This window comes from Apodemus sylvaticus, chromosome 13, assembly GCF_947179515.1.
Source record: "Apodemus sylvaticus chromosome 13, mApoSyl1.1, whole genome shotgun sequence".
Lineage (NCBI taxonomy): Eukaryota > Metazoa > Chordata > Mammalia > Rodentia > Muridae > Apodemus > Apodemus sylvaticus.
In genome coordinates this window covers 75,467,095-75,611,273 of record NC_067484.1, presented here as the reverse complement: position 1 = coordinate 75,611,273, position 144,179 = coordinate 75,467,095, and the positions used below count along the sequence as shown (strand labels likewise).

General features: G+C 41.1%; 1 protein-coding gene across 2 annotated transcripts; it reads left to right on the top strand.

Annotated features, from left to right (window-relative positions):
* Positions 1-44,229: 44,229 nt before the first annotated feature.
* Pik3c3 (phosphatidylinositol 3-kinase catalytic subunit type 3) lies at positions 44,230-127,237 on the top strand. 2 transcript variants are annotated; one of them, XM_052155220.1, is made up of 25 exons: positions 44,230-44,387; positions 46,525-46,713; positions 50,911-51,054; positions 55,332-55,461; positions 60,198-60,284; positions 61,553-61,648; positions 63,086-63,157; positions 63,239-63,343; positions 63,967-64,059; positions 69,150-69,335; positions 73,677-73,831; positions 74,340-74,430; positions 75,613-75,680; positions 81,366-81,471; positions 82,682-82,798; positions 86,573-86,704; positions 96,869-96,997; positions 97,567-97,636; positions 98,129-98,193; positions 99,421-99,505; positions 100,439-100,513; positions 110,665-110,833; positions 112,594-112,684; positions 123,112-123,237; positions 126,828-127,237. In XM_052155220.1, the coding sequence occupies exons 1-25, from the start codon at positions 44,320-44,322 to the stop codon at positions 126,840-126,842; spliced, it is 2,664 nt and encodes an 887-aa protein (XP_052011180.1). In that variant the 5' UTR covers positions 44,230-44,319; the 3' UTR covers positions 126,843-127,237. The 2 variants fall into 2 exon arrangements, with proteins under 2 accessions (XP_052011180.1, XP_052011181.1); XM_052155221.1 differs by lacking the exon at positions 46,525-46,713.
* Positions 127,238-144,179: the final 16,942 nt, after the last annotated feature.

Here is a 144,179-nt window from a genome sequence, read left to right as displayed (position 1 = left end):
GAACACAAGCCAAGTTTACGATTTGAAATCCTATTTGACTGTAATTAGGTGTTGGGGACTGTGCAAGGTGATCAGCTCATGGACATGAGTGAGATTAGTGCCAACCAAAAGAGAGGGACTTATATTTGTTGAGCTCTGTCTTGTGACCAATTATATGGTCGATTTTGGAGAAGGTACCATAAGGTGCTGAGAAAAGGGTATATTCTTTTGCATTAGGGTAAAATGTTCTATAAATATCAGTCAAATCCAATTGGTCTAAAGCTTCAATTAGTTTTACTGTGTACCTGTTTAGTTTCTGTTTTCCTGATCAGTCCATTGAGGAGAGTGGAGTGTTGAAGTCACCCACAATTATTGTGTTAGGTGCAATGTGTGCTTTGAGCTTTAGTAAAGTTTCTTTTATGAATGAGGGTGCCCTTGCATTTGGCGCATAGATGTTCAGAATTGAAAGTTCTTCTTGGTGGATTTTTTCTTTGACCAGCAAGAAGTGTCCTGTGTCTCTTTTGATGACTGTAGGTTGAAAGTCAATTTTATCTGATATTAGAATGGCTACTCCAGCTCGTTTCCCGAGACCATTGGCTTGTAAAATTGTCTTCCAGCCTTTTACTCTAAGGTAATTTTTATCTTTGACACTGAGGTATGTCTCCGGTATGCAGCAAAATGTAGGGTCCCGTTTCCTTATCCAGTCTGTTAGTCTATGTCTTTTTATTGGGGAATTGAGTCCATTGATGTTAAGAGATATTAAGGAATAGTGATTATTACTTCCTGTCATTTTTGATGTTATTTTTATATTTGAGTGGTTATCTTCTTTTGGGTTTGATGAAAGAAGGTAACTATCTTGCTTTTTCCAGGGTGTTGTTTCCCTCCTTGTATTGGAGTTTTCCTATTATTCTTTGCAGAGCTGAGTTTGTAGAAAGATATTGTGTAAATTTGGTTTTATCATGGAATATCTTGGTTTCTCCATCTATGGTGATTGAGAGTTTTGATGGGTATAGTAGTTTTGGCTGACATTTGTGTTCTTAGAGTCTACATGAGATCTGCCCAGGATCTTCTAGCTTTCATGGTCTCTGGTGAGAAGTCTGGTGTGATTCTGATAGGACTTCCTTTATATGTTACTTGGCCCTTTTCTCTTACTGCCTTTAATATTCTTTCTTTGTTTAGTGCATTTGGGATTTTGATTATTATGTGACGGGAGGTATTTCTGCTCAGGTCCAGTCTATTTGGAGTTCTGTAGGCTTCTTGTATATTCATGGGCATCTCTCTTTAAGTTGGGAAAGTTTTCTTCCATAATTTTGTTGAAGATATTTGCTGGCCCTTTCAGTTGTAAATCTTCACTCTCATTTATACCTATAATCCTTAGGTTTGGTCTTCTCATTGTGTCCTGGATTTCCTGGATGTTCTGGGATACAAGATTTTTGCATTTTGCATTTTCTTTGACTGTTGAGTCAAAGGTTTCTATGGTATCTTCAGCACCTGAGATTCTTTCTTCCATCTCTTGTATTCTGTTGTTGATATTTGCAACTATGGCCCCTGATTTCTTCTCAAGGTTTTCTATCTCCCAAGTTGTCTCCCTTTGTGATTTCTTAGTTGTGTCTACTTCTGTTTTTAGATCCAGGATGGTTTTGCTCAGTTCCATCATTTGTTTGTTTGCGTTTTCCTTTAATTCTTTAAGAGATTTTTGTGTTTCTTCTTTCATGACTTCTGCCTGTTGACTCAAGTTCTCCTGCGTTTTTTTTTTTTTTTTTTTTTTTTTTTTTTTGCATTTCTTCTTTATTGGCTTCTATTTCTTGAGCCTTATTCTCCTGAATTTTTTTAAGTGAATTTTGTGTTTCCATTATACGGGATTCTAGCTTATTTATGTTCCCCATGTGAAAAATCTATATGACAAGAACTTCAAGACTCTGAAGAAGGAAATGGAAGAAGACCTCAAAAAATGGAAAAACCTCCCATGCTCATGGATTGGCAGGATTAATATAGTTAAAATGGCCATTTTGCCAAAAGCAATATACAGATTCAACGCAATACCCATCAAAATCCCAACTCAATTCTTCATAGAGTTAGAAAGAGCAATTCTCAAATTCATCTGGAATAACAAAAAAACCCAGGATAGCTAAAACTATTCTCAACAACAAAAGAAATTCTGGGGGAATAAGTATCCTTGACCTCAAGCAATACTACCGAGCAATAGTGTTAAAAACTGCATGGTATTGGTACAGTGGCAGGCAGGCAGATCAATGGAACAGGATTGAAGATCCAGAAATGAACCCACACACCTATGGCCACTTGATCCTGGACAAAGGGGCTGAAAACATCCAATGAAAAAAAGATAGCCTTTTCAACAAATGGTGCTGGTTCAGCTAGAGGTCAGCATGCAGAAGAATGTAAATTGATCCATCCTTGTCTCCTTGTACTAAGCTCAACTCCAAATGGATCAAGGACCTCCACATAAAGCCAGGCACACTGAAGCTAACAGAAGAGAAACTGGGAAAGACCCTTGAGGACATCAGTACAGGGGGAAAGTTTCGTAACAGATCACCAATAGCATATGCTCTAAGATCAAGAATTGACAAATGGGACCTCATAAAATTACAAAGTTTCTGTAAGGCAAAGGACACCACCAAAAGGACAAATCGGCAACCAATAAATTGGGAAAAGATCTTCACCAACCCTACATCAGATAGAGGGCTAATATCCAATATTTACAAAGAACTCAGGAAGTTAGACCCCAGAAAACCAAATAACCCTATTAAAAAATGGGGTACAGAGTTAAACAAAGAATTCTCACCTGAAGAACTTCGGATGGCGGAGAAGCATCTTAAAAAACGCTCAACTTCATTAGTCATTAGGGAAATGCAAATCAAAACAACCCTGAGATTTCACCTTACACCAGTCAGAATGGCTAAGATTAAAAATTCAGGAGACAGCAGGTGTTGGAGAGGGTGTGGAGAAAGAGGAACACTCCTCCACTACTGGTGTGGTTGCAAATTGGTACAACCACTCTGGAAATCAGTCTGGCGGTTCCTCAGAAAACTGGGCACCTCACTTCCAGAAGATCCTTCTATACCACTCCTGGGCATATACCCAGAGGATTCCCCACCATGTAATAAAGATACATGCTCCACTATGTTCATAGCAACCCTATTTATAATAGCCAGAAGCTGGAAAGAACCCAGGTATCCCTCAACAGAAGAATGGATGCAAAAAATGTGGTATATCTACACAATGGAGTGCTATTCAGCCATTAGAAACAATGAATTCATGAAATTCTTAGGCAAATGGATGGAGCTGGAGAACATCATACTAAGTGAGGTAACCCAGTCTCAAAAGATCAATCATGGTATGCACTCACTAATAAGTGGATATTAACCTAGAAAACATAATCCACACATCAAATGAGGTACAAGAAGAATGGAGGAGTGGCCCCTGGTTCTGGAAAGACTCAGTGGAGCAGTATAGGGCAAAACCAGAACAGGGAAGTGGGAAGGGGTGGGTGGGAGGACAGGGGAAGAGAAGGGGGCTTACGGGACTTTCGGGGAGTGGGGGGCTAGAAAAGGGGAAATCATTTGAAATGTAAATAAAAAATATATCGAATAAAAAAAAGAGAGGGACTCAATACCTCAGTCCTTTTTACCAGGTAGAGAGAGTCTACTTGTGAGGGGGAAGCAAAGGATTAGGTACCAGGTCTTGGTGTCTTGATCTTGGGATTCCCAGTTTCCAGAATGGTAAGAAATTATTTCATTTAGCTTATAAGGCACAACATTTATATTTTGTAATAGCCCATATGAACTGAGTCCCTTATCACACAATTAAAAGAATACAATAGATAAAACTATTTGTAAAAGTTGATTTAAGATTTTTAGGCAACAGGGGAAGGAATAAATGAGAGGTTGCTATCTGGTAGAAGGTTCTTTTTGAAGTGATAAAAATGCAGTAATATTAGATGTTAAAACTCTCAATATGCTAAAAGGAACTAAATTCACTGTGTTAGGAGATGTCACTCATAGCTCTATATGGATATTTAAAGATTTAAAGAAAAAATTTAACTCATGTTTAGGTTTTACAAAGAATGACTTAAATATCATAATTTCTAGAACTAGTAGACTTCACTTGGTAAACTCTAAGAAAAAAACAGGTTGTTGTTTCAGGAAGCCTTCAGAAGAGGATATGTTGCAGCCTGCCTTAATGGCTTTAGACATTTTTCATAGGAAGTTTTACAATCTAGGGATGTAGTTTTATGACATTTTCCCCAGTTTTATTTAATAATCAACCCAAGAGTTCTATTACCAAATATTGATTTTTCTTCCATTCTACTCCTAGGCTTTATGTCTAAATACAAAATATATTCTCTTTCTCATCTGATTTGAGAAAAGTCTTTTGTGTAAATCAAAATGTGGTGATGTTATAGCCACCTGTCATTGTAATGGCAGGAGTGAGAATTTTCATGCAACAAGGTGCTACAAACAACTGGAAAGTACATGTAGCTGAGCCTACCTATATTTTCTTGGTCATGCTTGTTAGAAACACCTCCAAAATGCTGTCTTCCATGACTTTAGAGACAACCACAAAATCAAAAATAAAACCAATGAAATCCCAGTGTATATAATCACTTCTGCTTTCTGGACTGGGGTCTTCATACAGAAGAACCACATGGTGCCTTGTGCTTGTCCAAGGCTGCCCTGGGTGAGTGGAATCTACTCACAAGCTTGACAGTGTGATAGCATGGCAAGTGCACCATGATCATTCATCAGCTGAGAAAATTATTTTATATCAGTTTCCTTTAAAAGAGAGAAGAAAATTTTTGTAGAAATACAAGGAAAATAAAAAGCCATTGTTCTGCATAGCCATAACTCCATTTATACTTGAGAGATGAAACGCTCTTGAGCCCAGTTATTCTTTCTCTTCTAATGGCTCAGAGTTGAAGAATGGATAAAGTTCCATCATTTCAGTTGCAAAGAGTTGCAGGGGAGTAGAGCTGAGTACCAGTTCTTAATCTTCAGGGTATGAACATGTAGCCACTCACAACAACCTTAACGTGACCCAACACCTTCTCCCACCTACTCCCGTCTCTGAAATGCATTTTTCCTAAGGATGGCAAGAGTGGAAATAGAGATGGGAGGGAGCATGTGATGACACACCCAGGAACTAAAAACAGAATCCTCATAGTAGCCCAAGCAATACAGGAGATAAAAGAGCACGTTACTAGCTTCTCAATCTTTCTTAGAAATATAATTGAGTATATCATATTCTTCTGCATGCATCATATAGTCCACACAACAGGCTCTCCCAACAGTTGTCTGTTGGTACATTTTAGATGAGTTAGGATATGACCGGTTACACAAAAGGTAAAGGAACTAGTGTGATGCGCATTAACGTAGTAACACTATCCTGACAAAATTGAGAACAATAGGTCAAGGTCAACATAGAGCAAGGATAGACAAGATCAGCAGATAGGTGTCAGTGATTGTGTGTCTGATAAAAAAAAAATGTCATGAACAAAACCAAAGCACGCAGGAAAGAGTATTAAGCTGCAACAATGGACAGCAACAGCAATGTGTCTTCCTTCTGGGGTTGCTGTCATTGTTACTGTTTCCAGACTATTAAAAAAGCCTTGCATTTTAATCTATGCCATCATAGAGCTCCGAACTCTCCTGTTTCAGCTTCTCAAGTATTGGAGTCACAGCACACACGGCCTAATGAACTGCCATGTCAATGCGGCAATCTACCTTCCAGGAGACCCTTACTTGACACATTGTGTGCCCTTTAGATGTGTGTTTACACACAAATCTGGCCTCCTGGACTGCAGTTAATTGGGTTGGAGAAACCTGACCAGGACAAAAGCTATCTCTTGAGACTTTAGCACTAGAATTTACATTGACCAATCTGTGGTGGAATGGAAAAAAAAATGTAACTATAAGATGAGGATGTAAAAACATACAGATAGAAGTTGAGAAGATCTGTTTGTGCAATGAAAACCCATGTGGCAAAATAAGTCAAGGTAAATAAATGATTGCATCTCCACTCTCTTCCTCAGGCCTAGGTCTTGGGGTTTTCTGAGCCTTAAAGATCTTAATAATTAGAATTAGTAAAACAGTCATTCAACCAATCTTTCATTCAGTTACAGTCATGTGGAGTGTGAAAATAGAATATTTTAATAGTCTGATGAAATCGGTTTCTAAAAATTTAAAAATACATACAGGCCATCTTTATAAAATTCCTGATCAACTATTGATACCTCCTAGATGAGAATGGGAACGTTCCATATCGTTAAAATTTTAGAGAAGAATTTACTATTTTGACTTCTCAAGTTATAAATAATGCATTTCCACACTATTTAAATTCTGAATTTCCATTCTCTTTGGATTTAGTGCTGCAGAGAGTTTAATTAGAGTTCTAGCCTGGCAAGTAAGAAGACTGTTCAGTCTGTTTTCTCTGAGTTCTTCAGGAAGGGGTCAAGCCAACTGACAAATTCTGACATTTGTTTCCTCATAGGTTATTTCTCTGCCAGCGAAATGAGCCAATTCAAGCCAGATTAGATTATATTAAAGGCAGGTTTATTGGGAAGCTGCTCTTATATGAGTTCACTGGCCCCAGGGGAATCGCTGTGGGGAGAGAGGTGGAAGGAGGGTAAGAGAAATCAAGACAGTGCACAAATGCAGAGAGAAGAAAGATGAGGGAAAGGAGGAGAAGGAGGAGAAGAAGAGGAAGAGGAAGAGAGCACACAAAATGTCTGGATTATATAGGGAGGAGCCTCAGGGGAAGGGCAGCCCATTGTGGGCGGGGTATGCCAGGGAGGGACTGAGGGATGCTGGGAGAAGCTGAAGTTCAGGTCTGTTTTCATAGGTAAAATATGTGCCTCAGTCCCTTGAACCCAGGTCTGAAAGTGAACATTTCACTCCTTGGTTCTGGCTCTGTAACCCGGACGCTATTTTTCCTTTTCGCTCTAGTACCTATAGTCAAGAAAGGCACACGCAGGAGGTGGTGCTTTGGATCTTACTTATTTGGAACGGGTTCAGATTTTTTTTTTTTGATATAATTTATTTACATTTCAAATGATTTCCCCTTTTCTAGCCCCCCCCCCACTCCCCGAAAGTCCCGTAAGCCCCCTTCTCTTCCCCTGTCCTCCCTCCCACCCCTTCCCAGTTCCCCGTTCTGGTTTTGCCAAATACTGTTTCACTGAGTCTTTCCAGAACCAGGGACCACTCCTGCTTTCTTCTTGTATCTCATTTGATGTGTGGATTATGTTTTGGGTATTCCAGTTTTCTAGGTTAATAACCACTTATTAGTGAGTGCATACCATGATTCACCTTTTGAGTCTGGGTTACCTCACTTAGTATGATGTTCTCTAGCTCCATCCATTTGCCTAAGAATTTCATGAATTCATTGTTTCTAATGGCTGAATAGTACTCCATTGTGTAGATATACCACATTTTTTGTATCCACTCTTCTGTTGAGGGATACCTGGGTTCTTTCCAGCATCTGGCAATTATAAATAGGGCTGCTATGAACATAGTAGAGCATGTATCCTTATTACATGGTGGGGAATCCTCTGGGTATATGCCCAGGAGTGGTATAGCAGGATCTTCTGGAAGTGAGGTGCCCAGTTTTCGGAGGAACCGCCAGACTGCTTTCCAGAGTGGTTGTACCAATTTGCAACCCCACCAGCAGTGGAGGAGTGTTCCTCTTTCTCCGCACCCTCTCCAACACCTGCTGTCTCCTGAATTTTTAATCTTAGCCATTCTGACTGGTGTAAGATGAAATCTTAGGGTTGTTTTGATTTGCATTTCCCTAATGACTAATGAAGTGGAGCATTTTTTAAGATGCTTCTCCGCCATCCGAAGTTCTTTAGGTGAGAATTCTTTGTTTAACTCTGTACCCCATTTTTTAATAGGGTTGTTCGGTTTTCTGGAGTCTAACTTCTTGAGTTCTTTATATATATTGGATATTAGCCCTCTATCTGATGTAGGATTGGTGAAGATCTTTTCCCAATTTGTTGGTTGCCGATCTGTCCTCTTGATGGTGTCCTTTGCCTTACAGAAACTCTGTAACCTTATGAGGTCCCATTTGTCAATTCTTGCTCTTAGAGCATACGCTATTGGTGTTCTGTTCAGAAACTTTCTCCCTGTACCGATGTCCTCAAGGGTCTTCCCCAGTTTCTTTTCTATTAGCTTCAGAGTGTCTGGCTTTATGTGGAGGTCCTTGATCCATTTGGATTTGAGCTTAGTACAAGGAGACAAGGATGGATCAATTCGCATTCTTCTGCATGCTGACCTCCAGTTGAACGGGTTCAGATTTTTAACCTGTAAATTTATGTTGTTCACCGGCTTTGAGGACATGCCATTACCTGTTTGCTTGAATAATTCTTCACTCTCTTCTCTTTAGGAAATCCTAAAGATGTAAAAGCTAGCTCTGATCTCTGATACTTTGATCTTTTCAGTATATTTTCTGTTTGGTCAAGTAGAGCACATGCCACTGCCCTGGCCTCAAGTTCACAGATTCACTTCTCTACCTAAGTCCATCTATTAATCATTCACTACTGTTACCATTATTTTTTATCTCTAGTACTTTACTCTGTTCGTTTTCTTTACATTTTTACTTGCTTTGCTGGGATTCTGTTTTTAGTTGCTTCAGGAGGATTCCTAGCTGAAACTCGGTGGCGGCTGCTTTAAAGACTTTACCAGGTTTCTCATATATTGTTTGTATCAGTGTTCATATCTCTTTTCTTTTCACATTTACACTGTAGCTTTCCCAGTTCTCCTTGTGAAAAAGAGATGCTTAATTTGTACCAGATTCCGCACCCTGCAGCACCCCTGATTTTAGCTAGGAGTCCAACTGTTGAAGTGTAGTGAGAGAAACAGAAGTGAGTTTATGTCCCACCTTGTTGGGCTCATTTTCCTAACATCTTACTTCTTTTCTTAGGCTAAATCACTTGTCCTTCATTCTTTATTTCAAAAGAGGGTTTCCAATCATATTAAGACCACTGTTTCTGTCAGTTGAGAAAATAAGCAGCTTTCTCATCCTGGGCTTTTAAGTGCACTATAAAAACATGTAGGTGCTGCATATGTAGCAGAGGATGGCCTCGTTGGACATCAAAGGGAGGAGAGGCCCTTGGTCCTCAGAAGGCTCAATGCCCCAGGATAGGGGAATATCAGGACAGGAAAGCGGGAGTGGGTGGGTTGGTGAGCAGGGGGAGGAGGGATGGGATAGGGGGTTTTTGGAGGGGAAACCAGGAAAGGGGATAACATTTGAAATGTAAATAAAGAAATTATCCAATAAAAAAGAAAAGAAAAGAAAAGATGTAGGGATGTGTATATTTATGTTGAAAGTGAGAATGCCATTTTCCTAGTTCATGTTTACATCTTTGGTCATGTATGTCTCCTGGGTCTGTTGAAACTCTCTTAGCTTCTGAAATATCCCCCAGTTACCCTAGTTAGTGATGGATGCTTCTTACCTGACATATCTGATTTTCCCATTCAAATGCGAATACTCACTTTTTATTCTGAAATAGTAATGGTGCCATTAAAAGAATGATTCTCAACCTCTGGGTCATGACCCCTTTGGGTTGCGTATCACATAATTAAATTACAATTCATAACAATAACAAAATTAGCAAAGTTATAAAGTAGCAATGAAACAATTTTATGTTTGGGGGGGGTCATCATAACATGAGGAACTATATTAATAGGGTCAGAGCCTTAGGAAGAACTGCTTTACCATGTATTCTTGGATACACTGTTGCTTGGGGACGGTGGTGTTGGCAACAATATGGTTTTTAGTTCTATGGGAAAATACATACCACATAGATTCCTGAATGTTCTATGGGAAAACATTGCTGAACACAGTTTGCTAAGGACACCCTTAGGGAGCATGCAAATCAGTGAACCTTTTAAGTATCTTTTGTGTATTAGAAGTGTATGTTTTTTTAAAGGTGAAACTGTTTACATCCTAAAGCATAATAACTATTCAACAATGAAAGGGGGTGTGTGAAATAGCACAAAAAATGAATGCTTCTTTCTGCACTTACTTAGATGATATTAAAATTAGAAGAAATCTGGTATGGATAAAATTCATTATTTTCAAATTCCAGAGTAAAGAATATTTGAATAATAGAGTATAAATATTAAATTGCTTTTTCTTCTTTTAAAAAACAATATAAATATGACTCTGGAGCAGCAGCTCTCCTCTGTAATTGAAATGATCTGGGCAGAGCCCGGGGTGGTTTAAGAGTTTGAGCTGGGAGTATTGCATTCACATATTCCAAGTTTCCTTTCTTAACTTGTGACTCTGGGGCTGAAATAATGATCTATTTTTCTTCCCTTTAAAATAATTCTTTTCCCACCTCTAACTACCAGGGGAATATTATGAAAACATTCAGAACTAACTTCACAGAACTAACACAGGAAAAAAAAAACACGCATCAGCATTGTGAAAAGGCTGGTATTCCCAAAGAGGTAAAAACTTTCAACCCTGTGAGCAAAACAGAACTCTTTACTGTTGATTCCGAGAAACATTAAGTTTGGAGTTCTCACTGCTCATTTAGCAAGAATAAACTTACAAGAGAGAGGTAGGAAGAACAGAAAAGGAATGTGGAGCAGAAAGACTCTCTTGTGCCCTGTGTTACTCTTGTTACTCGTTACTGAGGAGCCTGTCTGATTCTGAAAAGTTTGAGAGGTGACAGTAAGGTGGGAAGGAGGAGGCATGGAGCTAAATGAACCATAGAGTAGAAAATTCCGCACTGTAGAGTGTCTTTTCTCCTCCACAGTGCCTTGCTCTTCCAGAGATATCCACAAATGATAGACAGGTTAGGTAGTGATGACCACCCTTTACACACACACACACATACACACACACACACACAGAGAGAGAGAGAGAGAGAGAGAGAGAGAGAGAGAGAGAGAGAGAGAGAGAGAGAGAGAGAAACTAAGCTAAATACTACCATCTTCTAAGGCCGTTCCTTGTGTCCTTTTACTATTAAGTAGTTGATTATTTTTGTAGTTCAGAAGTCTTGTGCATCCTGACAACTACATATATATTTTCTTAGGTCCTGGGATGCTAAATATTTTGTTCCACTGCCTCTTCCCTTGATAAGGAACCCCTTAAGGGTGTTCTTGTCATATAGGAGACATTTCAGAGATCTCACCATTACCAATACTTCCTAAACCTTTCTGCAATTGCAAAACACTAAAGGTTGCTCCTTCCCTTTAGAATGCTAGACTGCAGGACACTTACATGGTGTGAAGAACCTATAGCCTAGATAGTAAAATCTTTGCCCTAATATATTAACAAACCAAATAACTGCTGTGCCAGAGAAATGTTAGTGATCCCCAACAAACCAGACAGGAGCTGATCTGATGCAACTCACAGCAGGGTCTTTATTCTATTGGAGCTAATTCACTCCCCCCACCCCACCAATGCACCATGCAGGACGGTTTTGCTGGGGGTAAGCCCCAAACATCTCTCAGGGCAAGGCTTTATAGTAAGCAGCAAGCAGGGAATACATGTGCAAGCATGTGACTGAAAAGCTCCTGTGGCCTTTAACATTGACTGATGCTGAGAGTCCTATCATAAGTTTAGCTTCTGCTCTCCTCTGCATTGGTGTTCATTAGGCAGGAGTGGGCTTGTAACCTGGGGATGCAAGTTTGTTGGGGTAAAAACCTGGAGATGCTGGTCTTGTTGAGGGTGTAACCTGGAGATGCTGGTCTTGTTGGGTATTAGCCTTAGAGACTGGAGCTAGACTTGGGTCTTGTTGGGGACAGCTTGGAAACTAATGCTAGGTACCAGGCTATTAGTTTACCTGAATTCAAACCAAGGTCAGGTTCTCTAAAATGGAGTCTGAATTTAAAAGTTTTGGCTTCTCATCACAAGTATGGAACCTACTTTTCTTTCCTTCTTTCTTTTTTCTTTCTTTTATTTTTTGTAAAACTGATAATTTTTATTTTTTATTTTTTAATTTTATTAGATATTTGCATTATTTACATTTCAAATGGTATCCCCTTTCCTCGTTACCCCTCCAGAAACCCCCTATCCCATCATCTCTCCCCCTGCATACCAACCCCACTCCCACTTTCCTGACCTTGTATTCCCTTACACTGGGACCTTCACAGGACCAAGGGCCATGGTTAGAGGTCCCTAGCATTCCATTCTCATAGCAGACCTCCAGTAGGCTACCCAAACACTTATAAACAATTCGTGTGACTAATGCAAGCAGATCAAGCTTCAAATTCACATTTTCCCCCAACAGGGTCTAGGACTCAGCATTATGATCCAGTGCCACAGCAACTGAGACCACATCAGAAGAGGAAGGATCACTCAAAAGCAAGCAGGTTATGACCTGGAAGTAGTTCTGATTGTCGCTGAGAGCTTCACTTGAAATATATCCTCTCTGTGCCCAGAAGAAAGATGCATATTAGTCTCTGAAAATGGAATCACAGATAAATCTCAGTACTCAAGCCTTAATAAATCTTCCTTGGTTTATGACCATTTTGTCCTTGTCCATATCCATTTATAATTCTTTTTTTCTTTCTTTTATTGGATATTTACTTTATTTACATTTCAAATGTTATCTTCTTTCCTGGTTTCCCCCCTTCTTGTAAACCCAATATCCCATTCCTCCTGCTTCTATGAAGGTGCTCTCCCACCCACCCACTCCCACCTCCCCACCCTGGCATTCCCCTACACTGGAGCATCGAGCCTTCACAGGACCAAGGACCACTCCTCCCATTGCTGACCAACAAGACCATCCTCTGCTATATATGTGGCTGGAGCCATGGGTCCCTCCATGAGTACTCCTTGGTTGGTGATTTCGTCCCTGGGAACTCTGGGGGATCTGGTTGGTTGATATTATTGTTCTTCCTATGGGGTTGCAACCCAATTATAATTCTTTTTTTTTTTTTTTTTTGTCTTTTTTTTTTATTTGATATAATTTATTTACATTTCAAATGATTTCCCCTTTTCTAGCCCCCCCCCACTCCCCGAAAGTCCCGTAAGCCCCCTTCTCTTCCCCTGTCCTCCCTCCCACCCCTTCCCAGTTCCCCGTTCTGGTTTTGCCAAATACTGTTTCACTGAGTCTTTCCAGAACCAGGGACCACTCCTGCTTTCTTCTTGTATCTCATTTGATGTGTGGATTATGTTTTGGGTATTCCAGTTTTCTAGGTTAATAACCACTTATTAGTGAGTGCATACCATGATTCACCTTTTGAGTCTGGGTTACCTCACTTAGTATGATGTTCTCTAGCTCCATCAATTTGCCTAAGAATTTCATGAATTCATTGTTTCTAATGGCTGAATAGTACTCCATTGTGTAGATATACCACATTTTTTGTATCCACTCTTCTGTTGAGGGATACCTGGGTTCTTTCCAGCATCTGGCAATTATAAATAGGGCTGCTATGAACATAGTAGAGCATGTATCCTTATTACATGGTGGGGAATCCTCTGGGTATATGCCCAGGAGTGGTATAGCAGGATCTTCTGGAAGTGAGGTGCCCAGTTTTCGGAGGAACCGCCAGACTGCTTTCCAGAGTGGTTGTACCAATTTGCAACCCCACCAGCAGTGGAGGAGTGTTCCTCTTTCTCCGCACCCTCTCCAACACCTGCTGTCTCCTGAATTTTTAATCTTAGCCATTCTGACTGGTGTAAGATGAAATCTTAGGGTTGTTTTGATTTGCATTTCCCTAATGACTAATGAAGTGGAGCATTTTTTAAGATGCTTCTCCGCCATCCGAAGTTCTTCAGGTGAGAATTCTTTGTTTAACTCTGTACCCCATTTTTTAATAGGGTTGTTCGGTTTTCTGGAGTCTAACTTCTTGAGTTCTTTATATATATTGGATATTAGCCCTCTATCTGATGTAGGATTGGTGAAGATCTTTTCCCAATTTGTTGGTTGCCGATCTGTCCTCTTGACGGTGTCCTTTGCCTTACAGAAACTCTGTAACCTTATGAGGTCCCATTTGTCAATTCTTGCTCTTAGAGCATACGCTATTGGTGTTCTGTTCAGAAACTTTCTCCCTGTACCGATGTCCTCAAGGGTCTTCCCCAGTTTCTTTTCTATTAGCTTCAGAGTGTCTGGCTTTATGTGGAGGTCCTTGATCCATTTGGATTTGAGCTTAGTACAAGGAGACAAGGATGGATCAATTCGCATTCTTCTGCATGCTGACCTCCAGTTGAACCAGCACCATTTGTTGAAAAGGCTATCTTTTTTCCATTGGATGTTTTCAGCCTCTTTGTCGAGGATCAAGTGGCCATAGGTGTGTGGGTTCATTTCTGGATCTTCAATCCTGTTCCATTGATCCTCCTGCCTGTCACTGTACCAATACCATGCAGTTTTTAACACTATTGCTCTGTAGTATTGCTTGAGGTCAGGGATACTGATTCCCCCAGATTTTCTTTTGTTGCTGAGAATAGTTTTAGCTATCCTGGGTTTTTTGTTGTTCCAGATGAATTTGATAATTGCTCTTTCTAACTCTGTGAAGAATTGAGTTGGGATTTTGATGGGTATTGCATTGAATCTGTATAGTGCTTTAGGCAAAATGGCCATTTTAACTATATTGATTCTACCGATCCATGAGCATGGGAGGTTTTCCCATTTTTTGAGGTCTTCTTCCATTTCCTTCTTCAGAGTCTTGAAGTTCTTGCCATACAGATCTTTCGCATGTTTGGTAAGAGTCACCCCAAGATACTTTATACTGTTTGTGGCTATTGTGAAGGGGGTCATTTCCCTAATTTCTTTCTCAGCCTGCTTATCCTTTGAGTATAGGAAGGCCACTGATTTGCTTGAGTTGATTTTGTAACCTGCCACTTTGCTGAAGTTGTTTATCAGCTGTAGGAGCTCTCTAGTGGAGTTCTTTGGGTCACTTAGGTAGACGATCATGTCGTCTGCAAATAATGATAGTTTGACTTCCTCCTTTCCAATTTGTATCCCTTTGACCTCCTTATGTTGTCGAATTGCCCGAGCTAGTACCTCAAGTACAATATTGAAAAGATAAGGAGAAAGGGGGCAGCCTTGTCTGGTCCCTGATTTCAGTGGGATTGCTTCAAGTTTCTCTCCGTTTAGTTTGATGCTGGCTACCGGTTTGCTGTATATTGCTTTTACTATGTTTAGGTATGGGCCTTGAATTCCTGTTCTCTCCAAGACTTTAAGCATGAAAGGATGCTGAATTTTGTCAAATGCTTTTTCAGCATCCAATGAAATGACCATATGATTTTGTTCTTTGAGTTTGTTTATGTAGTGGATTGTATTGATGGATTTCCGTATATTGAACCAACCCTGCATTCCCGGGATAAAGCCTACTTGATCATGGTGGATGATCGTTTTGATGTGTTCTTGGATTCGGTTGGCAAGAATTTTGTTGAGTATTTTTGCATCGATGTTCATAAGGGAAATTGGTCTGAAGTTCTCTTTCTTTGTTGGATCTTTGTGTGGCTTTGGTATCAGCGTAATTGTGGCTTCGTAGAAGGAATTGGGTAGTGTTCCTTCTGTTTCTATTTTGTGGAATAGTTTGAAGAGTATTGGTGTTAACTCTTCTTTGAAGGTCTGGTAGAATTCTGCACTGAAACCATCTGGTCCTGTGCTTTTTTTGGTTGGAAGACTTTCTATGACTCCTTCTATTTCTTTAGGCTTTATGGGACTGTTTAGATGGTCTAGTTGGTCCTGATTTAATTTTGGTATTTGGTATCTGTCAAGGAAATTGTCCATTTCCTCCAGATTCTCCAGTTGTGTTGAGTACAGGCTCTTGTAGTAGGATCTGATGATTTTTTGGATTTCCTCAGTTTCCGTTGTTATGTCTCCCTTTTCATTTCTAAGTTTGTTAATTTGGATACTTTCTCTGTGCCCTTTGGTCAGTCTGGCTAAGGGTTTATCTATCTTGTTGATTTTCTCAAAGAACCAGCTCCTAGTTTTGTTGATTTTTTGTATGGTTCTCTTTGTTTCTACTTGATTGATTTCGGCCCTGAGTTTGATGATTTCCTGCCTTCTACTCCTCCTGGGTGAAATAGCTTCTTTTTGTTCTAGGGCTTTCAGGTGTGTCATTAAGTTGGTAATGTATGCTCTCTCCATTTTCTTTTTGGAGGCACTCAGGGCTATGAGTTTTCCTCTTAGCACTGCTTTCATTGTGTCCCATAGATTTGGGTATGTTGTGTTTTCATTTTCATTGTGTTCTAAAAAGTCTTTAATTTCTTTCTTTATTTCTTCCTTGACCAAGGTGTCATTGAGTAGAGTATTGTTCAATCTCCACGTGTTTGTGGGTTTTCTGTTGTTTCTGTTGCTATTGAAGACCACTTTTATTCCATAGTGATCAGATAGGAGGCATGGGATTAGTTCTATCTTTTTATATTTGTTGAGGTCTGTCTTGTGACCAATTATATGGTCGATTTTGGAGAAGGTACCATGAGGTGCTGAAAAAAAGGTATATTCTTTTGTTTTAGGATAGAATGTTCTATATATATCAGTTAAATCTAATTGGTCCAAAGCTTCAATTAGTTTCATTGTGTCCTTGTTTAGTTTCTGTTTTCCTGATCGGTCCATTGAGGAAAGTGCAGTGTTGAAGTCACCAACAATTATTGTGTTAGGTGCAATGTGTGCTTTGAGTTTTAATAAAGTTTCTTTTATGAAAGAGGGTGCCCTTGCATTTGGAGCATAGATGTTCAGGATTGAGAGTTCTTCTTGTTGTATTTTTCCTTTGACCAGCAAGAAGTGTCCCTCAGAGTCTCTTTTGATGACTTTGGGTTGAAAGTCAATTTTATCTGATATTAAAATGGCTACTCCAGCTTGTTTCCTGAGACCATTTGCTTGTAAAATTGTCTTCCAGCCTTTTACTCTAAGGTAGTGTTTGTCTTTGACCCTTAGGTGTGTTTCCTGTAAGCAGCAAAATGTAGGGTCCTGTTTACGTATCCAGTCAGTTAGTCTGTGTCTTTTTATTGGGGCATTGAGTCCATTGATGTTAAGAGATATTAAGGAATAGTGATTGTTACTTCCTATCATTTTTGACGTTATTTTTTAAATTTGATTGCTTAACTTATTTGGGTTTGATGAAAGGTTACTATCTTGCTTTTTTCAGGGTGGAGTTTCCCTCCTTGTATTGGTGTTGTCCTCCTATTATCCTTTTTAGGGCTGGGTTTGTGGATAGATATTGGGTGAACTTGGTTTTGTCGTGAAATATCTTAGTTTCTCCATCTATGGTGATTGAGAGTTTTGCTGGATATAGTAGTTTTGGTTGGCATTTGTGTTCTCTTAGAGTCTGCATGAGATCTGCCCAGGACCTTCTAGCCTTCATAGTCTCAGGTGAAAAGTCTGCTGTGATTCTGATAGGTCTTCCTTTATATGTTACTTGGCCTTTTTCTCTTACTGCCTTTAGTATTCTTTCTTTGTTTAGAACATTTGGTGTTTTGATTATTATGTGACGGGAAGTATTTCTGTTCTGGTCCAGTCTGTTTGGAGTTCTGTAGGCTTCTTGTATATTCATGGGCATCTCTCTCTTTAGGTTAGGGAAGTTTTCTTCCATAATTTTATTGAAGATATTTGCTGGCCCTTTAAGTTGTAAATCTTCACTCTCATCTATGCCTATAATCCTTAGGTTTGGTCTTCTCATTGTGTCCTGGATTTCCTGGATATTTTGGGTTACAAGCTTTTTGCACTTTGCATTTTCTTTAACTGTTGAGTCCATGGTTTCTATGGAATCTTCAGCATCTGAGATTCTTTCTTCTATCTCTTGTATTCTGTTGTTGATATTTGCATCTCTGTCCCCTGATTTCTTCCCAAGGCTTTCTATCTCCAAAGTTGTCTCCCTTTGAGTTTTCTTAGTTGTTTCTACTTCTGATTTTAGATCCTGGATGGTTTTGCTTAGCTCCTTCCCTTGCATGTTTGTGTTTTCCTGTAATTCTTTAAGAGATTTTTGTGTTTCCTCTTTCATGAGCTCAGCCTGTTGACCAAAGTTCTCCTGTATTTCTTTAAGAGATTTTTGTGTTTCGTCTTTCATGACCTCAGCCTGTTGAGCAAAGTTCTCCTGTATTTCTTTAAGTGTTTTTTGCATTTCCTCCTTGTTGGCTTTTGTATTCTCCTGGATTTCTTTCAATGATTTTTGTGTTTCCCTTGCAAGGGCTTCTAACTTTTGATCCATTTTCTCCTCAATGACCTTCATGTGTTCCTGTACCAGCATCATGACCAGTGATTTTAAATCCAAATCTTGTTTTACTGGTGTGATGGGGTATCCAGGACTTGCTGGTAGAGGAGAATTTGGTTCAGATGTTGCCATATTGCCTTGATTTCTGTTAGTGACGTTTCTGCGTTTGCCTTTTGCCATCTAGCTCTCACTGGTGTTACTTGGTCTTGTCAGTGCTGGACTCACCAGTGCAAGCTGCCCCTTCCCCGTTGGCCTCTGGTGCACAGCTTACACTCTGCACTGCCTATAGACAGGGTGCTGTTTTCCAGGCTGTTCAGATCCCAAAGCAGGCACCTGAAGGCTCCCGCTGGGGCCCGCAGGATTTATCGGAGCACACCGACTTTTCCCAGCTGGCCGCCCGGAAGCCCCCACTAGCCTCTTGAGGGACCTGGAGATGTGGCGGCCACCCAGGCTGATCTGAAGCGGAGAGATTTGAGCTGGGGGCTTCTGCCTGAGGCCTTGCCCCAGATTGTGTCTGTGGACCAGGTGGAACCCGTGTGCACCCCCAGGGAGCTCCGAAGGTGAATGTTGCTGTGACCTCCCCTGTGCTCCGCTCACTCCGCTGGGCAGCCGATTTCCCCAACCGGGCTGGCGCACACTAGGTTAGCCTTGTCGCCTGGGCCCTGAGTCCAGGCAAACGCCTGGGAGGCCAAGGTCCGAGCAAAGTTCCCCTAGGGCTATGTCTGTTATTTGGGTCCGCCAGGTGACCCGGATGGCGGGCGTGCGCGTCCGCGCTCCGCGAAAGCACCGGGAGAGTCTGTTGTGCTAATAACCTCCTGGGCTGGTTGACACACAGATGGCCCACCAAGCCGCCCAGTTCTTGGGGTCAGTCCTGTGCCTTTTGGGGCCTAGACCCCCGTTTTGTTAGCCTCAGGCTACGCTTGTTAGCAGTCTCTGCCCTCCCGAGCACTCTGGCTCCTGTAGGCAAAATGGCGGCGCGTGCACCGGCCGGGGCAAAAAAAAAAAAAACTCCTGGCTGGGTTGGCGCCCCGATGGCCACTCGAACAGCCCAGGGCCTGGGTGCAGGCCAACGCCCGTCTGGCTCAGACCCCTGCGGTGTTGGGCCTAGGATTATGTTTGTGTACCTCAGTCTGACCGATCTCTGGAGCCCGGGATCAAGATGGCGGTGAGTCTCTCCTGACTGGCGGGCAGCCGAGTTCTGAAGTGGCTTCCGTGCAGCGAAAGGCTCCGCAGAACCGCAGTTGCTTGCCGCCCGGCTGGTCAGCGAAGGTCAGTGGTCGTGGGCGCAGGGCCTAACTGGACCCTGTGTCGCCTTGGTTCCACTGCTGATGGCCCTTCAGCTGGAGCAGCCACTGCTACCGCCGCCGCCGCCGCCGCCGCCGCCCGAGCCCAATTATAATTCTTAACAGTCCATTGCTCCACCAAGTCACCAGGAAAACACACAAGTACAACTATTTCATTAGATTGTCAACGCATTGTAAAGGTTCTAGTATCATAGAAAATAATCCTATATAAATTTTCATCTTGTAACATTTTAAAATTAGATATGATTTTCTTTGGTTTGTAAATCTTAATTAAATAGTTTTTAGCCATGGATTTCAGATAGTTACAGGTGCCTTTTCTAACTATAATACAGATATTCCAGCTACTTTTTATAAGCTTTTCAGAAATCTGGATATACTTGGAAAAAGGGAATCTCAATTGAGGATCAACCTCCATCAAAATGAAATTCTGGATTGCTAAGTAATGTGGTAGGGCCATTGTTAATTTTCTTCTGCTGTGGTAAAACACCATGACAAAAGCAACTTCCAGAATAAAAAATTAATTCGAATTTATAGTTTCAGAATTTGAGTCTAGGACCGTTATGACAGGGATCATGGAAGAATGGTTCTAGAGTAGTAGTTAAGAACTCACATCTGATTCACAAACACAAGGCACAGAGAGATCTAACTGGAAATGGCATGGGGTTTTGAAACCTCAAAGCCCAACTCTAGTGATACATACCTCCCAATGAGGCTATTACCTCCTAATCCATCCCAAGCAGTTACAACAAACGGGCACTTAATCATTAAATATATGAACCTTTAGGAGGACATTCTCACTTAAATCACCACAGGTGTGCCCCTGTCCACTCAGGTCAATGGCATCCTAGAAAAGTGGGTCTGAACTGTATGAGGATGGGTGCTGAGGAAGTCAGAGAGAATAAGTCAGTAATCAGCATTTTTCTATGCTATGAGAGAACTGGCTTCCAGGCAGCCAGGATGAAGGTCATATAGCCCACAGTGACACACCTACTCCAACAAGGCCACACCTTCTAATAGTGCCACTCCTTGGGCTGAGCATATACAAACTATGATTTAACCCCAAGTTAGTTTTGGTCAGAATTTTATCACAACAAAAATCAAACTACAACAAAACTTAGTACCAGTCTCTGATACTGCCAGGAAAAAAAAAAACAGACTATGTGACTTTTATGTTTTGGACTATATTATGAAACCAGTAAAACATTCCCTCATAGTTTCTGCTTAATTATATTTTTCAAGTTCTTGCCTAGGCCTCCCTTTGATGATAGTCTAGAACCTGTAAGATGAAATAAACCCTTTATTGCTTGTGTTGGTTTTGGTTGTGGCATTTATCACAGCAATGAAGAAGCATACTAGAACAATGGCAAAATTAATATCACAGCATCCCAACAGATCAATTGCCACTGATGTCAAACAAGAGAAGACCCAATCTTCATGCTTCAGATATTATATGCTAAACAAATACATTTTCTGCAGTCTTATAGAATTAAATTTAATTGTGGAAGTTTTTCTAACCCAGTTGCCTGAGTCTGTATTTCCCTTTTCCAAGGACACCTGTCATACTGAAATAGGGGACTTCTGTATGACATTGTAACAATGGAATTCTAATACCTTTTGTTAAAATACGATTACATTATAGAATAACTGAGAGCTAAGACTTTAAAATCTAAAATTGAGGGAAAAACACAAATCACCTTTGGGTGGCTTCCTAAAGGAGGAAAACCACCAACAGTGGGTGGAGAGATTTGGAGCTGTGGACTGCACAAGAACTGTAACTTGGGATCCCCAATGGAGGATCTGGAGGTTGGTCCAGAGGAGCTGAAGGGGTTTACAGCCCCATGGGAAGAACAATGACTTTGGACATGCAGATACCCCAAGACTCCCAGGGACTGAACCATCAACCAAGGGTTACATACACTTGGTTCCAGCCAAAAATGTGGCAGAGGAATGCCTTGTTGGGCATCAGTGGGAGGAGTGGTATCAGTGGAAGGAGTGGTCTTTGGTCAGGTAAAGGCTCAATAGAGGCCCCAACTAAGGGAAACAGACGGGGGTTGGGGAGAGGTGGGAGTGTGTCAGGTAGAGGGGCATATGGAGACAGGGAGTGGAAGGAGGGGTTGGGAATCTTTCAGGAGGGGGGCTTTTGGGCGAGGGAAAATTGGGAAATTTTACCATTGGCAATGTAAATGAAAAAGATACTCAATTAAAAAAAAGGAACTGTAAAAAGTATTGACTATTTCAAGATTCTATGGTGTTAGTGTTCTGCTGCCTTTGATCTATTTTAATGTTTTGAGACTATAATTTACAATGCAAAATAATTCCTATAGACAAATGCAATTGACTTCTCAAAAATCATCCTTGGATTCATATTTATAATTTGCATGTATTTATGACAGCTGTTTGATTCCAGTACTTTCATTGACTAATGAGCAGAAAATAATTATTAACATATGTTCATTTCTATATGTAAATAAAAGTTACTGTTGATAGTGCTTTGAATAGGAATGTCCCCAATAGATTTATTTATGTGTTTGAATGTTTGACCATAGGGAGTGGCACTGCTAGGAGGTGTGGCCTTGTTAGAGTAGGTGTGGTTTTGTTGGAGGAAGTATGTTACTGTGGAAGCAAGATTTGAGGTCTTATAAGCTCAAGTCTGGGCAGTGTAACACAGTCTTCTGCTGCTGCCTACTGAAGACCCATGCCTGCCTGCACACTGGCATGCTTCCTGTCAGAATGACAATGAACTAACTAACTCTCTGAGACTGTAAATCAGCCTCAATTAAGTAATTTTTCTTTATAAGAGTTGCGCCGTGGTATCTCTTCACAGCAATAAAATCCAAACTGAGACATTGTTTTTACCTTTTTCTGAAAGTCATCTTGCACAGCAGTGTGAAGCCTTCAATGGGTGACATGCCAACAAAGGAAAATATGTGGGTGCATCAGGATATAAACTAGATCCACTTCTAAGAGGAAAGAGAGTTTCTTCCTTGTCAACAGGAAGGAGCTTTATAAGTCCCATGTTTTGAGAAATGAGGGATGTTTGAGAAAATTAAATACTGTGATGAGGTAAACAGCTCACCTCCAAGAGCTATTTTTGCTAACATGCCATAGACAAATATTAATAAACTCAACTATGAACTGTTGGCCCTCCCCAAATTAGCTAGACACTGAGGTGAATGTTGCTTTGAAGGTTGACCAAGACCCCTATGGTTATAAAAGTAGGTCCAGCTTAACCTCCCTCTACCATACACAACATTTGAATACAACATTTTATTTAATGATTAGATTCCAAGGTAAACATTAAGTGCCTTAAGAGAGCTCTTGAAGTTGGGTCTAGTTAGCAGATTCAATGATATTCTTTCCCTCAGCTCTATTCTCCTTTCCCAGCTGAGGTCAGTGAATTTAAGAAAGTATAACTGTCTGTCCTAATATGGCCTTGAATAAACTATGTAGCCAAGAGTGACTTCAAACTCACAGAAATACTCTAGCTTCAGCCTCCAGGATGCTAGGATTATAGGTGTTCACCAGTCAGGTCTCTTTAGATATCTGTACTTTACATATGTGGTTTTTATATCCATCCTGTAATTTCTGTTGGGACTCTCTACAAGAGCACTGGTATCTCCCTGCTCAACAGCATTGTGATAAAATAGAAACATCCTACTATATCTAATTATTTATAGCTTGAGCTAAAAGTAATCTACAGCTACATAAGTAAATGGGAAGTCATTTCTAAGGGTGACATTAAGCTAACTGCTGTTTTGATCTTTGATAGCATTTGCTGTGTAGGTGCTTCATGTGACCCGAGTATGTTTTGAATGCATTTCCATACTCAGATTCACAGTCAACTTCAGAAATACTGAACGTTTTTTCCCTGTCCAGAATAAAAGGTTTTTTTTCCCCTGTGGAACAAACCCATTCTAAAGATTCTTCTTTTCTACCTTGTTGAATAGTCACCTCATGACTTAAGCATCCTTCTGTGGGGATGGAAACATGTGAAATAATTCAGGCTTAGAAAGATAAACCCCCATCTTCTTTGTCATATGTAAATCTTAGACTCTGACTGATAATTGTGTGTGGCCATGTGGGAATTAATATAGGTAAAGACCAAGAAACAAAAAAGAGACTGGAGTCAGGAAGAGACTTGAAAGGAGGGTTAGAGAAGTCAGTAGATCCAGGAAGAGTTGGAGAATACCAGTGGCTAAAGACTATAGTGGGAAAAGGAGTCAGGAGACAGCATCAGTTAACAACAATCAGACATGAAAATCCCATCTAGAAACCAGCACTTTGTGAGACAACTGAAAAATTCAAGATAAAGTCTTGGCAGCTACAACTGGAGATGGATGGTTCTCTGTAAAAACATTTAATGAAATCTTGCACAAAACCAAAAAATGTAAAAATAAAGTATTTTTGCATGAATCCTTTCCCATTGTTTATGATTCTCCTTTTTTTTTCAGCATCAGAAACAATCTCTGCTCAAGAAAGGGACCTCTCCTTTTTCCATTTCATTTGAACGAGGGATTTGCATGTCCTATGGATGAGATGATTACAACCATGCAAAGCAAATGCATATTTCAGGTGAGAATTATACATAAGTCATAAGCTTCCGTTATGTGGCGTCTGTGTGGAGCACTTAGAATTCATAAGGTATACGACTGTGTCTGCTGGTACTTTTTTTATTTTATTATTTGCTATTGTTACACATGCATTTGCTTTTCCAGCACATGCCCTTCAGCATAGGATATGAGTTTTGCTTTCTAGTATTCACTAAATATCCAAGAATAGGGGCAGACATTGACACTCAAAAGAAGAGTGATTGATGTTAAATTGCTTATCTTTTGAGTAATGGCTTCTTGGTGGATGACAGTGAGAATTTACAAATCCTTGTGTTTATTAATTGTTAATCTTTTAAATATTGGGATGAATAGTAAACTAAATAACCCCAGGGCATCCCACCAGAGAAAACCAGATTAAAATCCTTTTCCATAGAAGAAATACAATAAATTTAATGCTTAACAAAGAAACAAAAAAGTAATTTTAATTTCTATTCTTCCTTATGTGAGAAGGCTAAATTTGCAAGTTCAATAGATTAAAAGATTGAGCCCAGAGTTGGAGAAAGGTTTGCAGAACAGTGGAAGAATTAGCACCTACAGAACAACTCTCGGGGATGCCAATTTTTATGCAGAAGGAGAATGGCAGGGACATTTATGTGATTTGAATCTCAGAATGACTTTATAAAACAGTTTTGTCTTTCCTTCCAATACCCCATTAATTAGACGTTGTCTACATAAAGATAGTCTTCCGCATTGAGAATCAGAGAGAGACAGAGAGAGAGACAGAGAGACAAAGAGACAGAGAGAGACAGAGATACAGACATAAAGACACAGAGAGACAGAGAGACAAAGAGACAAAGAGACAAAGAGACAGAGAGACAGAGAGAGGACACACAGAAAGACAAAGACAGAAAGGTTAGTGGGCAAGGTCATCATCTGACCTTAGACAATCTTTCTTCCTGAGAGCAGTCCCAAGACACAGCACATCTGGCCAGCGTTGGTTTTTTGATCCCATGTTTTTGTACCATGAAGGGTATCTTTCTCCTCTACCTGGCTACTGAGCCCTGCCTACCTGTGTCAGGCTGAAGTTCATAGTGTCAGGAGCCCCTTGCACAAATCCTCAAGCTCTTCTCCTTTGTGCCTCAAGAACCTGGGAGATTGCAGGGAATATAGACTCAAGATTGTTTTCTAATCTCCATCTTGGCGAATGTTTGCTCTTCCCTTCAGAGTGTATTCAGACGCCTTGGAAATTTGAAGGCTGTTTGTAGAGCTGGAGATTCTTAGGTAGTCGGGTCTCTGGAGCCAGGGATAGAAGACAAGCAATTGCTTATCTTCCTGTACTGGAAGCAAGCTTAGGCCTAGTAGAAGATAAGTGAGGACTCTACCACTGAAACACAGCTCCAAAGCATGGAAAGCCCTCTAAGTGAAGTGGTAGAGCCCTCTGCTCTCTCTTCCAGCTGTGAAAGATGAACACCCCAATGTCTTTTGTTTTGGCTTTGGCCTCTATTGATTTTGCCATTTCTGCCACAGCCCTTCTCATGAGGGTGGATATTAATCCCTCCATGTAGACTTTATCTTTCCTCAATGTCTGCAATGATGTGGTTGAACAGGAAGTACTCTATGGCAATGTTACCCCTAACCTGTTTCTTATTGTACAATTCTACACACACTTGTACACATGCTCTTACACACACACACACACACACACACACACAGAGAGAGAGAGAGAGAGAGAGAGAGAGAGAGAGAGAGAGAGAGAGAGAGAGAGTCTCCAGTTTATTTCTTTTCAAAATGGTGGCTCAACTCCAGATATTAAGGTAGAGATTACAAAGAAAACAGAGTCCCAAGAGAATGAGTACTAAAGAATAAGGGCACATTCCTGGACCTCAGCTAATTATGTTAGGACATGTTGTCCCTGGTCACAAATCTGGGAAATATGTACAGATTTGAAGCAAAGCCAAATAGAACTCAGTGGCCTGAGGCAGATCAGCCACTTCTTTATATGAAAACATTGAAGATGTTTAATGGATGAGGGTGTCAGTATAAAATAAATGCCACTCCGATTGCTTACAGTCACCATGCTTTTGATTTTTAAAGGGAATTCAAATATTTTCCCCAAAATATAGGTCTAAAGCCATTTTCCTACTGTGGCAGTAGAGAAGCCATTGCTAACTAGAAGGAGGAGGTGAGAGGAGGAACGTTTTGATGGGAGAGTGGAGATCAGGACCTCATTTGCCTCTTGGCCCTCAATGAGTTATCAAAAATAAAGAAAGGAAAGGAAAGAAAGAAGGAAAGAAAGAAAAAGAAGGAAATAAAGATAAAGGAAGGAAAGAAGAAAGGGAAAGAAAAGAAAACAAAACAAAAGAAAACAAAACAAAGAGCAGGCTGTGTATTCGAAGGACAGTTTTATAAGGAGATCATGCTGCAGAACAGCACAGAGATTACAAGCCATTAGAAGATAGGCAGAGCCTTCCATTTTTATCTCAGAGCACAATTCCAGAAGGCTCCTTAAAGGCATGGGAGGAGAAGAGAGAGGCAGGTGGACTGGATCTGATTCAGATCAAGGACAACACAGCCAAGTGACCAGGACAATTCAGGCATAATGGATGTAAGTGCTGAGAGAAAGAAACCGCAGAATAAAAAGGAGGGAGAGTGGAAATTTCACTCCAGAGCCTCCAATTTCAGGTATGTGTCTCTTTCCACAGTAAATACTCCTACCTTGAAGAAAGGAATGCTTGTCTGGGCAAGAGATGAGATTTGATAAGAGAACAAAGATTCAAAGAGAAAATAAAAACACCTGAACTTCCATGTTCCTAGAAACACCAAGTCAAACCAGGGAACAGCTCTGCAAGTTTCTCTTTTTCATCATAAACCAAAACAAAGTGTTATTCAGCTTTGATTCTTCATAACAATTTGTGGAACGTGGAGCCATGTTTTTCCTGATTTTTGAAATTATTGCTGAGGTTTTTTTTTCCTCAGTGTTTGAGTATGACAGTTCTGAATAACATCCTTTCTTGCATATTCAGATCACTTTTTTATCTCTACCCAGTAGTGAAATATTTGATTCCCCCTTTGTTATAGTGATGTAAAGACATAGTAAACAGAAAATTTGCAAAGTTTGCACTGTTGTGGAATGGAATCAGGACTATGGTCCTGAAAACCTCTGTCACAATATTACCATTAATTATGAATACATTGACCGTCTTAGTCATCGTTCTATTGCTGTGAAGACATACCATAATCAAGATAACTTTTATATAAGAAAGCATTTAATCAGGGCCTTACTGACAGCTTTGGAGGGCTAGTCCATTATCATCATGGAAGGGAGCACAGCAGCACACAAGCAAGCGTGATGCTGAAGAAACAGCTGAGAACTATTTATTTGTCATCAGGCAGCAGTCAAAGAGAAGGAAAGACACTGGGCTAGGTGTGGAGTTTGGAAACCTCTGAGCCCAGGTCACACTTGCTCCAACAAGTCCTACCTACTCCAGTAATGCCACTCCCTAGTAACTAAGCATTCAACTGTATGAACCTATGGGGGGGGCATTATTCAAACCACCACATGGACCTTATATGTGTTTCATAAAAGCCTCTTCATTAATATATACTATTGATTAATTAATGCTTTGCTCACAATCACTGTGCTATAACCACCATCTTAAGATAACTTATAAAACTCAGAAATTTCCTCATAATGTGCACTATACCTTCCGGACTTTAAGAACTACATAAAACTATCTTTAAACTTTGAATACATAAACATAAAGCACAAAGTTGTAAATGCACAGTATGCAATAAAACACATTGGGGTTTTTTTTCATTTGTTTGCCGAATGAACAATGAAGAGAGAAGACCCACAGTTTAACCTCTGCTAAGAATGTATGATCTTTCTATCCGCCAGTTCTCTCCTTGAACCCCTTGGTTTCAAAATCTCTCCCATCTCTCCATGGTATACTTCCTCTTTCCCATCTCTCTATCACATATTTTCTTACAGGGCAGGCTCTTGGGTGCCTCTCTTCAGATCACAGTGAGGATTCAGTATTGATAATGTAGCAGAAGCCAGAAGACTCAAATCATATCAATGACTAATGATGACAAACATTTGCTTGTAAAGGGTATACTGTGTGGCACTCTCTGACACACACCTAAACTTCCATGCTGAGTTTTTTTTAATTTTTTGTTTGTTTTATTTTTTTTTCTTTTGGGGGTTGCACAGAAACTGGAGGAAAGGCCATCCAGAAACTGCTCACCTAGGGATCCATCCCATCTGCTGACACCAAACCCAAACACTATTGCTGATGCCAAGAAGTACTTACTGACAGGAGTTGAGTATAGCAGTTCCCTGAGAGGCTCTTTTAGAGCTAGACCAATACAGATGCAGATGTGCACAGCCAAACATTGGACTGAGCACAGGGACCCCAATGGGGAAGTTGGGGCAAGGACTGGAGGAGCTGAAGGCATTTGCAGCCTCATAGGAAGAACAACAATATCAAACAACTAGATCCCTCACAGCTCCCAGGGACTAAACCACCAACCAAAGAGAATACATGGAGGGAATGTATGTAGTTCCATCTGGGTATGCAGCAGAGGATTGCCTTATCTGGCATCACTGGAAAGGGAGCACCTTGGCTCTGTTGAGGCTTGATGACCCAGGATAGGGGAATGCTAGACCGTTTAAGCAGGAGTGGGTGGGCACGTGCCTCATAGAGGCAGGGGGAAGGGAGGAGTGGATAGGGGGCTTGTGGAGGGGAAACTGGGAATGGGGATAACATTTGAAATGTACATAAATAAAATAACCAATAAAAAAGAAAAAAGATGGGGGTAAGGGAGATTGGGGTACATATGTGAAAATCATGAAGAATCAATAAAAAGTTTGAAAAAGATTGTGCAATCCAGCCTTAATGTTTTTCCATTCTGCATTAGTGTTGATTGTGGGACTGCAAATACGTTTAATCATGTAGACAAATTTGCAGTAGTAGCATCCTCAAATAATGGCAATCAACAGTATTTTTCCTCAGAAGGAAACAAAGCTCTACTCCAGATCCACCAGATGTGACCCATTAGAAGTTCTTACAGAAAAGAGAATCATGATCTCATAGGTGTGGATTTACTCATAAGCACAAGAGTCTTCATTTTTCATGAACAAAGCTCAAACTGCCTTGAGCATACTAATTTGGATTCCTCATTTCTTGTCATTTGCAGCTTCAGAAATTTAATCCTGTACCAAGTATAGTAAGTTGCCTATGGTCATGCTGGTAATTATGGAATTATAGAGTTGCAACTTCAATGCAGTTCCCATAGATTGCACTCAAGTGATGCTTCTCTGAGATGTGCCAGGCCCTGAGTAGTTATGGTTCAAGCAGCCCTGGAGGCTGTGCATTGTCCCATCAGTTTTTCATTTCTTTCTCTATCCTTTCCTCAATACTTATATTAGTCAGGGCTCTCTAGACTCACAGACCTTATGAAGTGTCTCTAAATATTAAAGGAAATTATTGGAATGACTTACATTCTGCAGTCCAACTAACCCAACAATGGGTAAATGTGAATGGGAAGGCTAAGACTTCTGTAGTTGCTCAGTCACAAGAGTGTTGGTGTTTCTCCTAGGCTTCTGTATAAGATGGAATCCTGAAGAAATAGGTTCCAACAGATATACTGGCAAGTAAGTGCAAGCAGGCAGAGAAGAGTGACTCTTCCTTCTTCCAATGTCCTTTTGTAGGGCTCCAGCAGAAGGTGTGGCCCAGATTAGAGGTATGTACCACCAGGCCTGGATTTGGAACATGTTCTGTCCCAGGCTGGCCTTGAATTCAAGAGATCTGCTTGCCTCTGTCTCCTGGGATTAAAGGCTTCTATCACCTTGCCTGGGCCTAAACTTTTCATGACCACTACACCTCAAGATCTGTAACAAAAGCTTCTGTCATCCCATGTCAAGCTTGGTACCAGAAGCCTGTGTCTTCCAGTCTCAAGATCTGGATCATAGGTGTATGCTCCTTTTCTGGATTGTAGTTTATTTCAGATGTAGTCAAGTTGACAATCAGGAATAGCCAACACACTTTTTTGAGGTTCTTGAAGACATTCGTAAGATGTCTTTTCGAGTTTCTTAAGTGTCTTCAAAACTTTCTGACAAGCTCTGAGAAGAGGTGATTCCATTCTTCATGCATCCTCTAAATGCTCTACCCTCTTCCTAAAATCTGACCCCTTTCTCACTGTGTTACTTATTTCAATAATTAACTCATTTTTAATCCCCCCTTAATCTTCAGACACAACTGTTCCAAACTCTGAGGTATCACTGAAATCTCTACACTTATTAATATGAATATATCTGCACTGTCATCTTAGGGAAATGGCTGGAAGCCAAAATTAATTTATCTTTGTATTTTCCACTCCAGAACAGCATGCATATTTATTATTGCACCTGACATCTATTAACAATTTTCAGCAGATATTTATTGGACATCTGCCACAAGCTAGACATTCTGCTAGAGGAAAAAAAATACTCCAAAATACATCCTCTGCCTTGTCTGAGTTCAGTCTCATAGGGAAGGCAATTATCCAACAACCAAAAACATGCAGGCACATGTCAGTAAAGTGGATGCTTTGAAGGAATGTTCACATACCTCCACCAATACAAATAAATAAAAAAATCTTTTGAAAAAGAGTTGCATCGACCATTTATTGAAATTGTGAAATAAAACAATATCAACCAATTGTTTTTCAAGTGTTCTCTTGTTTCCTCCATCTTTATTTTCAGCATGTGCTTTGAACTGAAGTAGGCAATAGGTTGCTCTGGTATCTTAGTTGTAAATCACTACCATTTTTTGTCTTACCCACAACAGCTATGGATGCAGGAAACATGGTATCGCAGGATCAGGATCAGGAGTAAATTATTTTTACAGGTTGCAATCTACCAATTCTCATCATGTCTTCTCATAACAAGAGTACCAGGAGGTTCTTTGGCTTCTTCCATATTCTTATTTATTTATTTATTTATTTATTTATTTATTTATTTATTTATTTATTTATTTATATTCAATATATTTTTTATTTACATTTCAAATGATTTCCCCTTTTCTAGCCCCCCACTCCCCGAAAGTCCCGTAAGCCCCCTTCTCTCCCCCTGTCCTCCCACCCACCCCTTCCCACTTCCCCGTTCTGGTTTTGCTGAATACTGCTTCACTGAGTCTTTCCAGAACAAAGGGCCACTCCTCCTTTCTTCTTGTACCTCATTTGATGTGTGGATTATGTTTTGGGTATTCCAGTTTTCTAGGTTAATATCCACTTATTAGTGAGTACATACCATGATTCACCTTTTGAGTCTGGGTTACCTCACTTAGTATGATGTTATTTAGCTCCATCCATTTGCCTAAGAATTTCATGAATTCATTGTTTCTAATGGCTGAATAGTACTCCATTGTGTAGATATACCACATTTTTTTGCATCCACTCTTCTGTTGAGAGATACCTGGGTTCTTTCCAGTATCTGGCAATTATAAATAGGGCTGCTATGAACATAGTAGAGCATGTATCCTTATTACATGGTGGGGAATCCTCTGGGTATATGCCCAGGAGTGGTATAGCAGGATCTTCTGGAAGTGAGGTGCCCAGTTTTCTGAGGAACCGCCAGACTGACTTCCAGAGTGGTTGTACCAATTTGCAACCCCACCAGCAGTGGAGGAGTGTTCCTCTTTCTCCACACCCTCTCCAACACCTGCTGTCTCCTGAATTTTTAATCTTAGCCATTCTGACTGGTGTAAGGTAAAATCTCAGGGTTGTTTTGATTTGCATTTCCCTAATGACTAATGAAGTTGAGCGTTTTTTAAGATGCTTCTCCGCCATCCGAAGTTCTTCAGGTGAGAATTCTTTGTTTAACTCTGTACCCCATTTTTTAATAGGGTTGTTTGGTTTTCTGGAGTCTAACTTCTTGAGTTCTTTATATATATTGGATATTAGCCCTCTATCTGATGTAAGATTGGTGAAGATCTTTTCCCAATTTGTTGGTTGCCGATTTGTCCTCTTGATGGTGTCCTTTGCCTTACAGAAACTTTGTAATTTTATGAGGTCCTAATTGTCAATTCTTGCTCTTAGAGCATACGCTATTGGTGTTCTGTTCAGAAACTTTCTCCCTGTACCAATGTCCTCAAGGGTCTTCCCCAGTTTCTTTTCTATTAGCTTCAGAGTGTCTGCCTTTATGTGGAGGTCCTTGATCCATTTGGATTTGAGCTTAGTACAAGGAGACAAGGATGGATCAATTCGCATTCTGCTGCATGCTGACCTCCAGTTGAACCAGCACCATTTGTTGAAAAGGCTATCTTTTTTCCATTGGATGTTTTCAGCCTCTTTGTCGAGGATCAAGTGGCCATAGGTGTGTGGGTTCATTTCTGGATCTTCAATCCTGTTCCATTGATCCTCCTGCCTGTCACTGTACCAATACCATGCAGTTTTTAACACTATTGCTCTGTAGTATTGCTTGAGGTCAGGGATACTGATTCCCCCAGACTTTCTTTTGTTGCTGAGAGTAGTTTTAGCTATCCTGGGTTTTTTGTTATTCCAGATGAATTTGATAATTGCTCTTTCTAACTCTGTGAAGAATTGAGTTGGGATTTTGATGGGTATTGCATTGAATCTGTATATTGCTTTTGGAAAAATGGCCATTTTAACTATATTGATTCTACTGATCCATGTGCATGGGAGATTTTCCCATTTTTTGAGGTCTTCTTCCATTTCCTTCTTCACAGTCTTGAAGTTCTTGTCATACAGATCTTTCACATGTTTGGTAAGAGTCACCCCAAGATACTTTATACTGTTTGTGGCTATTGTGAAGGGGGTCATTTCCCTAATTTCTTTCTCAGCCTGCTTATCCTTTGAGTATAGGAAGGCCACTGATTTACTTGAGTTGATTTAATAACCTGCCACTTTGCTGAAGTTGTTTATCAGCTGTAGGAGCTCTCTAGTGGAGTTTTTTGGGTCACTTAGGTAGACTATCATGTCATCTGCAAATAATGATAGTTTGACTTCTTCCTTTCCAATTTGTATCCCTTTGACCTCCTTATGTTGTCAAATTGCCCGAGCTAGTACCTCAAGTACAATATTGAAAAGATAAGGAGAAAGGGGGCAGCCCTGTCTAGTCCCTGATTTTAGTGGGATTGTTTCAAGTTTCTCTCCATTTAGTTTGCTGCTGGCTACCGGTTTGCTGTATATTGCTTTTACTATGTTTAGGTATGGGCCTTGAATTACTGTTCTTTCCAAGACTTTAAGCATGAAAGGATGCTGAATTATGTCAAATGCTTTTTCAGCATCCAATGAAATGACCATGTGTTTTTTTTTCTTTGAGTTTGTTTATGTAGTGGATTCCATTGATGGATATCGGTATATTGAACCAACCCTGCATTCCCGGGATAAAGCCTACTTGATCATAGTGGATGATCGTTTTGATGTGTTTTTGGATTTGGTTGGCAAGAATTTTATAGAGTATTTTTGCATCGATGTTCATAAGGGAAATTGGTCTGAAGTTCTCTTTCTTTGTTGGATCTTTGTGTGGTTTTGGTATCAGCGTAATTGTGGCTTCGTAGACTGAATTGGGTAGTGTTCCTTCTGTTTCTATTTTGTGGAATAGTTTGAAGAGTATTGGTGTTAACTCTTCTTTGAAGGTCTGATAGAATTCTGCACTGAAATGATCTGGTCTTGTGCTTTTTTTTTGGTTGGAAAACTTTCTATGACTCCTTCTATTTCTTTAGGCATTATGGGACTGTTTAGATGGTCTATTTGGTACTGATTTAATTTTGGTATTTGGTATCTGTCAAGGAAATTGTCCATTTCCTCCAGATTCTCCAGTTGTGTTGAGTACAGTCTCTTGTAGTAGGATCTGATGATTTTTTGAATTTCCTCAGTTTCCGTTGTTATATCTCCCTTTTCATTTCTAAGTTTGTTAATTTGGATACTTTCTCTGTGCCCTTTGGTCAGTCTGGCTAAGGGTTTATCTATCTTGTTGATTTTCTCAAAGAACCAGCTCCTGGTTTTGTTGATTCTTTGTATGGTTCTCTTTGTTTCTACTTGATTGATTTCAGCCCTGAGTTTGATGATTTCCTGCCTTCTACTCCTCCTGGGTGAAATAGCTTCTTTTTGTTCCAGGGCTTTCAGGTGTGTCATTAAGCTGGTAATGTATGCTCTCTCCATTTTCTTTTTGGAGGCACTCAGGGCTATGAGTTTTCCTCTTAGCACTGCTTTCATTGTGTCCCATAGATTTGGGTATATTGTGTCTTCATTTTCATTGTGTTCTAAAAAGTCTTTAATTTCTTTCTTTATTTCTTCCTTGACCAAGGTATCATTGAGTAGAATATTGTTCCGTTTCCACATGTATGTGGGTTTTCTGTTGTTTTTGTTGCTATTGAAGACCACTTTTACTCCATAGTGATCTGATAGAAGGCATGGGATTAGTTCGATCTTCTTATATTTGTTGAGGTCTGTCTTGTGACCAATTATATGGTCGACTTTGGAGAAGGTACCATGAGGTGCTGAGAAAAAGGTATATTCTTTGGCTTTAGGATAGAATGTTATATATATATATATATATATATATATATATATATATATATATATATATATATATATATATATATCTGTTAAATCTAATTGGTCCAAAGCTTCAATTAGTTTCATTGTGTCCCTGTTTAGTTTCTGTTTTCCTGATTGGTCCATTGAGGAAAGTGCAGTGTTAAAGTCACCCACAATTATTGTGTTAGGTGCAATGTGTGCTTTGAGCTTTAATAAAATTTCTTTTACGAAAGAGGGTGCGCTTGCATTTGGAGCATAGATGTTCAGGATTGAGAGTTCTTCTTGTTGTATTTTTCCTTTGACCAGCAAGAAGTGTCCCTCAGAGTCTCTTTTGATGACTTTGGGTTGAAAGTCAATTTTATCTGATATTAAAATGGCTACTCCAGCTTGTTTCCTGAGACCATTTGCTTGTAAAATTATCTTCCAGCCTTTTACTCTAAGGTAGTGTTTGTCTTTGACCCTGAGGTGTGTTTCCTGTAAGCAGCAAAATGTAGGGTCCTGTTTACGTATCCAGTCAGTTAGTCTATGTCTTTTTATTGGGGCATTAAGTCCATTGATGTTAAGAGATATTAAGGAATAGTGATTGTTACTTCCTGTCATTTTTGACGTTATTTTTTAAATTTGATTGGTTAACTTCTTTTGGGTTTGATGAAACGTTACTATCTTGCTTTTTCCAGGGTGATGTTTCCCTCCTTGTATTGGTGTTTTCCTCCTATTATCCTTTGTAGGGCTGGGTTTGTGGATAGATATTGGGTAAACTTGGTTTTGTCATGGAATATCTTAGTTTCTCCATCTACGGTGATTGAGAGTTTTGCTGGATATAGTAGTTTTGTCTGGCATTTGTGTTCTCTTAGAGTCTGCATGAGATCTGCCCAGGACCTTCTAGCCTTCATAGTCTCAGGTGAAAAGTCTGCTGTGATTCTGATAGGTCTTCCTTTATATGTTACTTGGCCTTTTTCTCTTACTGCCTTTAATATTCTTTCTTTGTTTAGTACATTTGGGGTTTTGATTATTATGTGACGGGAAGTATTTCTGTTCTGGTCCAGTCTGTTTGGAGTTCTGTAGGCTTCTTGTATATTCATGGGCATCTCTCTCTTTAGGTTAGGGAAGTTTTCTTCCACAATTTTATTGAAGATATTTGCTGGCCCTTTAAGTTGTAAATCTTCACTCTCATCTATGCCTATAATCCTTAGGTTTGGTCTTCTCATTGTGTCCTGGATTTCCTGGATATTTTGGGTTACAAGCTTTTGCATTTTGCATTTTCTTTAACTGTTGAGTCCATGGTTTCTATGGAATCTTCAGCATCTGAGATTCTTTCTTCTATCTCTTGTATTCTGTTGTTGATATTTGCATCTCTGTCCCCTGATTTCTTCCCAAGGCTTTCTATCTCCAAAGTTGTCTCCCTTTGAGTTTTCTTAGTTGTTTCTACTTCTGCTTTTAGATCCTGGATGGTTTTGCTTAGCTCCTTCACTTGCTTGTTTGTGCTTTCCTGTAATTCTTTAAGAGATTTTTGAGTTTCCTCTTTCATGACCTCAGCCTGTTGACCAAAGTTCTCCTGTATTTCTTTAAGTGTTTTTGCGTTTCCTCATTATTGGATTTTGTATTCTCCTGGATTTCTTTCAATGATTTTTGTGTTTCCCTTGCAAGGGCTTCTAACTTTTGATCCATTTTCTCCTGAATTTCTTTAAGTATGTCCTTCATGTGTTCCTGTACCAGCATCATGACCAGTGATTTTAAATCCATATCTTGTTTTACTGGTGTGATGGGTATCCAGGACATGCTGGTAAAGAAGAATTGGGTTCAGATGTTGCCATATTGCCTTGATTTCTGTTAGTGATGTTCCTGCGTTTGCCTTTTGCCATCTAGTTCTCACTGGTGTTAGTTGGTCTTGTCAATACTGGACTCACCAGTGCAAGCTGCCCCTTCCCAGGTGGCCTCTGGTGCACAGCTTACCTCCTGCACTGCCTGGAGACAGGGTTACACAGGCCGTTCACATCCCAGGCCGTTCACATCCCAAAGCAGGCACCCGAAGGCTCCCGCTGGGGCCTGCTGGATTCACCGGAGCACACAGACTTCTTCCCGCTGGCTGCCTGGAAGCCCCTCTTGCCTTCTGTAGGACCTGGAGATGTGGTGTTGCCGCCCAGGCTGATCTGGATCCGGAAGCAGCGAGAGCTATATTCTTATTTATAAGTGCTCTAATCTCTTACATGAAGATTCTATCCTCATGACCCAGTAACTATTCATGTTTGTATCAGTGCTTTGAACCAGCATAAGAATTTTGGAACTACAACATTACTTTCACAAAAATTTGTAAACAAAATGGACACAAACCTGTTTTTTGTTTTATCAAAGTTTAGAGGTTTGTATTGAGGGGAAGTTATCAACCAAAATTGTATTATAGTAACTTGGAAGTGCTGTGAAAGATAAGCATATTGAAGAATTGCTTGTCTTTTTAAGCTAGGGCTTTGAACTTGTAACTTTTTGCTTCTGTCTCTTTCATGTAGAATTTACAGGACTATTATCTGACTTGGATGAAGGAATAGATTTTTGATTACACTATTTACTAATGTAGAGGTGAGTAGCTTGGTCTACCCATTTAAAGAGACTGACAGAAGTTTCTTTGGTGAGAACTAGGGATCATGTGGATCCCAAGCCCCACAGTAATTGAAAGATCTGGTCTTAATGAAATTTAGAGATTTTCATTAAACCAAAGCAAGTACCTAAAGAAGGCAGCCAGTGTCAGAATGTAACATATACTTTAATTCTCTATTAAGATCAGTAAGCTTTCAACTATTGTAACAAAAAATAAAGTGGCTTAACTTCAAATATAATCATGATTTACCTCATAAGAAATCTAGATGCAAACAAATGTGACATTATTTGGTCATTATGCCACCAAAGACACAGGGACCCCAACTTCTTCCTTTCTGCCAACTCTAATTTTTAGTTTGTATTATCAAATCACATCTGAAGTTCTCCATATGGTCGTCATTGTGACATCCTTCTATGTGAGAAGAGAGGGTGAACACAAATATTTACAAATTAAATTAAAGCTCTGCTTTTTAAAGGGGGGGGTGCATTGATAGTGGAAACTCATCGTCACATCATGCTGAGAACTTCAGAGTTTTTTCTGAAGAGACATAGCAAATGAAAAAGGACAGAAATTATACAGAATGACTCCAATCTGTACCAGCCAGTCCAGGAGGCCAAACACAGCCTTGAGAGCTGCCTGATTGGAATCATCACAACCTAGTAACTGCTAGCCTTCATAGATCCACTGCTCTCTCATCTTCCAATGCTGGACCAACCAAAGAGAAGCAAGTATGATATTCCAGTCTATCACAACCCATGTTTTTATTGGACTGGCCCAGCTTCTGCTTGCCAACAACTTCCATCCAGGCCTGCTGAAAGCTTTCCCTTTTCTCAGCCTTAAGCTTTCACAATTATGGGATTACATTTTGTTTTCCACTAAGCATAAATAATGGTGGCTATCATTTTTCGCTATGTCGAGTGCACAAGTACCTGTATAACCTCTTATAAAGATTAGCCTCCACATACTAAAGATTTTAAGAGGTCTTAATCAACAAAATAACATGAAGATGTGAAAAAATGAATGAGTATGAACCAAGTAATTTGATACTATATTCGCTAACATAGCTAAGGATTCTAATACTATAACCCAGAACTTCACTACTTAGCAACATTTGTAATTATATCACAGCCCAGATAGGTGTTTTTGTCCCTAGCAGTTATGTAGAGACTGAAAGTTTTCCTATACTGTGGCTTGCTTACTTTTAGAGCATTGCTTACCTCTACATGGCTTCTATATCTACCTAGCATTTGGAACAGAGATAGAGTATGATAAATGGCACTGAGATTTGATGGCCAAGACTGCAAGCTATGTTCTTTCATTTCTCCAGAGCTCACCTTCCAGATTGAGTCTTATAGCTTTACTCTGGATTGAGAAATGTGGTCTTCCAGATACCTCAAGGAAAATGATAAAATTCAGCATTTACACAATGTCACCTCTGCTACAGAAAGGCACAGAAAAACAAATATTGGTTCCTGTTGAAAATGGAGACAAGTCCAGATGACTGGTATATATTGTGATAGTGAGTCTACAATATGATCCTAGTTTTATAATGATGTATTGGTGATAAGAATGAGATAACTTATTTGTTTAAATGGAAAGGCTTAGGCAAGATAAAATATAACAAAGTACCTAGAAGGAGGTGAATGTATGACCAATGTATGACACAAATTTTCTAAGGAGATAACAATGTAATAATTAATAGCTGTAATCCTGTAGAAAGACTTGAAAGAAAGCAACAGGCCAAGGTCAGGACTGGGGAAAGAGTCACAAAGTCATAGAGAAAGTGAAACAGAGCTTGTAAAAATTGTGTGGTCAGAGAACTTGGGATCTAGGAATCTATAATTATAACCACCAGCCACGTTGTGACTTTTCTCCATGAATTCTGTACTGCTGGAGACTTGATATAGCCACAGGTGGCCACATTGCTCTTCTCAGTGCCTGCATTTTATCAGGATTTTCTGTTCAAAGAGAAGAAAAGACAAAATATATAATGTCCGGGGATGCAGATAAAACTGGTCCTATCTCTGGAAGCTTGGAATGTTGGAAATAAGAAGGTATGCCACTTTTGACCCATAAAGAGAACATGGAAAGGCAAATCATAATCAGAAGGGAGCTATGGAGCATTATAACAGCAAACGGAATGTTAGTGATAATACTGTTCACAGAACATGCTTAGTTTAACAACCAATGAAAATGCTCTTTATTTGTCAATTACCTAAGTCAAGAAAATAAGTGAAAGTTTATCATGGAAAATTATCTATATCTATATACATATATAGATATAATAAGGGTAGGCATATAAGTATTCCTAAGTTGATTGAAAATGGAATTATAAACATTTTCTGGTTAACTTGAAGATTTACATGGAAAATATTTCTGAAAAATTGAAGAAATATATAGAAAAACATGTTAAAATTGAAGATTATCATGGAAAATTATACAGATAAAATTGTAGGCATAAAATAATTCTAACCTGATTGAGAGTGGAATTATAAGCATTTTCAGGTAAAATTGAAGATTTACATGGAAAATATTTCTAATAAAATTCAAGAAATATATAGAAAAACACATTAAAATTGATTAATTCATGGAAAATTATACAAATTAAAATTGTAGACATAAAAAACCTTTCTAAATTAATTGAAATGTGGAATTAAAAAAATTGTGATAAAATTAGAGATTTACATGGAAAACATTTTCCATGACAATCTTCAATTTTAACATGTTTTTCTATATTTTTCTACAATTTTATTAGAAATACTTTCCACATAAATCTTCAATTATATCATAAAATGTTTCTACTTCCTTTTTCAATTAATTTAGCAATGTTTTCATGTCTACCATTTTACTCTTTAATTTTCCATGAATATTGTCAATTTTAAAGTGTTTTTTCTATATATCTTTCCTATCTAATCAGAAATATGTTCCATGTAAATCTTCAATTTTATCATAAAATGTTTTACCTCCTTTTTCAATGAAAGAACATACTTTTCAGAAAAAGAGAAGAAATTTTCATAACTTGAAAACACAGAATTGGAGGCTGAAGAGATGCTTTACTGTATAAGTGCTTGCTGTTTAAGCATCAGGATCTAAATTCAAATCCCCAGGAATAATATAGAATTGGGCACAGTATCATGTATCGTCAAGTCTAGTACTGGAAGGGTAGGTCCAGGTGAATCCCAATGACTCTCTGGCCAAAAGGGTAGAGAGTGATACAAGGAGACACCCAGCATTGATATCTAGCTCTACATGTGTACATACAAATGCACCTACAAACACATATTTCCACACATTCCTACAAAACACACACACACACCTAGTAAGGCAAAATATGTATTCAACAAAAATTAAAAACATTACTGCAACAGTGAAAATAAGATCTTTTCCATGCTTGAGATCAGTCCTATAGTATAGAGAGGGCAGGATCTAAGAGATCTGCCCATAATACTCCCACAGCTCCTCCCTTTCCTTGTGTGTGTGTGTGTGTGTGTGTGTGTGTGCATGCAAGTGTTTACATGCATGTATTTGGAGACTGGACATCCACTTTAGGCATATTCCTCAGAAACACCATGGATTTTAGTTTTAAATACGGGCTCTATCATCTATGGCTATACCACACTGAATGAGCCTGATTCTGTCTGTCCCAGGCTCTCTCAGTAGTTTGGTGCTCACTAATCAGTCTAGACTGATTAACCACAAAGTTTCATGGATTCCCCTGAATCTCCAAGGCACTTGAATTACATGCAGAAATCCTTGTGTCCAGAATTTTACATAGGGTCTTGAGTTCAAACTCAAGAACTCATCTTGCATAACAAGATGCATGTCATGTACTTCACTGACTTGGCCATCTTCCCAGTTCCATAACCAAAGTTTTCTTTTTTTTTTTCTTTTACTTTGTTTAAATTAAATATCATCTTCTATTACATTGCCAATGGTAAAATCTTTCCCGACTTCCCCGTCTCCAAAGACCCCCAACCCCTCCTCCCACCCCCTGCCTCCACAAATATGCCCCTCCACCTGACCCACTCCCACCTCCCCACCCTCAATTTCCCTTTGTTGGGATCTCTATTGAGCCTTTACCTGACCAAGGACCACTCCTCCCACTGATACCCAACAAGGCATTCCTCTGCCACATTTTTGGCTGGAACCATGTGTACCCCTTGATAACCAAGGTTTTCTAATTATACTTTCTAGGGAAATAAGTGTCATCCTATTCCTGCTTCACAGCTGAGATGCTTGACAAGAGATTTTATGCAAATCTAGGTCTTCTTTCCTCATTTGTGCCATAGAGAAGACAGTTTCTTCTTTACAATATGACATGAATGCAAAGGAATTTGCATTTAAGTATGATTTCATATGCTCACAATAACTCATTTTTTATCTTTCCCTTTTTAATAGCTAATGTATATTATATTCTTGAATGGAATCCCCTTGGACATGGGGATCCCTAACTGGTGGATATTTATTAAGCCCATATTTCCTATATTGTCACTTGAAAATTTATCAACATCTTAAATTAGAGTAAGACTTTTAGCATTTCTTAGCACTATTGTAGGTTTTATCAAGTTATTGAATTTTAAAATACTTAAGGGTATTAGAAAACTTATAAGAAAAAATTTAATTAGAGAAAAAGGATTTGTGAGGCACTCTTAATCTTTTAGTATCATAATTTGTTCATGATGGAAGCCCAATAATAGATAGTTGCCTTTAAAGCGCTAATTGCATTTCTTAAAATTATAAGCTAGAGAGAATAAATTGGATCTTGGAAATGGAAAAAAGCTAAACTGATTATCACTGTGAGTCATGAGCAATTGGAAGAAGAGATCACAATGAACAAATTTCTAAACCATTATTAAAAACTGCTATTAGAATAATTAAACATGAAATTGAAATGAAATGGAAAACAAAAACAAAATAAAAACTGCACCTCCAAAGGAAAATTAAACGCCAGATCACATAGTCAATGGGACAGGCTATTAAACAAAGAAAGCATTCACAGCTGTAAGCTATTTCTCTACAGACAGACAATTGTAGTTGCTTGCAGTACAAAATGTGTTGCATAATTATTAGTGTGTGTTATATTCATGAGTGGAAAGAAAAAATAATTCTTTTCAGAGTGAAGATGCCTGAGGCTCTCATATTCCCTATGGATGTGTCTTGCCAATTAGATGTCTAAAATCCACCAATAATCTGACTTATGTGTAGTCTAGAAGAGACACTATCAGTTCGAGTTTATGGGTCTCTTACCATGCATAAATGGATTACCAAGACAATCCTTAATACTGGCTTTGCTCTTCTTGAATTATTAATACATTTAGTATTGTGCTGTGTTCACAATTATGTAGGGTTTGATTACTATTATTTTAGTTGTCATAAGCTACCTGGAAAGGGGTAGAGTTAAAATAAAATAAAAAAAATGATTTGGAGACAAATTAAAGCCAAATAATACCATGATAATTAAACTACCAATATGCCATATTATTAATCTAAACAGAAAAGAGAGGCTAGAGAAGTGGAAGTTGCCCTGTGTAACAGTATGTAAACTTGCTAAATTTTAAAGAGCCAGTTCAGTAGGAACAGTCAGTATGGATGCCATACGTGCTGCAGAACATAGAATTCCAACAAAAAAAATGTAATTTTCTAAATGCCTGATTGGAAGTCTTTATATTTAATTACATTTATTTGGTGATATATATATATATATATATATATATATATATATATATATATATATATATATATCCAATATATATATCCAATATATATATATATATATATCCATATATATCCACTATATAAACATATATACGTGTGTTTGTTATAATTTATAAGTTAAATTTCATTATTCCAAGAGGAATTTAATCTCTAGATCCAGACAATTTAATTGTTTTCTCATGACAGATTTCACAGTGTTAGATAAAGGATCCAGTGATGAAAAGCATTTGTTGCTCTTCCAGAGGACCTGAGTTCAGCTCTGTGATCCATATGGGGGCAGCTCACAATATTCTGTGACTTCAGATCCAGGGGATATGACAACCTCTTCTGGCTTCCATAGGCATCTGCATTTTCATGACAAATACTCTTACATGGATACATATACACATTTTCAAAAATAAAGATTTGCTAATGTTTAAACAATCTGATTCAAAACCAGCTTTATAATTTCTACCAAAGGTAGGATACTTGTGGCTATTTGGTTTACTCTTGCACAGCTCTGGTGGTCACAAAATTGAGAAACATCCAGAAAAGGGAAAATTTTAATATAACCTTTGTTAATAAGTTGGAATTATTAAAGTCAGTAGTATTTTAGGCTCTGAGGAGACAGAAAGAAAGAAAGAAAGAAAGAAAGAAAGAAAGAAAGAAAGAAAGAAAGAAAGAAAGAAAGAAAGAAAGAAAAGAAAAGAAAAGAAAAGAAAAGAAAAGAAAAGAAAAGAAATATATGACAAACTATAATTGCTTTGAAAGAATTTTTAAATACAATTGTAAACGGCGATCAAATTGTTAGATTGTGTGAAATTTTACAAGAATAGATTACAGGGACTCAGAAAAGATTCAAAAAACTGAGTTCCAATTATTATTGGTAATTTCTAAGCAATAGCTGTAGAATTTTATGCCGAACCACACATTTGATGAGAATATTCTCAATACAAAGCACTGAAGTATAAATATTGGCAGTGCCAAAATGAAACTCAGGTCTTTCTCAGTCTTTGTCTAGTCCTTGTGAAAATTCTTTTCATGACACAAAAAAGACTTCTGCTAGAAACAGTCAATTAATAATTAAATCTCTTTTTTAATGGAAAATAGAATACAAATTTGCCAAAATAGTCTTGTGCTTCTTCTTTATTTGGCTTGCACCATGTGAACGTTATTACATTAATTTTCAGCCGAATTTTTCCTGTCTCAATCGAAGAAGGAAAACAAACAAACAAAAAAGTTTTGTCAAAGCAGGAAGACTGGAATGTAACCAAAAAAAGCCATGCTTCCTGACTACTCGTTTGCCCTTAGGCAAGATGGCTAACTCCCTTTGCACATGCGCACTGCAGCCCGCCCAGGGGTGGTGTTCCGTCGCGTTTGCTTTCGTAGAGTGCGCGGATTGCTCGGTTACAGGCCGAGGGGCGGGACCGGAAGTTCGCTTGTTTTGAGGTCGCGGAGATTTCTTCCTGGATTCGCCCTGGAGTCCCTTGCTGTCTCTGTGGCGTCTGGTGTCCGAGCTGGTCATGGGGGAGGCGGAGAAGTTCCACTACATCTACAGCTGTGACCTGGACATCAACGTGCAGCTGAAGATGTGAGAGCTGAGCGGGAGAGAGGGCGGCGAGGGGCGGTTCCTGAAGGGACTCGGCAGAGTAGCCCGCACCGAAGCTCCCCTAGGGGGACCGAGCCGTTTGCATTTTCAGCTTTTGGGGGAATACTGCGATCTAATTTTACCCAGGGAAGCCTTAGGAAACAAATATCTCCTCCGCCTAAGAGAGAGGAAGAAAATGAAGCTCTTTCCTTTAGAGCAGGGATGGAAGGTGGAACGGAGAGTTGGGAAATCGTGAAAGTGGGATAACTGAGCACACGGGTGCAGCTTTAATTACACACCAAACGAACTTTGGGGCAGTTTAACATTTTAAAGGCAGAGATGTTGAGAGGGAGTAGGAGACCCTGTCAGTTATAGAGGGATCAAGAAGATGGTAGGAAAGAGGCTTTTAGTAAAACCTTGGGGCAGCACGTTTAAATAAAGATTAAGAGCCTTGCTTCCGGAAATGAGAACCCTCTGGGAAAGATGGATTCCCAGAGATGCTAGCTTCAGAATAATAGAAACATTTGTGTAAGTAGGGACGCTCACCCTTCCAGACAAGAGCAGTTTTGCAGTGTAGTTTCCATATTGTCAGACCTGTCGTCTGCCACTTCTCTGGGACAGGGAGAGACATTTGAGGGCTGTTCCTGGTGGGAGCCTTCTTGCTGGTGGGGACGTCAGACTCCTACCGGGAGAGAACACATTGTGTATGCTCTTTACCTCGATTGCTCCTATCTCCTATGTACCGTTAATTGGGCTAAATTTAGGCATCTGTGTAAGACACAGGCCACGTTGGGCATTGACTTTGGACTCCTTGCTCTGGTCCGCATTCTCAGCTGCTAACTTTCCCATCTTAGGTAATGAGTGTGATCTCTTGAGTTACTGCATCTTCATGTATAAAATGAGAATGAAGTCTTAAAAAGCCTATGTCAGATTTCTGGTATGATAGCTGGTATAATATTGATGTCCACGGAGTGTTTCAGCTTCATTAACAGTGTCTGTGCGTACTCCAGTATGGGTTACAACACTTTTTTTTTTTGTATTATGAAATAGTGAGATAGGATGAATATATAATATGGGGGGAATAAAAATATACCCAAAAGATTATTGTTTTCTTAATGATAGTTTTATTAATAATTTTATTCATTTACATTTCAAATGATATCTTCCTTCCCAGTTACTCCTCTGCAACCCCCCCATCCTATCCACCCTCTCCATCCTCCCTTTTGCCTCTATGAGGGTGCTCCTCCACCCACTCACCCACTCCCGCTTCACTGCTCTAGTATCCCCCTATGCTGGGGCATCAAGCCCCCACAGGACCAAGGGCGTCCCCTCACATTGATATCAGATAAGGCCATCCTCTGCTACATATACTTGCTCCGTGTATACTCTTTGGTTGGTGCTTTAGTCTCTGGGAGCTCTGAGTGGTCCTGTTAGTCCATATTCTTCTTCCTATGGGGTTGCAATCCCCTTCAGCTCCTTCAGTCCTTCCTCTAGCTCTACCTTTGGCGTCCCTGGGCTCAGTCTAATGCTTGGCTGTGAGTATCTGCATCTGTATTGATTGGGTATTAGTAGAACCTCTCAGGGAACAGCTGTACCAGGTTCCTGTAAAAACAGGGTCTTACTGTGTGTGTCTCTGGTGTAGAACACACTGTGTAGATAGATCTGGCTGTATGTGCCTCCTGAGTTCTAGAATTAAAGGTGTATAATAACATAAAGGCTGTGTAAAAAGTTGTCAATTTGAAATCAGTATTTTATTTTATTTTATCTTCAGACAGGGTTTCTCTGTGTGACCCTGGCTGTCCTGGAACTCTCTTTGTAGGCCAGGCTGAACTTGAACACAGAGATCAGTCTACCTTTGTCTTCTAAGTGCTAGAATCAGAAAAGTTAATCTTAAGGCCTGGATCAAGAGGGTGACAGGGTTTAAAATGAAGAAGCCCAAAGAAGAGAAATTTTTAATGAAGATAAAATGAGTTTAGCAATGTTAGGATTTTCAGAGTTTTTCATCATATATAAAAATGTTGTTACTTTTAAAAATAAGAATGTATTGTCAGGTAGTTTATGGGTACTTTAAACAGAATCAGCTTATTAGCTCTTTATATATCTGTGTGTGTTAAAGTAAACATTGTGTCTGTGCTTTCAGAGGGAGCTTGGAAGGGAAGAGAGAACAAAAAAGTTACAAAGCTGTCCTAGAAGATCCCATGTTAAAGTTTTCTGGGCTATACCAAGAGACATGCTCTGATCTCTATGTGACTTGTCAAGTGTTTGCTGAAGGAAAGCCTCTGGCCTTACCAGTCAGAACATCCTACAAGGCATTTAGTACAAGATGGAAGTAAGTTGTTTGGGGTTGGGGTAGGGTTATTGTTACTGTTTTTTTGTTGTTGTTAGGTTTGTTTTGTTTTTTTATTTACTTTATAAAAGATTCTAGAGTGTCTTTCTATTGCCTTACAAATGTTATAAGTAGAGACAGTTTTTCAGGGATTACTGTAAATATTAGGTATGTTAAAAGTACATGTTACACATGTACACATAGTTGTATTGATAGAGTAGTGACTTCATGTTTTTATTTAGTATGTTGACATTTTATAAAGTAAATATTTTACTCATTTACAACATAAAGGAGAACAGAACCATGTCTGGACTCTGTCTGTCTATCATAGTTTGAAATGGACAACTGTTATTTGTATTTTTAGAAGTAGATCTAATATCATATGTTCGGGTAAGATATATATATACATACATATATGTGTATATATATATATGCACAGATACACACACATATACATACATACATACATACATACATACATATATATATATATTTGTTTTCCAAATGAAACTTTACTTTTAGGTTCATAGTTTAATCAAGTGTTTGCATGACATATTAGCAACACATTGTTGGGGTGTAGAGTCAGTGTAAGATAACATGAAATTCCATATTATGGATCCTTGATCTAATGTCCTGATAATTCTGACAGACTGTATGAAGCATTTCTAATGATTTGTCAGTTTTAGTTCACAGTCATGTAGGCTGACAGGTGCTTAGGTGTGTGCTATTTTTTTTATTTTTATGTCTGTGTAATATTTTACCTGCACCTATATATTTGCACACAGTACAGATGTGAGCTGTCATGTGGGTGCTGGGAATTGAACCCTGGTCATCTGTAAGAGCAGCAAGTATTCCACTGAGTTGTCTCTCCTGCTCTGAGTGTGTGCCCATAATGAGTGATATATGCTCACAGGATATGGATGACCATGTGCACACTCATACCATCATTGATCCTACAGCCTGCTTATATATTGGTATAGCATACTAAATCTGGGAAGGCTTTTCAGAGAGAGGGAGTTTGAACTGTATTGGTCTAATACATCCAGATTTGTTTTTCAATAGTATAATTTCTATAGTTTCTTTTTGGTGTCAACTATGTATAAATATTTATATCTACACAGCCTACATATACGTACTTAATACATTTTATTCTGGAAAATTTCCACTGTACAAATATATAGAAAAATAATGTGGCCAGGCATTGGTAGTGGATGCCTTGAATGGCAGCACTCAGAAGGCAGCGGCAGGTGGATGTCTGTGAATTAGAGGCCAGCCTGGTCTACATAGTCAGTCACTGACTCAAACAGCAAGACAAGCAAAACAAAACAAAAGTATTACTATCTTATCATCATTACATTTATAACAGTGGACTGGAATTCCCCGGTTTAAAATATATTTAAATGTAGAATGTCATTGCCTTAGTATCTTTGGTGAATACCATTTTCTTTTTTAGTATACAAAAAAAATTTTTTTCTGTTCCTCACACAGCCAAAAAGAATTTAGAACAAAGGCAACCTTGTCTCTTCTCATTTACTAGATCTTTGATTCATTGTTTATGCTGTTATATGCTTGCAAGGTTGTAAAATTACAAAGGAAAAACCCAACCATATTGATCACTCAAAGACCTAAGACAACTGTAGAAAATAGATTTGAGAAAGTATTTGGAGTATGTAACAAGAAAGTAGGCATTTTAAAAAAATAGGCCAAAATTAAAGGAACACTTAACAGGTTTCATGCAGTCTGCTATTAGTATTTGAAAGGTGTATCTAGTGCCTAAATCCTAAAATAAAATAATGGATAAACACTTTACACTTAAACATTTCACACTTCAATTGTCCTGAATAAGTCATTACCTACCAGAAGTAGTCTATAAACTAGAAAAAAGTTACTTCGTAAAAGAACTTCTTGTATTGTTAATTTTTGCATGTTCTTTGTTTAGATTAGAGGTACTAGTATCTAAATGTCGGATTGTGACCTCTGTGAGTTCTAGTAATAAGGAATTCACCCCAAATGTCTCCACATCTGTCTTAATCCATCCTGTCTGTCATGTCCTACAGTTAGATCTCATAGTTAAGGAGGATATGGCTCAGTGAATAAAGGCACTGTCCATCAGACCTGACAGCCTAGTTCTATCCCTGTACTCTACATTTGCAAGAAGAGAACTGTCTCCTGGAAGTTGTTCTCTGACCTTAATCACAGTTAACACAGACCTGCATAGAAGGTACAGGGCCTCGTTTTTAGTTTTCTAGAATTCAAATGAAGAGATTTGTTGTTGTTACTGCCTTTTAGGCAGGTGTTTTGTTTTATTGTTTTGTTTTTCCTTTCTTTTCCTATACAATGCTGGGGGTTGAACTCACAGCCTTCTGCATGCCGGCTACGTACTCTACCACTGAGGTGTAAGCCCTAGCCCCTTCAGCTATTTAAGCTGTTTAGATTACATCTTCTTCTCCAAAACATTTGAAAGAGAGACGGGGTGGAGAGGAATATTAATGTAATGATTTCCACTTCAAAGTGTATTCATCTGTCCAGAGAATCAAGGCCTCTGGGCTCATGGTGGGACTCCAGTGTCTAGGTTTAGGTCTAGTCATCTGGGGAGATGACACAACGGTGCTGAGAACACACAGCCTTTTGGTGTTTGAATTGATCCTCTCATAGGTTTTGGAATGTCTAGAGTAGTTTTTCCATGTGATAGCTGGACGACCACTTCCCTCTAGAGAACAGCTTGTAAAACAGGTTGAACTGTAGTTGCTTTGATTTAACAAGATCTTGGGCCCAGGAATTAGAGAACAGCAGACTTAAGGGGAAGGATCCCTTGACCAAGGTACTGACTCTCAGATTGTAAGGGTAGACAGCAAGATGAAAACTTCCACGGATTAATTTGGATATTGACACTAGTTTTTCTCTTTAGCTTTACCTCGTGTTAATTGTCTCTATATCAGTCTACTGCTGTGGTTTCTTCATCCACAAATAATAACACTATTTGGTTTTCAGTCTGTTTTGCCATGTGAGTAGTAATTTACTTAGTTGCTTATACTCATCTGTAGCATCTCTTAAACTTGTATTGTGGTTCTTAAAGAACTTTATAGAAAAAACGATTTGATAATGTTTTGCTTCTAATCAGAATTGATGGACATCTCTCATTTTCCTGGATTTGTAGTGGCCATAAATACACTTTTGCTGTCCTTGAAAATTCTGTTGTTTCTTACTGACACATGTCTATTTGATCTAGAGATACGATGCTTTGAGGGTAAGCAAGAGCAAATAGAATTTTGTCTGCCTTTGGGTATTCATGTTTTTGTGTGAGATTCTTTTGGGATTTTTAAAATCCATGTACTTGAAGGAGTAGAAATTATCAAGCCAGTCCATTTTATATGCAGAATAATATTTACAAAGATGAGTATAGCATAAGAAACTGCTGGTTTTTTTTTTCTGTAGTATTCTGTATTATTAACAGACACACCTTAACAAGTTATTTGCAGACATTCTTAGGGGGCATTAACTGCTAACAGCTAAGTGTCCCCAGCGGCAGTGAAATTATATTGTAAAAAAACTTAATAAAAAAGAACTTGATGAGATAGAACAGATGTGCAAGCCAGCTTTGGCTCATGATGTCATGGTTATTTTGGGGTTACCTTATTATCTCAGGAATGCATTAACATGCCATAATTGATTATTTTATAATTGCAATATGATTTGGTTAATTTCATAATATAAAATTGTATTCTGGAGAATCGTTAGAGAAAACAATAGTTTGGTTAAAAAGTTTTAACATGTTAAAATATATTTTCTGATTTGCTTATTTTTATTTTCTGCTGTTCCGTTCCATACATTGTAGTTATATTATAACTGGGTTTTTTTTTGTTGTTGTTGTTGTTGTTTTTGTTTTGTTTTGTTTTTTTTGGGGGGGGTATCATTTTGTAGCCTGGGCTGCACTCAAAACAAACTCATGAAGCTCTCTAGGTTGGCTTTGAACTAAGAGTAATAATCCTGCTTCAGGTTAAATTCTGGAATTATAGGCATATGTCACACTGCTTAGCTTAAGTGTTCTGATTAATAGAGTGTCTTCACATACCTGCTATTTTTCATGACCAGTATTCAACTTCGTGTTTTTTGAAGGGTTTTCTCATCTGCCTGAACCATCTTTTATGGGTTAATTTGAAAGAAAGATATGTATGTATTCTGTTGACTTTGTTCCCATAGTTGGAATGAATGGCTGAAACTCCCCGTGAAGTACCCTGATCTGCCCAGGAATGCCCAGGTAGCCCTGACTATATGGGATGTGTATGGACCGGGAAGAGCTGTGCCTGTGGGAGGAACGACCGTATCACTCTTTGGAAAATACGGGTAAGCATTCTGCCCTCTAGTGCACAGAGGGCTGCCTCTTTTCTTTCCCTGACAACTTTGATTATTTATATAATGTGGTTTTATCCTGTGAAAACCAGTCAGGTCTATGGGCCTTACACATTTTTGAGATTGGATCTGAAATGGAGTTCCTACAGGATATGCTGCATTAGTTACTTTTGCTCAATGCTAAATTAGTGACAAATTGCTGACAGTAGCACCTGATGGGCTCACAGGTTTACGGGTTCAGTCCACCATGGGTGGGGAGGCCACAGCTACAGAGCAGCAGCGGGTCCTATGGCAGCTGCAGTCAGAAACAGGTCAGCAGCTTGGTTTCCCTGTGCTCTCATCAGGGATGCCAGCTTGGAGAACATCAATGCCCATGTTAGGGCAGGGCGCTGCTGGAGTTAGCCTAATCTTAGACACTGCCTCAACACACATCCCAAAGTTTGTCTCTTAGGAGGTTCTACATCCTACAAATTTGACAATCAGAGTTAACCATTACAGCAGCTAAATGAAAAGAAACACTTTTTGTTATTATTCTACTGTTAAGTGAATACCAGTATAGTTTCTATTAGAAGAATGGCATTTGTAGGAGTGAGAACCTAGGGTGCAGATCTGGAAACTGAAAGCTGTTTGCCATTCAGTGGAACGTAGTAATGGCTGTAACTGGCTGGCTCTTACCAGATGCCTTAGGTTTTGTCCGTTTTAAACTTTAAATATGTTCATTTATACATCATTAAATGTTAATGAGAGTTATCATTTTAATAGGTTTCTTCACTATTTTCTGTAAATCGCTTCAGTGGTACCTTTTGCCCATTTTTTTTTTTTAATATAGTTTTCACACAACCCTTTTTGATGTTGCTAAGACAAGATCTGACTATGTAGCCCCGGCTAGCCTAGAACTCACTGTTATAAATCAGTCTGGACTTGAAGTCATAAAGATCTGCCTCTGCCTCTGTCTGCTTCTCTCTCTCTCTCTCTCTCTCTCTCTCTCTCTCTCTCTCTCTCTCTCTCTCTCTCTCTGCCTTTCTCTGCCTCGCTCCGCCTCTCTCCCTCTGCCTCTGTCTGCCTCTCTCTCTCTCTGCCTCTGTCTTTATCTCTATCTCTCTGCCTCTCTGCTTCTGTTTCTGCCTCTGCCTCAATTCCAGGATTAAAGGACTATACCAACATGTACAGCTAAAAGCGCGTTCTTTCTAATTATTCATTGCTTAGCGATGTCTGAGGAGTATTTGTACTTAGAAATTGGCTATTTGTGTACTGTGTTAAACATTTACTTTCAAAATACTGTTTCTTTTTTTAGGCTGGTTTTTCTATACATACATATATATGTATGTATGCATGTATGTATGTATACACACACATATACACTAGATTGGATTTATGGGCGCATTTCTTTCTTTACACTTTTATTCCTTTATATTTAAATCTATAAGCTTTTGTGGACAGAGTGATTCATTTTGTATGAACTTTAACAACACAAGCTTGTCTTTTATACACGTGTCTCAATTCCTTTACATAAGCCATCTTCTCTGATAATTTAAAAGAATTCTGTCATTATGTCCCAAACCTAAGAAAAGCAACATAGTAAGGTAGAGGAGTGGGAGGGAAGGAGGGAGGGAGGGAGGAAGGGAGGGAGGGAGGGAGGAAGGGAGGGAGGGAGGGAGGGAGGGAGGGAGGGAGGGAGGGAGGGAGGGAGGGAGGGTCAAGATAATTACCTGGGTCGGACGCTTGCTTGCTTTCTTCAGTATCTGCTCTCCTAGGGCAAGTTAGTGATAGTCTGTTTTTCTCCTGTAAAATGAAAGCATATCCACTTCGTAGTTTATGGTGATAATTTAAGTACATTTAATAAGCCTAGTGAATATTTCATTTACAAATAGTGCCTGTGTTAGCTCAGTGTAGATGGTGCCAGCCCAGGGCAGGTGAGCCTGAGCTGTATCACAAAGTAGGCTGAGCAAGCCAGGAGGAGCAGGCCAGCCAGCAGCCTCCTCCATGGCTTCTGCTGGGTGGGATTAATTAATCCCCTCCCCCCAGTGGCATAATTTGTGTGGGCGGAGCCTGGAGGTTCCTGTGGGAGGGCAGGTTAGGTGGGTCCTAACAGATGGCTAGAGTGTACAGGGACACTGGATGTTTGACCTGGGCTGGATCCGGAGCTTAGGGGAGGGTCCATGGAGGGGCGGGCTGGGCAGATGACGGAACCCAGGCAGAGTGCATCTGCAATTCTTTGTGGAGCTCATTAAGTGAAACTTTCTTTGCTTCCCATCCAAAGGAGGTGGAAAGTGTGCCTGAAAGACAAATTACATCACAGAGAGCTCCAAGAAATTGGTAGTAATAATTAGGAGTTAAACTTTGTTTCAAATTAACTAAGATGTTTAAATCTTGGAAAAATCTGTTCATGCTATTTATCCATGTCCTGTGCTGCCACAGTTCTGTGATTTGGCAAACACTGCTGGGGCCATAGTTTTCTCAGATGTTTCTTTAACAATATAATATCTTCTGAAGGATCCTGGTGTGCACTTACTAGAGTAGCCTGTAAAAGTGCTCCTCAAAGCTTCTAATACCAGAAGATGGTACAGTGACTGCCAAGTTGTGCCCTTTGCCAACATCTATTTTGTATATGTGAGTTAATATGAGGGGAACTTCTTAGAGAGTTCTAATGAATAATTCAGAGGCTGGTTTTATACAATAATAGCTCTGCCACAGCAAACTGTCTTTAACTTCAACATCCAACTTTGGAGATTTCTCAGTAGCTGAAGAGCCCATTGGTCATTACTTGAATTGGTAGGCCCATAGGCAAATGGCACGTATGTGTAAATTCTGAAGTTGTAGCAGTGGCTACTACAGTGGCATGGCCCTGCCAGCCAGAGCTGCAGGGTATTGGGCATCTGATGGAGCTGAAGGAGGACCTGCTGTGCTGTTGTTCTGTGTCTCTGTCTTAATTTCCCAAGTGGATGCAAGGCTCTGCACGTTGTCTGCCTCACCACCTGGGGCCTGTGTAATTTTCAGCAAGTTTCCATTAGTGTCCAGAGAAAGGATTTGATCACTTGGTTATCACCAGCACTCAGCATCCCTACACCCGCTCTAAACTTCTCCAGTTGTATACCAAGTCGCATAAATCATTGAGTAAGCTGACTTCCTGCCATCTCTGGCTATTTGATTTTAGTTCACTTCAGCCAGAGTATTGGTAGACAGAAAGAATGGACGCCAAGTACTGTTGTGAGGTGTGTGAGGACATGCATTTTTAGGAGTGATGTTAGTTACCTCACTGTCACTAGTTCCGTAGAGTCTGCTCTAAGGTTGATCTGCGTTTTGTTTTATATGAGACAAGGTCTTATTAGAGTGCCCGTGTTAGTCTAGAATCTGTGATGCTCCTGTCTCTATGCTGTCTGATCTGTTTGATTTTAGAAGAAAGAAAACCTTATAAGAGGTTGTATTTGTGTGTTTTTGTAATAGCCTTTAAGAAAATATAGTATTTTTAATAATGAGAAAACCAATATGTATACTAAGAAGTCACATTATTTACTCATGGTCACAGCCATACATGCTGTACGTGCTACACTTGTTACCCAGACCTAGATAGGCTTTATAGAAGAGTGATGTAGCTAATGGTTTTGATTCCATCCTGTAATTGTGGTATTATTCCATTGGCTAGAAATGCAGTGTCGGCTACTGTAAGATATCTGCCAAGGTGGGGCTGAGCACTGTGCTCCTAACAGCAGACCCCATCTTCATCTGAACAGTGGTGAATACTCACAGGGGTGCCCTTCAGTTGGCCTTGTTGACTGGGCACTCTTCTGAGAAGGAGGGTGGCGGAGCGTTGCTGGGTCCTTTTCTGCTTTCCAGTTGTTTATGTGCATTTCTGCCTTGATTGCATGTGGCCTCATTTTATCAGGAGGTGCTGGCTTATGTAGATTGGCAAGCTAACTATCATTTGTCCTGACATGAGACTTACCCATGTCTAGCTTCCTTGCAGTCACCCAAGTAACTGCTCACTTATGCTCTGAATTTTACCTTGGTTTACCTCTAGAACCATATAAGAAAGAGGTGAATACTTGCTTAAGTCTGCTCAGCAACGAGTTCCCTCAACAGTGACAACATGTGCATTGGGTTGTAGATCATTTCTATAGACGTCTCTCCTGCAGAAATGTATTGGTTTTAGCAGCTTAGCTCATTGTCACACAAACCGTGGGGGTCTCAGAGCCTAGCAGGCATACATGACACGTACTCCTTTACAATGAGCTGCTTTAGTTCACTTCTACTCTGAACTCTCTTTCTCATAGCATGTTTCGCCAAGGAATGCACGACTTGAAGGTCTGGCCTAACGTGGAGGCAGATGGCTCCGAACCCACACGAACTCCCGGCAGAACAAGCAGCACGCTCTCAGAAGATCAGATGAGCCGCCTCGCCAAGGTACATAGACTTCAGAGACAAGCAGAGCTCGGAGCCAAGCAGATCCTAGGGTGCTTGATGTTGTGAATCCTACCAGTTGTCTTGTCGATTTGAATTCACCTGTAGGAGCTGTTTTGAGATATGAATCATGTGCCTTCACTCTTGAAAGATATAAGATCCCATAGCCTTCATAATCATCCTCGCAGTATGACTTCGGACATCCTCACCTCTAAAAGCTCCATGCACTCAGTAGTCACTCCTCAGTCACCTCCCTGCACCTCCTGATGGCTGCCGGGCCATGTACTGTCTGTGCATGTCTGCATGCATGCAATCACGCTCGGTATGGCCTCGTGTCTAGACGGCATCAGATTTGGAGGTGCGGGTCTCTGGTTTTTCATATTGTGTCTATTTTGTATATTGCTCTTTTAGGTGAAAAAGATGGCATAGGTCCCGAGTGAATGTATTGTTTGGTGTCCTCTTTTGAGCTTGCTTTCTCCAAATGAATAAAACTTAAGATGCACTCCAGCTGCTCATTTCTAGGTCTAGCTTGTGTTTTTACTGGGTATACAGGATAGTTCACAAGCTTCTCTCATGTCTACTCTCTCTTTAAGAGTCTATCAGCAGTGAGCTTTGATTTAGCTACTTCTGTGATTAAACAGTTAATAGATATTTTATTAGAATCATCTATAGTCTGTGGCCTGCTAAAATGTGAAAGATTCAATTTTTAAGGGTCAGAAGAGCATCATTTCACTCTGGCTGCCTAAGGATAATGGGGCTGTGAAGACCAGCCACTTAAATAGCCCCTGAAAAGATGGTGTTGGGTAATTATTAAACACCAAGTGTCACCTCCGAGCTGGACTTAATGCTTTTGCTCTGATTTGTTACTGAGGTATAGGAAATAAATTCTGACTGTGATATGAGTAAGTAACATCCAAAAGCTTGCTTTCCAAGTTAACCTCTTTAAAAACAGTTCTTTCAGAGTGGTTTTAAAGGAATACATCCCTCTAATGATTTAGACTGCTTTATAAACCTGCCTCGTTTCCCTTGAGAAATGATGACTATGAGAAGAGGAGGTAACACTGTATAGTGTAGGTCTTGGTTTTTTGTTGTTCTTATTGTTGTTTATTGTTTGTTTTTGTTTTTTTTAATGTATATGAGTACACTGTAGCTGTCTTCAGACATACCAGAAGAGGGCATTACAGCTGGTTGTAAGCCACCATGTGGTTGCTGGGCGAACAGTCAGTAATCTTAACCACTGAACCACCTCCCCAGCCCCATGGCTCTCATTTTTTTATAATTTAGATTTCATAGAATTGTAATAAGGTACAGAAGGAAATGTATATATCAAAATATTCTAGTCCCCGTATCTTGCTTATTGTCCTCTTTTTCTCCATCTCTAAACACTTTCAACTAGTGCTGACTTGGGTCTTAGCTGCTATGTGAACATAGTATGAGACCAGACTTAAAGCCCCTCTGTTACCTTTCACCGTCTGGGCCAACCTCTTGGGAATGATGGCCAGTGTCTACACTGTTTCCTTCATCTCTGTTTTTCAGCTTGCCATAGTGTAAGAATTTTATGGTAGGTTGCATACCCTCCTGGGACTTTGGATGTGACCACTGTGCTCTGGCGTTTGGTTTATATTGAATCTGTATCTTGGTCTTGAAAGGTTAGTGCAGAGCATGCTCTCCACTGCCACCGCCTCATTTACAGCTCTGCTTGATGCCGTTGCAGTGTGCTTTCCTTTCTGTCAGTTTGATTAAGAGGAGGCAGAGGAAAGGGACAAGGAGATGGAACGTGTTTCTTAGTCCATGTGGAGATATTGGAAGGTATGGGGGGCTGAGCACTGAAACAGACAGGAAGGGAAGCCAGGGGACTTCACAGTGCCACATCTGGCCCCTGTGGGTTGGGGTCTGGATCTCAGGCTTAGTGCAACAGGAGCCAGAGGACAGAGGGTGAACGTGATACATAGAAGAAATAGGATGGATGAAAGAACTATCCTGACATTTGCTGCCTGCCTGCATGCCGGTTGTAGATTATAGGAAGGATACTCATATCTGCCGGCTGACTCTACTTACCTGTAGTACTGCACTGCACACACTCCTCACATCATAACATGGGAATTTATAAAAGAAAAGTGGAAGGCAGAATGCCGTCAATCAAGCACCTAAGTTATAATCTAGATCATTGAGTACAACACAATGGGACATAACAGTTGAAAGAGTGACAACAGTCTCAGCTATAATCTATATCATTCCGTGACTGCACAGTGGACATAAGTTAGCATAAAAAAGTCACGTGTTTCAAGACAGCATTGCCGTGTATTGTGTTGAAGGCTATTCGCTCTGCCCTCTCTTTTACTTCCTACCTGACTTACTAATTGCCTCCCTTTTCCCAAGTAGACAACCCCTTTGCTTTTGCGTCACACAGGTTCTGTTATCTTCTCCCTGTCCCCACTTCTAGTCTCAGTCCACCTTCTACTTTGACAATTCTCTCCCTCTCTCTCTCCCTTCCTCCCTTTCTCTCCCTTCCCCTCTCTCCCTCTCTCTCTCCCTTCCTCCCTTTCTCTCCCTTCCCCTCTCTCCCTCTCTCTCTCCCTTCCTCTCTCTCTCTCCTTTCTCTCTCTTTCTCTCTCTTTTCTTCTTCCTCTCTCTCTCTCTCTCTCTCTCTCTCACACACACACACACACACACACATCTAGATTCATAATATGATGAAATAAGTGCTCAGTGTTTATCCAGATCTATAGGATAATCCAAATCTATAGGATAATCCAGATCTATAGAATAATCCAGATCTATAGGATAATCTAGATCTATAGGACAATGATCTCCATCCACTTCCATCCATTTCTCGAAAGTGTGATTTCATTCTTTACAGCTGAAAAAAATTTCCTGTGTGATATATGCATATCATATTTTTTTTATGTGTTCATCCTTGATAGACATTTAGACTGGAGCTGTTTCATAGCTATTATGACTGGCACAGCTATAAACATCAATAGCAGTTACTAATATCTCTATATCTATTTTCATTTTAGTGATTACCATGAGGGAAAAATGGTCCTATTTGCTATGCAAAAGCAAGTTGGTTATTTCTTCAGTAGTACTTTTGTATTACAGTGGACCTCAAACTTCTTTTTAAGAGGTTTTGTTATATATGGATGAGTGTTTTGCCTGAATACATAGAAGTGAACCACATATAGGCCTGCTGTTGACAGAAACCAGAAGAGGGTGTTTAGTCCCTTGGAACTAGAGTTATGGATGATAGTTACTCTGTGGGTTCTGGGAATGGAGCCCTGGTCCTCTGCAAGTGTTGCCAATGTTCTTAATCACTGAGCTGCCATTCTAGCCCCAGAACCTCCAGTGTTTTGCATAAGGTTAACACTTTTGATTTCTGAAATACTGTGGACTCAATAATGGGTGTGATGTTGTCAAGGAAGACAAAGAGTACTTACTAGTGGTTTTGGCTTTCAGATCTGATTGAGGTATTAATTAATGGTGCTATTTGCTGTCCTTATGGGAATACAGCAATGGCATGGGCAGGGGAGAGGAAATCAGTGAGCTAAGAGAAGTGCGGAGAGAAGGTTTTGATGCCCACTTGTGCTTCATTTTATGAATTTGTCAAAGATTTTGATAAGTAAGTAAAGCTGATGTTTAAACTGTGCACTGTCAGGAACAAACCGAATTCTGATGTAAGGCGCTTGCAGCTTATTGTGTTTCTCTATGAATTGGAAAAACCAGCATGATGTAATTTCTGAAACTAGGCCAAGATTAGTGTGTAAGACTTCAGTGGACTCAAACATCAGCAATGTTAGAAATTAAATCCTTTATCATTGTTTCCTAAAATAGGGTACACATGGCATGTGTGTGTACATACACCTTAAAGTGGTGATTTATTCCTCCCCAAGAATTACCTTTGTATAAGTCATTTTTTCAGAATGTTACATTAAAAGTGGGAAGAATGGAGGAAAGATGGTGTGTTATTCCTTGGAGGATCTATTCGTGTTATAATTTCATGTATGATAGTCAAAACATAAGAACTGTAAAACATGCAAATAACATGAAGTCGGGGAGGACTTCATTCTGCTCTTCGCAAGACTGCAGGCTTGATTTTACAACTTTTTTTTAATGATTTTCATTTTTAGAAAAAGGTTTGTCTCTTGTTGCGTTTCTTATTCTGATATAGTATGCGGTTTTGATATGTAATAGTGCTTTTTATGTGGGAATCTGAAGTTTAGAAGTGTTTCACATGCTGAATCTGATGTTCTAAGCATGTAGATTAATATGTAGACTCAAATGTGTAGGATTGCTTCATGTGTGTAATCTGTTGTGTAGGAACTCTTTGTATATGGAATTAGATACGTAAAGGGCTTATGTAGAGTTGATATTATAGGCTCAGCATCTTTCAGCTTAGATCTTTAAAACCTGAAAGTGTTTTGAATCTTGAATCACTTTAGAATTTGAAGTATCTGTATATACTTTATTAGATATCTTGAGAGTAGGCTCCAAATATAAGTATAAAATTCACTTGTTTTAATGTATATTATATTGTCTTAAGTCGTGTCAGAGTTATTTTTAATGCCGTGTGTACTATGTCCTATGAGGCTGATGGGGCGTTCTCCCACCGTGGCCTAAAATGATTTGGGTTGCATGGTGTTACACACTTGATTTTCCCGTAGGGCTGGGTGGTGGGTTTCCGTCCTCCTTCCTCCTTGTTGGATCTGTGTTGAAATTAACCCTGTTGTACTTTTCTGCAGCTCACCAAGGCTCATCGACAAGGACACATGGTGAAAGTGGATTGGTTGGACAGATTAACATTTAGAGAGATAGAAATGATTAACGAGGTGAGTTGTTTCCTTTTTCACATCAGGAATACATTCTGAAGGTTTCTAAGCTAGTATTTTTTAAAAGTTAATTTTTTATTGTCAGTTCTCTGTCAGATATGGGCTTCCTTCAGCAATAAACCTGGCCTTTTAAGTGTTAATGTCATTTGAGTCATTAGCAGGGCTGCCTACCTATCATATGTGATGGCTCAGCACCTCAGGTGTGTTGCCATATTCATCATGTTCCTGTGACTGTTGAGTCTCCATCAGCAGTATTGTCTCCTCTCTGAGGTCACCACTTGTCTTCTACACCTGCTGTCCAGCCCACACCTCTCTTTCAGTGCTCCCGGGGTGTTGTAGCCTCAGTAAGAACTCCATTATACATAGTTTACCTTTTCTTGACCTTGTGTATTGAGCCCTTATAAAGATTTAATTAAAAGATGACCTTCAATGAGTCTTTTAAAAACAGTTGTATTTGCTAAAGCTGGTTGTATTTTGTAGGTTTGTTTTAAGAATACCACAGGTTTGGTAAGAGTTTGTGTCTAGAGAATGGAAGCCACTTTATGAATCAAATTCTGAGAGGAGAGTATCACTGTCTAGCTGGTAATGACCTCGTGGTGTACACATCGCATGACTTAAACCTCTACAGGTTCTTAGCGGGGGAGAAGGGGCAGGGGGGGAGAAAGACGGTGGAGACTGAGTGTGACAGCCCGTTATTCTTGTCTTAAAGGAATCTTATCATCTGTAACACCTGTATTGATTATACAGTTGAGATCCTTTCTAATTGTATTCACATGTTTACAGCACAGACCACTAGAGGAGATAGTTTTTGCACTTTTAATAATAGTATCATTAGAAAAAATAGTTTATTCAAAACACATACGTTTTCTTCCAGGTCAGTGCTTTGTGTGTAGAGATGTAGCACCGGGCAGGCTTTCCCTCCTTGGCTGGGCTGCCCTTCCTCTGCTTTTCACCAGACAGTAGACAGTACTTTATGGCGCTGAACAATTTAAGTGACCTTGGTGTTGTGCCTGCATGGATTTAAATCATAAAATCTAAGGTACTGAGGAAGCCAAATGTTTTATTGAGTCTGGAGATTGTCTGCTGAGTAACATCCCCTTCTAGATGAAACAGTGGTGCTGTATGGCTCTTACATGTGGATAGGAACAAAAGTTATATTTTAGGTAGAGGTTGATTGATTCATATATTGCTGAATTGTGGTGAAGACCCTCATTCAAAAAGAAAGTTTGAACGTTCATTTATATGTCTTTATATTTTTTCTTTTTTAGAGTGAGAAACGAAGCTCTAATTTCATGTACTTGATGGTTGAGTTTCGCTGTGTCAAATGCGATGACAAGGAGTATGGCATTGTTTACTATGAAAAGGTATTCTCCTAGGGACTCTGCTTTCTTCTCTCAGGGCTGGGCAGCAATGACTGCTCTTTCTTCTTAGACACATGGTTTGGTTGCAGAAGAGCAACCAACGGACAGCTTTCCACTGCAGCTGCTTCTGCATACACAGCCATACCACAGAGCTGCCACCATTTGGATCATGTAGGCCTGGGCCACGCTAGCCAATAAGTATGCCAGTGATCAAAACATTCTCAGTAAAACCGTACTGCAAATCTGTGAGTATGAAACCAAGTAATAGCATAATTTACAGTTACCCATTTGCACAATAAATAGGAAATCATAACACTTCTTTGGCAAGACTTTGAAAGTTCAGGTGTCTGTTACTTAATCTGTATAAGTATGTTGGAAGTATATGTGTGTCTTTGCTTATTAAAGCTGTCATTGACATGTTTGTATATAGTTTATTCAAAGTGTTGAGACAATTTTTACTGTACTGATGTAACAGTTGTGTATTGTTCATGTTTACTCATTATAGGAGGAATAGTTCAATGTCCTGAATGTTCTATTTCAAATTATTTCCTTTAAATTCAGGTTGAAAGGGTTTCCTTTAAATGCTGCAGAATACTTATATAGGATTTTTAGGCCAGTGCAGCACAGTCTAATGGAAACAGACTTGGTTGTCACCTGTCTTCTGTGACAGATAGTCTTAGTGAAGATTAGCTGCCACAGTTGGGTGGATAAATGTGTTTTCTGGTGTTGTGGCCGAGAACAAGCCCGTTAGCCCGCAGCTGGGGCGGGCTATGTTGTTTCTGGTAAGACTCAGTTACTGGAGTGCTTTTTCAGTCACTCCTGCGTTTGTTGTAACAGTCCTATAGCAGTGCTAGGTACACAGTCACAGGGGCCACGTGTTGATCATAATTCGCCTATTGCAGTAATTTGGCAGAAACATTTATTATACTGAGTTGGATTAAAAACAAAAGCTCATTCTTCAGGGTTGATGACACCAACAAGATAAGGCAGCTGTAAGTCTTAGCATGTGTTAAGGATTAGTGCTGTGCTCTTGTCCCTGAAGGCTTCTGTCCCTGAGATGCTGTGTTGCTGCAGTCTCTCACTGGCCAGAAATGTGACCCACACTTGAGTCTTTTAATTAGTCCTCCTGGTAACACCTGAACTGTTTTTATCCATTGCCATAATAAACCAAGATTTAAAAATTACAGTAAAAAACAATCTATTTGTTTTCAGATTTCATATCTTTACAACTATAATAAAACTTTTTCTACTTATTTTCCAAAAGGTTTATTAGTAATAAAAATAAAAAATGTGGAATTGAAAGAACACAAGAATTTAGAAACAAAACAGTGATGTTTTAAAAGTTGAATTTAAATATATTAGCATTTTATAATGTTATGTCCACTTACCATTTGGATAAATGTCTTCCTTTTTTATTTTAAACCCTGTACTGTATTCTAGGATGGTGATGAATCATCTCCGATTTTAACAAGTTTTGAGTTAGTGAAAGTCCCTGATCCTCAAATGTCTATGGTAAGCTGCTTTACAAAGCTTGTAAGGACACTGTTGTCTAGAATGAGCATTAACCTGTGCAATGTATCAAATAATTTAAAGGAGAATTTAGTGGAGAGCAAACACCACAAGCTTGCTCGGAGTTTAAGAAGCGGACCATCTGACCACGATCTCAAACCCAACGCTACCACAAGAGATCAGCTAAATGTAAGAGAACACACAGGCTGTGTGAGAACAAGCAAGTGGACATTTTATTACAGCTTGCACTATGCATCATTTCAAAGTTTGCTGAACTCTGTAACTTCATGACTCCAATAGATTCATGCTGTCTGCAGAATGGTTTTGTTTTGTTTTGTTTTTAAATAGTTTTGGGACTTTTAGTAATTCTGTCTCTGTGGAGGCATAACTAGAAAATTATAAATATTTTCAATTTAGTGTTCTTAGAAATGAACTGTGAAGTGTTCCTTTAGAAGGAAGCACAAAGAATTGCATGCTGATTTGACAAGACAGGGACTCATTTTGTGTCTCCTTATTTTATGGTGAAGGACATTGTTGCTTTGGCTTCCTCACTGTCTAGTTGAATTAAAATAAGCTTGGAAATCATATGTTCCTACGGAGCATGGCCGTCTCATTGTTCCTTGCATGTCTGATGAGTTGCTTTGTGAACGGATGTCTCAGCACATATTTTGCCTTAATTGGCTCTGTGCTCCTTCCCCCAGCTTGTGTAATAATTGTGTTACAGAAATATTAAGCAAATGAAATATTATATGAAATGGAAATATGTATTAAGTATATGTTTGACAAATGTAATTCTTTTTCTTTTACTTTAGATTATTGTGAGTTACCCACCAACCAAGCAGCTCACATATGAAGAACAAGATCTTGTTTGGAAATTCAGATACTATCTTACTAATCAAGAAAAGGTGAGTTTTTTGAATAGTTTATGTATCAGATTTACTTAGAGCCTTTTTTACTAATGATTAAAGGAAAGTAAAATTACACTAAAAATGCAGCTACAGTCAAGCACACTTGCTACACAGCAATATACTGGCTGCACTGGTGTTTACAAGCATAGGAAAAGGTGTATAAAGCGAGACACATATTCTTGCATGTCAACTCCTAGAAAACATCTGCATGAATCTGGAAGGCAGATTTGGGTTCAGTTTGTACCTCTGTAGTTTGTATCCATTGCACAGGATCGAGCAGCGCGCTTCATTTCCTCGTATTCTAAAGGAGACAGCTTACCATTCTAGGTGAGACGGCACAGCCTGTTCCATAGCATGTGCAGAGGAAACCGAGTCCTTTCTTTCTCAACCTCTTTGCCTCTTTGTTCCTGGGTGACTAGGAATGCAGTCACACCGATTACAAAGCTTGTGAAGTCTTCAGACCATGGGGATAGAGGAAGCAGTGTGATTGTAATGTGGAAATTGAATTAGCAGAGTGTCAGGCAGTTGGTTAGCAGGATGGGGGTGAGGTGAGAACTGGACATTTGGTAAGGAAACTGGAGGGAGAGGTGTGATGAATTGCCAGGACTAGCCTCTAGTCTGAAGACTTGTTCTTGTGCCTGACCTGTAACCGCTGAGCAGCTCTGTAACTGCAGGCCAGTCATTTGATGGATCACAGCTCTAGTTTCCCGTAAATTTATGTATCTTGACATTCTTGAAGTATTCTATCTTAGAGTAAGGGCTAAAGATATATTTTAAAAAATAGATTTATGTTCTTTATGCATATGACCTTTTGACCTGCATAGAATGCACCACATGCATTCTTTACTAGCCGATGATTGCTAGGAACCTTTAAATGGACAGCAGACCCACTATGTACATTGCACATCACTGTCACACAGATCAGGACTCATTACAGAGCCACGGAAGTATACATGCTCCTTGACATGCTCGTGTCCGTGCTTTAGAAGGGCAGCGGTCAGTGAAGATCTAGAGCCGAGAACAGAGAAGACGTGCGGCAGGGTTTCTGAGTACACTGGAGGCAGAGCAGAGATGCATGGACAGGTTTGTGCCATGCATCTGTCATCTCATGCTGGACAGTGAACCAGTGTGTTGAGTCTCATGATATGTTGTTCTACTTGGCTTAGTTTATTTTTCTAAGGTAAAAGTAAAAATAAAGGTAGGATTGTTTTAAGCTCTTCAGCCTTTGCTGTGCTTCATTTATTGATCGTTTGGGAAACCATTCGTGGATGAGTCTTAACTGTGAAAGGAGGAAGGGGCATTTGGTGTTACTCCAGCTTTGAGTGCTTGCTCTTCCTCCTCAGCAGCATGGGGCTTGTGATTCGTATTCTACAGAGCATGAATTAGTTACAGCCCCACTGTGCTAAGTCAAGAGTCCTGTGGTCACAGAAACTATGGCTTGAATGCTGCGGTCATGTAAACTACATGGGAAGATGGAGACTTTAATGTGAGGATGCACAGTGCCAAAGTATAGGGCAGCCTTACAGAGACCTTCCTCAGATGGAAAGGCTTGTAAGGTAAACATTTATCTTAGTAGTCACTTCCCACTGAATTCAGGCCCGTTTGTGTGTATGGTGACGATATAGACTGGGTGTCAGGTGTCCTGAAGACAGCAGCTTGTCTTCAAAGGTGCCAGTGAAGCCACCATCTCAGACCAGAAGGACCTTAGGTAACTGGCAGAGAGTAAATAATATTTTTAATGTGCAGGAAGGGCTCTTAAGCAAACCAGTGTAAATTGGCCTTGAATTGGCGGGAGTAGTCATCACAACAATCACAGCAGCCCATGCGTCCTGTGCTGATGGCAGCCGTCCAGACACACAGGCCTTCTTCCAGTCTGTGTCTCACATCCGGATGGGCTTCCCGGGCTTTCAGTCGGCTCTGGGAGGATTTCTCCTTCCTAATCTCAGGAGGGCTCTAGAAAAAATTTAGTGGACATTAGTTATTAGGAAATGATACTTAGAATTTTCATTTCATTTCCTTGGGGTTGTTTACCCCCTCTGGCTCTTACAGTGTTTCCTCCTCCTCCTCTTCCACACAGTTCCCTGACCCCTAATGGGAGGGCTTTGATGAAGACAGCCCCATGTAGGGCTGAGTATTCTCCCTTTCTTCACATTCTCCGTGTGAAGATGATGATGGCAGATATAGGATATTGATGGAGAGACACTGATCTCTGGGCACAGCAGAATATCATTAGGAGTCACTGGTTTTCCCCCAGGCCCATGACCTGTCTAGTTTCTGATTCTTGGTGACGCCAGCAGTGTCAGGCATGGATTTCATCTCATGGAGTGAGCTTACATCCAGAGAGATAGTGGTTGGTCACTCCCACAGGCCGGTCATTATTGCACCAGTGCACCACTGCAGGCAGGTCAGCAGTATAGATCTCAGGGTTTGGAGCTGGGTTGGTGCTTTGTCTTTTTCCTCTGGTAGCAGGCACAGTACCTTCCAGTACCGTGAACACTGTCAGTAGGGTGGAAGTCTCCAGTTAAGTACCAGTGTGACTTCTACATGCTCAGCAGGCATTGTCTTCAGTGGTAGGGCCTTGTTTTCAGTATTTGGAAAACAATCAAGCTTTGGCAAGTGCCTGAGCTGTTTGGTGTTTTCCATGGGTCCCTTTTCACTCCACTGCATGTAATCTGTTCTTGGCACTGGACGTTTCACTTGGTAGTGAAAGCTGTCTAGTTGGGCATTGTCTTCTCCATTAGTTAGATTTCCATTTAGATTTCTTTCATTCTCATACATACATACATAAATACATACACAAACACACATATGTATGCACAAATATGTATAGGTTCTTTTACTGTAATAGGTTGTCATGTGACCCCTCAAGCTAATAGTTATATGACTATTAGCTGCCCCTCCCCACATTCCCTTCTTTGCCACCCACCATCCTGCCCTCCTACCCATTTAATCTAGCCTAGTTTTCCTGCTGTCTCTCCATAACTATATATTCTACTGCCTCTTCCTTGAGAGCTACCCCCTTCCCACCTAATCCCTTACTCTGAACCCAGCTTCTGTGCTTGTATAGATTGTAGCACACCTATCAAAGGCTTAAAACCTAACATACACATATGAGAGAATACATGTGATATTTGTCTTTTAGGGTCTGGGTTACCTCACTCAGGATATTTTTATCTGGCTCCATTCATTTAACTGTGAATTTCTTGATTTGTTTTTTAAACAGCTGAATAAAACTCAGTATACAAATGTATGACATTTTCCTTATCCGTTCCTCTGCTGGTGGATACTAGGCAGTTTCTGATTACTGGCTGTTATGAATTAAGCTGCCATGAGCATGAATGAGCAGGCATCTGTGTAGTAGGTGTGGAATCCTTTGGATAAATGCCCACAGTGGTTTAAATGCATCTTGAGGTAGATCTGTTTCCAGGTTTCTGCTTCCCACGGTGGCTGTACCCCATCAGCAATGGGTAGAACTGACAGTCGAGAAGAAGTTACATGAACGGTGTTTTTGGTTTCTGTTTGGTTTTGTCTTTTGATTCACTATTCAAAGTACTGTGTGTGTGTGTGTGTGTGTATGTATATGTATATAGGTATATGTGTATGTATGTACTGTGTACTGTCAATTAGATGTCTGTGAAATTAGTCATTAGAATAGCATAATTATTGCTTGTATCTCTTCCTGGCAGGGCTGTCAGGTCAATTACTCCTAATTATTTGTGCCAAGTTCACTTTCCACCTTTGAACTTGTAAGAGTTTGTTTGAAACAATGAAAAACAGAAGTGTTAAACTGCTTAGTAGCATTTTAACCTTCAGATGTGTGGTATTAGAGGAATCAGCGTAAGGGGAAATTCAGGAAGAATTACCAGTGGTTGGGAATGGATTTAGAGGAGTACTGTTGGGGTCTGGTTAATGACTTGGGGTTGGGAGAGAGTGTCACTCTGTGTAGAGCGATGGTGTCTGCTGGCTTTACAGAGTGAGATAGTGGTCTATCTTCTTACTACTTTGTGCGTGTGTGCATTGTGGGCAAGGGTTGAGTGTGCATGCCTGTATAGGCCAAAGTGCAAGCTCACATGTCTCCCTCAATTGCTCTCCAGCTTATGTTTTGAGGCAGGGTCTTTTGGGGAACCTGAAGTGTGCCCATTGGCTAACTAGCTAGCCATTGGGCCATTGTCTTCACCTCCCATCCTAAGTTCCTCCTGTTTATGCAATCAGCACTTCAGCAAGAACTGAGTGTAGAGTTTGGTTGAAAGAAAGTTTGAAAGCATCAGAGCTAGTCTGTAAGATGACAAATTTGTAACAAAATAAAAAGAGCTTTACATTTTGCCTGGGGTGCTGCCAGAAGACTGGCTTTAGGGTTTAGCATGAGAGAAACAGGAATATGCCTCTCTGAAGTGAGTTGTGTATTGTTTGTGCTGTCAGGACTTGACTTCTGCAAGGCAGCCGTGTCCAAACTTGAGGACATGGCATTGCCAGAGAAGGAAGCCTCTAGAAAAATCCTGCTGTCTGCCATGCCACACAGATTGCTAGTTCTGTACCTAGCTCTCTTGCTGTTTGGGTTTTGAGTGTTTTGATGTTGGTTTTGGTTTTGGTTTTTTTGTTTTGTTTCAAAACATGCATGCCTCTTTAAGGAGTCACTTCTTAGAGAGGCATCGTGGTGTCTCTTTCATCTTTTGGAGAGTGTGTATCAAAGCTAAGGAATTGACCCTGACCAGATAGCAACGAGGCCAGTGGTAGGACTTGCCTATGGCTTGCTGTAGTTTCTTGTGGCACACTGTTAATATTGCAGAGCTAAGATTGTCTCCAAGGCACGTTAATGCTCATAGGATTGCCCTTGCCCATTCCCTTGTCTCGAAGCCCCCAATATTTTAAAACCAGAAAAACAAATTAAAAAATTAATTGTGTTCTGCAAATATAAAGTTACAGGGAAGTCCCCCACCCACTGCCTCCGTGGGTGTTTTTTTGTCCTGCACTGCTGCTCTAGGACCAGGATTCTTCTGTCAAGACCAATTAGACCTCTGCCTTTACCAGAGCTCTTTGACCTGACAAGAGGATAGAGTTCCTGACCGTTAAATCTTTTCTGACTCCAGGCTCTGACAAAGTTCTTGAAGTGTGTTAATTGGGACTTACCCCAGGAGGCCAAGCAGGCACTGGAACTTCTGGGCAAGTGGAAGCCAATGGATGTGGAGGATTCCCTGGAGCTGCTCTCCTCTCACTACACCAACCCAACCGTGAGGCGGTACGCTGTGGCCCGCTTGAGGCAGGCGGATGACGAGGTACAGTGCTGCGCAGCACCCTGTTGACTGTTCGTGAGACATTTAAAGAATCCATTATAAAGCTAGTGACCGGTTACAGACTCGTGTGTGTGTGTGTGTGTGTGTGTGTGTGTGTGTGTGCGTGTACGCTGTGAGAAGGAGCAGACAGACCCGTGGTTCTCAGTCTTCCCAACACTGCGGCCCTTTGAGACAGCTCTTCTTTGTGGTGACCCACCCATAACAATATTTTTGTTGCTACTTCATAATTGTGATGTGCTGTTAAAAATCGCAGCCCCATAGGAAGAAGAACAATATCAACCAACCAGACCCCCCCCCCCCCCCAGAGCTCCCAGCGACTAAGCCACCAACCAAGGGGTGCACATGGCTCCAGCTGTATATGTAGCAGAGGATGGCCTTGTTAGGCATCAATGGGAGGAGAGGTCCTTGGTCCTATGAAGGCTCCAATGTAGGGGAATCGAGGGCAGGGAGGTGGGAGTGGAGTGGGTAGAGGAATACCCTCATAGAAGCAGGGGAAGGGAGGATGGGATAGGGGGTTTCCAGGTAGAGGGGGGAAAAGGGAAAAGGGATAACATTTGAAATGTAAATAAAGAAAAAAAAAGGAATTGTAATGTAAATACCTGATTTGTAAGATATCTGATATGCAACCCCTGTGAAAAGACCGTTGAACTCCCAAAGGGTCCCGACCCACAAGTTGAGAACTCAGGATATTTGCAGATAGCCTAGTTAGGTCTCCAGACACATTTAAAATATGTCTGCAAGGGCTGCCGTGAGAGGAGCACTGCGTTCCAGTTTGTTAGACCTTCCCCTGGTGCCAGAGAAAAGGGTTCTAATGAAAATGCTTTAATGTTGCACAACTAGGGAGGCATTCAGATCCATTCTAACCCAGTGTACAAGAGGCCACATTAATCGTAGCCCTGCAGAGCTGTATCCTTTGAAACACAGAGGTGCACAGCCGTAACTCTCTTTCAGCCCCCTGCCTTGTGCGCATGTGTAAAATGTCGAAAGATGCTTTGGCACCCTCTGGGTGCCCACTGCAACTGTAACCTTCACGCCGAGTGTCTGCACCCCAGCTGCGCTGAGGAGGAACACCAGTTGACACAAGCGTTGTTAGACTTTGCCTTAGTGATTCCCAGTGAGACGGACTAATCTGGCCATTTTTCTTGTTTTATAGTGTGTGTTCTTAAGCATGACTTTCTAGTTTATGCTAGCCCAATAGGACATAAAACACAGTGTGAAACCTTACTGTAAACTGGTGCTGAACCAGTAGAACAGCTATTATTAATGACATCTTAAAGATCATTTTTAATTCAAAATGCCATGAATTTTCAGAAGCAAATGAAACATTATGATTGAACTGTGTACATATTTTATTAAAATTAAAGTATCATGAATGGTTCCATAGAGTTCACCTGTCTTCAGTTATCATCTGCAATACTAGTCTCCATCATAGCCTCCTTAGTGATTCTTGGGGACACCCCCTGACACCCAAATGGTGCTCCCTTTCAAATTCATCACCTCGTTTTTCATTAATTGTTGTTACCTGCATAGACACACACATACACACACACACACACACACACACACACAGTCTGTATAATGCTATATTTTTGTATGTATGTTTTCAGGCCTGCCCGTTTGGTATTGATAGCCTGTTGGTGTGCTTTTCTCTTACCAGCTGGCTATGAGTTCGGGTTTCCGTGTTCACTTCCGTAGGATGCAAGATTCACTAAAATGACTTATAGAAGTGAAGAAAACACTACTGTCTATTGCTGGAGAATGAGAAAGGGCATTTAAGGGAATCCTCGGATGAGGTCCTGAGCCCAGAGCTTCCGTTCCCACGGAAGCTTAAGAGGAGCATTATCCCATGTGGACAGATTCTTCATGCTGTCTGTCATTGGTGTTCTGGGCATTTCCTCATACTGACAGGAATAATGAAACCATTGGCAATCGGTAGCTAAAACTGCCCTTTTGGACAGGCAGATCTAACTTTTGGACATTGATCCTTTCCACAATGTTCAGAATAACTGTAGTTTTATGAAACCTTCACAAGAATTTTAATCTTAAATCAATATAAAAGACAACAGCTTTATGAAGTTATGCCTTTTTGCCTGGCACTGTGATTTTATACTCCGGTCTTTTATAAAGTTCTATGTAGTTTTTAGATTAAATTATATCTGACAGTTGTGCCATTGCTATTAGGTAAAATGCCTATTGTTTTTAATCACCTCACTGTGTCTTTCTGGTTCTGTTTTGTTTTGTTTTGTTTTGTTTCTCTGAGACAGGGTTTCTTCTCTCCGTAGCCCTGGCTGTCCTGGAACTCACTCTGTAGACCAGGCTAGCCTCGAACTCAGAAATCCACCTGCCTCTGCCTCCCGAATGCTGGGATTAAAGGCGTGCACTACCACTGCCTGGCCTCTTTCTGGTTCTTATGCATCCTCTGTGGGCTCTCCTGTCTCCTGGGTGTCTGGTGACGTGGGAAGAGCTGTCTGCTTCTCTGCATTGCTCTCTCACTGCAGCCGAGCACAGATGACGTCCCAGCGCTGTGCTGCGTTCACTCTTATGAGAGTGCTGTTAGTATCTTGTCATCCGATGTGTGTTTAGCGGTCATTTTATTTAATTCTTACTAAGTTCAGAATGGTTCTTTTTGTGTGTGCTTGTGTTCTGAGTGTGAGATCATAAATCAAGAAAGCCTTTGGTTCTTTTTCCTAGCATGTTAATCTGCTTTACCACTCATGTAATTGTAATATAAATCTCAAGATGCCTTTATGAATTTAGTGTTTTAATGATCCTATTTAGGGATGTTGAGAGTGTTGATTCTTACTCTTCTGTGGTTCAGACAGGGAATGTGTTTGAGACACACTGAAGCAAAGCTGTTTGTATTCCACAGCAAGAGTACAAGCAGGGGACAACAGAGTGTGTAAAGCCAGAGTCACACACATGTGTGGACAGTTGCCCCTGTCTGCAAGTACAGGAAGGTGGCCTCCAACACAGCTTGCTTCTGAAGCATGCAGTAAACTTTGGGGAAGGTGGCGACCACTACACGTACCCTTGGCTCCAGGGAAATTTCTATTGCATCTACTTGGGTAGAAATCGGATTTTTTTTTTTTTTTTTACACCCTGCTTTTGCTTTGTTTTACTTCAGAGTTTATGTCTTCCATGCTTGGGGACTTTTTTTTATTTTTCAGCATAATGAGAAAGCTTAGTATTAGTATTAATTTATTTCCATATAAATGAAAAATTGTGTTGTTTGGGTGTACACTACCAAACGTCCAGCAATCCAGTGGGGATCTGTGACTTAAAAGAGTGACATTTTCCCACTTCCCCTTTCCTGGGCAGTTCTTTTGCTTCATTGGCAGAGTCTTGTCCATCAGTGGACAATTTCTTCTTTTTATAAGTAATTTTTTTAAGCATTTCTTTAATAGCTCTGGGAAAGAGCACATGGCTGCATTTATAGAAAAACACCGTGTTCATTCCCTCACAACGTCATCCTTGGAGGTTTCACATTAGGGAACATTCAGATGAGGAGCAGCTTCTTAAGTTCAGCTCCAGGTTCTCACTGCCAGCCAGAAAACAGAAGGGGGCTGAGACTGAGACACTGGTGTTTCAAGCCCTTTCTTTAACCAGAGGGTCAGTGACCACTCACAGTCTCTCCCATGTGCCTGTTTGAAGAGAAGGATGTAAGCTTATTAGGTGGGACCTAGGGGGGATTTAGAGGGATCTGTGGATATCTCAAAGAATAATGTGAGGAGGGGGAGGAGGAGGAAAAGGAAGAAAAAAGAAGGAGAAGGGCTCCAGGTTCTAGAGCTTTTGAGCTTTTAAGGGTTTTTAAGGAAAAGAAGAACAAAAGTTGTTTCAAAAAGAATGCCCTGAGACAGAAAATCTTTTGAAAATGTGGTGTATTATTCTCCAGCAGTCTTAGACGTGGGGCACATTTGATGGTCTGCTGTTAACAAGGCCCTCCATTAGCCCCTTAGTCCTTTCTGTGGGGGCGTCTCAGCCTCCCTCCGCCCTTCCCCACTCTCCTGTTCTGCTCTTCAGACACCCCTACTTAACAGAAACCACCCACTGGCCGCTTACTGTGGCCTGCACACTCTCCACTCCCTCTCTTTAACCTGTTTTGTGACTGTGTCTGTGTCTGCAGTCTTTGCTGTCCTGGTCTTTTTGTAAGTAAGGACACAAGGCTGCACTCAGCAGCTCCGTGGCTTCATGGTGTGCCAAAGGTAACACATGGAAGAAGTGTAAGGCACGAGGTTTCCTGACTGCCGGAAATAAGTGTGTCTCTACTCAGTGTGCTTTTCATTTCTAATACCCGCCGTTTCTTTTCATTTCATTTATTTCTAGGATTTGCTGATGTACTTACTGCAGCTGGTCCAGGCTCTGAAATACGAAAACTTTGATGACATAAAGAACGGTTTGGAACCTGCCAAGAAGGACAGTCAAGCTTCAGCCTCAGGAAGTCTGTCAAGTTCTGGAGTCGGTTCTGCAGAAATAGATAGGTGTGGCTATCCAGGGAAGATTGTTTTTAACGTAACAATCTCTCCGTTTTCATGTTAGCCTCTTTTCCTTTTGTTTTTACTTCTGCCTTTCTACCCACATGTGCCACATGTGTGTATATGTATGCATAGATTACTAGAGTCCAGTCTCCCTACGTCGCCTCCTCAGCAGAGCTGAGAGCCCGTCTCAGGCCTGCCCTCTTCCTGTGTCACATACTCGCTTGTGTGGCTCTGCTTTCTCATCTCCAAAGTCAGGATAGCAGCCTGGTATGTGGGTGCACACCTTTAACCCCAGCACTCAGGAGGCAGAGGAAGGGGCATCTTTGAGTTTGAGGCCAGCCGGGTCAGCAAAGCAAGTCCAGGACAGCCAGGGCTTGTTACACATCATAAATCAAACAAACAGAACAAGCAACAACAACAAAATCAGGATGACAATAGCAGCTCTTTGCTTGTAGATAAAAATGACCACACAGGATTTTACATCTGGGTTATCTCTCCTATATGTTTTCAGCTCTCAAATTATAACCAACCCTCTTCCTCCCGTGGCCTCCCCTCCTCCTGCATCTAAATCAAAGGAAGTTTCCGATGGGGAAAATCTAGAGGTAAGTAAAAAGCTTTTCAAAATTTCAGTAGAAGAGGTGCTGTCGGTCGACATTCTGTGTTGGTCTTTAAGACCCTGGTTTGATTAATAAACCAGCCATTGTGCCTTTGCCAGTCCTGGGTTAGGGTGTGGTTATGGCGTTCCCTCACTTAATGTGCTGGACACTGCTCCGTTCATTGTATTGGTGCTCTGGGCATATAAATGGGTTTAGATGTAATTTAAAAATAAACTAAGTTCAAATGCTCTATTAGGGAGACGCAGGATGTTCATTTTAATGTATTAATGAATGTTAGTGCTGTTACCACCATTTGTAATTATACTATAGAAATATATGTTTCTATAGAATCATATACTAATCATATGCTTTTAATTCATATAGATAGGTAGACTCATTTTTTTTTAAGGGAACAGTTCTCCTAGTAGTTGTCTGAAAAAACACACCAGCTCTTGTGTGTGTGTTGAAGACATGACGTGGAAGAGCTGAGGTTTGAGGGGGAAGTAGTTGATCACTGGGGTAAGGCCTGCCTATTATCCACGTGGGTGGAGAGCTTGGCAGCCTTAGCTTCTCTGGGAACGCTGTGACGTGATCAGGTTCACCCTCCTTATCACCTGGCTTTCAGTTGTCAGTTGAACAGTTATTAATCTCCTTCTGACATTTTTCTTGTGACTGATAAACTTAGATTTTCTAGGTTGACTGGTACTCTCAGAGTTCAGATAATTTACGCCTTCATAGGAAGGTGGGAATCCTTCTGAGTGATGACCCTCCCTCTTAGGCAGTAACAGCATCCTACAAGCTGTCAGCATCTGTACATTATCTTTCTCAGTTGTCATTTACCTTGGTGAAGAGAACTGGGAACTTTATTTCCTCTCTGTGCTGTATGAGTTTGTAGTCAGTTTTGTGTGGGTGGATTGTAGGATGAATGAGAGGGAGGGAAGAAGGGAGAGGGGGATGGATGGATGGATGGATGGATGGGTGGGTGGGTGGGTGGGTGGGTGGATGGATGGATGGATGGATGGATGGATGGATGGATGGATAGATGGGTGGGTGGGTGGGTGGGTGGGTGGGTGGATGGATGAGATACTGTAACTTCAGATGAAAACTGGCCCAGCTTAGGATCTCTTATTGTTTTCTTCCTGTTAATAACAGATGGTGATAGGTATTTTTTTTATTTTTTTTTTTCAGCAAGATCTATGCACCTTTTTGATATCAAGAGCCTGTAAGAATTCAACACTGGCTAATTATTTATACTGGTATGTGTAAATAATTTTGTTTTGTATCACCCATTTGAACTATATTTCTTATGCTGTAAATGCAGATGATTTAAGATAAGGGCCATCGCCCAGTGCCTAGGTGTAGTGCTCCTGCCTCCTGTCTCCTAGCTGTGTTCACAGAAGTCAGTGTCATCATAGTCTTCCTAAGGGTAATTTTTCAAGAGCTAAGACGTAAATGACTATGGTGAACTCCCATCTCCCCGGGTGGGTCTGTTTTTCTATTTTTGCTACTTAAGTAGCATATAATATAACTTTTCAAGAATGTTTTTTCACATTATTAACCAGACGAGAATCCTACAAAAATAGAAAATTGAAATTAAAAATTACCTTCTCTCATTTTAATCATGAAGAGGCTGAGGCAGAAGGATGTGGTAACGGCACTCGCAGGCACCAGTTAGGATAGGTTGTCTGCAATTTCTAGAGGAGTCTGAGTAACCATTTCCTCTCCTCCCTGTGTAGTCACACAGGACAAGGATAACCATGATGGTTTACAATGCAAAGCAAAGGCACAGAGGCTACTTCCTGTACCAAGACAGTAGGAAGTGTGGCCATATTGTTGAATACATTGAATGAGTGGGAAAAAAAAATCACTGGGATTATATACTGACAAGTGAGTCCTGTTCACTTTGACAGGGGATCTTCCGGCACAGCCTGCTGGGTGAGCCTTCTGGAAACCTGAGTTTTTAACTGGAGAGATGATTTCTGACTTTGTCTTACACTCAGTTTATGGCCTTAACTTAAATGGCACAAAAGTTAAATGTTAAATGTTCATTCTGAAAATTCCTTATTTTTTAATAATTATGAGACATTTTGCTGTTCTTAAAGAACTTAAAGTGTCATCTTACTTCAGACTGGGTCTGAAGAGCCTGATGTTTTGGGGTGACTCAAGCTTCAGCTCATTTTCCCTTTTCCAAAACGAAATGAAACCTGAGCACTCGTGAAGAACACAGATGCCCGCTGTCCAGAAATAGCATTGTCTAAGCCTTCATGGTTATGTCTATGCCAAGGAAAAGCTGATATCACACACCCAATGGCTGAACTGCTAGAAGCATTCAGCAGTTGAATATAATATTCATAAAAATATATTCCCTCACATGAAGCGTTAGGATGCCCTTGAAAATGCATTACAGAACACTTTGGTAGGTCTTAAGTACCAGTTTTCCTTCTAAGAGTTTACTTACAAATTCTCATATTGCCAAATTGCTGCTTTGATTTAATAGAAACCTACATTTAATGGTTTTTGCATTCCTATCTGAATTCTTTAGTGTGCTTCTGTTCGCACTACTATAAAAAAGCACATTTCCTCGTGAAAAAGCTAAGTAAATAGTCAAAGACTAAATGGCATAAAAATTGCAGGGAGCATAAGCCATAGACAGCCCCACATTCCCCTCCTAAGTGCATCCCATCAGACCCTGACTCCGTGTGGATTTCCTGCTCTGTCTCTGATGCACTGAACAGTCTGTCCATCTTTGGAGGGCTAGCTATTCTTTCCATTAACACTCTACATGTTACATATTTAGAAATAAAACCATTGATAGTTATGATTGACTGTGATACTGCTATTTTATAGAGTGTAGGGTAATTATATGAGAAATTATTTCTAAGTTTTCCTGAGGTGATCCAGCTTCCTGTGAAGGTGAACCAAGTCCCAGTGAGGATGTAGTGCCTTTGCTTCCCACTGTTCTAACAAAATGAATTTCGATTTCAGTCAGTTAAATTAAGTAACTTTAAATTAACTGATCATGCTGTTTTCTTCTGCACACCCTGCGTTTACTTTGCCATTTTTCCTCCCTTCCCAGTAATTTCAGTAATATTCTTGCTATCCCTAAATCCTTGAGGGGCCAATAACTGCACACAACCCCTTTAAAATGGATAGTGCCAGTGTTTTAGTACACAGAGGGGCATTATGCCTCTAGTCCGTAATGCTGGCATCAGAATGTGTATTATATTTTCATCGTTCTTCCAATATGCTGAACATGAAAGTCTGCTATGGCTCTGGTGACGTGTTTTCTCTGACTTCCGAGGCCTTTCAGAGTCATGAACGTTAGCTACCCCACTCAGAGATTGTCACGGAAGAGTGAGCCACTGCTGTGAGCCTACTCATCTTATGTTGAGTACTGGATAGGTTGTCACATTTTCCTTCAGATGACAGCTCTCCAGGAAACAACATGCAGGGCTCTGTAGACTCTAGTGTATAAGTGTGAGCAGCAAAGTATGAAATGCTTAGACTCTGGGTTTTATGGTCCTCATCTGACCAGGAAGATGACTCACTTCTTATTTAGCAGAATTTTGGTTTGAAGGACTAGAAATGTGCTTAATTATAGAGCTCAGCCTGCGTCTTTAAACCCTGGAAGCTTTTATAGTTGTGTAATTTACACTGAAGTCAGGGACTACTGAATAAAGTGGTAGGGTCTGTGGACATGGTCATAATCATTTGTGAGTATGTTTGCTACTTAAGTGCATCAGAAGAGAAACGGAACATACAATGGTGTTGGGCCATCAGTGAAATTAAGCAGCCAGGCCTAGGTTAGTGTGATAACATTGATGATTTTGAAGCTTGCAAACACTCTTGTTCTGACAGTATTCTGTGTAGTCCTCATGTGACTGTGCATTCTGAAATACCATAATAGAAAATGGGAGCTTTTCTTGTGTGTATCCTGACTCAGCCTTTAGAACAGAGCCGCCCTCTATGCTTGCTTGGTAAGTGATCCTCAGAGCTGTTCATCTGCCCTCTGTACCTGGAATGAAACACTGAAGTGTGAGTCTAATCTGCTTTATTATTGCTTTTGTTGTTTCTTGAGACACTCTGTGCTGGTCCAGACGGCATGTTGCACCTGTCTCAGCCTTCCAAAGTGATGGAGGATCCCTCTTATAGAGGAAGTCCAGGAGCAAGGTGCATAGACTTCCTGTGAGTGGAGAGAGGATAAAGAGACAGGAAAGGAAAGTGTCTTTAGCACATGCTGCCATATTTGCCATATCACAAAGTCAGTGCTCAGCGGCATCAGAGAGGACTGACCTGCCGGGAGCATGAGCTCCCACGTCCCAGGGATGGTGGGATTGACCCTGCAGTTTGGGTAAGTGCAGTTAGTCTAAGTAGTTGAAAGGGGGAGTGTTGATGCTTCTGCTATTGGAAGTAGGACAACTAAGGGTTGTTTGTTTTTTTGTTTTTTTGTTTTGGTTTTTCGAGACAGGGTTTCTCTGTGTAGCCCTGGCTGTCCTGGAACTCACTCTGTAGACCAGGCTGGCCTCGAACTCAGAAATCTGCCTGCCTCTGCCTCCCAAGTGCTGGGATTACAGGCGTGCGCCACCATGCCTGGCTAAAGGTTGTATTTTAAAGAGAATGAATGCTGTGAAGTTGAGGACTAAGAGTGTTCTTGTAGAGCTGACGAAGTGTGACACTAATGTGGAACAGGTAGGGGCAGTCTGCCTGGTGCAGGGCCGTCATGTGCATTCAGTGGTGACAGCTAGCAGGCTGCAGTGAGTGACAGCACCGGCATGTTGGGCAGGTGGAGGACCACAGGTAGAGCACACACCTGGGCATGTGAGTCAGCACTGAACACACTGCCCACATGGCTGTGTTAGCCAGGGCTTCTGTCCCTGATTTGGCTGTGTCAAGCCTCAGCCCTCTTACGCATGTGATGGAGACACACGTTTCCTGCTTCAGTTTTGAGAAAAGTTAATTTTTGTGAATTGTATTTCGTATGTGAAAAATTTCATCCTAAAATCATGGGGAATTTATTGATAAAACATTCAGTAATTAAAGGTTTGACTTTATATATTTCATTTTGAAATACTGCACTGTCTTTAAAGGTCCTGGTGCTTGAAAATCAGTGTGGATGACTCTGAGACCAAGTTATATAATAAAATGTAAACTATACCTTACATGAACAAAAGATATATTAATTCATATTGTAGAATTACCATTATTGAGATTTTGCCTAAATCAATGGCATTGAAGGCAGACAGCAATAAAGATCATGTACTCCTACCAGGCATGAGTCTGCTGGGGTATAGTGGAGCAGAAAACACATGAGTGCTCTTGTCTTTGGCAGTTGATCCTCTAGGTAGCTGGATGGACTCTTATAGTGATAGTATTAAGGGCAACAGTATGTATTCCTGACTAGACATCTGGCCACTGTTATCAGTTAAGGGGCTTCTAAGTTTCTTGTGATTTTTAGATTTGGAGTAGAGTTGAGTAAGCGTGACAAAATAGAAAGAATTCTGCCAGGACTGACGTGATGCTCATAGGTAGGACATTTGCTCCTCATACATAAGCTTGGATCTAAAGTACATAGAAAGCCAGGTAAGTGAAGGACACTTGGAACTGCCATCCTTGGGGTGAAGAAAGACAGATGCCTGGAGTTCGGCAGCCAGTTTCCCTCCAAGTTGAGTGAGAAATCCTCTCTTAAGGACATCTGCAGAGTCAACCTCTGACCTCAATGGCACAAGCACATAGACACATAAATGCATGCTTTCTAATACATGCACATGTTCCTGAACATATCTGTGTACATGCACATATACAGGCATGCACAAATGCGCTCACACATGTGCAACACACGCACAAAATGGGGTGCAGGGTGGGAAAGAGAGAATGAATATGGATAAATGCATTCTGACTTGGCAGCCATCCCCCCGACTCAGCCACAGTGCTATCCTGAGCAATGCATGCACTCTACCAGTTTCCACAATTTTGAGTCAGGGTCTCATGTAACCCAGGCCAGCACCCAGTGCTCTGCTTCCCAGGTGCTAGAATTAGACTTGCCCGCCATGCCTTCTCTCCAAGTTCTCTGTTGATAAACCAAGGAGGTTGATGTAAATGTGCTTATCGTGGTCCACTGAAAGTGATTTAGAGATTCTTTACAATTTATAGTTTAGCATGGGTAAACAAGAGAGAAGTAAGAAATATTAAGTCTTATATAATAAATAAGTGAAGTAAGAAATATTAAGTGCCATGGGGTTCTACTTTTTAATTAACTACATCTGTGTTATGTGTTGTGGTCTGTTACTATCAAAACATTTCAAACTGTGTTAAATTACCTCTCACCTCAGCTTATTTATGTATGTGTAATGTTTATAATCATTCAAGAAATTTAGGTTTAGGAAAACAATTTTATTAACTGTCTAAAACAACTTTTGTAATAGAAGTGTTGAAGATTTTATATGGGTTTTTAAGAGATGGGTAGATTGGATTGGAAATAAAAATCAATTTAAACTTTTACAAAGTCATCTTGCAAAAATATGACAGAAAAGGTAGCTCCTGAGGGCTTTTCAGATTAAGAACACCTTTTATTGCCCAAGTATGAAATGGGGAGTAATATGTGTGTTGTGCAGTTACCTGGTGGATATGTAAATTTCTCTGACAAAGAGAAAAGGAAGGCGTTACTGTTTGCAGGAATTTCATATCGTAGTGGAGCATGGTTCCAGGACATCATGTAGAAAACTGTGGAGCCTAGCAGACTGATGCTATCTACCTCTGTTGGTCATCGCGACAGGTGCCTGCTTAGTGTTAACTTCTGAAGGAATGGAGCTGAAAGGCGCCTTTACTCCTCCTTTACTCTTATAACCCTGTGTTAATCTATTTTATGACACCGTGCAAGTACAGACAAGATGAGTCTGAGTTTCTCTTCTCCTCATCCCGGCACCTTAACTGTGTTTTTGAAGGTATGTGATAGTGGAGTGTGAAGATCAGGACACCCAGCAGAGGGACCCAAAGACACACGAGATGTACCTGAACGTCATGCGGCGCTTCAGCCAAGCCTTGCTCAAGGTACTCAGACACTGGTGAGATGGCTGCTCTTCCTGAGGACCTGGGTTCAATTCCCAGCATTACACAACTCACAACAGTCTATAGGTTCAATTCAGGGGATCTGACACCCTACAGTCTTCTAGTTTGCATGGGCACTAGACATGCCCACATGTAGGCAAAACACTCAGATTAATAAAAACAAATCTATGTTTTAAGTAAAAAAGAGAGATTGATGCTTCTGATACGTGAAAATTTGAAATCCTAAGTTCAGTGTTTATAAATAAATTATTGGAACATAGCTATTCATTTCCTAGTGTGTATGGCCTCTTTGATACCCATGGCTAAATTTTTGCAACAGGTTTTTACTTTTAAATATCTATCTTAAATAGGCATTGCATTAACCAAACAATGAGTAAATCCATGTTCCCTTAATTTTACTTTTCTGTCCTCCTTTTTCATCTAGACTCAAGTAGTTCTGTAGATCTTTTACCTGACTTCAATACCTTACAGGGCCATTTTCTGCTGCTTTTGCTTCTCTAAAGCAGTGTCTATGTCTGGCCAGCAGAGGGCGCAAGAGAAAGACAAATAGTTGACAGTGCTGCTGAACTATTTCCTGGTATCTTTTTTTACTACATCTGCTGTTTCCTTTGTGAACTCCTTAAAAAGCTACCCCGCAGCTTGACAAACACTTTTAGACAAAGCTTGTGTACAGGTCCCAGAGTAGTGTCAGGCTAACAGGTGAGCCCTGCCTCTTACCCCAATACAGCCTTGCACTCTCTCTGAACTTAAGTGTTTTAAGTGGGATGATACTGTTTTCTCCACTGCACTTTCCAGGCAACTGAAAAATGAACTGGAAAGTACATTATATAATATTGTTTGAGCTGGGAATTACTGCATGTGTAAAATATTGGCTCAGCAAATGTTTGCTGCATTTGGATATTTCTTTTTCAAGGAGATTTCTACTTGAAGCTTTGGAATCAGGATCTTTTTTAGGAAGTAGAAGCATTTTAGGGTGAATAAATCCTGTCCTGTCAGATGGTAATATACACTAACAATTGCTCAGGACCCAGGTAATTTTCTACCTAATGTGTTGGTTGTGCTTACCCTAGACAGCAGCTTTCTCATTGCTTCTGAATCAAGATCTTTTTCAGTTTCACTTTGCAGTTTAGAAGAGGATGGGTAAGATCCCACTGTGAGAGCGCAACTGATTGTCCTCACTTTGCTCCCTCAGGGTGACAAGTCTGTGAGAGTCATGCGCTCCCTGCTGGCAGCACAGCAGACCTTCGTAGATCGCCTGGTGCATCTGATGAAGGCCGTGCAACGAGAAAGTGGCAACCGAAAGAAGAAGGTGAGCTGCAGCCCTGCCCCGCCCCACCCCGCCCCGCCGGCTCTCAGTGGCAGCCCAGTCCCGAGCACTGGTTGTCATATCACACAAATGTACATTGTCTGCTTCCTTTGTAGGGATAGTTCCTCACGTGCTCATGTGCTCATGTGCTCATGTGCTCACGTGCTCCATAGCCTTGAATTCGTCCTCCTGCCTCCTCGTCTTGAGTGCTAGATTTAAAGCCATGAGCCACTATGCCTGGCTCTAGTAAGTTTGAAACTATTTGTCCCCAAGCATAGTTTCATCCACACTGCGTTACTGTCTTTTATCTTAGAATCTTAGTGGTTTAACATTTATGTGTACATTTTGAGAAAGTGATGGACCAGAATACCTTGCAGAACCAGTCTGCCTTTAAGTATGCTCTGGCTAGCCGCTGTCTTTCTTGTAAGTGGGAAACTTCCACATAACAAACAAAATGGCCAGGCATCTCTGCAAATGCTATTTTTTTCTGGGCCATAACTTTAATGATGTGAAGGGTTCACATGGTGTCGTCCCTTCTCCTAATCCTGTAAGATTAAAAATAGGCAGATGGTTCTTGGTGGCTTTTGTCAAAGACCACAACCAATCTGAGGAATATACCTAGATAAGATCAAAGATAAGACAGGAAAAGTTGAATTGAGAATTAAACAGAGATGATCAGAAATGTTGTTCATATGATGAGTGAAGAAAATTGGCAAAGCAGAAATACTTTTTATCAAGTTTGCATTTTCTCTATTGTTTAGAAGAATCATAGACCATGTTAAATAAGTTCCTAGTGCTGTTTGCCTGTCACCACAGCCTGTTCCCAGAGCTCCCTGGGTGAGAAGCAGACCCTAGCGGGTCCCTAGCAGTGGGTGTGTCCGTAGCGTGGATCTTTGATCTTATCAGCCATTCCCTGGCTAGTCTGAGGAGACTTGGGGTGAAGCCTAAGGACTCCTCAGATACTGGTCCACAGCAGCAGTCTTCTCAGATCTGAAATCTGTGTTCTATCCGGTATGTCTATCAGTTTATGAAAGTGAGAATCAGAGGTAGTAGGTAGGTAGCAGCTTCCTCCAAATTAATTACATTTTCCTCTTAAACACTTAAAAGATGCACTGGGGTAGCATAATGGAATACTTGGCTAATATTTGATCATGCAGAATTAAGCATCAAATACAATTACCCTTCTCTGTGACTTCGTAAATGCTTTGGACAAAGAAATTGAACCTTTAACTCCACTTGAATGTATATCCTGGCTCTTCCTCAGCTGCAGTAAGAAAGTACATTTTCTGTCACTCCTGAAGAAGTCTAGGTTTTCATAAGAAGGTGCTTCTTGAAGGCATGCTGTTGCTATTGAAAAGTGGATTATTTATAAATGATTGTTGCTTACATATATACTCTGCTTCATGTTCCAGTGAAATATATATATAATATATATAAATGTTCACATATATGTGTATATATGTATGTGTGTATATATGTATGTGAACATTTTTAACTCTAGTAGAATTATATCACTTCTCTCTTCCCTTGCCTCTAGGCCCTCCCAGTTACCCAGTTAACCTCCCTTTATTCCTCTCATATACATCCCTGCACTTACACACACACACACACACACACACACACACACTTTATCTCTGGCTGTGTGTATAGGGATGACCATTTTGCATTGGACAAAACCAATGAGGGGCTCATTCTCTTTCCCCACCGTAAATAATTAATTGCCTGTAGTTGTGTATCAGCCTGGGACCTTGTGACCTTGTTTTCCCCCTTCTATGTTAGCATATCCCTTGATCTTGCTGCAGTTTTTGCGTTATTTATACAGCCATTTCTAGGACAGAACGTTTTACAGCAGACTCCCTGGAGTCACAGCTCTAATTAGAGAGGCAGTGGGACCTGGGAGACTGGGAGCTGAGAAAGGATGTAGACTCAAGTCTTGCTCAATGGCCAGCTTCATCCAGAGCCTCAGACAACGTATACTCTTAGAGCTGAGAAGGTCATGAGTGAAGTTCTCATGGTTTCAAGCTGTATACAATCACAACAGTAAGTAGCATGCGGCAAAAACATGGTTTTCCATAGAGATATAATTGAATGGCAATAAGAAGCAATAAGGAATCACGTGAAGTAAGCTCACTTGTATCCACTACATCAGGAGGAATACAAAACACATTCCCAGAACAAGTCGTTGTTTTGAAGGAAGTGAGCTCACAGGTGTCTTGCCACATTTTCTCAATGTTTTCTCACAACTCTCTTTATGTGAGTCCATTCCTAGACTGTGTTCCACCACCACCTGTTGGTCCTCACAATGATCCCTGCTATTACTCCTCCGCTGTAGCCACAGACGCAGCAGCTGTGATGTGCACGTGTCTGCTGGGCTGGCTCCCACAGTCAGCTGAGCTCCGCATTGTGCCCGCTTGTGATTTTCTGTAATGGCCCCCATTTTCTGGAGAGGCAAGCTTTGATGAGGGGTGGATTTTTCTGTGGGCATAAGAAGATTTGGAATGTAGCAAGGAATTATGCTTCCCTAGCAAAGTGGAGGTTGTAGATCATTTTCTAAGGTCGATGACCTCGTTATTCCCAGGTAGTTGGTTAGGTAGGTACAGGCATGGTTGCTGGCCTTTGGAGTAGGCTTAAGTCAGACCTGGTGACAGTTGCTGCTGCACATGGGTGAATGCAGCTTCTTGGGCCTCTGTGCACGTCCTGCCATGCTGGTAATTGTGGTTCCTGGGTGTTAGAGTTGGGCAGGAGCTGCTTACCTGCTCCCCTCCCTTGGTAGCTTGCATTGTAGTTCCTGGAAACATGGAAGCTAGACCTCAGGAAAGCGCTTTTAGGTCAGCTCCAGCCTCAAGGTGAGTCCTGTGTCCTAAGTGTGTGCTGTCTCCAGCAGTAAGGGCAGAGGACAGTGAGAATGTATGATGACAGAGCCTCTCGGGACCTCCTCCTCCTCCTTCTTCTTTGATTTTTCTTTTTTTTTTTTTTCACTTATTCACATCCATCCCACTCACTGCTCCCCCTCAGACATCCCCTCCTACAACCCTTCCCCATATCCTCTCCCCTATATCCCCCTCTCCTTCTCCTCTGGGTGGGTGGGGCCTCCTGGGTATCCCGCCCACACACACACAGTGGCACTTCCAAGTCTCTGTGAGGCTAGATGTTTCCTCTTACACTGAGGCCAAACAAGGCAGTCCAGCTAGAAGAACATATCCCACATACAGGTTTTGGGATAGCCTGTTCTAGTTCGGGACCCACATGAAGACCAAGCTGCATATCTACTACATATGAGCAGGGAGTTTGAGGGTCCAGCCCTGCGTGCTCTTTGGTTAGTGGTTCTGACTGAGAGCCCCAAGAGTCCAGGCTAGTTGACTCTGTTGGTCTTAGGAACCATATTCTTTTATATTTAGCTAAAATTGCACACAATATATAAGTATAAGCACATTTACATGCACAAGCACATGTGTATGTCTGTGTGTGTGTTGGGGGGGGGGGGCTGGGTCTTAAAAGGCATGAAGTACCCTGGTCTGACAGTGCTCTGCACAAGAGCCATAGACTAACAGAGCCTCCAGAAGCAGACTTAAGAAACTGCCTTGTGACGGTGAGGCTTGTCCCAGCGATTTCCTCAGTCCTCTCTTACAGGGAGGGCAGGCCCTTACTGCTGTAGTTTTTCAGATACTTTTTTGTGCTTTGCAAATGACGTTAATAGAATCAGTTTTATGCCATTATTACATGCTTGGCAATGGTTCTTTCATGTCCACCTCATTACTCCTTTCTAATTTATTCTAGAATGAGAGACTTCAGGCATTGCTTGGAGATAATGAAAAAATGAACCTATCAGATGTAGAGCTGATCCCATTGCCACTAGAGCCACAGGTGAAAATCAGGGGGATCATCCCGGAAACAGCTACTCTGTTCAAGGTAAGCGTGATGGGTCTCCACTGTGTGTGATCGGAGCCCAGTGGTTAGAGTCAGAGCAGAAGCACCACTTACGGGTGTCATGCCTGTGTGTATGCATGTGTACTGCCTACTGTCAGGAAACTGGTGCCAGCAGGTTTAGGAGGTGGTAGATAGTATATATATGTTTATATTATGAAATTTATAATATTAAATATAATATATATGTAAAATATATAGGTATATAAAATAAATGTATGAAGAAAAGTAATTGTGGTTCTAACAACTGTTTAAAGTAGTAAATATTAAAAATAAAAGTTCTGGAGATAAAAATATGACATATTTTCATTAGAAATGTCTCTATAATTGTAACACAGAAGATCTTAAAATATAACATGTTTAGGAGGTGGTAGATATTAAATATATATTTATATATATTTTAAAGGTAAATTTCAAGACTTATATATTCAAATGTCTAGCTATGAAGCCCTTTTACTCTTTTTTTAAATGTATCTCAGCCCAATACTCATCCTATATACGTTATATTTTTGTTATATTTTTAGGTAGCAGTTCTCTTTACTCTTTTTTTTTATTAAACTTTTCACTGATGCTTTGTGAGTTTCATATCATGCACCGCGGTCCTCCTCATCTCCCCGTCCCCTCTCTGTCTTTTTGCCCTTGCAGCCTCCCCACCGCAAATAAAAATCAGTCAAACAAATAACAATAAAATTACAAAACAGAAAAAAAAAATCTCATCCTGGAAGTTGTAGTATTTCACAGTGTGTCCCAGAGTATAGTCCTCTGTCCACACATCTGCAAATGTTCATTGTAGTGAGTCATTGGTCTGTGACACCATCAATGTTCAGTCCTCTCCTGGCCTCCTCCTAATTATCCTCATTTTGCCCTGAGTTGTGGAGATCCTGAAGCTTTGACTCAGCTGGGCTGCCTCTTTCACAAGTTCCATCTGTAGATGATACAGATGTTGGATCTGGGCCATGCGGTAGCCATGCTGGTCAGCGCACCAGCTCTCCCGTATGCACACCACCAGGGCAAGCCTCCAGCACTGCTTTGCTGGGCCACCCAGTGCTGCCCTTGGTGGAGGTAGGGTCCTCTCTCCTGCTCTCATGCCCTCAGGGACAGCTCAACTGCACCCAGTGTCCAGTGCCAGCTCCATCATGCTGCCCAGTCAAGGTGCAGGGCCCACTCTCCCAAGTGCTGCATCTTAGCCTGTGAGGGGCTGGACTGGCTCTCACAACCTCAGGCCTGGCTCACCCAGGCTTCTCTGTCAGGGCCTGCTCCACGGTGTTGCTGAGGTGAGGTACAGAGCCCACTCTCCCAAGTGGTACAGCCAGTGAGAGGTCAGCGCTAGCTAGCTCTCAGGAGCTCATGCGCTCAGGGCCTGCTCTCCTGACTACCCAGGTGGCGAGGGGCGGGGGGAAGGCATCATCCCTTTCACAGCAGGTGAGTGGCCAATGGCAGGGGCCAGCTCTCCTTCTCTGTCCTTCTCTGTCCTCAGGGTTGTTTCACCCAGACCACCAGGGCCAGCTCTGCTCTGCTGCCTGAGCAAGTCGCATGGCCCACTCTCCTGAGTGCTGCCACCTGTGAGAGGTGGGGACAGCTCTTCAGTGAGGGGTGGTGTCAGTTCTGCACAGCCCCTAGACATCCATGTGGTCCTCAAGAGTTGCCCTGACCAGGCACATTCCTATGTTCTCTAGTGGTGCCGTAAGCCACAGACATTTGACATGGACCCTTGCTGCTGTGTAGCCCCAGACTCAGATATAACCCTCAGTGGCAGCTTGGCCTTGGACCTCACCATGGTCCCAGGTGACAGGGCTGGCCACCTACAACAGGCTGCTCCTCTTGAGGTTCTGGTTTGATCTCACTCCATGATGCTCAAGCCTCTCCCCTTGTCTTTCTCTCCCTTCACACCACCACGAATTCTCACATTGTGGTCACTCCTAGTGCACACTGCCGCAGGCTGCCAGTCCCCTGGGTGACATCCTCCGTCCACACTGCACAGCATGGCATTGTGACAAGGGTGTGCCTTAGCCCTGTCTGTGCCATGCATGTGCCAGAGGGCAGGTCTGTGGGCAGCGCAGTGCTCCACAGGTCTTTCCTCCCTCCTGAGCTGCACTGCATGGTGGTAGGTGGGGCTCTGTGTGTCTATGTCCCTGCCAGGCTGTGGGGCAGAAGACAGGTCTATGCTCGTCTTTCCTTGCCCACATCATGGCATAGGTGAACATAGGTCTGTCTTCCCCTCCTGCTCTGGGCTGCTGGCATTTGATTTAATTTTTTATGTCCTAGGCATGAGATAGCTTGGCTTTGGCCACCAGGCCAGGTGTCAGGCTAGAATGAACAAAGGCCTGCCATCTGCTCTGCCCCTGACGGGTCTAAGAAGCAGTTCTCTTTATTCTTAAGCAGTGTGCAGATGTTCTTTTCACTGTCTGCTGACTATACAGGTACAAATTAAATCAGGCTAGTCGGGCTTCGTGCAGGATGATCTGGGAGAGACACCATGGTTAAAGTGATTCCAGGAGCACACAGCATAACCTCATTGTCATCCCTTTACACCAAGGAAGGAAGGATTTCGGGACCCTGACTTTTGCATTCACCCCAAGATCTAAATAACATTAAAAGTCCCACAATCACCCGGAGGCCAGCTGGGAGCAAGCAGCATGCTCTGGTGAGTCCGGCCCTGCAGAGTGGGGGATTCAGCCCTGAGGCCTTTGGCGGGAGCCTTCAGGCCTCAAGCTTTGGGCTCGGGAACAGCCTGGGCCATGGCACCCAGTCTCCAGTAAGTGCAAGAGGCCAGCAGTACACACAGAGGCCGGCTGGGAGCAAGCAGCATGCTCTGGTGAGTCCAGCCCCGCAGAGCAGAGGATCCAGCCCTGAGGCCTCTGGCGGGAGTCTTCAGACCTCAGCTTCGGGATCGGTAACAGCCTGGGCCACTGCACCCAGTTTCCAGGCAGTGCAGGAGGTCAGCTGGGCAACCGGAGACTAGCTGTGAAGAGGAAGCTTGCACTGGTGAGTCCAGCATTGACAAGAAGACCAACTAATACCAGTGAGAACTAGATGGCAAAAGGCAAACGTAGGAACGTTACTAACAGAAATCAAGGCAGCATCTGAACCCAATTCCCAATTAGAGGCATGTCCTGGATACCCCAACACTGCAGAAAAACAAGATTTGGATTTAAAATTACTGACCATGATGCTATTACAGGATCATATGAAGGACATAAATAAATCTCTTAAAGAAATTCAGGAGAAAATGGATCAAAAGTTAGAAGCCCTTACAAGGGAAACACAAAAAACATTGAAAGAAATTCGGGAGAATACAAAAGCCAATAAGGAGGAAATGCAAAAATCACTTAAAGAAATACAGGAGAACTTTGGTCAACAGACTGAGGTCATGAAAGAGCAAACACAAAAATCTCTTAATTACAGGAAAACACAAACAAGCAAGTGAAGGAGCTAAGCAAAAACCATCCAGAATCTAAAATCAGAAGTAGAAACAACTAAGAAATCTCAAAGGGAGACAATTTTGGAGATAGAAAACCTTGGGAAGAAATCAGGGGACATAGATGCAAATATCAACAATAGAATCTAGAGATAGAAAAAGGAATCTCAGATGCTGAAGATACCATAGAAACCATGGACTCAATAGTTAAAGAAAATGCAAAAAACTTGTAACCCAAAACATCCAGGAAATCCAGGAAACAATGAGAAGACCAAACCTAAGAATTATAGGCATAGATGAGAGTGAAGATTTACAACTTAAAGGGCCAGCAAATATCTTCAATAAAACTATGGAAGAAAACTTCCCTAACCTAAAGAGAGAGATGAACATGAATATACAAGAAGCCTACAGAACTCCAAACAGACTGGACCAGAACAGAACTACCTCCCGTCACATAATAATCAAAACCCCAAATATACTAAACAAAGAAAGAATATTAAAGGCAGTAAGAGAAAAAGGCCAAGTAACAGATAAAGGAAGACCTATCAGAATCACACCAGATTTCTCACCATAGAATATAAAAGCTAGAAGATCCTGAGCAGATCTCATGCATATTCTAAGAGAACACAAATGCCAGCCAAAACTACTATACCCAGCAAAACTATCAATCACCATAGATGGAGAAACTAAGATATTCCATCTTAAAACCAAGTTTACCCAATATCTTTCAACAAACCGAGCCCTACAAAGGATAATCGGAGGAAAACACCAATACAAGGAGGGAAACTTCACCGTGGAAACAGCAAGATAGTAACCTTCTTTCATCAAACCCAAAAGAAGATAACCGATCAAATGTAAAAAATAACATCAAAAATGACAGGAAGTAATAATCACTATTCTTTAATATCAATGGGTTCAATGCCCCAATAAAAGGACATAGACTAACAGACTGGTTACGTAAACAGGACCCTACACTTTGCTGCATACAACACACCTAAGTGTCAAAGGCGAACACTACCTTAGAGTAAAAGGCTGGAAGACAATTTTACAAGCAAATGGTCTCAGGAAACAAGCAGGAGTAGCCATTCTAATATCAGATAAAATTGACTTTCAACCCAAAGTCATCAAAAGAGACTCTGAGGGACACTTCTTACTGGTCAAAGGAAAAATACAACAAGAAGAACTCTCAATTCTGAACATCTATGTTCCTAATGCAAGGGCACCCTCATTCATAACAGAAACTTTACTAAAGCTCAAAGCACACATTGCACCTAACACAATAATTGTCGGTGACTTCAACACTGCACTTTCCTCAATGGACTGATCAGGAAAACAGAAACTGAACAGGGACACAGTGAAACTAATTGAAGCTTTAGACCAATTAAAATTAACAGATATATATAGAACATTTTATCCTAAAGCAAAAGAATATACCTTTTTCTCAGCACCTCATGGTACCTTCTCCAAAATAGATCATATAATTGGTCACAAGACAGACCTCAACAAATACAAAAAGATGGAAATAATCCCATGCCTCCTATCAGATCACTATGGAGTAAAAGTGGTCTTTACTAGCAACAAAAACAACAGACATACACGTGAAAACTGAACAATATTCTACTCAGCGATACCTTGGTCAAGGAAGAAATAAAGAAATCAAAGACTTTTTAGAATTTAATGAAAATGAAGACACAACATACCCAAATCTATAAGACACAATGAAAGTAGTGCTAAGAGGAAAACTCATAGCCCTGAGTGCCTCCAAAAAGAAAATGGAGAGAGCATACACTAGCAGCTTAATCACCACCTGAAAGCTCTGGAACAAAAAGAAGCTATTTCACCCAGGAGGAGTAGAAGGCAGGAAATAATCAAACTTAGGGTTGAAATCAACCAAGTAGAAACAAAGAGAACCATACAAAGAATCAACAAAACCAGTAGCTGGTTCTTTGAGAAAATCAACAAGATAGATAAACCCTTAGCCAGACTAACCAAAGGGCACAGAGACAGTATCCAGATTAACAAAATTAGAAATGAAAAGGGAGATATAACAACAGAAACTGAGGAAATTCAAAAAATCATTAGATCCTACTACAAAAGCCTATACTAAACACAACTGGAGAATCTGGAGGAAATGAACAGTTTCCTAGACAGATATCAGACACCAAAATTAAAGGGGATACAAATTGGATAGGAAGAAGTCAAATTATCACTATATGCAGATGACATGATAGTATATTTAAGTGACCCCAAAAACTCCACCAGAGCACTCCTACAGCTGATAAACAACTTCAGCAAAGTGGCTGGTTATAAAATCAACTCAAGCAAATCAGTTGCCTTCCTATACTCAAAGGATAAGCAGGCTGAGAAAGAAGTTAGGGAAATAACACCCTTCACAATAGCCACAAACAATATAAAGTATCTTGGTGTGACTCTAACCAAACAAGTGAAAGATCTATACGACAAGAACTTCAGGTCTCTGAAGAAGGAAATTGAAGAAGACCTCAGAAAATGGAAAAATCTTCCATGCTCGTGGATTGGCAGGATTAATATAGTTAAAATGGCCATCTTGCCAAAAGCAATCTACAGATTCAATGCAATCCCCATCAAAATCAGTTCTTCACAGAGTTAGAAAAAGCAATTCTCAAATTCATCTGGAATAACAAAAAACCCAGGATAGTTAAAACTATTCTCAACAATAAAAGAACTTCTGGGGGAATCAGTATCCCAGACCTCAAACAATACTATGGAGCAATAGTGTTAAAAACTGCATGGTATTGGCACAGGGGCAGGCAAGTGGACCAATGGAATTGAAGACCCAGAAATGAATCCACACACCTATGTTCACTTGATCTTCGACAAAGGACTGAAAACATCCAGTTGAAAAAAGATATATCCTTTTCAACAAATGGTGCTGGTTCAACTATAGGTCAGCATGCAGAAGAATGCGAATTGATCCATTCTTATCTCCTTGTACTAAACTCAACTTCAAATGGATCAAGGACCTCCACATAAAACCAGACACACTGAAACTAAGAGAAAAGAAACTGGGGAAAACCCTTGAGGACATGGCCATAGCGGGAAAGTTCCTGAACAGAACACCAGTAGCTTATGCTCTAAGATCAAGAATTAATAAATGGGACCTCATAAAATTACAAAGTTTCTGTAAGGCAAAGGACACTGTCAAAAGGACAAATCGGCAACCAAGAAATTGGGAAAAGATTTTCACCAACCCTACATCTGATAGAGGGCTAATATCCAGTATATACAAATAACTCAAGAAGTGAGACCCCAGGGAACTAAATAACCCTATTAAAAATGGGGTACAGAGCTAAACAAAGAATTTTCCCCTGAAGAAATTCAGATGGCCAAGAAAGACCTTAAGAAATGCTCAAAATCATTAGTCATTAGGGAAATGCAAATCAAAACAACCCTGAGATTTCACCACACACCAGTCAGAATGGCTTAGGTTAAAAAATCAGGAGACAGCAGGTGTTGGCGAGGACGTAGAGAAAGAGGAACACTTGTCCACTGCTGGTGGTGTTGTAAGATGGTACAACCACTTTGGAAATCAGTCTGGAGGTTCCTCAGAAAACTTGACATGACACTTCCGGAGGACCCTGCTATACCTCTCCTGGGCATATACTCAAAGGATTCCCCAGCATGCAATAAATAACATGCTCCGTTATGTTCATAGCAGCCTTATTTATAATAGCCAGAAGCTGGAAAGAACCCAGATGTCCCTCAATGTAGGAATGGATACAGAAAATGTGGTATATTTACACAATGGAATACTACTCAGCAATTAAAAACAATGAATTCACGAAATTTTTAGGCAAATGGTTGGATCTGGAAAATATCATCCTAAGTAAGGTGACCCAAACACAAAATAATACATGTGGAATGCAATCTCTGATAAGTGGATATTAATTAGCCCAGAAGCTCTGAATACCCAAGGCACAATTAGCATAACAAATGACTCCCATGAAGAAGTAAGGAGAGGGTCCTGATCCTGGAAAGGCTTGATCTAGCATTGGAGGGGAGTGTCAGGACAGAGAAAAAGGAGAGAGGTGATTCGAGAATAAGTGGAGAGAAAAAGGTTTATGGGACATATGGGGAGGGGGAAACTGGGAATGGGGAGATCATTTGGAATGTAAACAAAGAATATAGAAAATAAAAATATATAATTAATAAAAACAAAAGTCCCACAGTCTTTACAAATTCTTAACATATTAAAATTTCAGTCCCTCTTAAATATCCAGTCTCTTTTAAAATCCAAAGTATTTTTACAATTATAAGTCTCTTAACTGTGGACTCCACTAAAATACTTCCTTCAAGAGGGAAAAATATCAGGGCACAGTCACAATCAAAGCAAAGTCAAACTCCAACTCTCCAATGCCTGGGATCCATTCGTGATCTTCCTGGCTCTTCCAAGGGCTTAGGTCCCTTCTCCAGCTCTGCCCTCTGTAGCACGCACCTTGTCTTCTAGGCTCCAACTGTCTGTACTCCACTCCTGCTGATGTTCCTGGTGGCCATCGCATAGCACTGACATCTCAAAAACACTGCTGTCTTCCACTGCAACTAGGCTTCACCAATAGCCTTTCATAGACTCTCTTCATGGTGCCAAGCCTCAACTCTTTTACATGACCCCTTCAGTCCTGGGCCATCAATTTGCAACTGAGGCTGCACCTTCACCTGTGACCTTCCAAGGCCTCACAGCACTGAGCCACAGCTGCTCTTCATGCCTTCAAAACCAGTTCCACCTGGGTGACTCTTTCACATTACCAGGTACACATTACCAAGTCCAGCTACAGCACGAGATACAACATTGGCTGTCTCTGGAACACGGCTTCTGTGTGCTCTCAGAAAACACTGCCCAGAAGATGTCATCTCAGTGATGCTGGTCTCTTCTTAATCACCACTAATTTCTTAGATCCAGCTAACCAACATCAGTAGTCCCAGCAATGCAAAGATTTTGTTTTAATGGTTCTGGAATCTTGTTAATCAGCTGATTCTTCAGCCTCAGTTAAACAAATCCACAGAATCTTCACAATCAAAACAGCAGCAGCCCTGAGAGTCTTTAATCTTCCCTCTGAAATTTCAAAGCCAGGCCTTCATCTTCTGCACTGTTCTTAAAATTATCTTTCAAGCTCCTATAAAACATCCCACAGAAGCATGTGTGGTGGCGCACGCCTGTAATCCCAGCACTTGGGAGGCAGAGGCAGGCGGATTTCTGAGTTCGAGGCCAGCCTGGTCTACAGAGTGAGTTCCAGGACAGCCAGGACTACACAGAGAAACCCTGTCTCAAAAAAAAAAAAAAAAAAAAAAAAAAAAAAAATCCCACAGAGCTCTTAACATCCCAGTGGCTCTTCTAGCTCAAAGTTCCAAAGTCCTTCCACTGTCCTCCCCAAAACATGGTCAGGTTGTCACAGGAATACCCACTATGTTGGTAACAATTTATCTTAGTCAGGGTTTGTATTCCTGCACAAACATCATGACCAAGAAACAAATTGGGGAGGAAAGGCTTTATTCAGCTTACACTTCCACACTGCTGTTCATCACCAAAGGAAGTCAGGACTGGAACTTAAGCAGGTCAGGAAGCAGGGGCTGATACAGAGGCCATGGAGGGATGTTACTTACTGGCTTGCTTCCCCTGGCTTGCTCAGCTTGCTTTCTTATAGAACCCAAGAGCACCAGCCCAAAGGTGGTACCACCCACAATGGGCCCTCCCGCCTTGATCACTAATTGAGAAAATGCCCCACAGCTGTATCTCATGGAGGCACTTCCCCAGCTGAAGCTCCTTTCTCAGTGATAACTCCAGCTTGTGTCAAGTTGACACACAAAACCAGTCACTTGTCCACTTAACTGTACTTCTCTCTGAGATTCTTTTTATATTGCTATTTCTGGGCTTTCTCATTTAGTTTGATTATATACGTCCTACATCACACTTACTTATTTGTTGCATTATAAATCTCTTACTTTCATTTTGTATATTTTCCTCTCAGTAATAAAGATCCATAGACTCAGAAAGGTCTTCTGACCAGCTGTCTCCATTGTGGTGCTCTTCGGGTGCCTTTGATGTGAGGTGTTACATGATTCTCCCATTTAAGGTTTGATTCCTGTTGATTTAAGCATATGGCTGACCTAATCTAGAGATTTTACATAACCAAGAGAAAATTCTGGAGGAAAGCAAATAACTCTTTCTGAATAAAGTTGAAAGATATTTGCAATCTCAACTTAAAATGATTTTGAGTTTCAAAGATACAGACTTAATGGTACATAATTGCATTCTTGACTTTGACCACCCTATTTTGGAATGCTGTTCTTTCACCTTCTTGCTTCAGTAGACCTCTGGCACCAAACAACATGGTAAACATGTATCTAGAGTCAGCTCTATGTCAGGCACCACAGGTGTCAGGCTTGGGTCTTGAGTTTCCTACTGTCTTAGCAGAGGGGTGACCTTGGTTCACAGAGGAGGAGACAGCTTGAAGACTCCACAGGTCACTGCTGCTACTAGGCAGCACTGCATTCCTGTGCATTCTGGTCTGATTCCAAAACCAGAGTGTTGTCTCACTCACAGTTCTTGCATGGTACCCTGCTTTTCTTTCTGACAGCCAGATCATTGCCTAAGGTCCTGTGTATCTGTGGGTAGCTGAGAGGGCGTTTCCTTCTATATGTGGTAGAACTTATTCATTAACTGTCATCGGCTTTCAGTCAGTGTCTTGCTTTTGCAGAGTGCTCTTATGCCTGCCCAGCTGTTCTTTAAGACAGAAGATGGAGGCAAATACCCAGTTATTTTCAAGCATGGAGACGACTTGCGTCAAGATCAGCTTATTCTTCAGATCATCTCCCTCATGGACAAGGTGAGCATAAGTCTGTCAGCAGGGATGTCGCCTCACTTTTATCATGTCCATGTTCACTGACACAGAAGCATTGGTGTCATCTACTTACAGTGCTACAAAGCTCAGCAGTCTCCATTTGATATTGACCAAGCTTATGTTTATCACTGCAAAGTGGCTGTAATGGCAAGTAGGGTTGCACATGTCCATATAACATTTTTCTTCAAAGTTTCATGGTGTTGTCAGATCTACTGAGTTAGATGTTTGCTGAGTGCCATTCCTGTCTCTAGTTTGGAGTAACCTAGTTCCCCTTTGTCTTTGTTTCCACCTTTCATGGCACTTTCTGTTGCAGAAGGTGAGCACGAAGCGTTAGGAATAGCGGTGATGTTTATTGACAGAGTATAACATATTCAAAATAGATAAACCATGTCTTAGAACCCAAACAGATGAGCTCATTCTAGCACCAAGAGTTAATGAGTTCCCCTTAAGATTGCTCCTGCGCCTTTATTGTGTGACTGTGGACAGTATGTTTCCACGAACCTGCTTCCTGTGGTCATGACATTCATTTCCTGTGTTTTATCTTTCGATCAAAGCTGTTGCGGAAAGAAAATCTGGATTTGAAACTGACCCCTTACAAGGTGTTAGCCACTAGTACAAAGCATGGTGAGTTCCCTTTGCATCGTGATCACCTTCTTCAGATTCCGGTCAGTAACTTTGCCTTTAAAATTGAAAAATCATTAAGAAAGTTACAGCATGAAAGAGCTTATTCAGAGAACTGAAGACATACGCAGTTGTCCTTCCCATCTTCCTGCCCTCCACTGCACCCCACCCCCAGCCCTCCTCCTTGTCCTGTCATGTCCCCTCCTCTTTCTTTTCACCCATTTTGTTCATTTCCCCCGTCTTCTTCTGTTCCCTGAGTCTTCCTTGTCCCACTCCCCCCCCCCTTTGTTTTTTACAGTGATACAGGAGTGTGTTTGTAATTGAAAAACGTTGCCTAGTAATTCTGTGACCAGCATAAAGTCGGTACAGTATGCCCATGGGAGCCTTGGCTTCTCTGGTAGGCCAGCCCAGGAGGAATGCAGGGCCTCGGCCTTCCTGATGCACCGGGCTGTGGCGAGCGTGCTGTCTAATGCATTAATGTTTCTTTCCATGTAGGCTTCATGCAGTTCATCCAGTCGGTTCCTGTCGCCGAAGTTCTTGACACAGAGGGAAGCATTCAGGTAATGATGTCATTAGGTCATACTTACAGCTGACGAAGGAAGACTCTGTTACTATTCAAGTCTCCTTTTTTCTTGTTTCTGCAAGTCTTTGTTTTCTTCAGACATAAGAATTCATTGTAGTTGGAAGTTACGCTTTTAGTCATTGCGGAAGTTCAAGCCTTTGAACTGTACATGGCACATGACAGGCTCAGTATCTATAAACACATAAACTAAATCTCACCCTCCCCCATACACCATACTAACTAAAGCTTAGAGCTATATTCTGCTCCCAAATGCAGATACACTATAATTTATTTAGCCATTAATAACATTTTTAGTTATTTTCAGTGTTCATTCTTAAAATAAGTTTACATGAAATATTTCCCTCAAACATCCTTTGTAAGGTTATGCCCATATTGTAGCAAATTTTGAATCTGGGGAACTTTTTTTTCTGTTTTCTTTTTTATTTATTTATTTATTTATTTATTTATTTATTTGAGGTCTTGTGGGGGAATTATGCTTATTTCATCCCCTTAGAAGAAAGAATTGCCTTCCACATCACTCTGCTATTTTTCACCTGATGCTGCTCTGGGCTCTCCCTCTGGCCACACCAGTCACGTATCTCTGGGGTTCCCCCAGCTGTCAGTCCGTGCTTGTCTGTGATGGTGGTGCTTGCGTATGCTCCTTTGATAACATTTGGCTTAAGGACAGATTTCCTCTGCTGAGTCCATCCACAGCTGGTGTTTGTAGGTAGCTTAGCAGCTCATAGGTCATTTAGTTTTAGATTCCATTGTGTTCACAGTAGTTTCACCTTTTCCCTCTCCATCCCTGAGAACACAACAGCGCCCATCAGGAAGGTCTGGCATGCTCCTCACAATGACATTTCTAGCTCTCAGAATCTCAGTGTGACTTTCCTCTGTCTTTTCTTGATTGAGTACAAGGTTGAACATTTGAAGATGCTTGTAGTAGTCCTTCAGAGAAGTGTTCCCTCTCATCACATCGTTCCTCTGGGGTTGTTTGCATTTTGATCAGTGTGTATGAATTGCCCATATATTCTAGATATAGATCTTTCCATACATTCATGCAGTGTCAGAAAGCTGAAAACAGAAGCCTGGGCCTCAAGTGTGCTATTAAATTCCCAAGTCATGCTGTGTGTTTAAGGCTCCCATTGGGCATTGCTCATGATTGGGTAATGCCTGACTTGCTTAAATGTGTTCATCTGTAAACTTGCATATCATATCTTTGCAGAACTTTTTCAGGAAATATGCCCCAAGTGAGACTGGACCCAATGGCATCAGCTCAGAGGTCATGGACACTTATGTTAAAAGCTGTGGTAAGCATTTTGGGCTGGTTTTCTGTGGGTGTGCATGAGTAAAGAGAAGCAGGCTATACCGATGTTGCTGCAGTAATTCATAATTACATTTTAAGATCTAAATGTTTTATAAGAGAAAAATAAAAAGGTGTAGGTAGTAAAAGAAATCCGTGGGCTTGTGGAATGGCAGTAGTGACATCGGACTGCAGTTGGTCACAGTGGGCACAGGCTCCCTCAGTCAGCTCACTGCTCTCCTGTGTTAGTTCCCGTTGAAGACTTCCTGCCTTGAACCTTTATCATTAACTAAAGGATATGGAAAACCTCAGTCAGAAATAATACTCTCATTAATGCTAGGCAGCTCTAACAGTCCTGCTTGGAGAGCGACTCTCATGGCCTTTGAAAGTATTTGTCCTGAAGGAAGTAGACTGTGCTATGGACTTTCTTTATAGTTTTCTGACACGTGTGCCAGTCACCATGCAGCTTCTATTCACAAGCACTAATTTTCTTTCCTTTATGGTATGATTTTATAATGATACTTTTAAAAGAGAGATTAAAAAGAGATGATACTAAGCTGGAGTATTGGCCAAATAAGCTAGTTGTACTTTATGGGGTGATTGACAGTTTACCTTATATCTATTTATTTAGATAGTCACCTGTAGCATATCAATTTCAATGACAAGTTCTAAATGAGTATTTCAGCTAAGGTTCATGAAGCTTGTTATTTTAAAAAAATGATAATTTGACAAAAATTCTTGAAGATTTGTTGTTGTTGCAAATACTAATTTCTCTAGTGTTCAGGATATAACAGAGCCAGAGGGGCTGCAGCTTCCTTAAGTTGGTGGGGAAATTGGAAACAATAATAACCATGTAGAAATTAAAATAGCACTTATCACTCTTATGGGCTGTGTGCAACCAAAGTGCTGAGTATGTCTTTCCCGACTGATTTCTTTCCAGCTGGGTACTGTGTGATTACATACATTCTTGGCGTTGGAGACCGGCACCTGGATAACCTTTTGTTAACAAAGACAGGTAACAAGTCAGTAGAAGATATGTTCTGTAGTGTTGATTTTTTTTTTAATTGTAGAATCAACCCATTAACAAAATAATTTGCACACTTACTGGTAAAGTATAGGTCCTCTTAAACTTTCTAATTCATTTCATTTTTGTATGTGTATGTGCATGTGGTTGTACATGTGCCATGGTGTGTGTATGGATGTCAGAGAGCAGCTCTCAAGATCCAGTTCTCTGCCTGCCGTGCGGTCCATGGGATCCAGTGGCAGTCGCTAGGCCCACGAGGAAAGTGCCTTTAACTGCTGAGCGTCTCACTGACCCAAGATTGTCCTTAAGTCCCTGAAATGGGGCACTGGAAGGACACTTAGGGGAAGCCCCGCCTGAGGAAGAGCACATTCACAGGGAGCCTCTGCATGTGGAGCGTCTGTGGAGAGCAGCTGCTCCTGCTCGTGGGCAGCCAGACTCTGAGGAGCAGCTCAGGCTAAATTGTTCCTTCTCCTGCCCATTTCCTCACACCAGCAGCTATCTCAGGGTTTTCTCTTCCCACTGAGGACAAGGGACACCTATTCCTTTTCCTTCTTCGTGACAACTTACTAAGCCATCTGTTTGTTTGACTTAGAAGTCTTTCCTCCCTCAGCCTGCAGGTTCCAAGCTCCACCACCCACCTGACCTTAGCCCGCACGCACCCTTACACGCAGTTCCTGAGCCTGCAGCTCTACAAATCACTCAGCCCATTGCCTCAGCTTGAATAGCCACTTAGGCCAGCTGCTGCCTTCCGGGATAGCTCCCTGCACCTTGTTCTCCCCTCCCTTCCCATCAGCAGGTAGCAGCCCAGTTCCCGAGACCTGCTCCTGCCTCTGCTGGCTCCACCTCACGCGTCCCCCTTGTTAGGAGGTCCGTTCCTCACATCCAGGACCTGTCACTACCATGCCAGCTCTGCATTTTCACTGTCTCTCACTGAAGCCACCAACATAGAATCTCCCTCGCTCATCTCTGTCTTGTAAAATCACTGCTGCCTCAAGGCAAGTGCCCTCTTTCCAGAAAGTTCTATGCTCTTCATAGGGCACGCATAGGTTACTGTCTAAGCTGACTTAGGATGTCTTTAGAAAACCTGCAATTGTCTGACACCTGCCTTGTCTCTGTCACTGTGTACTTATTACTTCACTTTGTGTTTGTGATGTTGTTGAAGGTGTTTATTTACGTCAGCAGGTATGTTGTAAGTACCTGCTAGATGCAAGGGTCCCTCCTGAGCACTCATCGATCATCCCCAGTCAGGGTGCAAGGCCTGTGGGAGCAGGGGCCTGGTCTGTCAGCTAACAGCATGCCTGAAGAGCTGCTGGTACACGTAGCTAAGAGAACAGGAAGGCAGGCCAGAGCAGCAGACTTCCCCATCCCCGCTCTTCCATGTAATCCTTTGTTTAGTAAGTCATCAAAGTTGCCTTAGTCTTCTACAGAAACTAGGTTTTCAAATTACTATTTAAAGTTGTCTTTTCTTATAGGAAGTTATTTTTCTGCCTTTTAGCATTCCTCCAATTATGATAGCAAGAAAGTAATGGAATATAGTCTGAATATAGTCTGAATGGAAATAGTTGAATATAGTCTGGCCAATTATTAATATACTAAACTTGTTAACTCACACACTGCAATCAGATTTTACGTACTTCAAATAATATTTCAATAATTTTGAATTATTGCCTGTGAAACTTATTTGTGCCTTGATTGTATGTTCCTGTCAAGGCCAGATGGTGTCTCTAGTACACAATTCCAGAGGACATTATCTGGTTGTCACAGAGGCTCTTGGCTAATGTAAACCGCCATGATGTGTTTGAGAGTGTTCTCATGTGAAAGAAGTTCTCCTGTTTGTTCTTTAGCTTTCTTCCAGAACTACAATATCCCGGCACTCCGGGCTTGAGCTGTTTTATAGCCATATGCAATGCAAGGCAGTTATCTTGCTAACATAACATCACATGACACTTATTCTGTTTTTTTTTTTTTTTTTAATGTGCTTTTTGTTGTGGAATCTTTTGTCTTACTGGTTGTTTTTGGTTTTGTCTCTTGCAAAAATGAGAGAGGAAAACATGAATTTGGGTAGGAAGGTAAAGAGGAAGGAGGACTCCTCAGAAGAAAGAGTATGATATGTCAAAATAATAAAGACACGAAACCCCTAGAAGAAAACTCAGAGAAAAAAGCTTGAAATAAAATAAAATAGCAGTTTTTGGTAATATACCTTCTCCTGTTACATTGTGTGAAGTGATCTCTCTAGCATGAATTAATTTTAAAAGTTAATTTGGAGAGGATAGTCGCCTACCTGATTGGGTTTTGTATGTTTTATTTTAATTAATTATTTATTTATTGGCCTATGTTTCAGTGGTCTAGAAATCAGATTGTGAATTTTTACAGTTTTAAGCCTGTATCAATTTCCACCAGAGACTGCTTCAAGGCTGCCTTGAGGTACCAGACTTCTAATAGAATACGAACGAAGAACATTGTTTTTCTTTCTAAAGACTAGGATTGATTTGTTTGTTTTTTCTTTTTTTATTTATCTGTCCAGAAATTATTTTTATCCAGCTACATTGTGAAGTAAGCATTTTTAAGTCTTCTTTATTGGAGAAATTAAATGAAAAATAAGTATAGGCCAACATAAGTCTAGCTGAGCATGGGAACTCCCACCTCTGCTCCCAGAGCTGGGAAGGCTGTAAGGTAAGGCCAGCGGCCTGACTGCAGTGTGCGTGCCAACCCAGACAGCTCTACAGCGAGACCCTGTCTTAATAAGTCAATTAATTAAGTAGCTGATTAATAAAAAATAAAATGAACTGCTTTCAAAATTGACAGATTAGGGAGTGGATGGTAATATTTCAAGCGAGTTTCATGTCATGTTATCTTAAGTATGTCATAGCTGAGTTTAAAGTGAATTCGGACCTTTGGTTCACTGCAGGAAGTATATTTTACTTCCTTTATTGTAAAATGCCTTGTTTTAATCCTCTTGCCATGTTTATTTTGGTCCGTTATGCCCTGAACATGGATCTCCTACCATATTCAGAACTTTGGGTTCTCTATGTAGCTGCTGTCTCAACAACCTATGCGGATGTCTCTCTGCTTCTGTTCTCAATGCCAGCATAGCTAAGGTCAGGGGGTTGCTCTGCCGATGACAGTGGCTATGCTGTGCATAGTCAGAGGTGTCCTGTCAACTGATGTGAGGCCAGAGGCTTCAGATTCAATTCACAGATGCCTCAGGGAATATAGATGGGCTGGGGAAGGAGTGGCTGTGGACTTGAGGCATGTGGAAATAGGTGGTTCACTTAAAGAGGAAAACTAAACATCTATTTAAAGGTGATGTTCTGAAACCAAGAGGGAGTTGAGATTCATCCCTAAATTTCATTTCTTGGTTTGAGGACTTTTAACTTGTGTGCTGTTTCCTTAGCTGTGCAGCAGGGGGTGCCCTATATCCACCATTAAATTGAAGGCTTTCTCAGAAGACCTTGTAATCAATTATAAGGAGGATTTTTTTGGGGGGGGGGGTGATTTGTTTTGTTTTAATGGGTTGGAATGGAGTTTCACCTGTTACTGAATTAGTGTACTATCCTGGAGAGAGTAGGAAGCTACAAATTTAAACTGGCATGAGATTGAAAAGAGGATATTTGTTATTCAGAGTTGATGTTTGTGGTTGAAACCATAGTTTAATCAGGGTGATCAGTCATTGCAGAACTTGTTATAGTTGTCTTACTGCTCTGATGAAACAACATGACCAAAGCAGCTCTTAGAAAAAAAAGCATTTAAATTGGGGCTTGCTTATAGTTTCAGAGGGCTTCAGTCTGTGGCCCTCATGGCAGGGGTGTGGTGGCAGGTGGCATGGCACTGAGCCAAGAGCTTACTGCATCTTGGTCTTCCAGCAGCAGAGAGAGTGGGCCATCCACGGGACACACCTTCCCCCACAAGGCCACACCTCCTGATCCTCTCCAGACAGTTCTGCTAACTGGGAACCAAGTATTCAGAAATGACTCTGTGGGAGAAATTCTCATTACACCACCATGGGGCTAAATGCGGCTTGAATTCATAAGTATTTCAATGAATCGCTTTTATTTCTTAAAACTAGAGGCAGGTAATCAAGGTAGCTGAGACTCCCTTTGTTGCTTACAATACATAATGTAATAAAACCATAGAGGCGAACCCTGGATGCTGGGGTCCTGGCTAAATGGGGACAAGCGTCTAGGTTCTCAAACAGCCTGTCACTTCTGAGAAACCAGTGCTGCTTGTATCTGTTTCAGGTCCTCAGAGTGACCTGCTTTGAGGCTTCTGTGAGAAAGCACAGTTAACACTGGTCACTGTTGACTAAAGGGACAGTTAATCAGAACATCTACTGTCCTGATCTTCTTTATTATTCTTTAGTTTTATGTGTAATTAACTTTGTTAAAAAAATCTGAAAAAAAATCTAGCCATACAGTGCAGATATCAGTTTCTGAAGTAAGTCTCAGGATTCTAGGCTCCTTAACCTAGTCTGTGCCTCTTAGCTGAATGGTAAACCTTGGTTTTGTGTGTTTGTGTGAGGAGGTCACATGGTCCACGAGTGCTGGTGCTGTGAGCACTCTGGGTTTCCCTCAGGGGTGAACTATGCTCTGACTGAGCTAAGAATGTTCTTTTGGCTCATACTAGTAGTTAGATGCATAATTTTAAAGATAAGAAATTATCTAATATATTTAATATTTCCTTTTATCTACTGCATTTTTTTGAATGATGCTTTAACAAGAGCTTGATGGCTTGTGAGAAAATGATTTAATCTGATTATTGATTTAGTGTGATAGTCTCTGTGTATCAGATAAGGTACACTTTGACATTTCAAAACAAGTAGAGTATTTAATTTTCCATTCTGGGGGTACAGTATGATTATAAGGTTTTTCTTTTTTTCTGGAGTGGAACTTGATTGTGGAGTCAGGTGTGCTATCCTTGTTACCCCTGGCTTCCTTAGTTTAATCTTGTTGCTTCTCTTAAGAAGCAATCTTAAGTCGAAGGGGAAATGATTAGCAGATAATTGGGATGTCTGTACTGATTTGAGTTTATATATCCAACCCTTTGTTAGGAAGCCATTTCTGTAAAAGTGGTTCCTTGGCTTGAGCTGTGTTTGAGACTTGAGACTTGAGCTGTGTTTATCAAGAAGCATTGGTATTGCTACGTTGGCTTCGGTGTGCATGCAGCTGGCCTGACTGAGCCTGCCTTCACTACAGTGGTGTAGCTTTGGGCTACATTTTTGATTCTGAATTTACTGATAAGTCAACCAGAAAGGTATCTTCACATAGGAACGAAATAAATTAAGGGAAACTTATAAAATGGTTGTCTACAGAAAGAAGCTGAAGAAACTGTGGGGTAGAGTGAGAGAGACAGCCCTAGAGTCAGGATTATCGAGGATCTTGGGAGGTTAAGAGTTTTCAGCGCAGAGAAGAGACGATGGGCAGGGTGCGGGGTGTCAGGCGGGGTGGACAAAGGGAAATGACTTTCAGAGTGTCTGCTGTTAAATGTTAATTTTAGTAATGTATGTGCAAGAACTCCAATAATCAGGGTAAGAAGAAGTTGGTGTTACTCAGCACCATGTCCCTAACGCCTCTCTGACTATGTAGTGCAGCGACAGACAGAGGAGATTATTACCATGGTAACTGGCTTGCTTGTCTGTGGTTATGACCACGCTTATTCAATTTCTTAATTTTTTTTTATTTTATAAGGTGCACCTTTTAAATTTTCTTAAAATTAATAGTCTCTTAAAATACATGGCTCTTTGAACTTGTAAAACTTAACAACAGTTTCATTGTTAGAGCCATACGACCCTTGCAATTGAGTCATAACCTCATTCTATGAATTTTCTTACAAGAATAATACAACCTTCGTTTATGAGCAGTGATAAACAGCAGACCTTGGAATTCCAGTAATGCTTATAAGGAAATGAAGAAATTGGACGATGTGCTCCTTAGACAAACCAAGACTTTGTTGAGGAGGGAAGATCAGGTTTGCTCCACTGTGAGGCCCAGGAAAAATGACACCGTGAGCACGTCCCTTTAATACCGTACACAGTATTTAATACCGTATGCCTCCCATCTCTTCCCCATCATAGGTAACAGAGCTACCATAAAAACAGAGTGCCTGGACACATGCATCTTAGTTGGGCAGAGGGCAGCACTTTGAGGCAAAGCTGTGGCATCCTTATTACAACGCCCTACACCTTGTCTTGTAAGGGATTAGGAAACATGCTATTTCATTGAGCTGCACTGGTTCCAGATTCCTTATTTTGCAGCTGATTGTCATATTGTTTGAAAAAATAGGCATATTTAAGAATTTTCTAAATCCTTTCATCCTGCTTAGAGAGCAAGTAAGTCTATTTTGGGATTCTTAAAAGGCAGTGTCTTCTTGTTTTGTTTTAGTGCTGGACTTAAAGTCTTGGATCTTTAAACTTCTATGCATATACTCTACCACCAAATCCTAGCCTCTAAAAACATGTTTTTTAATCCTGAGAGTTGTTTTTATCTCAAGTGGAAAAGAAGGCTTCATAGTGTATAACACATACTTGATATTGATGTCTTGTGTGAGTAGTTTAACATAATTATAAAACATTTATTTATTAAATAAATATTATAAACTAGTGAAATTTAATCTAAGGATAGTAACGTGTCAGTGAATATACTGCTGAAGCCGTGTGCTGTCATAGTGTGACTGGGTGTGATTTGGGCTGTCCTGCCCTATGATGATGCTTGGGTGTGTGCTCCATGATCTCCTGTAGATCCACTGTCCCAATGCTGCCGAATGATTTCAAAGTGCAGACTGCGTCTGAATGAATATACGTGATGTATAGTCATTACAAAATACATTTTGAATGTATAGTTGTATGATCCCCTCGTTTTCTGTGCAGCCGCAAAGAGCCACAGCTTTCAGACATCTGTGTGACCCTAAGACTAAACAGCTGGTCCTCTGTTGAATGGGTGGCTACCAGAGTGTGGTTTGACCCGCTGGGTTCAGGGAGTGAATTGTTTTACTCCTCATATTTTCATTTCATGGTGTGTTTACAGAGTTGTAATCATTATAATTGAAGGAGCATCTGGATTGCCAGCCATTCTGTCATATTATTAGCTGAAAACATCTAGAATGGCTGTGCTGTAGATAAAACCCTCAACCCAGAAATCACAAGGCATATCAATGCAGTAAACAGTACCATGGCATTCAGATGGACTCGATTGTTTGTTTAATACAAGATCACGGAAGGGAAGAAAGGCATTCAGAACATCTCCTAATAACTCTGCAGCCTCTATCAGCAGCATTTACCATTGTCGGCACTATAACTGGAATTAAGAGGTCCTTGGTTTAATAAATGCAAAACAGATACTGGTTCTAGGGATTTTTTTCAGGTTTCAGGATAGTAACAATAGAATATTACTCTTGATTTTTAACTTTTATTGGCTCATTGTAAGTAGAGTAGGGGAGAAAGATGAGTGAGTATGTTTTGGTACAATCTTTATCTCTAGTGTGGTAGCAACTGCTTAGGGCAAGTCTGCTCTGCTATAGCCTGCAGAGCTCATGAGCGAGCTGTTACCAAAGCTGTCTTTGGAACAAAGCATGCTCCCTTCTCTGCTGATATCTGGGTGTGTTGTTCTGTAACTCAGTCTTGTCATTGGGCCCTTTAAACAAGAAATAGCCATCAAAAAACAAACCAGTTCCTGTATAATTTGACCATTTCTTTATTTAAGGAAAGGCTTTGGGTAATGACTCAATAAAAGAGAAGCTTGCTTTTCTGTGTAACTGATGAAAGTGAGAGCTGTTTGTTCTGTGGGCTTTGGATAGTTAGGATAAACACCCATTCCTCCCTGGCCTGCTCCCTGTGCTGTGAGGTTGTTGTTCAGACTTGGTGTTTGTAGCTGAGCTGTTCAGACACAGTTTCCTTACTCTTTTACCTGAAAATATCCAGCTCAATTAATCATTTAATTTGTTCTTCTGATAAAGATGCTGTCTTAGTTAGGGTTTACTGCTGTGAACAGACACCATGACCAAGGCAACTCTTTTAAGGTCAACATTTAATCAGGGCTGGCTTACACGTTTTCCTGGAGATTCAGTCCATTATCATGCAGGAACATGGCAGCATCCAGGCAGGCATGGTGCAGGAGGAGCTGAGAGTTCTACATCCTCATCTGAAGGCTGCTAGGAGAATGCTGGCTTCCAGGCAGCTAGGGTGAGGGTCTTAAAGCATCAACTACAGTGACACACCTACTCCAACAAGGCCACACCTACTCCAACAGAACCACACCTTCTAGTAGTGCTACTCCCTGAGCCAAGAATATCACAGATGCCTAAAAGTTACAGAAAGGGAGGTGGCATCTCTGTATCTAATTTCTGTCATCTGTAATGGTACAGTCAACTCTGGACTCAGACATCTTTAAATTAGCTTAACATTTTATTATCACTTACTTATCTATTGGCCAGTGATGCATGTGAAGGTTGGAGAGTAGATGGCTGGAATTTGTTCTCCCTTCCTCCCTGTGGGCTCAGTGAGCAGGCTCAGATCTCCAGCCTGCCAGCAAACACGCCCCTGCTGATCAGCTTGCCAGCCTCAAGAGTTATTTTTGAGAGAAGTTCAGAGTTTAATTTTTACATGTTATTTGGAATGTTTAAATATTTATGAGCTACTTGAAGAGACTTGATTATTGCATGGTAAATGGCTTGATTTAATTTTAAATAAATCCTATCATTTTAAATTGTTTTCTCCTTTACGGAACAAGTTAAGACTTTAATCACCCCTGCTTTAAGGGTTTTTGTTAGTTGGTTCGTTTGGTAGTTTCCTTGACTTGATAGTCTGCCACTGTGTGTGTATTTGTGTGTGTGTGTGTGTGTGTGTGTGTGTGTGTGTGTGTGAGTGTATTAGCATGATAGTAGCAACTGGCCTTTCGAGCATTTGCTGGGTGCCAAGTACTATGTTATGTTGTTCTCTTTTGATTCTACATATAAGGTAAAGGTGTCCATCACTGTTGCACCCAGCAAGAATGCACTTACTGTGATATTCACAATGTATATATGACTTCAGTGACTATGTATATCAATGTGCAATGACTGTGACATACACAATATACACACTTGACACACTGCACAATGACTGTGACAGCACTCAGGAAAAACAGAGAACAGGAAGGCATGGCTAACATCTTGATCAGGAGTCACTGTGGAATATTGGCTGACACAGGGTCCCTTGTGCTCACGAGCAATAAATGTAGTCTTCTGAGGCAAGGCTGGTGCCCTTGATGGGAAGAATAAGGAGATAATTTCCCATGTGAAACAGTCATAATAGATTGCATGTCAGAGTGTGTAGGTTACCCTAGAGAGGGTTTTAGTCAGCTGTTTAAGCCAGTTGATTCCTTTACTCAATAGTTGGTGCTTGCTGTGTGCTACAAGCTGTTCTGAGGCAGCAATTAACAGCACTGAGTCCCAAGGCTCTGCCCTAAGAATTCAGTCTAGAGCATCCTTGCTTCATGCAACCTGTAAATCACTAGATGCTTCATGGTTTCCATGGTAAATCACCACTGGGTTGGATGATCCCATCCTGTGGGTCTGCTCTGAGACAGTGTAAGATGTTTCTTGGAGGAATTGCAGCTCACAGCAGTCCCGAGTACCCGAGTGTTCGGATTCCCAGGCTACGGCTAGGGAACAGGGAGAGGAAGCCAACCATGTAACGTAAAAGTTGAAGGATTTTTTTTTTTTTATCGTCATAGTTTCAAAGCAGTCAGGGTTTCATGTTAGGAATATAAAATCAGAGAGGTAGTTATCCATTACAGAAAGAGCAGTTTACCTGAGCTTAGTACACGAGACAATTTCTTCTGACTTTGCGCTGCTGATTCTTCTCTGAGTTATTCAGGTGTTTGCTCCTTCGTTCTGCAATTTTAAATGTGAGATTTTATGTTTTAAGTTAATATTAACTGGGGTGGTTTTAAGCTTGTTTGGTTGGTTGGTTGGTTGGTTGGTTGGGTTTTTTTCATGTCCAAGAATTGAACTTCACTGTGCTTTGAAGGGCATTATTTGAAGGTATAGAATAATTTAATGAATTAATTAATCTTTCTCAAAAAGGCATTTTGATGAATCGTATAGAGAATCTCCTTCCTAGTTTGCAGTGATAACTACTGTGAGAATGACTGAGTTTCTTGTTCACACAGGCAAGCTCTTCCATATAGATTTCGGGTATATTTTGGGCCGAGATCCCAAGCCCCTTCCTCCTCCGATGAAGCTGAACAAGGAGATGGTGGAAGGGATGGGTGGTACACAGAGTGAGCAGTACCAGGAGTTCAGGAAGCAGTGCTACACAGCCTTCCTCCACCTGCGCAGGTAAGGCTGCCAGCACGCCGCAGCCTGCTAGCACCAGCTGTGGAAGGGAAGTATGCTTACCTGCAGATCTCTCTCAGAAAGACATGATGCTCTTGAAAGACACATTTGCTACATAGAACAAAACGCCAGTATCCGAGGCTATCTTGCTTTCCCACTAACTGTCCCATGTATAGCCTACTGGTTGAGATGCTGTTGTTTTGTGCAGGTGAGACTTGGCTAACCAAGACTTTCACTCCATCCTTTCTCCTTGAAAGCAGTGGTGAGCTACAGCACAGGCTTAGGGACAGTCGTGATACTCCAGCCATTTCGTTTTCTAGCACTTTGTCCAGCTCAGCTTTGGATGCTGTTCAGGACCATCCAGAAGTTTCCTTTTGTTCTCCTCACTGCCTCATGGCTCAGGCTGCTTTGAGGAAGGTTGCTCTCACTCTTTCTTCTTCTCCACTGTCACTCTTCCATCTTTCATGATGGCTTGATTAAAAACACTGGATGACCTATGTGAACACTGGATGACCAGAAAAATCAAGCATGCACTTAGGCACGAGCAGGGCTCTGACCAACAGTCAAAAGGGACAGACCACTGGACTCTTGTAGTAGTTTTCACCTAACTGTGCAAAAGGAATTTCCCGTGCAGCAGAAATCCTATTGTAAGACATGCCTACATTCCCTCAGAGGGACTGAGGAAGGTGGGTGTGGCCAGCCTGTGTGGTCTGTGCCTCTAACCATGTTCTTATAGTGTTATGGCATCCACAAGTAGCAGCAGTTTTATTGTTGATTTGTACGTATTTATTTCTCTTGCCTTGTTCTGTTTGCTAGAGCAGCTAATGATAATTAAACAAGAGCAGTGAGAGCAGGCGCCTTCGCTCCTACTACAGTCTTTAGTCTTGTGAAATTAACAGTGTTAGCTGTAGGGTTTGATAGAGCATTCCATTTTGTCTGTCCCACAAAGAGCTGTATGTTAAGGTTTTGTTCACACAGTGGCACTCCTAGGGGGCTCTGTATACTGTGAGGAAGAGTCTTTATCATTAGGTGAGGAGTCATGAGCCACATGGTCCTGAGGAAGAGGGCAGGTGAGAGGTCACAGACTATAGCTAGGCGGATGCCTGAGAAAGCTCTCACTGACAACAGAAGGAAATCCGTGTGCTTTATAACATGCTGGTGGAGCATTGATAGTAGCTAGGTAGACTGAGAAAATAGAAGCAAGTTATTAATGTGGAGCTGAGGTTCACATTCCTGATTAGAAACATCGCAAAGACTACATCACATCAGTGCATGAATATACCAGTTGTCTCAAGGAAAAACTAGAGTCTTCATATTATACAATTTCTAGGTCTCATACCATTGAATGCACTTTCCAAGTTTGCATTTAAAAATGGCATTCCCCTTATTTTCAGAAAGTATATTCCTTATAAAGAACAAAGAGAAATATACTCTCAGTTCATTTGAGATTTGTAACACTGAAGATCTGTCATTTCCGATGACAAGTGTCTGCTTTCTATGACTACCTAGGTTGTTATTTAGCAGGGCTAAATCAATGGAAGGGAAATAACACCATCCCACGAGTCCCTCATGAGTGATGCAGGAGTGGGACAGTGACTTCAGCAAGCACAGTAACAAGGGCCATGTTTACTTAGAATGTCTTTTCCTTTGAATTAATAATAATCATAAAATTACACTTGTCACCGCTTTTGAAGGTGTCCCTGATAAGGCAAAGAAATCTGAAATTCTAACTCCCTGACTTCTTTTCTGTCTTTGTCTCTTAGGTATTCAAATCTGATTCTGAACTTGTTCTCCTTGATGGTTGATGCAAACATTCCAGACATTGCTCTTGAACCAGATAAAACTGTCAAAAAGGTAATTTTGACTTTTTTTTATATATAGCACAGTTCACATTTGACATGTAAAAATGAGTAAAGACTTCAACAGTGCATGCCTTCTGCTTGTCCCAGCCCGTGGGCCAGGGATTCCCAACCTTCAGATCCTACAGCCCTCAGTACAGTTCTTCCTGTTGTGGGGACCTCCCACCCCCACATTATTGTTGTTGCTACATAATAATGGTAATTTTGCTACTGTGATGAATTATAATACAAATATCTGATAGTTTGCAAACAGAGGTCCCGAGCCCCAGATTGAGAACCACTGCCATCGACTACTGACTATTACAGACTCTAAGGAAGGATTCTCTCTGTGCTTTTAGTCACATTTCAGAACAGCAAACTCTCAGGTCTTCTGTGGCAGTCCTGGTCAGTTCCGTCTGGACTCATCCCTTTACCATTGCCAACAAGGGGCCAACTTGGTGGGTGCAGGCAGGGCATGCCGAGGATGCCATACCATATGTCCCGCTGGTCGGGACTTTACTGGGTCACTGTAGAGTCCCTGCAGTATAGAGATGACAAGTAGAGTCCACCACATGTGCACAGCAGTCAGCTAGCTGTCTTAACTAGATTTTGAGCAGGAATGGGAAGAAAGGCTGAAGGATTTGAAGCCTTTCCTTTAATCTGATGTCTGGTAGTAGCTGCTGATGAGAACTGATAGGAGAGTGCTTTGTGTATCCAAAGGAAAAAGATGATGGGCCATGCCAGTATTAAACATTAGAGAAAGACTGCAGCATATTCACTCATACAGGAGTAAAATCTCTGAAAGACATTCTCTAAGATAGAGGTTCTCAGTGTTTTGAAAGTGGGGACTGACATCAACAGATCCCGTGTCTAATCGAGTGAAGTGTGGAGAATTACGTTCAACTCTAACTGAATCAGAAGGAGATCCGTTCTTTCCTTAGGTTGCAGTCTAAGAAGAGTTTGAATGGAGGTATTTTATTTAGTCATTTAATTAAATAAATTCTTAAAGGGTTCCTGTTTTATTCAGCTGGATGACACACTGGCCTTTCTTTTTTTTTTTTTTTTTTTTTTCTTTTTTCTTCCTTTACCCAGTCAGCACTATTCAAAGGAATTTCTTTTTGTTTCAGAAGACATAAACTGAGTATGTCCTGTTTTTTTGTTTTGTTTTGTTTTGTTTTGTTTTGTTTTGTTTTTTGTCTTGTTATTTTTACTTTACTGAGAAGGGTCACCCATCCGGAAATATAATTGATCAGTAAAAACTATTGAGATGTGAAGGATGCCTGCACAGGCTTCAAGTGATTCCAAGTTCTCTTTGATTCTGCTCTATTAAGTATCTCTTCCATAGTGTCTTTTAAGCTTGTGTTTATGTCTCCATCGTGGCCCTCTTTCCTGAGTGAGGACGTTCAGAAGTCATATGTGAGATTGCAGACAGTGTTTATCAGACTGGGATTAGACAGTGGTTTCATAGACAGTGGTACCTTTGGCCATTTAAGCTGTGTCACAGACAGTGGTGTCCTTGGCAGTTCTAGTTCTCACTGCTTCCTCTCTTGTGCCACCACCGCTTGTCAGGACTTTACTGGGTCACTGTAGAGTCCCCGCAGTATAGAGATGACAAGTAGAGTCCACCACATGTGCACAGCAGTCAGCTAGCTGTCTTAACTAGACATTGAGCAGGAATGGGAAGAAAGGCCGCTTATTTCAAGAAGTCACATGGCTTCCTTACCAGGTATCCTTACAGTGTTGTTTTAAAGCATGAAGCAATTCCCTTTATGAAAAATGGGCCAAAAAAGCAAATCTGTTAGATATTTTCTAGACTAGTAATTCCTACCACTTTGTTACAATTTAATAGAACTTTATTTTTTTTAATATTTTTATTTTCTATATTCTTTGTTTACATTCCAAATGATTTCCCCTTTCCCGGATCCCCCCTCCCCATATGTCCCATAAACCTTCTTCTCTCCACCCCTTCTCTAATCACCTCCCTCCTTTTTCTCTGTCCTTATATTCCCTTCCAATGCTAGATCAATCCTTTCCAGGATCAGGACCTTCTCCATACTTCTTCATGGGAGTCATTTGTTATGCAATTTGTGCCTTGGGTATTCAGGGCTTCTGGGCTAATTAATATCCACTTATCAGAGATTGCATTCCATATGTATTCTTTTGTGATTGGGTAACCTCACTTAGGATAATATTTTCCAGATCAAACCATTTGCCTAAAAATTTTGTGAATTCATTGTTTCTAATTGCTGAGTAGTATTCCATTGTGTAAATATACCACATTTTCTGTATCCATTCCTCCTTTGAGGGGCATCTGGGTTCTTTCCAGCTTCTGGCTATTATAAATAAGGCTGCTATGAACATAATGGAGCATGTGTCTTTATTGCATGCCAGGGAATCCTTTGGGTATATGCCCAGGAGAGGTATAGCAGGATCCTCTGGAAGTCTCATGTCCAGTTTTCTGAGGAACCTCCCGACTGATTTCCAACATGGTTGTACCATCTTACAGCCCCACCAGCAGTGGAGGAGTGTTCCTCTTTCTCCACATCCTTGCCAACACCTGCTGTCTCCTGAGTTTTTGACATTAGCCATTCTGACTGGTGTAAGGTGAAATCTCAGGGTTGTTTTGATCTGCATTTCCCTAATTACTAATGATGTTGAGCACTTCTTAAGGTGCCTCTCGGCCATCTGAATTTCTTCAGGTGAAAATTCTTTGTTTAGATCTGTATCCCATTTTTTAATAGGGTTATTTGGTTCCCTGGGGTCTAACTTCTTGAGTTCTTTGTATATATTGGATATTAGCCCTCTATCAGATGTGAGGTTGGTGAATATCCTTTCCCAATTTGATGGTTGCCGTTTTGTCCTTTTAACAGTGTCCTTTGCCTTACAGAAACTTTGTAATTTTATTAGGTCCCATTTGTCAATTCTTGATCTTAGAGCATAAGCTATTGGTGATCTGTTCAGGAACTTTTCCCCTGTGCCCATGTCCTCAAGGGTCTTCCCCAGTTTCTTTTCTATTAGTTTCAGTGTGTTTTACATGGAGGTCCTTGATCCACTTGGAGTGGTTTAGTACATGGAGATAAGAATTGATCAATTCACATTCTTCTGCATGCTGACCTCCAATTGATCCATCACCATTTGTTGAAAAGGCTATCTTTTTTCCACTGGATGTTTTTGGCTCCTTTGTTGAAGATCAAACACAACTGGAGAATCTGGAGGAAATGGACAGTTTCCTAGACAGATATCCGACACCAAAACTAAATCAGGATCAAATAGATCAACTAAACAGTCCCATAATACCTGAAGAAATAAAAAGGGTCATAGAAAGTCTCCCAACCAAAAAAAGCACGGGACCAGATGGCTTCAGTGCAGAGTTCTATCAGACCTTCATAGAAGACCTAACACCAATACTCTTTAAACTATTCCACAAAATAGAAACAGAAGGAACTCTACCCAACTCATTCTATGAAGCCACAATTACGCTGATACCAAAACCACACAAAGATCCAACAAAGAAAGAGAACTTCAGGCCAATTTCTCTTATGAATATTGATGCAAAAATACTTAATAAAATTCTTGCCAACCGAATCCAAGAACACATCAAAACGATCATCCACCATGATCAAGTAGGCTTCATCCCAGGGATGCAGGGATGGTTCAATATTAGGAAATCCATCAATGCTATCCACTACATAAACAAACTCAAAGAAAAAAACCATATGATCATCTCATTAGATGCAGAAAAAGCATTTGACAAAATCCAGCATCCTTTCATGCTAAAAGTATTGGAAAGATCAGGAATTCAAGGCCCATACCTAAACATCGTTAAAGCAATATACAGCAAACCGGTAGCCAACATCAAACTAAATGGAGAGAAACTTGAAGCAATCCCACTAAAATCAGGGACTAGACAAGGCTGTCCTCTCTCTCCATATCTTTTCAATAAAGTACTTGAAATTCTAGCTAGAGCAATTAGACAACATAAGGAGGTCAAGGGGATACAAATTGGAAAGGAAGAAGTCGAATTATCACTATTTGCAGATGACATGTTAGTCTACTTAAGTGACCCGAAAACCTCCACCAGAGAACTCCTACAGCTGATAAACAACTTCAGCAAAGTGGCTGGTTATAAAATCAACTCAAACAAATCAGTTGCCTTCCTATACTCAAAGGATAAGCAGACTGAGAAAGAAGTTAGGGAAATGACACTCTTCAAAATAGCCACAAACAATATAAAGTATCTTGGTGTGACTCTAACCAAACAAGTGAAAGATCTGTATGACAAGAACTTCAGGTCTCTGAAGAAGGAAATCGAAGAAGACCTCAGAAAATGGAAAAATCTGCCATGCTCGTGGATTGGCAGGATTAATATAGTTAAAATGGCCATCTTGCCAAAAGCAATATACAGATTCAATGCAATCCCCATCAAAATCCCAACTCAGTTCTTCACAGAGTTAGAAAAAGCAATTCTCAAATTCATCTGGAATAACAAAAAACCCAGGATAGCTAAAACTATTCTCAACAACAAAAGAAATTCTGGGGGAATCAGTATCCCTGATTTCAAGCAATACTACAGAGCAATAGTGTTAAAAACTGCATGGTATTGGCACAGTGACAGACAAGTGGACCAATGGAATAGAATTGAAGATCCAGAAATGAATCCACACACCTATGGTCATTAATAGAACTTTAAAAGACATTCTACCATATTTTTTCAAAACTGTATTTTATAATGGGTGTCTTTGATTTCTGATCCTTTATCCAAATATGAAATAACCCAGTTGCAACACCTGAAATTTATGTTGTAGTTGACTAAAATTTTTTGCATACTAGGTGAATTGCTCCATTGAAAAAACATACATTTTATACTTGGCTGAGTTAATGGTCGCTACCCTTACTTCCTTGTGTTACTGACTAAATGGAAGACTAGCTATGAGAACAGTGTGTAAGAAGCTGTGTAAGGGCTGTTTGTTCTCAGGAGTGAAGATCAGATTGCCTGAGAGGTCCTAACATTTTCTGTGTTTAGCTTTGTATAGTAAGTAACAACTCTTAAATTCTTTGGGAAATGGTTCCTTGCACTTAGCAGTTTGCTATTCAGATTAACGTACTTGAACACCCAGTTGCTCTGCAATCTGAAATGGAGTTAACAGGGCTCAACCCCTGACTGTCGGCCTTGACCTTCAATGAAGCAGCAGCAACAGGAATGTCTCTGGTGTGGACCTTCGAGAATTCACTGATCTTCCTCTAAAGTGAATCATAAAACCCTCAATTCAAAAAGTCTACCACAAACTGGCGATAAGAATGTTGCATAGAAACTGGGAACAGAACTTAGGTTTGGTAAGTTCCTTAAGATACTCTATGTCTTCACCAGAGTGGAGAGGAAATATATTCAGCTGCTCCTGTTCTAATGGGTCGTCACTTTCTGAGGGAGGGTTTTAATATTGCCTAAACATTCATGTTTTAGATAAACGTGTGCCTTTCTGTTAATATAAATGTTACATGTTATGGATAAACATCTACATTCCTGTTAGTATGAACATTACATGTGATAGATAAATGTGTGTACCTACCTTCCTATTAATATGAATATTGGATGTTATAGATACATGTGCACACCTTTCTGTTACTGTGGGCTCTGCACAAAGCTTACCACCCTGAAGTTTGTGCTGTGAAGTTTCCACAAGCCAGGAGTTAGCATCCCATTGTCAGCTGTGAGCAAAATCTCCTAGTGGCCATGGGTCAGTCTGCCAAACAGCTCAGTTATAGGAAAAGCTGTCACGATTCTTTCAAGCCAATTACCTTGAATTCAAACTGTCATATCATTTAATAAATAAAAAAATATATTTCAATAAAGTTAAGTATTTTGTTATTAATATCATCAAAGCTAACTGAATTAAATTTCAGCAATGAGTCAATAGATCCTATTAGTTGATTATATAAGCATAATATGTTTCTTTATAAATATCAAAATATATGTGTAAAGTACTGAACTCATATGAACATAAACACTTTCTGAATAGCAAGAAAGTTGAATAGATAAAGTTATTTGCCACCAAGCCTGTTGACCTGAATTTGATCCTCAAAACCTAAATGGTAGAAGGCAAAAGTTGATTTTCAGAAGTTATCCTCTGATTTTTACAGCCGCATGCCCATATACATACACACGCACACAGATGTGGGAGTGTGCTAAGTAAGTAAACAAGCAAAAGAAAACACACATGCACACTCGAAAGCTGAGGCAAGCGGGGCTGAGTTCGTCGCCAGCATGGGCTACATAGCAAACTCTGTGCCCAGTGGGTCACATGACAAACAGTATTTTAAAAAGGAAAAAAGTAAATTACAAACTCAAAAGTACATGAAGCACTTGTATTCACTGTCTGTCTGGCCTGTGTTAAGGACCTGATGGTTGTAGATCTGCGATTCTGAAATGAGCGTGGCTCTCCCACACCAGGCTGCTCCAGGGCTCTCCTCGTTCCGTCCCCACTCCCTGCAGTCTGTGTTTGTGAGGTCGAGCCTGGTGTATGCTTGTTAGAGATTAAGAACCCATTTTCTTGTGCCAGGGAAAGAAACTACCTTGTAATCAGAGAAACAGGATACAGTGCATAAAGTTCCAACTTACTAGATGATGGTGGATGCTACAGGTGAGAAAAGAGCCTGCAGCGCTGAAATAAGTCTCCTTACTACAGACCTGTACCTCACCTGGACAAAATGTGTACTCCCTAACAGGCCTTAGCTTTGTGACTAGGGATGGTAGGTTGGAAAAGATGATCTTATCTTCTAGGAGTTTGAAGTCTTCCTAGCTCTTCAAATGTATTGCTGTCTTTAGTTGGAGGGGGAGGGAAGGGCACTAATGTGAAAATATTAATGGATCCACATATAAACATGGCCTCTTAACAGCAATACCTTGTCATCCCTGCTCCCTTTATTGCAGTAATTAAAGAGGAACCTCTAAATTCCAATGCCAAGCTTATTACAGAATTTAAGGTAGTGTTTTCTATTGGAGGATTTAATGGAGACATTCTTTCTTTAAATTGATTTCCTACTAAACTTTAAAACAAAGAAATTATATGCATTACAAGAAGCCATAAATAGATGACTGTATTTGAGATGACCTTTAAAATTAAATTACCCCTGGTTACTGTAAGACTGCCCGTGGCTCCTGTTGGGTCAGCCTATAGGCACGGCAGCACAGATTCCCTTGCACTTTGAGAGACTCCAGGCTTCTGTGGCGTGTATAGCAGCTCGTGTCTGTGCAAGCAGTTTCAAGCATGGGCTCTCCTGTAGCCATGGTTAGGTGGGGCTTTGGTTTTCCTCTGGTTTTTTTAAAGATACTTTTTAAACCCTTTTTTATTGCACTCTAAGGAATTTTGGTTTGGATATAGCACAAATAAATGAACTCAGCAAGAAAATAAGTTAAAATGTGTCCTTTCATCTGGATGAGTCAATTGTGTTTCTTAATCTGCCTTTCTGAATAAAAATAATTTAATGAGGAAAGTCTATATTGCTTTTAATCGAAAGGTACTGTGTGTGAGAACTCCTGAACAGTGGTAATTTAAACAAAGGTCTTTCTATATTAGCTTATGTAAAATTGAACACTTAAAAAATACTTAGTTTAAACAAAACCACCATGCTTCTTAATATGAAATGTGTTTCAGGGGTTTATTGAGCGAAATGTACTGCAAAAATGTGTATGTGTGTGTGTGTGTGTGTGTGTGTGTGTGTGTGTGTGTGTGTGTGTGTATGACTGAATATGACACACTTAGTCTATCTGGGATGGTATAAAAACTTTTAGCTAATCTATGGATTTTGTTTTATTAGATTCACATTTAATAAATTGTTCTCTGTAAATAAAAGAGGAAGTTTTATAATTAGTAGGAACAGGGGAAATTGTGTCATCGTTGCCTGTACAGATTGCTTGTTTGGCCTGATGCAGGTTAGTGGGAGTGGAATGCTTTTCAGGTTGCTAGGTACATCGTTTGGAGAGGGGTGTCTGCATATGCCATGCAGGTAGAGGCACCAGGCCATGAACTGTATTACATTGAAGGGCACCTGCATAACTCAGAAGCAAATGGAGGTCCCATGATTAATTATCTCTATGCTTTACCTGCTTCTGACCGTTGTGTGGGGGCTGGTGCTCTCCACTGTTACAGTTAGACGTGTGGCCCATTGTTGACTAGAATGTCTTTGTGGCACATAACTGAACCTGTTTTTTGTCACTTATTCTTTTAGAGCATTTGAGCATCTGGTAATGGTAACATAGACTCCTCAAAATGTAATTATCCACGGCAGAAATGTTGCTGCTGATTAAGTGACTGCTTTAGAGAGGTTGCTTGTTTCTTCCAATAAGTGGTTGAATGGATCTGCTGTGGACAGGTCACAAGTAGATTGTCAGGAGCCAGGCCATCCATGCCAGCAGTTCCCAAATGAGGAAACACTCTGAATGTACAGATGTCTTCTCCATGTTCTGACATAACCCATCCCAACTGTCAGAGTACCCTATTTCCCAACTGTGACCAAGTAAGCAAGTGGAACTTAAAAGATAAGATACAAATAAACAGAAATGAGTTTCTAGCATCAAATATAAGCAGAGTTGTTATGTAGCAGTGGATAAAATTTCAGTTTACGACTGCTTGCTTCAAGGCAATTTCCAGATTAAGTGGATACAAGTAAGTAAATATGCTTAAAACTAAGCCAAGTGCTCAGCTGCCCGCTAGGGTGACCTTACACATCAGTACAGCAGACTTTACAGTCTCTAGTCCATACCATCTAGACTGTTAATAAGTATGTTAGCAGATAGGCAAGTGTGACACAAAGCCGGAAAACACATCAAGCTGCGGTTGATGCTACACATGTATGTGCACATGCTTAAGGAAAAAAACGCCTGGAGGAGTGCATGACTAGGCATGCGAGTCCATCAGAAAAACTAGAAAGGAAGACCAAGGAAAAATGAAATCCAGAGCTTGAAGTGTGGCCTGTGTTAACCTCCACCACCATAACAGCAACTTGTGTGTCGTAGCAGTTTGTTTACATAGGCAAAGAGAAAGGCTATAGGCTACAGCTTGATGAATTATCTGATTCTTGCAAAGCCAGAGTGCAATGGTAGATGGGCTAGCACAGCCAGGGAGAGCAGTGCTGACTGACTGCGTGTGCGTGAACCTCTTTAAAGAAAATGTTTCATATTTTGTAAAGAGCATGTTATGCCAATTATGCTTTCTTTCTTCATGTAAGTATACTTAGATTAAGTATGCAAGTTTGATATCGTAGGCTAGAGTTTTATTTTGATCCTTTTGCTTTCTGATTATTTTTAATGTTCTTGAAATAGTACTAGTGATGTCAAATATTCTACCATAGAAAAATCTGTAGGGCAAAGACTGAAACTTGAGGAGACCCAGATCAGCTCTCCAAAGTGCCAGACTGTCCCTGAGCTTTAGATCTACTTTTCTTTCACCTCTCTCTCCTAGGTTGTGGAATCAGATCAAAGTAGTGTGCCTCCATGTTTCACAGAGACATGGAAGCAGGATTAGGGCCTAGCTGGGATGAGGAGAGCGGTTCACAGGAGTGGACGCAGCTACGCGGGCAGTGGAGGGCAGATGTGATTACTGCACAGTGCTGGAAGTACAAAATTAAGTAGTTTGTCCACTTGGAAATCTTATTTTCTCCCTTTCTATGTTGAAGGAGTATATGAGTTATTTATACTAGAGGAGTAAAGCTCAGTGATTATGTGCAGGGCATAAAACTGTCTGGAAACAAACACCCCTTTACCAGTTAAGGGTTTCTATGGCAACTTCCAGCATCCTTGGCTTCTGAAGAAAGACATTGTCTTTAGCAATGCCATAATAAAGTCAAATAAGGGACTTTGTAGACTGCTTACATGGATTTTAGCCAAAATAGTTCTTCAGCCACTGGCTTTTATGTTTGAGGAAAAACACAGGTTCATGTACACACATGCATGCATGCACTTCATTCTTACAATATTGGATGCTATTGAAAATGAGCAGTGTCCTAAAGTATGAACATAAAAAACCCACAATCCCATCTTTGGACATTGTAGACCCATTGAAACAGTCCCTTGCAGAGATCCAGGGGCTGCCATGGGAAATGCTTTTTTAGAAGACCTGTTATTTTACCAGCGATTGATGGAGCTGCTATGCACTATGGCCATAAAGGTGTCTGCAGCTCAGGGAGATAAAGGAATGTGCTCCCACCTTGCTGTGTCTATTTCTGTTGCACAGTAGGTCTTGAGCTAGAATGGTCAAGCAGAAAGTGCACCACTGAGCTAAAGTAATAGAATTTCTGTTTGTCTGATTGGAAGAGAGGCATTCAGAGCTCCTTGTTAGCATAACTCTTGGCATTTTAATGATGTCTGTCTGTCTGATTCTGTCTCTTCAGAGTGAATTCCTGACTCGGTTCATGAAAGAACTCGATGTTGTCTCTGGTTCTCTCTAGGTTCAGGACAAGTTCCGCTTGGACCTGTCAGATGAGGAGGCTGTGCACTACATGCAGAGTCTGATCGACGAGAGCGTCCACGCGCTGTTCGCTGCAGTGGTGGAGCAGATCCACAAGTTCGCCCAGGTACGTTCCCAAAGGCTCAGGGAACCTTAGGAGGCCTCTGGGCTTTGCAGTTTGGGGAAGCCAGCATAGGCTCAGGGGCCAACACCAGCTAATGCCTGCCCAGGAGAGGAAATCAGCTCAGGTAAGGACTGTTGCTACCTTGTCTTTAAAAACTGTATATAAGTCTCAGATCTAGACATGTATTACCATTCATACCATTTCTATGAATAAATGTAGAAAACAAAATATACACCAGATTTTGAACACACCATTAAATATCCTAAGTAATAAACATTTCCACAAAACCTCTTTGTGAGTTTATTATTTCCTTCTAAAAATACCTAGTGGACTTTACTCCAGCTGAGATCATGAGTAGGAACAGAGGGAGCGGATCTGTTGAGTCCCAGCTGCTCCTCTTGTGCTAAGTAGCAGAAATTTTTCTAATGTTTATATTTTGTTTTGAATTGTGTGACTTAGCATAGTAATCCCTTTTGGAGGCCATACTTTTGTCTGTGTTCTCTGCTTTTGAGGGTTCCCTGTGTGTCTATTGATGAGTAAAACCCAATTCTGCTGGTTATATTAATCACACCATGAATTTTAAAGCCATATAACTGACCATTGTTAATTAGCCACATTCTAGGCCAAACCCTATTGTCCTTCAGGATGCCCGGTGCCCAGGCTCCTTGTATGTAGCTCCCTCTATCTCTGCTGTAACAGAGCAGCCTCTTTGTGTATAATAACCAGGCTGTTTAAACCAGACACATGCGCCTGTCTTCTTTCCTAGATGCAAAGTACCTCTAAAAGACAAGCTGTTGAGAGTTCTCATTATGTGGTTCTCATTTCACCATTAAGAGGGAAGAATAGCAGTGTACAATTTCTCCCAGACAAAATAACATACTGAGTTCTCTTTCCAAAGAAAATCTTCACTAAAACCCACTCTTGTAAATTTAGAAATTTTCTGAAGAACCAGATGATTCCCTAAGCAGCAGTTTAAATAACTAAGGTTTCATCCTTGTGTGGCACAAACAGTGACGTGTCAGCCCATGTCCCACGTGTATTCCCAATGCACTCAGCTTGTCTGAGGAGGGCTAGCAAGGCAGCACTCACGGCTGAGAAACAGTAGTGACAGACCCAGCAGCCACCTATATGCGTGCATGTGCTAGCAGTGATGTGCGCTCTGTGTTTCCTTGTGTTGCCTGTGACATACATTGCCATCTGGTGAATTGAGGCAATAGGTAGCAAGGTCTGGGTCCATATCGGTCACCAAAGGTTTCTCATGGCTATGTACTCAAGTGTTACTTTATTAGACATGAGTAGAGTTTGTTATGAGTAGGTTTTTGTTATTTTTATTTTTATAATAAAAAATATTTTCATCTTTTCCACCCTAACTAATCATCAGAAGTAAAAATAAAGTATCTGGCGTGAATATGCATTCCTTCAATCCCAACACTTAGGAAGCAGAATCAGTTGGATCTTCATGATTTGCATTCTTTTAATCTCAGGACTTGGGAAACAGAGGCAGGTGGATATTTGTGATTTCAAGACACCAGTGCTACATAAAGACCCTGTCTCAAGAAATAAAGAATTTAAATTAAAAATTTTAAAAATTGCTCAAAAACCACACTAAAAAATGTGCTATATACATGAATTGCCCAGAATAGTTAATGAGAAATAAATAATATATATGCTGACCGGCTAGGATTCACCTCATGGGCACCGCCCTTCTCTTGACGTCACTCAGCTCTGTTGTCACTTGCTCCACGGATGAGGCATTGAGGTCTCCTAGCTGCGTCATTCCTGTCCTGGCAGCCCCCACCTGCCTGATGGAGGCCTGCTAAAATTCCCTCACTATTACTTTCCTTTCATACATATTCCACTTAGCTGTGTAAGAAAGGTTTGTACCACTTCCGTCCATCTGATCCTGGAAATTCCTGTCCTCTTTTTTACACTGTTATTTTATGCACCTGTTCAACCTATTTAGTGCTAAGAACGCGTGTTTTTGGAGCTGACTGTTTGACAGTTAGTGTGTTTTTCCTTGGGGAAGCCCACCTCTCCTGTGTTCCTTAGGTGAATATAGTTCTTAGTGTAGGTTTCTCACGTGTTTGTTGGTTTCACCTTGTTCAGGCCATGTTTGGAGTCATGCTGGTAAGACGCTTTGGGTGTGACTTCTGATATTACTAGGAGACATAATCTCGCAGCGTACTCCCTGATTCTGTTCCTCCTTCTGCAGCGTCCCTGAGCCATAGGTCTGGCCTTGCTTCGGCCCCTTTGAAGATAGTTCCTCAGGTGTTGGGAGCGGAGTGTTTGGATCCAACTCTCATGCATAGTATTCTTAAATTCCCACACGCCCCCCATAGGCAGACACTTTTGAAGTGTTTAAGAAAGCATTTGAGACTATATGTTCAGTCAGGATTTTTCTAACACATAAAAACATACATAAACACGCATGGGGATTTTATTTCTGAAATGCTTCCAGGACCTTCAGACTGTTAGGTTTCCTGACAGTCCCTCTGTCTCCCTGACCCCAGCCAGCAGTGTGCGTCTGCTATGCTGGGAGTGCGTCTCCTGCTTGAGTGGCCTCTAGGGATATGTTCTTCTAGCTGGGCCACCTTGTCTGGCCTCTGTGGGAGAGGAAGCGCCTAGCTTCAAAAAGACTTGAAGTGCGAGGGATACCGGGGGGCCCTCACCTGCTCAGAAGAGAAGGAGAGCGGGGAGGCAGGAAGAGAGGTGGTGACCTAGAAGGCGACAGTAAGCAGGGTGTAAAAGAATAAGTAGAAAGGAAATAAGGGTTGAGTTCGAGAGTGTCAGGACCTCCCTGTTGGGTCTAAAACATCTGCCAGTATTACCCATTGACCTAACCTGCCACTTGCCTTGTGATTTTGTGTGTATCAAGGACCATCCCTTAAAGATTTCGTTTCTTTGATGGATCCTTTAATGAAAATATTATAATTGCTTCTGAAGCTGTAAATTATTATATTAGCATAAAATAGACATTTCACTATATTCTTACTTAAGTTGGTACTTTAACTTGTATCAGATTAAATTCAATAGGCATCTTGGCAGTAGGGTCTGCACACTAAATCTTGGCAATAAGATTTTCCAGTGAGATGGATTTCATTTCCCACGAGATGGAGTTCTTAGGCACTAAAGGCATGAGGGGTGTTGGGGATCCTGGATGCACCCATTGTGGGCTCAGCAGTTTGCTGGCTTTGCTCTTCCACAATTGCTTTAGGTTTGGTTTTCAGACCAATGCAGAATTCAGCCCTTCCATTCTGGAAGAAATGGCAGCTAGCCTGTTACTGGCAGAGCGGGGCACCGAGAGCTGAGTGTACTATTTGGAGTGCAATTTAGGATGGTTTGCCTTGGAGTGGGTCTCCTTTTTTCTCCTACATAATAATTTGTCATCTTGGTCTTCTGCTTACAGTGAGCCAGCAACTCTTTCCCCCAAACATTTTCTCATATAACTGATTCCTCAGCAAGCCTTGGGAACCACATGCACAGTCACTTCAATCCTGATTCTCTTGGAAGGTTTAGCAAACCTTTTATTGATTGTTGTTTAATCTTTCTTCATAAACAGAAAGCTGAATTAGTTTTGTTTTTAATTTTGATAGTACTGGAGAAAATGAAAGTGAATTTGCCCATCGTGATGCCTGGCTCAGCAAGAAAACACATGCGAAGCCACTGCTGTGCGCTGAGGACATTGGAGAAGGAACAAGGAAGAGAAGGCAGCCAGGAGTCTCCTCGTGCCCAGGCTTTGTGTCCTTGGTGCCACTGCTTACTCCCGGCCAGAGGGTCTGCTCAAAGCTGCTGCGTAGTCGGGTGTGCTTGCTCAGGTCTGTGCTTCTAGACCAGACCGCGAGAGGCTGAAGCGTGAAGAGTGACACATAATGACTTCTGGGTCAGCCAAAAATCACTGTATATATTTGTTTTATAATGTATAAAGATAAAAGAGGATTATGTATATGTTTTAAGAATTCTGGAGAAGTTCTGTTATGAAACAGTAAAGCATTTTAGCCTCTGAGTCTGACATGCCTTGTTCTCCTGTCCATAAGCTCACCACATCTGTCTCAATTTTGAAGATGTGTTTTCCTCCTCTCTTCCTTTTTCTACTTACCCCCATTTTTATTCATTTTTTTCTGCCTAATTTACATAATATTTTGTTTTTACATTTTCTCTAAGTTTTATTGCACTAGAGTACATTCTTTTTATAGTTGAAGCATTGTTTTTTTAGAAAGCTTTTGTGGGCAGGGGATGGTGAGAAAGCAGGTGTACAGCATCGGCCCAGCCCTGGCCCTGTGACTTGCAACCTATGACCTGCGACCTGCGACCTGTCTACTGTTTCTGCAGGCAGCACTGAGTCTCTGCAGGGGGTGGCAGAGTGGTGTGCAAGAAGTCAACAGATCAGCTGCTTCTGCCTATAGACACATGGAGAGGTGCGCAGTCAGGGGAGTGCCTTGAGTTGGGGGCAACATTTCCCGAAGATTTCTCTTAGAGCTATGCATACCGAGGTTTTGTTTTGCAAACTGCAGCTCACAGGACCCCTGGGTTGTGTGCATGCAGAGTGGCCGGCCAGAGTGTGAGGCCAAAGTGTGGCATGATTGGAGATACGGTTGCTCAGTACCGTTGCTCAGTATGTGGCATCTGACATCATGTGACACATGTGATACCTGTGTTAGTGTGCATGGGGAGGAGGAGCAGCCCTGTGTGGAGGGTTAGAGAACAGTGTTTAGGAGTATGCCTCTTCTTCCGCCTACTGTGCTCCAGGGAGCAAACTCAGGTGGCCTGGAGTCATGGCAAACACCTCTCTACTCCACGAGCCATCTTGCTTTCCCAATTAAATTTCTTTTTCCGTTCAGACAGATTTAGAATAGCTCAAGCATGTAATGCATCGTTTCTGATCTAAGCAGAGTAGTGTTTGCCTTTCAAGATTAGAACTCCCATCAATCTGTCCAGCTTTTTTTTTCCTGGAGAATATTTGAAGAAACGAGCACCTACAATGAGTGAGTCCCTCAAAGTGTACCTGTATATTCCATGTTTCCGTCATGGGACCTTGTAAGGAAAATGAGTATTCATATTTAAGACCCAGTAAATACTAAATATCAAATAACAGAATGTATAAAGGGTACATTACTGCATGGATTCTGAGAATTCCGTTAATGGTATTCCTCACAGCTGTAAAGCAAGCACACAGTAAAGGGAGCATCCCCTAATTCCATAATTGCTGAGACAGTATCCCTTAGATTCTTCAACACATGTATATCTTTATCATCACAGTCTGTATAAAGCACTCATGCAAATTAGAACAATGATGAAAGAGGAAAAGATCTTTTAAACCACCATTAAATCTGTGCCTAAAGTGATTGGCCAGGCTGCCCTTATCCTATCCTCCATCTGTGAGTGCCATTTTTCGTGGTCAGCCGTCTTCACCCTTGTGTGGTTTTCAGAGCTCTTGTCTGCTGGCTCTTCCCCCAGTCTCCTCCGACTGGCCTCGTTGATAATGATGACTCCACTTCTGGATGAGGTTTCCAGAGCTTTAAAATTAGCATATTGGCGGGTTGGACATTTCCATTGTTCTTAGGTCTCCTGTCTCTGGTTGGCAGCTGTCATAGAAAATCTCTTCAGCCTTAAGAAGTTTGTGGACTCCTCATGCCTGCAGGTGCATAGGAAAGCAAGCCTCCCACACACATGTACAGAAGTGGACAAGGTCCGGCGCTGAGCTCAGGCTATAATCTACTGAGCACTGGCAGATAAAACTGTGTCATCTTACTGATTTTTCTAAACTCAACGTATTGTATGAATGGACACAACCATCAAACAGCTTCCACCAAACAGGACTTAGGAAATGGTTTTGCACTGATAGGAAGTTCTATACAGGCAAACACTGCTGAGTAAGGCTTGCCTGGGCTTGGCTCACCAAGACTGCTTCCCTACTGCCTAGTGTGCTGTGCAGTAAGGCCGACTTTATGTCGGCCTGCCATCTGCTGCCTACAGGCACTGTCTGTCTTCAGGGCTGTGCCTTCATACCCAGTGCCTGTCCCTCCTAGGTCCCAAACTACTAGTTAAACTTAGTTTTAAAAAGCAGGCTTGGTGTTTAAAAAAAAAAAAAACTAACATACTAGTACTGTCCTACTTTTTGCTATTTCCTCTTGAAAATGTATCTGCATAAAGACTTGAATGTCAATATTCTTTTTTAACTTTCTTTTCTGTTTTGTGTGTTTTATGTTTAGCTCTTTGAGACAGTTGCTCTATTAGTTGGGGCTGGCCGGTAACTTTCCTTGTAGCGAAGGCTGCTCTCAGGCTTTTTCTCTGCTCACTTCTTTTCTGATGCTGTGATAATACAGCACAAGGAATAAAAGGTGTGTTTTAGCTCACACTTCAAGGCAAAGAAGCGAGGGCAGCGGGAGCTTGAAGCAGCTGCTCTACATCTGCAGTCCGAAGAAAGCAACCAGCGCTCCTGCCAGTGCCCACCTGGCCCGCTCCTCTAGACTGTCCAGAACTTAAACCAAATTCTTTGCCAGTCTCGAGAATTTGAGACTTAGACCTTCATAGACTGTTGACTACTTTGGTGGTTATCTGGGGGTGGGAGAGTCGTTTCTTTTCGGTTGTGGTCACTGGAGGAGCATTGCTATAATAAGGCATCAAGAGGAACGAATGCTGGAGATGGGAAATCCCAGGTGAGTAAAGCAGCCGTCTGGTCTACTCCGTCTGGAATTTGCTGAGCAGGGAACCCTGGGTCAAAGAAAAGCTGCTCTTGTGGAGGGCGGCGAAAGACTCAGGCGTGGTAGTGTAGCAAGCAGGTCCAAATCAGACTTGGCCTGTCGGATGTTTCTAGACTTGCTGTAGAAGATTCAGCTAGTGATTGTGGGAAAAATAATTGACGAGGAAGGGGTGGGATGTATGCTAGGGCCCTTTCAGAATGTCAAATTTAAGGCTAACTGACAAACTGATTTTGACAATTGAAATTCTAGGTGACTGAGGAGCTCAACTGCTGGACCATCACATAGTTTCTTGCTACACTAGACAATTTGATAATATGCTAAGAAGACTTCATGATTAGCTTAAAATTTGTGGGGTTTGTTTGTTTGTTTTATCTGCAAAACAGAGCAAGCACTAGAGTTCAAAGAGCAGGTTAGTTTGTTCCAGTGTCTTTAGTTTGAAGTAATTTTGACAGGAATCTCCGATTATATCTGCAAACTGTTTTTGAGGTATTACCTAAAATGTATCCTAACAGGTGCATTTTAAGGTCAGAGGAAGGTCTTTTCTAGAACTATATTCTGTCAAAGCAGCAAAGTGACGTATTAACCTGTAAGGCAGTTTGCTTTTTCAATTTGCAAAATCAGTTACCAGTGTAAATTTAAGAATGTCCATCGAGGTGGCAATTACTATTAATTTTGCATTTTATAGTTTTTTGATGTGACAGTGATCTCTCATTAAACTGTTATTGTGAGATATTTATTATTGTGGTATTAATATAACACCCTCAAATATTTGTGTAAGGTGTATTAGCACATTTCCTATAGGATATAACTCCTTACATTTCATTGAAATGTTCACTTGTTTCTTAAATGTTTGTTCTGTTTCGAATGTTTCCTCCCTCCCCTCCATCTCCTTCTGGACTCCCTCTCCAGATATCATGCTGTCCTCTTAGTTTTTATTACTTCTGAGTCTTCTGTATGCATGGGTGTTGGGCCATCCACTGAAGAAGGGGAAACCTCAGTGTCCACAACTGAAAAGAAAATGACTCTCCCACATCCAAAGAACCGTCAGTGTCCAGTAGCTCCTCGGGTTGTCACCCCAGCCCCACCCCGTCCTTGCTGGAGTTTGGACTGGAAGGCCCTGTACATGTAGTCGCAGCTACTGTGAGATGAGAGCAGCAGCCACGTCATGCCAGGAAGATAGCGTTCCACCTCATCCTCCAGCTCTCCCCTCCCTTCCACTTCTACAATATTCCATGACCTTTGGAGATAGTGATGCAGGTGTCCCGTTTAGGACTAAGATCCCACGGTCATTTATTCTCATCACCTTGGCCGGTTGAATGTCCATTGACTAAAAAAAGTTTCTCTGACTGAGGTTAGAAGCCCAAACTTCTACTTATAAACATTCTTAGAAGGCAGTGTGACAACATGACAATTTCATAAAATAATGGTAGGTGCTACCACCACCAGGACCTATGGGTTCTTGACCAGGAAGATGGCAGTAGAGACTTTATGTAAACAGATCTATTACTACAGCCTCGTAGATGGTGGTGAAGATGCAAGGAGCAGTGATGCAGGGAATAGGGTAAGTGCAGAAGGAGATCTGGGGAGGCAGAAGTGCCTGGCCATGCGGAAGAGTAGCTCTCCCCTGTAGAGAGAAGGCTCTGGGCAACCTTTCCGGATGTGTAAATGAGAACTGTGTCAGCCCCCACCACATCCAGGTGATGTGAAAGCAGGACCTTCTGTCCAGTTTTACCCAGTAGATAGCATAGCAGCTGTGCTCACAGTCCAGTTTCTTGTCACATACACAGTACTTTTTTTAACAATGGCATGACCTTTCCCTTCTCTAATGAGCCTGTTTTGTAAATACACATGCTCAGACACACATGGGCAGGCACATGCCCACTGCTTATGGTGGCCAAAAAGGAGAGGAGTTGTGTTGACAACTGGGCTTCAGGTGGGTTTTGAGGCAGAGAGCACAGCCTCTGGTTCCTCACCTTTCCCTCGGTACTTTTCCTGCATAACCCAGACTTCCCATATTCTGTTTAGTTGGGAACACTTAGAGCTATTACAAAGGGCTGTTGCCACCGAAATTCATCACATGAATACACCTTTCCCCCAAATATTATCTAGAACTATCTTTTGTTGTATCATTGAGGTTTTGACTTTTAAAAACACAAGTATGTGGGAGAGGAAAAGAGGACATTTGAACTCTTGATTAATAAACATTTTTAATATTCTTATTACATGCTGGGGAATCCTCTGGGTATATGCCCAGGAGTGGTATAGCAGGGTCCTCTTGTAGTATCATGCCCAGTTTTCTGAGGAACCGCCAAACTGATTTCCAGAGTGGTTGTACCAGCTTGCAACCCCACCAGCAGTGGAGGAGTATTCCTCTTTCTCCACATCCTCACTAGCACCTGTTTTTTTCCTGAGCTTTTGATCTTAGCCATTCTTACTGGTGTGAGGTGAAATCTCAGGGTTGTTTTGATTTGCATTTCCCTGAAGACTAAGGATGTTGAACATTTCTTTAGGTGCCTCTCGGCCATTCGATATTCCTCAAGTGAAAATTCTTTGTTTAGCTCTGTACCCCATTTTTAATAGGGTTATTTGGCTCTCTGCAGTCTACTTTCTTGAGTTCTTTGTATATCTTGGATATTTACCCTCTGTCGAATATAGGGTTGGTAAGATCTTTTTCCAATTTGTTGGTTGCCATTTTGTTCTTTTGACAGTGTCCTTTGATTTACAGAAACTTTATAATTTTATGAGGTCCCATTTGTCAATTCTTGATTTTAGAGCATAAGCTATTGGTGTTCTGTTCAGGAAATTTTCTCCTGTGCCCATGTATGTGTTCAAGGCTCTTCCCCAGTTTCTTTTCTATAGGTTTTAGTGTGTCTGGTTTTATGTGGAGGTCCTTGATCCCCTTGGACTTGAGCTTAGTACAAGGAGATAAGAATGCCCTCTTTATAATAGCCAGAAGCTGGAAAGAGCCCAGATGTCCCTCAGTGGTGGAATGGATACAGAAAATGTGGTATATTTACACAATGGTGTACTATTCAGCAATTAAAAACAATGAATTCATGAAATTCTTAGGCAAGTGGATGGAACTGGAGAATGTCATCCTGAGTGAGGCCACCCAATCACAAAAGAACACACATGGTATGCACTCACTGATAAGTGGTTATTAGCCCAGAAGCTTGGAATACCCAAGAAACAATTCACATATCAAATGATGCCCAAGAAGAAGGAAGGAGAGGCCCCTGGTCCTGGAAAGGCTTAGTGCAGCAGTGTAGGGGAATACCAGGACAGGGAAACAGGGAAGGGAGTCTTTGAGGAACAGGGGAGGGAAGAGGACTTATGGGACTTTTGGGGAGTGGGGATCCAGGAAAGGAGATATCCTTTGAAATGTAAATAAAGAATATATCGAATAAAAATAAATAAATATTTTGAAGGCTCTTCCTTCTGCCTAACTACAACAGACAGTAAAGTCCTTAGGCTTAGGTAAATTAGTTTTTCTTCACTGAAGGACAGATTGTAATTGTCTATACCCTGCAGGGAACTGGAGCCTAATCAGAAACTAAAGCCTGGAAATAAAACCAAAGGGCCTTGGTGGGCTGTCCCCTGGGTATTCAGGGTGGCCTTAGCTACTTACCCTTAATCACTGTCCACTGCCAGTCACTCCATCCTGAGTAATTAAGAACATGAAGAAAAGGAAGCTGGGCAGCAAGTGCAGGTGGTCACAGCATGACATCAGCTGGAGAACAGAGAAGGTCGGAGAAATTTGGGTGGAGACAGTTTGGTCAAGTGTAAAAATCCATGGGGGAGGGGCCTCTTTAGCAGAGCCTTTCTATTACAGGCAACTGACATGCCATTGACCTGCATTGTAACTTTAAAGGTTTTAGGAATGTTTTCTGTTTAGAATTTGTGATCTTTTTCCACCTCTTCTTTAATAAAAAAATTCTTCAACAGCCTTTGTTCTTCGTGAAATGTGGTTTTAATCTGCCTGTCTGACAACAAGTGAATTTATAAAATTAAGCATGCAATAGGTAATGTATGATTGATGGGTTAATCACTATTTTTAATTTTCTTCCTTTGGGACTATAATTTAACCACAGCATTTCTCCCTTCCCTTCCCTCTAAACCCTTCAATACACCTTTCTGTGATCCACTTCAATCCCTGGTCTCTTCTGCCCTTAATTGTTGCCGCATGCATATATGTGTGTGTCTTTATATGTGTGTGTGTGTGTGTGTGTGTGTGTGTGTGTGTGTCTATATGTCTATATTCCTAGATACGAGCAGCCTGGTCTGCGTAATGTGATTTGTATGTCTGGTTTCATGGGGCCCACCTCTGCTGCTCTAAGCTTTCTTCAGCTGCCTGCAGTTCTTTGTTTAGGGTAGAGGCCTCATGGGGTTTTCCCCAAAAGCAGAGGGGACTCTAAGCAGACATACAGTGATGTGTATTCATAGGTGATTGAGGATCCTGGAATGTCTTCATTTTAATTTTTTATTCATATTTCCCTGTATTTTACCAAAAACAATACAACTTTTGTAACAAAACCCTAATAACTAGGAAATCTTAAACATGGGGGGAAATCAATATTAGAAAACTGAGTTGAAGTACACAGCTGGATTAATGGTGGCACCAGGACTTCACCCAGGAAGCCACAGTGGCCCCCTGGGACGAGAGAGATTGGGGGAAGGAACAGCCACCACAGAGCTTTGTGTTAGGAGTGTTTTTAGGTCACTAATCTTTTAAACAGCATGACAAATTGTTTGAAAGGAAATTTCAGTGAGGGGATGTCAGTAAAAGCTATGGCTTGGGCTAAGAAAAAAAATGATTGGAAACTTACATTTATGTATTTATTTATACATATACGCATATATTTTTTCATATCCAGTCAATTGATTTTTAAATATCAGTGACTGTTAAACTCCCTGTATGCAGATAAAGGGCTGCATATTCGAGGAGAGGAAGACAGACTAATTTCCATAAGAACAAGTCATAAACTGAAGAAAGTGTTGCTACTGACTGTGTCACCGTCTTGACTTTGACAAAATATGAAACACTCATTTCCAAGACATCAGAGGTCCTATGCAAAGCAAAAGCAGCAAACAACAGGAAGTGCAGGCATGGATTCATTAGGAGCTGAGATACCGACTGTGTGTCACCAGGAGCTTGAAAAATTAGCTGGGCTGCTGGGGAGGAACATTTGTCTGCATATGATGGATAGAAGGGATCAAAACGCCAGCATTAGCAGAGGTTTTTGAATCTAAATAAGCTGCTTAATATTGCTGAGCGGAAAAATAAATCTAAGTATTTTAAGCTTTCTCCTTAGACGGTTCAAACAAAAGGAAAAAAGATGAAAAGCAGAACCATTGTGTGGCCTGCATCTGAGTAAGGTTAACAGTCATCAGAAGAGCTAAAGACTTCTGTACAGTTTTACATGTGCATGAACACACACACACACACACACACACACACACAGTGTTTTGTTCATTATCTTTTATCCTTCCTTCTCCACCAAATCCTTTCTTCCCTGCAAGTTCCTTACTTCCTCCTAATTCCACTTATTTAGTTCCACTGTTTATCTACAAGGATGCATCCCGTGCATGGGGTGGGGTTATTTACTTGAAGAAGGACAACCTTACCATGGCTTCACCTCAGTAATACGATTCCTTCATTTTTTTTAAGTTTTATTTATTATATGTGAGTACACTGTAGTTGTCTTCAGATACCCCAGAGAGGGCATCAGATCTCATTATGGATGTTTTTGAGCCACCATGTGGTTTCTGGGATTTGAACTCAGGACCTCTGGAAGGGCAGTCAGTACTCTTAACCACTGAGCCATCTCTCCAGCCCGGATCCCTTCCTTACGGGGGCATTGGCTGCCCGTAGCTCCCCAGGAAGGAGGAGAGGCTCGTGAGCGCCTTTCATTCCTGATGGGTTGTGGAGTGGCCTGGGTCCCACTCTGCTCTTTCTTATTCCCTGAGCCATGGAGGGGTTGGATTAAATGTTCCTGTGAGGATCAAGTGTCAGAAACCGTTCATTCTTATCCCTTTGACCCCTTAGGAGTCTCTGCATCCAGTGCCCGTCACTGCAAAGAGAGGCTTCTGTAATCAAGGCGGAGGGTAACACTGATCCATGGGTATAAACAAATGTTTAGAGGACAGTCTGAGGTGTCTACTTTCCAAAGCGTGAATGGTAGCTTCTCACCAAGGACCAAGGATCAAGGACATCCCCAGTCATGAGCTTATACCCAGGTTTCCAGTCTAAGTTCTGCCAGTGCTGCTTGCCTGAAATCCAATAAGGAAGCAGTTATCCTCTTAAGAAATATTCCACCATTTCACCAGTGGGAACACCTTTCCGGGCAGTTAGTATTTTAGCACACAGTTTCCACACCTGGGTAAAGACTGTTGATAAATTCTCCCTTCCAGACCCTGAATAGTACTTTCCAGCATGGTAGCATGGTGAAAGCTAATCGCAAGGAAGAAGTTTCCAGATCCCGTATAATAAACGTGATCTCTCCGTGTCTTGATCTTGCTGTGTCTGTGTGTCTTCCCATCTAATTTTGATTGGCAACTAAAAGCAATGACAGTAGTCTGCAGGAACAGGGCATCTTGGTGCCCCTGACCAAGAACTCCTGGGGAGATCTGCCTCCGGAGCCTGTGGCTTCCTGGGGCATCATTGTCCACTCAAGCAGTGCACTTCTCATCACACCTTTAAATTTACCTTACAAAGATCATTTAATCCCCTCATAGATTTCCATAGGTAGGACTTTTTCACGCACTCTTTATGATAGTTCTTACCTACCTCCCCCGCCTCATATAAACCTTTCCACCTACTTAACTTTCATGTCACATATATTCTGTCCTGTCCCCCAGTGTCCATAAGCCCCCCCCTCTATGTTCCCTGCCCTATAGAAGCCTTACAAGTTTGAATAATGCTGGCTCCATAGGGTAATTGCCCAGGGAGAGGTAAAGCGCTTGCCTAGCATGAGCAAGGCTCCGGTTCCAGCCAGCACGGAAAAGCAGGGATGGAAGGGAGTGGGCGCAGCCAACAGTGGCCCTATGGTTGATATCTTTTAGAACTACTGATTGTGTAAAACTTGTTTTCTAAATTCTGAGTTGTCAGTGCAATGCCTCAAGGGATTTACTTTGGTATCCCTTCTCTAAGCATGGGTTAGAAAGGCCAAGACTGCTGAGCTATACTGAGAATAAGACATGGGAATCCAACAACTTACCGTTTATGGTAGACGTCTACGAATTTAGGAGATATGTGATAAGTACTTAGCCTGATGAGGGCAAAGCCCTGCTGGCATCTCTCCAACCCTTGGAGAAGGCTCCAGAGCGCAATGCCTCTGGCTACTGGTGCTTCCACATTTCCCCTGCCTCCACATTATGTCTTTCAGGGGTGTTCAGCCTTGTGATATTGTAAAACGCTGTCATCATCGGCAAACGGGTTAGTCCCCATTCGCAGACATTCCCCACTTGTCGGATTCAACATGTCCCCTTCAGACTTGCTTGAACTGTTCTTCCTGCCTCCCCATCCCCCATGGTCGTGAGCAGCTCCATCTTCTCCAGCAGGGGATGCTCGTTACTGCCAGCCAGAACCTCTGCTGTCTGAGGCTGACTCTGAGCCCCAAGCCCAGCATGTACAGGCATGATCTTAAGGCTTGCCTCAGTTCCAACTGCTGCTCTTCATAATTGGGATTTGTTTTAAAGACCCAGGGCGTATAACTGCTGTCTCTCTCTTCAACCAGTAGATACGAAACTGATTTGCAGCCGGGCAGTGGTGGCGCACGCCTGTAATCCCAGCACTCTGGGAGGCAGAGACAGGTGGATTTCTGAGTTCGAGGCCAGCCTGGTCTACAGAGTGAGTTCCAGGACAGCCAGGGCTACACAGAGAAACCCTGTCTTGAAAAAAAAAAAAAAAACAGAGAGAGAGAGAGAGAGAGAGAGAGAGAGAGAGAGAGAGAGAGAGAAAGAAACTGATTTGCAAACCCTCAAGATCATGGCCATGCACACACTAGGCTTTGGCAAGAGGGCTGAGTATTTGATTGAAGAACAGCCAAATTGGAAAAGTTTCATACTAATTCAAGCCTGGGTCTTAGAGGAGCTGAACACGCCATTTTGAGCAGTGAGAGCATCAGAGTCAGGTGAGGTTACGTTGGCTGATCCAGAGAGAGCTTTCTGAGCGTCCATGGTTGGCAGTGGATCTCCATTCCTACACACACAGGTGCCATTTCAGTGGGACTGAGGAAGGCAGGTGACTGGGTCCCATGAGTGGCCTGTGGAGCCTCCTCACTCCATGACTCTGGGCTCATTTTCTAAAGCATTTTTTTCCCAGATGGAAACATTTCCCCAAGGAAGCAGGGGGTTGTGGATAGTGGGCAGCTTATGTGCCTCAGGAAGTAAACAAACTTCACACATCTAGATTTAGCTCTGAAAACAGGATAAGCACACTTACTAATTAAAATATCCATAGGAGCAGTATTAGCATGCGCACTAAAAATTACAGCTTTGAGTCAATACAGATTTGATTTAATCCCATCTCTAAGCCATGATTACATTCTAACCTTTTTTTTTAGTATTTTTGAATACTAAAAAAGTATTTCCGTCTTTAATTCTAAATTTAAGTTTGTCTGAATATTTCATAGATACTTCAGGTGGCTAGAGGTCGGCCCCTCCCCCACCCTGTGTCGACTGTGGAAGGGAGAAGAAGGTCTCAATGGCAAAAGCTTCACTGCAGCCTGCAGTCCTCTGCTTTGGGAGTTGGGCCCTGCAATCTTGTTTTCTCAACCACAGTGTTAAGCAGACAAAACTCCTGGGCATGCCCAAAAGGGCAGTGTCAATTGTCCCCCTGTTTCCTTTACTCTTTCCCACTGTTTAATTTTTCTACCATCCTTCATTGGCAACTTGATACATCACTCCCATTTTCGTGTGTGTGTGTGTGTGTGTGTGTGTGTGTGTGTGTGTGTAATAACACTACTGTCTAAGCACACATTCCATGTCTGTTTACACTGAGTTGCCGGTAGCAGTTAAAAGCATCCATTATCTCCCAGAGTCAGGGCTGTTGTCCTCCTGCAAGGTGGCTGGCTGACAGAGACTGCATAGACACTCAGGGGAAGGTAGGACCATTTGCATGTGACTTCTCTCTACTCCCTTGACAAGCTGCAAAGCTGGAGAAAGGGAAAGAGATTTGGTGACTTGAGCGGTACTTCTCTGAGGATGCTCTGGTGTTTGCTTGCAGAAGAGATTTGAGGCGAGGCTAGTCTTTCTCTTACAGGTGTTAGAGTGTTACTTTGCCTTTACCAGTGAACCTCTCTACAGTGCATCCTTGCCGTGGGCCTCTCCTTGGCAACTTACTTTATAACCCAGTTTGTTAGAACCCATTAACCTCTCCTGCATGAGATTTATGTGTTTGCATTCTCTGTGTATCTCTTTTTATTCTATCTCTGTTTGTCTGTCTGTCTGTCTGTCTGTCTGTTTGTCTGTCTCTTTATCTCTAACTTAGTTTCTGTGTCTCTCTGTCACCTAGGAGAAGTTCGTGTATGCTTTGCCCTAAAAGTCTCTTTTTATTCTATCTCTGTTTGTCTGTCTGTCTGTCTGTCTGTCTGTCTGTCTGTTTGTCTGTCTCTTTATCTCTAACTTAGTTTCTGTGTCTCTCTGTCACCTAGGAGAAGTTCGTGTATGCTTTGCCCTAAAAGCAGTGACTGGCCTGTACTTTCTCTAAAGCCTCACACATTCCTCTTGGCCTCTGTTTCCCAGTTTAAAGTCTGTTGAGTGCTGTTTTGCTCTAGGCCACTGGGTCTTAACCTTCCTAATCCTGTGACCCGTTAATACAGTTTCTCATGTAGTGGTAACCTCCCCCCAACCATAAATCCCTTTTCATTGCTTCTTCATAACTGTAATTCAGCTACTGCTATTTACTGCTATTAATCATAATGTCAATGTCTATGTTTTCCAATGGTCTCAGGCAACCCTTGTGAAAGAGTTGTTCGATCCCCAGTGGGGTCCCAATCCATAGATTGTTCCTCTTGGTTCTTCTTGGGGAATCCAGAGTTTATATTTACAGCCTTTTCAGTGTGGTAGACTCCAAGGAAGTTGGACCGCAGGCAAACCTGGGTAAGAAATATAGGCTGGATCAGAGTCTCAACCTGCCTTCAATCCTCAGAAAATGTTCTTGAACTATTTATTCTCCATTTCCTCAGCCTAGATATAGTTTTTATTTAAAAATATGCATATTCATGCTTTGTCTGTGTGTCTGTGCACCATTGCATGCCTGCTTCCTCACAGAGGCTGGAAGACACTATCAGATACCTTGGAGCTACAATTATAAACAGTCGTGAGCCACCATGTGATGCTGAGAATTGAACCTAGGTTCTCTGCAGAAGTCAAGTACTCTCTAACTGTGGAGCCATCTCTCTAGCCCTTAACTATAATTTTCTAAGCAGAGGACTGCAGAGACCTTTCAAGACATATACAAGGAGAAAGGTCGCAGGTCTAGACACCTTGTAAGATTCTATGAAGGTTGAATGGCTTGTTGTAGTTTGCAAGCATTATCACACATAGCCACCCAGGTGACCACCCTGATCTACAGTTCTATATAACAGGCAGAGTGGGGCCGGGGCTGGAGAGACAGGGAGGAGTGCAGCCTTCTGCTTCTCTGCTCTCCCACTAGATAGGACCTGGCTGAAGAAAAGCAGCATCACTGCCATTTCTTTGCACTGGACTTCAGCTACAGGAAATACAGAAAAACTGGGCAGGGACACTAATATCGTACATTTGGTATAGTCATTGGATCGTACTGCCTTAGTGGCAGTCATCTACAGTTTAGTCATTGAAATTGGTGAACTTCTAAAATCCATGTGTAAGTGATTTGGTTGGGATTCCAAATGGAATTTGAAGATCAATAGGCATGAAAACACAGAATCATTTGCCCACAGACTGTATATGCTTGTCAATACTTACAGTGATTCATTTTAGACATGTGTCTGTGTTCTTAGTGTATCCCAGCCTTGAGAGTGCCTGATTGCAAGAGCTCCATGAATCTGAACTGATGTAGACATCTGTAGTCACTACCAGGGTTCATTTTCCTCATTCAGCAAAGGTTCTGCCACATTTTAGGGAGTCACATTTCTCTAAGTTTTATAAAGCTTTCTCAATCAAAGGGAGCTTCATTCAAGTCGAACCCACCAGCACAGTTACCCACATTTACTGACCCTGCCCACTCTTCCTATTCATATGCTGGATTGCCTCTCCCCAGCTCTGGAGGCCTCCCTGTGGGATGGCTCAAGCTCTTGCTGCATGTAAACCCCATCATAATGTGCGCACTATCATTGAGCCACATTGATGTCATTGATGGTCCAGACTCTGGACTTGCACCATTTTAATTTAGCCTCATTGATATCTTCTCACAAATCATGGAGCTTTAAACTTCCTCAGATAGACATTCTACACTGGCCATTGAGGTTTGACCCCGATCATCCTTCAAATGCTTATTCTCTCTTGGTACTGTACAATGATGAAGAGAACATCACTTGGTGCTTTACAGTGATGTGGCAAACAGCCAGGAGAAGAGAAAGTCAGTGTTCATGGAGACAAGAACTGTACAACCAAACCAGCTCTCTAGCCTGCCTTTGGAATGTAGAGAGAGCTATGTGTCAACTCCCCACTGAGGGATCAGGCATGGCCTGGACCATAGAAGAGCTGCTTGGCCAGCCCCAAGTGGAGCCCACTCCGGAAAGCCACGCTCCATATATTTCTCCCAATTCCCTGTTTGCTTGCCCCTTGTGTTTCCTAAGAATTGTGGTTTGCTAATCATGAGTCAAATTGGTTTTGGGAAAGCATTACCTTTTTAATTAAAACCATCATGATGCCTCAAACTATTCTGCACCTTACACCCCAGTTACTAACCTGGACAACAAAAGGAACAGCTGACATCTGGGTAGCCTGAGGTAGCAGTGGGCAATTGCTGCAAGGTGAGCTCTGGCTTGTCAAAGGTTAGATTAGGATTCACTTTAGTTGGATTGTTTAAAAATTATTTTTAATACATCCAATTGTGATATCCGTCTTAATTGCATTTGCAAAATTAGTCTGATACTCTATCAGTTTTTAAAACTCAAGTTTTAGCATTGGAACATCCTATAATATTTATGTTTGGTTTGTAGATGAGTATAAGTTGGGGTTGGAAATCTATGAATAATATAGGCAATTTGTGACCATCTGTGGAGCTGAATATAAAATATATTTTGTGTGTGTAGAGTAGATGGGATGAATGTGTGTGTGTGTGTGTGTGTATGTGTGTGTGTGCTTTTGTAGGAGGAAGAGGATGAAGGAGAAAGGAGAGGAGAGGAGAGGAGAGGAGAGGAGAGGAGAGGAGAGGAGAGGAGAGGAGAGGAGAGGAGAAGCAGGGATATCTTTATGTTTGCATCCTGGTTTTGAAATTTAGAGTTTCTGACTTGTCAACATTATAAATGATACTGTATATTTATAAAGATATTTGCATACATTTTATCAGATGAATGTTCTTGGTCAATTTAATATTCTAGATATTACTTGGAAAATAAACTAATATTTTAAACTAAGATGAAAGCTGAGTGGATTTGGCTCTCGCCCTTAGGGTTCTGACCTTTAGAGTTGGCACGGCATGTAGCCAGGTGGGTAATACAGAGGCTCCCCTTAATTCCTTTTTCTTACACACCAGTCTGTGTATCTACAGTGTTGCCAGATCATCTTGGGCTCTGCTACAGGGTAGCTCTTCAGATAGCAATCTCTCTTCTATTTTAAAGGACTCAATTGAAGACCTCAAACATGCAGATCTGAAACAGTAGAATTTGTTAGTCATCTCTGCAACAAAAGAAGAAATATGGCAAAAAGTTTTTTAATATTTTAACATTTCTTTCCTTCTCCCCGCTCCCTTTTTTTGAGACAGGGTTTCTCTGTGCAACCCTGGCTGTCCTGGAACTCACTTTGTAGACCAGCCTGGCCTCGAACTCAGAAATCTGCCTGCCTCTGCCTCCCAAGTGCTGGGATTAACGGTGTGTGCCACCACCCAGCTACTTCTCCCTTTCAGTCTTTCCTTTCCTCTTCCTCCTTCCCTATTCTCTATGTTTCTCTCTCTCTCTCTCTCTCTCTCTCTCTCTCTCTCTCTCTCTCTCTCTCTCTCATGTTGAGGATGAATTCAAGGTCTCACAAATTATAGGAATGGTATTTACTGTGGCTCTGTTTTTCTAAATCATGAAGCTTCCATTTGGTGGAGAGAATAGGTTTCATTGTATACATGGTACAGGCAATGAACTGACAAGAGATTGAAAGGATTTATTTCATCACCTTTGAAAATGTTTCTTTGTTTAGATCTGCTCAATTTTTAATTGGGTTGTTTGTTTTCTTGATGTCCAGTTCTTTGAGTTATTCCTACATTTTGGATATTAGCCCTCTATTAAATGTGTAGTTGGTAAAAGAAAAAAAGAACAACAACAAAAAACCCTCCCCTTTTTCCACTTTGTAGCTGCCACTTTATAGAAATGATAGCATCCTTTGCGATACACAAACTTTTCAATTTCCCGAGATCCTGTTTATTATGTGTTGATCTTAGTGCCTGTGCTATTGAGCTCATGAGCAAGGGTGTTCAAAATTCCACTTTCTCTCCTATCAGATAGTGAATATTTGATCTTATGTTGAGATCTTTGGTTAATTTGGAGTTGAGATTTGTGATAGATATGAATCTATTTGCCTTCTTCTACATTCAGTGTGACCAGCACCGTTTGTTGAAGATGCTGTCTCATTTCTCCATTGTGTTTTCTGGCTATTTGTACAAAAAGTCAGGTTTCCATAAGTGTGTCTGTGTCTTCAATTTGATTTTTTTGATCAATGTGTCTGTTTTTCATGCCACTACCATGCTGTTTTTATTAACATTTCCCCTAAGTATAATTTGAGGTCAGGGATGGTGATACCTCCTGTAGTTCTTTTATTATTTGGGATCATTTTAGTTGTCCTTGGTCTTTTGTGTTTCTGCACAAACCTGAAAATTGTCCATTCAAGTTCTGCAAAGAACTGTGTTGAGATTTTGATGAGGATTACACTGCGGCTATAGGTAATTTTTGGTCTTTTCACTTTCTAATATCTTCAGTTTCTTTCTCCAATACCTTAACATCTTTTCCATACAAGTCTCTCACTGCTTGCTTGCTTAGAGTTACCCCAAGATATCGCATTGGCTCACTCTCAGTGTGAACCTCACTCCAAGTTACAGCTGGGAAACAGCAGATC

Coding starts and splice junctions, on each gene's coding strand:
- Pik3c3 (XM_052155220.1), top strand. CDS start 44,320: ATGGGGGAGGCGGAGAAGTTCCACTACATCTACAGCTGTGACCTGGAC. Junction 64,060..69,149: donor ATCTTACTAATCAAGAAAAG/GTGAGTTTTTTG, acceptor TTCTGACTCCAG/GCTCTGACAAAGTTCTTGAA. Junction 100,514..110,664: donor CCTTTTGTTAACAAAGACAG/GTAACAAGTCAG, acceptor TTGTTCACACAG/GCAAGCTCTTCCATATAGAT.